The sequence below is a fragment of the Strigops habroptila genome, chromosome 10 (assembly GCF_004027225.2).
Source record: "Strigops habroptila isolate Jane chromosome 10, bStrHab1.2.pri, whole genome shotgun sequence".
Lineage (NCBI taxonomy): Eukaryota > Metazoa > Chordata > Aves > Psittaciformes > Psittacidae > Strigops > Strigops habroptila.
Window position 1 is genome coordinate 12,422,466 of NC_046359.1, and position 144,179 is coordinate 12,566,644.

The 144,179-nt window shown below is 38.9% G+C and overlaps 1 protein-coding gene across 2 annotated transcripts; it reads right to left on the reverse strand.

Moving 5' to 3' along the window:
* Positions 1 to 43,373: 43,373 nt before the first annotated feature.
* On the reverse strand, positions 43,374 to 76,803 carry THBS2 (thrombospondin 2). Of its 2 annotated transcripts, none has more exons than XM_030499909.1 (22): positions 76,783 to 76,803; positions 75,344 to 75,418; positions 73,881 to 74,437; positions 72,223 to 72,307; positions 67,391 to 67,584; positions 66,522 to 66,662; positions 66,180 to 66,276; positions 64,976 to 65,146; positions 63,777 to 63,953; positions 62,306 to 62,479; positions 61,734 to 61,861; positions 61,480 to 61,632; positions 60,243 to 60,461; positions 57,074 to 57,181; positions 55,157 to 55,316; positions 54,044 to 54,162; positions 53,189 to 53,423; positions 50,114 to 50,341; positions 49,377 to 49,648; positions 48,345 to 48,442; positions 45,925 to 46,064; positions 43,374 to 45,250 (listed from the first exon to the last, which is right to left on the reverse strand). In XM_030499909.1, exons 2-22 carry the CDS (start codon positions 75,411 to 75,413, stop codon positions 45,243 to 45,245), a joined length of 3,534 nt encoding a protein of 1,177 aa, XP_030355769.1. In that variant the 5' UTR covers positions 75,414 to 75,418; positions 76,783 to 76,803; the 3' UTR covers positions 43,374 to 45,242. The 2 variants fall into 2 exon arrangements, with proteins under 2 accessions (XP_030355769.1, XP_030355768.1); XM_030499908.1 differs by lacking the exon at positions 76,783 to 76,803 and adding an exon at positions 76,536 to 76,709.
* Positions 76,804 to 144,179: the final 67,376 nt, after the last annotated feature.

Genomic DNA, 144,179 nt, shown 5'->3' on the forward strand with positions numbered 1-144,179 from the left:
CCTGAAACAAATCTGATATTCCTCATACTGCTGGCATGGTTGCTATTTCTGTCTTCTTAATTCTCACCAGAAACAAAGCAAAACAAAACATAGGTTTGTGTACTTGTCTCTACAGGTTCCCACTTCTGTATGCTGTCATGCTTGCTAACTTCCTGTTTCCTTCACTTTTACAGCTTTCTGCCTCAGGCAGTAGCTATGTGTTACAGTTGTTTTGTTGGCAAACCCACACTAAGGTTTGCTTTTTTAAACAGGTTTTATTTTTCTAATCAAATTTGAAGTGCACAAAAAGCACAGACAAAACAGTAAATGAGCTGAAGTGATTCTCCAGGATTAGGGGACTTGGGGAAGTTATTCATCACCCAGAAAATAGCAACATTTTGCTAAAGCTTGCTTCCAGCACAAATCTGCAGAAAATTAGCTTATAGAAGAAGAAAGAACCCACCAAGCTGTTCCTTGAAGAATAGGTGTCCAAAAGACTGACCAAGGCAAGTCTGGTTTATTATGCAGGAGCATGGTTTACGTTGTTGAGGTGGGGCTGAATTGTTTTTAGAGTTTGCCCCATATGTTCACCAACTTTAGAAAATCTAACAAACATGGCACAAAAAAAGGTATCTTTTCTGGTCTTTGAGGAGATCAGTTCTTCATTACTTATATCACACTCCAGAAAGGATAGCTCATTATGGCCCAGGAAGCCTAATGACCTTAGGAGGCCCTAAACTTTATTTGCCTAAGGGTAAGATATACCTGCTCTCACATATCTCATCCATACGCCAACCAGGTGACTCCCTACCTATTTCTTTATTCACCAGAGAAGAATTTGCAGTGTCTAGCTTAGGCTTCACTGTACAATTAATTTATTTGAAAAATACGCTGCTATTATTTTTTCAGGGAATTGACAGACATGGGGAAATTTATTCATGACAATAATGACATTTCCTGGAAATGAAGGTTATAGTATCTAGTCAACATGGTGCATACATGTCATTCACTGACTTACAGCTTTTAAAGCACAGCATATGATCTTTCTACACAACACCTAAAAATTCTCAATTTCTGGAGAAATTCTTAAAATAAAACCAAAAGACATTCTTCTTTACATAATGCTTGGTTTAAGCATGTGACTTTTTGCCAGGGGACATTTAAAATGCTAAAAGCTTATGTGTTCGAAAAGTAAATTATGCAAGTATATGTGCCACGTTTATCAGAAACTTTTCTAGCTTAAGGGGTCCTTGTGCCACGAATCACCTAAACAGGACAAAAAATAGAAGCCTGAATAAGACTGCTGTGGAGAAGAAGTGGAAATGCAGAGATTTCAGAGGAATTGACCATAAAAATTGTAACTAGCAAGAAAATTAAACAGCATGCTCATAACAACACCTGAACAGACAGACAGACACACCAATGATTAGTCAGTGTTTATTTCTTCATAATAACAACAGTAATTAAATCAGTCTAGGAGAAGAACAGTCTCAGTGCAAGCCAAATGTGTTAGTGTTCATGATCTACAACACAAGGGTGGTCTTCTGCTGGGGGAAATTGTTTGAAAAAGGAGTTAGTTCTTAAAACTCAGAGAAGTTGAAAATTACTCTCTTCTCTACAAAACACAACATGAATTATGTGCAATATAAACTGTACCCTTATCTGTGTACAGTGAACATCTATGTTGCCATATAAGAAGGACCAGTTTCTTGAGTTGTTTACAATGTCTTTATCCAGAAAATTTTAGCTTGTCTATGTAAGGACTGAGCACTGAGCAAGTAAACCTCTTGGTCTGAGCTGATACTGTATGTTTTTACCAGTATAAGAATTAAATTTTAATTTGCTAACCATTTCCATGAAATTGTTCCCAAAATACTAACATTTCATCTAAGAAATGCACTGAATAAGAAGTAACAAGAAGGTTACCAGCAAGTGAATGGTTGACCATTTAGGACTTCAAGTGTGTGTTTGTTTAAATTGTGCATGTACAAGTCTAGTGTGGTTTCTAATCCACTAATGAAAATAATAGACACATCTTTTTAGAGGCTGTCTTACCAGAGTCCCCTTCTTTCATCATAGCCACAGCCCTTTCTCCAGCAGTGAGGTAGTATGGCTACACTGAGTGTGATGACACTTGCTTATCATCATCTGACAGCCTGCTGAGACAAAGTATTCCTCTCTTTGGAGAGGACACAGCTTCTGACACAGCCAGTCTTTGTAACCAAGTCAAAACTGAATTGGCGCTTAAGGAGAAGGACTTCCCACCTCCTGCAAAGGAATGGCAAGTGTGTACTGGCCATTCTGTGGGGCAGCAGAGCACATGTTGGCCCGGACACACCACACAAAATTGGAAATCTTTTACAGTGTGAAGTTAGCTAAGCTTCTGGGGATGTTCCAAACACAGCATGAGCAGTAAACAATTTCCCAGCATGTTTTGGTAAAAACTGAGTGCGCTGGCAGACTAGTTTATGGAGTTTTGTATTGCAGTTATTATGACTGTAACTTCTAGTGTTTCAAAAACACTGCTTGGGTACAGTTCTTAAACCCTACCTGCAGCTTAGCTTTCATGAAATAGTCGGTAGTTCAATAAAACTCTTCTTCAGAGTTAATGGCACTATTTAATGCAGGGACAATGATTCATTTTTATAGAGAACTTAATCCAGACTAAGAATCTGGTTCGATATAAGAGTATTTATTATACCACATGACTCCAAAAGTGCACCTCAGATTCTCCTCCTTGAGCTGCAAATTAAAAAACATTTGCTTATAATTTTATGATCAAAATGCTGTGCTATTAATATAGTCTTAGGTGCTCATTGTGGGCTGAAGGTCAAACACTGTTGTAAAGATCTTCTAATAATCACATTTCCCAGGAAGCCAAGAGACCTTCGTTTTCCCAAGGCAGATTCAAGCTGTAAAGTTCATTAAGACAGAGTTCAGTAGGGATATGTGTGAGTGTATGTGTGTGGTGGCCCTGGCAATTCTAGCTTGACCTATGTCAGACTGAAAGAAGAGTCTCAAGCTGGTACATTGTCTTCAGTGTTAATATAGAACCAAATGCACACGACTGCAAACTTTGTGGGAGAGGTCCAAGTCTAGCATTCCATCGCAGGTGTCTCTGCAATCATTCACCCTGAAACTATAAACTGCCTCAAGAAATTAAAATATAATTTTCATATCCTCAGTCACTGCAGTCTATGTATTACTAAACCACAAATGTCCAACCAGCCCTAGACCATGATAAATAAGCTTTGTAAGCACCTTATATCTGAGGAAACCAGATGGAAATCTCATGCTCGTCCTCTCCCTTCTCTCATTTTCTCAGACTTGGTGAAAGCCAACAAGCCAAAGAGTCCTGCTCTCCCACCTCATTCTGAAGTGTGGGCCTCTTGTGGGAAAACCCTATATCATAAGATGCTACAAAACAAAGAAACCTTCCGCACATCACAACCATATTTAAGGAAAAAAGAGCACACAGACTAAATTGAATGCCATATATTATTAAATGCAATATGTTAATTTCGAGCAATACTGTAACCACTTAAAGTAATTTAGAGATATTCTGGGAATGAAACAGACCTTAACAGAGATCAAACAGCCACACAGATAAACATTTTATAACTATAAAGATGCTAAGCAACAGTTTCAAGCACAGTTTCCACACAAGAATCAGAGGGTGTCATTCATTTTCCAAAATCCAAAAAGAACAGTCTCCATCTTGGAACTTAGACCAAAAAACCAGAACCCAACAAACAGTTTGAGTCCTTTCAGAGAGTGCATGATGTGCTAGATCCTGTAGAGCTAAGCCTTGAAGGCACAGCTAATTGTGCTAATTGGTTTATTATTACAAGGAAAATGCCTGCTGGGTACAACGTAAAGTGAAAACCATGGGTCAGCACTTACAGAGTGTTTCAGGAGTGGCCATGGCTGCTTGTGGTTTGAGTGTAGTTAATTTCTAAAAGCAGATTAGCTTCAAACACATTATTTAGACTACAAAGTGCTACCTCAGTGATAGTACTGAGTGGGATGCAGTGATTTAACCAAGGGTTGTGAGGTATGGGTGGAATATAGTATGTGTTGCATGAGATAGGATTGGAAATGTGGAAGGAGACAGTGTTCACACTTTAGCTTTAAGGGCCTAAATTAGGATTTAATCTCTTTAGGTTTGGTCAATAAGAAGTCACAGATGCACAGTTATGTTATGACATGACCCATCTTCCTCACATATACAATACAGGGAGCTCCTAGAGTCTAGCTTCCTATGTCTAGGATAAAGTTGAGTGAAACCATTGAGATGGCATTTTGAATAATGTTTTGTCTATGGTTCACAACAGAACAAATGTCATCTCCAAAATGGATGCAGCAGACCAGACATCCTGGGGTGCAGTCCTGAGATTCAGGGAGTATGGAATAGGCGAGGGGGAGACTCTATCATAACCTTGAACCTGAGGTGATGGCTACTGCAACACTGCATCTACTCTGAGGACCACAGTTCAAGAAGGTTGTTGATGAATAAGCAAAATTTTAGAGAAGTGCCATAAGAATAATTCAATTACTGAATAATATTACTTCCAGGGAAAGACTAAAAGACTGAATATCATGCCTTCTAGTCAAGAATTCCTAAAACTCTATTTCTTTATCTTGCCGTAAAAAAAGTAGGAATTGATTTGTTCACAGCCTGTAAATAAGCATCTCCTTGAAAGCAAAATTTCAGCAATGAGCTAGGTTTTCAGCCTAGCGAAGGCATACAACAAGACCCAATAGTTGGAAGCTTATGCATGACTAATTCAGGCAAGATATAAGGCACAAGTTTTTAACAGTGAAAGAATTTTTCACTGGAATAAATTACCTCAGCTGGCAGTGAATTATCTCTCTCTCTGTGCCACTTTCAAAATCAAGATTGAATTTTGAGTAAGTTAGGGAGAACGCAGAGTGGGAGAGTGTGAAAGACAGGTATGCTTTAATTTAAGCATAATTTAGTTTAGGGAAGCATGGTGTGTGTTATAAAGCAGATCAGACAAGATAATGTCAGATACTCCCTTGTACCTTTGGGATCTATGGTTTTATAAAGTACTTCTATTGTGAATTACTACTACTCTTATTAATATTTGTTTTTAATAATTCCAAGTCAAAAAACATGGTGCAATCTTAGTACACTTTAAGAATTCTAACATTAATGCTGTTGTAAGCATATAGCTACTTTTGCCAAAGTAGTCTTTTCTAGTCAGTCAATTTTCATAGGCTGAAACAGCTTTAGAAAGAGAAAGACACACTCATGATGAATAGCAGGTGCCTTTGGCCTGAAAATAAAACTATCTTGGATGTACCTAAAAAGTTATTAAAGTTGGAGATGGGTAGACTAAACATTTTGCTGCTACAAAATCGGCCACAACCTGATTTTTAAAAGAAAGCAAAAACTTCACAGGCTCTCCCATAGAGTGGTTCACTCATTGGCAACACCTTTTAGGCACTCTTAAGAAACCTCTTTTAAATTTGCACTCTTGCCACATTAGAGCTGTCAGAGATTTCTATTTCATGTACATCTTTCAAATCTCACAAAGTTACTGGTTATTAATGACACAGAAAATTGTCAGAAGATACACATAGAAAGCAATGGCCCTTACACTGAAATGGAATATAGTAGATACCTGTATGTGTGTATGTGTGCAATCTCAGTTACTGAAATGTGGCCCAGTGCAGCACTGCACACAGGTAACTGCACTTGCCCTGTCACTGCTTGCTGTATTGGCGCAGCTAACTGCTGTAGGTGCATGCTCCTTCATGATGCTGTCATTCTGCACTGGTGAAAACATGTTAAGTTTAGCTCCCACAACGTCTTTGTGCCTTGCTTATTGCAGTTGAATTTGTCTGCTCCTGGCTGAAATTCAGCAGTCCCCTCTCTGGTGTCAGTTCCTTGCCACTGAGCTCGGAGCCACTTGACAGCGATTCCCCAGATCCTGCTCAGTGACAGGGACAGCAACCTCCTTCCCATTTGCCCCAGCCTGGGGTGCAGGCGCAATTGACATCCAGATCACTCTCGCAACCAGTCTTCACTGTCTTTGCAGTTTTACTTTGTCCGAATTGTCTTGCAAAATAGTTGTACTGCAAGCACATTCTTTCCCCAAATGTTTCACAGCTTCTGTCTACTTACTGCTATCCCTGCAGCTCTGACAATCAAGTGTGAGGAGCAATCATCACGGTTTCTCAGTACCTTTTCTTTTCTTGCCTAATTTTATTGTGTCCCTTTCAAACCACAACCTCATATTCCACCGAATGAGAGTCTCACATACAGAATCCATGGCGTGCATCCACTATAGCTCTACTAAGAACATTTTGGTCAGACACAAAACATGTTTTTTGAAGCAAGGAGCATTGTTTGGTTAAAGTGTGCATGGTTGTACTATGAGAAAAGGTTAACTGCTTTGAAAAAAAGGAAAGATAACAGAGAAAAGCTCTGGCACATTTATTTCCTCTTTTTTCCGTATTAAAACGGGAAAATTATACTGTTTGGTTTTTTTTTTTTTGTTTTTTTTTTTTTGGTGGTTTTTTTTTTTTTTTTTTTTTTTTTTGTTTGTTTGTTTGTTTCCAAATCAACTACAAGAATTTTTCTATTCTGGAACATAAGATACATAAGGCCCCAGTGGATATCTATACTCACGCTTTTCAGCAAGACATACCAATATATATCCCAGGCAAATTGCAATGTACTGGTGGGTTGCATCATAAAAGTAAACCTTGAATGTGCTAAAAAAGATAAAAAAGAGAGAGAGAGTAAAGGCAGCCAGAATTTAGAGGGAGAAAGATATTGGAAAATAAAACCAACACAAATTTTAAACCCCAGTGTATTCTGAAATATCTCTAAAACAGAGCTTAATGTAAATACATGATAGGCCATGCTGTAAAAAGGTTTTATTGTATTCATAATAAGGTGCTGCCGAGCACATTCTTGGCACTATATAAATAACAAATAGTGATAACAAAACACACTCATGACTTCACCACATGTGAGCAATACAGCCAGTACAACCTAATGCCAATAAAATCTTTATATCTCCACGTGCCATCATGTAGTCTCTCTACATATTATGTCAACATTTTTAAACAACTACTAAAACATTGATTAGATCACTATACACTGGATGTTTTAAAATCTCTGACATCTGGAAAATTTAAGTTCCTAAGAAAATAAATTTTTAAAAGTCTCCAGAAAGTCAGAGGGATCTTGCTTACTGAAAAGTCAGGCTGGAAAAGGATAAGCAGAAAGCACAGAGCGTCAGTGGAAAGTAAAATGATTTCTCTTGGTTTAATGTGAAAACCATAGAGAAAGCACTTAGGTTTCTTAAAAAATGGGAACTCTGTGATCACATGAAAAAGAATTTGCAAACAGTATGGAGAGGACAAAACCCACATGATTTTGATTTTGTAAATTATACGACTCAGTCAAATAATGTTCATTAGACTTGTAACAGCTTCTGTTCTTCTCGCTTTCCCTCATCTTTTCTATGTTCTTGCATTCCAGGAAAAAGCTTAGATATTTTAGTCCATCCAAACCCATGAGCTCTTTACAAAATGAAAGCTGTTGGCTTTTGGTATCCTCTTTTTCTGAGCACTTATATTTTTTTTTCAGGTTTTAGATTTCAGGCTTTTCTGTCTGAAGCAGATACTTCTCATGGTCTGGGTTAGATTGATGAAATTATTTCTTTTCTTCAGGGTTTGCCAGATGAAAGCATTACTACATATGATAGTACCCTCTCTGCTCTCTAGATATATCTTTAAAAATGGTAGCATGCTGGAGTTATTGCTAACAAAGCTACAGCACTAGATGCCTTGATTTAAATTCTAGGTAACCTCATTAACAGGAAAATGCACAGCCCCACTCTACATCAAATATGTTTCTGTGAAAATAGATCAGCTGCTTGATCTACCTACTTCTGAACAAAGGAAAAAAAAGAGAAATTAAATGTGACACAGAGGTTGAAGTGGAACAATAAAACAGTTCAGATAAAATCCTCAAAAACTTTGCTTAAGGGTATAAAATTTATTAAACTAGATGAGATTATGCTTCCATTATGTGTGGAACCTGGTCTTTGATGTTAGCTAATTTTGCTGCTTAAGAGGAAGTGAAAAATTCTCATGAAGCACCTCTTTCCTTCAGGCTTACATGGTGTATTCCTCTGGTTTTACACATGCTACAGATTTGCCACCCAAGTGATGAACTTTAAATAATTGTGCAAAATAATTTCATATTCTTTTGCAGCAAAGAATTAAAGGTTCTTCCTTATACATGGGCACTGTTCTAACCTCACAGCTCCCCAAATACACAGCCCTGTCAGAAATTCCTAGCCCACTGCCAGCTATTCATCTGATAAGCAAAAAAAACCCTAGCACCTCTTCATCTGGCAGCTGGCATCTAAGGATGAACAGCCTGATTTTGCTCAGAGAGTAACTTTCTCCCTTTGGGTACCCAATGCTGAATTTTATGAGTAGTCTTATAGAAAATTTAGGTCATGAGGGCTGTGTCTATATTAATAAATCAAACAGAGCTAGGGAATATTTCTGGAAGTGAAACACAATCTTCTGACCCATTAACGGCAGAACAGACTCTGGCATGGTTTTAAACTGGATTTCTCCCAGATCCATAGGCATGGTGTAGGGATTAGCATTGGCAGTGACCAATTACCCAGTTTGGATACAGCTAGCCAGTTTCGGATTTGGAGAGTTTAGCTGTAAGGATGTGGCCAGACTGTGCCACATCCTTACGAGAGACAATTTTTGTGGCCAGGTTAATGAAAAAGTGATAGCTTTTTCAATCCACAAGGTGAAACTTCACATGTTTACTTGAAAATTTCAGTGTTTTCATTTAAGGTTAAATTTCAGAAGCTGGCATGTCTCATGGTTAGAAAACTGGCTTCATATTAAGAAAATTACCTACATATCTGAAAAAAATCCCATCAAGACACTGAAGAAGTTCCCATGTAAATTAGGAGAAGCCACATATCAGAATCTCATATGGCTGAAAGCCATTAACCGCAGCCCCTCAGACAGCAAAGCAGAAAGAGGGGGAAGATGCTGGGAGTAGTACAGGGGCAGAAGACAAGTAAATATTAAAAATTTTATGAACCAAATGTCTGAATTAATTAAGTCAGAGTTTTTTAATATTTTTTACACATTTCTATTTGTTTCACCTTTTCTAAATGCTTTCCATGTACATTTTTTTACTAAAATTTTGATCCTGAAAATTGAAACATTTTGCTTATGAAAGGTTAAAATATTCTGGCAACTGAGAATATATACTAAGTGTCAAAATTAACTTTTCTGTCTGTTTCCATTTAGATTAATTGGTATTTTCTCAGGTCAAAAAATCATCAGAATATGTACAGCACATCTAGGGACTCCAACCACGATTTTTTTTCCCAGCTAATGATGTGCCTGTAATGAATAACAGAGAAAAACTACATCTAAATCTGATACAGCCAAATGACTTCACCATGTAGAAAAAGCATCTTTATGTGTGGTACAGGCCACCAGCCCTGCAATCATTCTCTCAGAGGGCACAATCTGGGGAAGGTGGCAGGGGCTCCCCAGGTATCCCATGGTTCTATTGCAGGATGGTACCCTGCTGCCCACAGAGCTGACTCTCTTTTTCCCCCACTGGGGCTTGCATTGCCTTCATCCCAGTGTGATGAAGTTGTATGGTGCCAGGTAAGCCTGGGAAAGGCACATGTTTCAAGGGCCTGAGGCTGCCAGGCCTGACCCCAGGGACAGCAGGGTGCAGCCCCCAGTAGGAGCATATCTCTCCCTGGGTGGGGGTTAACCAGCCCCCCAACACCCTACACCTCTGTGGGCTTGGTTGACTTGCCAGCCCACTGCTGGGCTGCTGTACCTTCTTCTCATCAAGTGGGCATATTTCACAGTCTTTTGTTGATGTATGTTATCTGTCTTATCCTCTTAAAAATTCCTAGTAAAAGAATGCCATAGAATATTAGCAAAAATATCACAGCATTATTATTTTTTTCTGGTATAATTCTTGCTTGCACGTTTTTTTCCAAACCTTTGCTCTCTTTTTTGAAGGCTGCAATTTACAGCCAAACTTTTTCAATCCACCTTTCTTTATTGAAACAGCTTTTTTTTTATGTTGGAAAAGCTCTTACTTGGCTTTTACTATTGTTAGGGAGTTGTTTAGGAGCAAGTACTACTGCTAGAGAAGGTTGATTGGGATTCTGAAGAAAAGGCAAGTTAAACTTTGTCTGTTTTCCATTCCCTTCTCCTTCAGCCTATAATTGCCTCCTCCTCAGATATGTTTCCATTCACTCCACCTCCAAATAATGCTCTTGTTTGACAGTATTTTTCTCTGTAGTCCCTGTATTATTGAATAGAATATGTATGTGGCCCTTTCTTGTAGATCTTTCTTTACAAACTGTTAGAAGCTAGAGCTCTCAGTGACCATCCTTAGGATCTGACACATCATCTAGATGAAACGCCCTTTGCTGTTGGAGTGGCACCGGGTGTAACAAGTAATCCTGAGCAGCCTGTCTACAGTCATTGTTAGAGTATAAAATTGGCTTTCCCCAGGATGCCTTTCAAAAGAGCCAGACCTACAGATCCAGACATAGATTAGGTGCATGTTTTGAGTCCACTGCAGAAAAAGTTTGACTCTTCACTCTCTCTATACATGTATATGTGTATATAATGTTCATTTCATTATTCATGTATTTATATGTGCAGCATATACAAAAATATGTAAGCTTGAAAGGTGAAACCTGACAAAACCACTAGGGGTCCTTCTTAGCAGAGAAGCATACAACGGTGTTGAAAAGAACAGAGCCAATTTCTGAGACAAATTTAGCTTTTACTGGAAATGCCTTCCCTTGAGAAGGAGGAAAGAATGGAGAAAAGGGGAAAAAAAGATAATTTATAGCTTGCTGTTTAAAATCTTCCTGGATCAAATTCACTTTTGCACTCTTTGTCACCTTTCAAGCTCTGAAATGGAGACTAGCCTAAGCAGTGTTAGGGTTCATCTATCCTCTCTTGAACTTCCTTGCTGAATTTTCAGGCATCAGCAGAAAAGAACCCAAATACAGCTTGAACCTGGACCTCGGATGGGGGTGGGGACCTGCCAAGACTGAACTCAGTTCTCAAGCTTCAGTAGCCCTGTAAGAATGCGGTTGAGAAAGGGAAAGGAGACTCATTCCCAATGAATGCAGTTTGAAATATATACTTCAAGACTTAAATGAATAGGTTTTTAGTTACAGTGTGGTGCAGAGAAGAGTAGACGTGGAACAACCGCTTACACAGACATAAAACAGCCTCTCATTCTCTCACACTCCCTGGGTCCCTTAGGATGTGGTTGGGCAGATGGATACACACATGTGCAGAAGAATCCTCAACAAAAAAGCCTAGGAAGACAGACAGAGAAAAGATATTATGTAACAGAAACATAATTAAATCCTCTAGTAATGAGGCCAAGAACTTCTAATTGTATATTTGCTGGGCATGTTATTTACACCAATTAGATTTGCTGCTTTAAAAATAATTTTTCAGGGACATCTTTCTATCTGTATTCTTATAGGGATTAGTAGTCCCATCATTTTCATAAAAACTAGCTGGGAGAAGATTTTTAAAGGTTTTTAAATAATTTTTCATGCACTAAATCTTATTAAGTAAGTTTGCAGCAGATTGCTTTCAATAAAGCGTTTGGCAGTAGATATTGTTGTGACAATTTTTTCCAGTACCCTTACCATTACGCTATGTCTGTTGTATCTTGTTTTTCCCATAAATGTTTGTGACAAAGGGAACAAACAGCTCAGAAATACAATAGTGGATAAAGCTTTTTTGGTCTCTACAACATACTTGTACCTATGAAGTTAAATAATACAGTGTTTGCAAGTATGAAACATACGAAAGGCTATAAAAATTTACAAAGACAGGAGACATTTGTCGTTTTTGCACTGGTTCCTTTCAGTATTTTAGGAAATCTCATTTGAGAGTCAAGTTATGAGTTCCACTGCAGTTACACTGTACCTAATTAGGTCTGTGCAGTACCATATATTTTGCTTAATCTCAGTAAATCCCAACTAAAAGACTTGGACTGTCAATTACCAGGATTGTCTCAAGTCTCTTGACATACACAGTTTGTTTAATTTCTGTGACTCTAACATAGTCATAGATTAAGAGCAAGGCAAAGACACCTGAACCTGACTCACCATGTGGTGGTATCAAAAACTTGCATTTATCCTGTCTCTCTTTCTACCTAGAAAAGTTATTCATGGGGAAAAAGAAAACTGAAATTGATAAATTTGGCCTTTTGCCTGGGAATGGCAGACACCTAGCTATCTAGGATATAGCCCACATGCAGAGAATCTGTTTATAGGACATCTCAGACCAGCCATATATGTGCTATGTGTGGATACATCTTTTTACACATACGAAGCTTGTGTTACAAATCTTCACACTATGCACGCAGGATGGATGCACGCAGGCCCCCATACGTCCTTGGTACATCAACTGCATAATCAGTAAGCACGCAGACCAATTGCACATATCTAAGCTGGATGAGAATGAGTGAGCATATGCAAATCAGTCTGCAGCTATAGCAGATGTGATTCATATCTGCTTCACTGGACACTGAGGCTACATCTATGTTAATAAATTAAATATGCTATTCTTTGGCACTGAGACAACTGATACAGAGTGGCCCACATCCATATCACTAAACTGTCTTATCCTCCCAAATAGATCAGTGTCATCCAAACTAATCAGTAGGAATAGCTCATGGCGAATTCATAGCCACGTCCTGAACTGTGCTTGAGAATTGTTGTGAGAGCATTAATTCCACTGAGTCAAACCCATAACAAGGATCATTCTAATAATTTACCAGTATAGATGAACAACTTGCCATGTCCATGTCCGTTTCCTGGCCCTTTTAAATTTATGGTGCAGCCTAAATGTACTAGATGGTGCATATGCACACATTTCTGCCCTGTAAATCTCTAGAAATAATGACAGTTAATAAAGATGAATAGTAGTAGCAATCCCAAACAATCTCTAAAATCACAAGGTAGGGCAGTAGCTAAGAATTACAAGCTGCAGTCTGCTTTTTAAACAAGTACACCACACAACCCTTCACCTCTTCCTGTCTCTTTAGGTGAAAGTGAAAATCAGCAAGATTAATTTCCATCTCGTTATTCAGGGGTACGGTAATTAAGAAGGAAGCCTGTAAACCCTGTTTAATACTGTGCCTGAACGTAAAACTAGTTTCTTAAATGCCTTTCACATAAAAAAGTGTACAGAAAACCAACAGCTAATCAGAAAAATATACCTTGGTGTCCTTCTATTCAGCCTTAAAAAAGTTGCAATGGGCCACAACAAAAGGAACAACACATAGTTAAACACCTTATTTCATTAAGGATTAAGCCACTAAATTAACCCTTCAAAAAGCAGAGCTTGGAACCAGAACTGCAAGAAGATGAATGTTTAGAACTGAATTGTGGATACATTTCAGCTTCAAGTGAAAAAGACTGAAAATGTCCTACAAGCAGATTTTGCCAAGTCAGATGTATGCAATATAAACTGCTACCAAGAAACATTGTGAAGTACAGATGTGTTTATAAAACTAGGGTTCTTTGTGGTCCTTCATAACTGTTTATAAAAAGATTTAAAATCAGTAACATCCATGCTGAAAATCTACTTGTTAATTAATATTTATTTATTTAACCTACTTGATTATTCATTTGTTTGCCTGTTCACCTACTTGTTAAATTTTTTAGTGGGTTATCACTGAACACACTTGAATACAGCAACCTGCCTCACTCAAGCAAGAAGTGGCACTGAGGCATGACTGCTCTGACATCAGAGGTTGTACGCTGGCCTTTACCTGGAGAACACTGCCAGGACCTGGCAGGGGGCACAATTGTCCTAGTACTTGTACCAGGAGACCCAGTCTTGAACAACACGCTATACTGGAGCCCACCCTTTGACTTGCCTGTTTGTTTTTCTTCTTCTGTGAAGCATAGAGCAGGACTTAGCAGGATGGGACATAAATTTATCTGCGAGTTTTTGGGGCTGCAGTCATCATCATGAGATACCATTTATCAAATGAGTCAACATCCGGAGTTATCGCTTAGGCCCTGAGGAAACTTCAGCATTAAAAAGTTTTATGTCAGAGAACGTATGATTTGGTTTACAATACAGTGTTTTATCTGATAAAAATAAGTGAAGAGCAGTTGCCAAATAAAGAGCAACAAGGAGCAAAAACAATGCATAAACACTGTTTTCATTTAGCTCACCTTTAAGAAGTTTGCTAAAACAATGCATAAACACTGTTTTCATTTAGCGCACCTTTAAGAGTTTGCTAAATATATGGAAAGAATTCCCACCTACGTTTATCCCAAGCATGCAAAATCCTCCTTTGTCATCACTACAGAGCTGTCACAGGATTTACCCAGAGTTTCTTAGAATGCTTTTTCCCTCCATGAAATGTCAAGGTTTCAAATACTTCTACACAGATTCAAATTCGAAATGATAAACTGAATAACGAAGCAGTCTCTAATCTCATTTGTGCATATTCTAACTCAGCCAAAAATAGTAAAATATAGTGATATTTCTAAGCCAAGTGCTTTGTGGGATATCGCAGAGCAAAAATATCAGGAGATTTAGGATCAAAAAGGCTAAAACCCCTTTTAGATTTAGCACAAGAGGACTTTCTAGACAGATACAACTTACGAAACAGAGAGTAGGTTGCAACTCTAACTAATGAAAGAGTATACCTGTTCCACACACATTTTGGACAAACACAACTGAAAGGAGTAGCAATTCTCCCTTAAAAGAGAAAAGACACCCTGGTTTCAGTAGAGGATTTCCCAGCCAAGAACAGCTGAACTGGGTCTGCCTGTGTGAGCCATGACTGAATCGGTTAATGACTAATATAGATCATGTCAACAGCTGGCAGAGATAATGCTATTCAAAGGTTTTATTTATAATCCATGCATCTGATATAGTCCAGTGTTCTCTCAAGAAGAAGAGGATTTTCTGTAAACAGCCACATTGAAAAGTAAAGTTCTGCTAGAATGGATTATTTTCTTTGCTTTTTGTTTCTGGTCTATTATTTACTACAGTTCAATTTCACTTACAAAATATGTCCATCTAAAAGAAAAGCCTACAGAATGAAGGAAAATTCACTTTCTTGCTGTCAGTGACTTGCCTACAGCTTACAATGACATATGAAAATTTGACTCTTGAATGTGTCCTGCCAACAAAAATTTAAGCCATTGGCATAGATGTAATCTGTCCATCATTCCTAAAATATTCTCTTTAATGTGAAATGGTTTTCCATATTTGCACATCACACAGTCTATGAGACTAAAATTTATGGTGTTGCTGTCCTAGGAAAGCATTATTTTACAGGGTTAGAACTGAGTAAAATGTGAATCATATCCACTAATTGATGTTGGTTTTAAGTTAATTTAATAGAATTACTGATTATCAAAACCTTATGTTAGAATTAGAGATGACGCCAAGCTCTTGTATCATACAACAGAAAAATAAAATGGTCCAGTCCTGGTTTATCTCTTATTGCGAATAGCCAGGGAAGTGCAGATTTACTCTGGGTCTGAATTGCCATAATTACTAGGTTTCCAAATCTGGTTATTCATTTGAACTTCTCCCTTTGGAATTCTATCATTTATGATCAGGAATCAGAATTTCAGTCATCTTTTCAAAGGGATCACAATCCATAACCTCTCATTAGCCTGGATTAGTGTGATGAGGTGAAAATGCATTTCATTAAATAACCAAATCACCTGTTTTAAAATGCAGGTAATAGTAATATCGGAGAGTATTGGAAAATTGTCAAAGAAACTACTGATATATGAGTGTAAGCAGAGATATGGGATACATTAATGTAACTGCCTAAAAACTGAACAGCAAAGAGACAAAGGAATAGGCTCAGGCTAAAATATTTCAGGATGCCACAGATGACAAACTTTATGGTGAATATTACTTTTTTTTAACCATTTCAATAGAAAAATTTATTTGGGCCAGAACAGAACACAGACAACTATGAATTTTGGAGAATAGAACAGATGATGAAATCATGCATAACTGACACCAGTGCAGAAAACTAACATTTATCTAAACAATGTACCAAACTAACAAGAGAACATATTTGCTTTGTTTATTTACTTTTGCTTTGGTTTTCACATCATGTACTATTTAAATGGTAACAGTATCCTACCTACATTATAATCAAAATGGAATAATTAAAACATATACTCGATTCCATAGGATTATATTTGCTTCTAAATAATATTAATAAAACCCTCCTCCCATTTTTTTCCTTCCTCCTCCCAGTTACTATTGAACTTTTTCTCTGGAAGTTAGCTGATGAATTCATACATCCAATAGATTGTAAATGAGCACAACATAGCCTAGAGCGCATTCTCCCTGGCAGTTCTGGGGACCATGACAACATGTACAGCCTTTTTGAAAAAGACATTCCCTTAAATCGCATCATCCACACTCCTACTGTCACCCTGGCCATTCCTCGACTTCCTAAATTATGTTATTCCTAAAGAGTATATCAAGAAAAGGGGCCTAGCTCAGCATCTGTACAAAGATATAAGTGTACAAACATGCCCACCCTTCTGTCCTTCATTCCCTTTAGCATAAGCCCTGTAAATTCCTAGTGTAGTAGGACTACAGGAACGTTCTCACATCTATTTGTCAGTTGGAACTGCTTTGACCCTAGCAGCATGGGCAAGGTGTAGAGTATTCACTTCACCACTTGGGCAGGTTTTGGATCCCTAGGTTTGCTTGCAAAGACAGAAATATGCATGCCATAATGCACACATACCGATACAACTGTACTATGTTTCTCAGACAAGAATCCAAGGCCAGAACTCCAGAGAGAACTGGGCCACCTTTCCTATAAGGTTTGTGTACCAAAGCTACCAAAGGGGCTTTCTGTCTCTAGAAGGAAAGAGGAAATCTTCTAAAAAAGAAAGCATTTAAGTCTGCTGAGTGAAACAGATTAAAATCAAATGTTTGAAAACAAAGCCTTCTTCTAACCCAGCATATTTTCGCAGCAGGAGTCCTTCTCTCCAGCTTTTCTCTTCAGTCCAGCCACTTTCTGTAGTTTCTTCTATTGCCACAACTTTTGCAGAAGCTCCCTTGGGACTTTGGGTGGGCTTTGGATACAAGCTGGCACGCAGCTGCCCTGAGAACCCTGCGGGCTTTGGTGGTGCTGCAGGCTTACTGCCTGCTGCGGCAGGCTCTGGCAGCTTGGACTCCAGACACCCTGTCTCTGCTCTGTTTGCTGTCAGAAAAGAGGCAATTGCTCCATTTGCCCAGTGAATCATGCCTCAACCTCTGTCATAAGCATATAGTCTTCTATATTAGTCCAAGGCCCTGTAATTTCAGCAAAATATAGTATCCTGTACACAACAAAATGTGAGCAGACAGATGAAACAGCCCATCCATGAGAATCAGACCTGCTATGCATTTTTTCTGAGCAAGAGTAGCAAATCCATTGTGCACAGGAGGCATTTAACTTCGTTACATGTGGAGACCACATGAGGAAAGGATGTTTGAGGGGTTTAGTGAACACTTCCTGGAACCTGTGCAGTTGCACACTGCTGGGCTGGCTGCATATGGTAATCCACCACAACATGCAGGAACAGCACTCCCAGTCAAGGCATGCAGCAAACTGAAATCTTGGACATATGACTGGAAGTATTCTTAGTGTCTCCACATGAACAACAGTCTGATAAAACCATCTGCCCTACAAAAGTTACCAGTCAGCCTAGGCATGTATTACATTTCCAAGTTTAAGAAGTTTCAAAGTGAAAAACAAATATGCCTAAGAAAACTTGGATACTTGGTAGGCATGACCTAGTTGGGTTCTGTGGTACCACAGCTATCTTGCGAACAATAGCCACATTAGCTCTTTGAAATCTTAGGTTTGTCTACATGAGGTTCAAATACAGGAGTGACTGCAGTGTAGACAGTAATTTGATTAATGTTATGAAAGGAACAATAGAAAGAGATATGTTGCCAAGCACAGTTCTGAGTTGCAAAGGGAAGTAATGGAAACATGAGGTAAAATATTATTTTTGGATATTGGAGAGTGCATAGTATGGAATATTTTGGAGTTCATTTATATTTGTTTGGTGGCTTTTTTTATTCAGACAGATAGCATTACCACATTTTTTGGCTTTTGGACATGAAACATCATGAAAGTCGAATTAGGAGGAAAAAATTATTTCCATATTCTAAGAACTGTTTTTTGCCTCTTACATCCCTTTCTTTCCTCTGAAGATTTTTCAACACACCTGTGTTAAAAACTCAGCACTGATCATGGAAGATAAAACATTCTCCTCTGACTTCGCAAGAATATCTCTTGGATATCACTCCTGGCTTTCTGGATTGAAAGTGCATACATAGGAAGAAAATGGGGAACACACTGAACTTCAAAAGAAAAAATTGGATAAAAATGACTCTATGAGTAGAAGATTAAAAACTTATTTGCCCTGGGGCTTGCTGCTATGCCTCTGGTGCTCATCAATAAACTTCCAGAGTGATAATCTTAAAAAGACCCCTATGAGGGGCCCAAAGAGGGCAGTAAATTGAGTACTATGGATTAGTAGTGATAGTGCATATTAGTTGCCAAACTTTCAACTCAGGTTCTAAAATGGATCATCATGGTGCATATGCAAAAGGATTGCTTTAACTGCAAAATAAAAATCAGGTTATGTGTAGCTAGTATTCTCTGGAAATGTCACGCTTTTTCATCCCACTTTTCTGACTCAAATCCCCAAGAAACTGATGACATGAGCAGCTATCTGCTTTGTTTTTATATATGCCAGTGTTGAGCCTTTCAGATATTTTTCTTACCAGGTATAATGCTGGTAAAATATGTGAATTCAGGGTAAAATTTCTGTCCTCAGAATTACTATATCTGGTACTGTAGAAGCATGTAATTTGTCTTGTCTGTTGGAACATAGATTGTGACCATAAAAGAGCAGTGCAGCTCTTTTAATTGTTCCTGTTTTGATATCTGTCCTTTAGACAGTTGTCATACTGGAGAGCTCCTGGAAATAATTTTTGGAGTCAGAAATTCTTTCTGTGTAAAAAAATTTGAGACTTCCTGCAGTTGTGGGATATGAGCCAGTGGACAGGAGATTGGGACTTTCTTGCCAACTCCTGCACAGTGCATGGCAGCTGAAAGGCCCATATCATCAAAGTTTCATGTGGAAGTTTTCCACTTAAGAAACAAGGCAGCAATGAGTGTTAAACACTAGAACAGAAAGAGAAATAAAAACATCATCTGGTTATTCAGGACAGCTATGTACATAGATTTTTCACACAATTTCCATGAAGAAGAAACAGTATCAGATGTGGCACCTTGCCCACTTACTCTGCCTGGCATGTCTCTTCTCCTGATCCACTCTGTAGCCTGGACCTGGACCACACATAAGGGCTTCATCAAACGGATGGTACCATGTGGGAATCCTGAACCATCATTCCAGACAGAAGGGAGAGCTGCTCCCAGAAAGGCTCCTCCCTGAACAACCTCAAGGGAACACACTCTGCTCTAGAGATGGGAAAGTATGCCAGTAGGGTCATAATGAGTTATCACTTATGTTAGCAAGACAGGAAAAAAGCATACTCATGAATGAAATTCAAGTTCTAGGGAAAGTCAAGAAGAAGTTGATGTTAGCTTCAGTGATGACAAGATTTAACTCTGTCTTATTATCAAATTAAAAGTTTTCCAGATAAATACACTAAAAGCATTGGAAGAGAATATGAACCACTTGGATCTGAATAACTCCTCATGGAGGTTTCAGACAATTTACTAGCTAGTTTCTGAAATATTATTTTAATGGTTGGGAAACCTGGATTTCTCTAGTAAAACTTCCATTAGCAGCCAAACATGAACTGGTAAATCGACACCATGCTATTCTACTTCATCTGGAAATCTTAGCTGAGGTTGCTATTAGTTCATGAGTCTCTTCACTACCTGTTCCTTTACACATTCTTGGTTTCCCTAAGACATTTATTTTAAGTACCATTTAAAACGCAAATTCAAAGCCAAGGCCAAGGGTAGTGGTATCCAAGCTGGGCATACATGGCAAGCAAGTGTATAAGGAGAAGAATATTCATGATTAAGAGGAGCAAAAATATACATGTAAAAGGAAAACATCTCATTAGTTATTGGGTTGGAGTAGTCATCTAACCTTCAGCAGGTACTGCAGTTACATCATGGACTTTTGACTATGGACCTCTAATGCAGGGGTATGGGAAAGTAAGCGAGGAACAAACTTCAGTGGTTGGCTGGATAGGACAGGCAGCTGGACCTTTTCTTTCCTTTAACAGGACTTGCTTCAGCCCATTAAAGCATTACAGCTCTTTCCTGCTGCTGCTGTGCCATGTCCCATGCTGTCTACCAAATGCTGAGAGAACAACAAGCAGAAGCAAACATAAATATTAGTTCCTTGCCTCCTAACAAATTTACAGTGTTTAGATAAGGTTAAAATGCTTAGCCATATGTTTGACATATGTTTGTTGCTGTGGCTGTGCTTTGTGCTAAATAATGGGTTTATCCATCTTTAAGTTCAGAAGTTGATTTAAGGGAGGGGAGGAGACAGTGATCTAAGGTGCCTTATAAGGGACAAATTTCTGATTTCCTCAAGGAAAGAGAAAATGCAGGGGCACTTAAAAAAAAAAAAAAAAAGCATTATAGTACAGAAGCTAAACTACTCACAGGATGGGTCTCCTGGGCCTCAGGAGCACCAGTCAATCTTGACATGTAACATTTAGCCCTTACCTAAGCACTTTCCTAATACATGATATTCAGTGCAACACTTTCTGAAGTAAGGGAGAAGCTAACCAAACCATTCAGCATCCAAAGACACAGTACCAGAATGCTTTGGTCAATAGATGTCTCATGTCTGCTATATCTACATGTACGTGTACATCTACATGACAGATGCATCTGTCTGCATCTACTGCTCCTTGCTGGTGATGAGGTATTATAGTCAACAGTGGTCTAGTCTATTCAATCAGCATGGTTTTATTCTGCAGCCCACATACAGTCTTCTTCATTAGAGATGTGCTGGGGTGTCCAAGGGTCTGGCAAATACATTACAGGACCTGCAGGAGGTCAGTGCCCTGCTGGGGGGCAGACAGGATGCTCTGGGGCATTAAATGCCCATGCACAAGCAGCCGTATGGATGTTGAAGAAGCCTGAAAATTATTCACCTGACTATTGTCAAGTATCTTCTACAGGGTCAGGTTAATTGCTCCATAAGGGTTCCATTAATTTTAATGATTGGAGTGCCAGTGAATGTTCAGACAGAAACTTGAGTAAAGCTGAAGCTGAACTCCACCCTCACTGACCATAGTCCAGGGTGATTTACTTACTTAGATCTTTCTTGATCTTAGTCCTGCTGTATTGCCATGGAGACGTGGATCCTCTGTTCTGCTTAGAAACCAGAGGCAAGATTTCAGTTTTGTAGTCCTGTACTTTTAGTCTCTTAGATATTGAGTATCTGAGTATTTGTTTGCACCTTAGAATGACTAAAAGCAGAGCCAGCCTTAATTCCAAACACCATATTCAGCTTCTCTCATTTGGGAAAAACCTGATCTCTAAATAGGCACATCTGCTTTGAGCACATGTCCAAGGATGGGTTTCAGCCTCTATGCTCACATGCCACAGGCTGGATTCTTCTGGCCAGGACGTGTGCCCAGGCTGTGCGTGCAAGCTCAGCACTTCCCTGCCGAGGGAACACTGACTGCCATGACCAAACCTCTGCTTCATTGCCTCTTGCTGTCTGAGCTATATCCTGACATCTCCTTATGTATAATTAACTTTCTCAGCTACAGTGTTAGCCAGCTGCAGGATTTTTACCCAATGACACATTTACCCCCCTGCCAAAAAGGCTTTATTTTTCCTTCTTTGTTTTGTTTTGCTTTGTTTTGTTTCTGTGTAACAAAGACAGCCAAACACATTAGCCTTTCTTTAGGGACTCCCGTATTCCGGGCAACTGTACCATATGCAAATCTTTCTGGAAAAGAAATTCTCAAGACCAAGCAAACTCAATTATACATGTTTTTACTTCATAGCTGTGCAAGACCAACTTCGCTGCTTTTGGTGTTTCCGGCAATGGCCATGGTCCACATTCTTCCAAATGCCTTCCAAAGGCTTCCAAGTGCTTTCCTCAGCTATGGGTAATACAGCTAATTTAGACAGTCTCACACTCCCCTGCCACAGGCAATTTCTGCAGCATTGTTTAAAAATCTCCTTAGCATAGACATTGATAATGCAAACAGTTGGGAACCAAACGCATAGTTTTACAGAGAAGCATCAAGGCAGACCATTCTATTGTCGGAGTTGTGCAGCAGTCTTTTTTTATTTAGATTTCAGGCTTCAGTTGCTTTAGATGAACTAACTGCTTCTAAATCCCTCAGAGTGACATGTATGCATGAAAAAAACAGTCTAAGATACTTTGCTTTATTTTAGTTCTTTGAGAAGTGTTGAGAAACGCACAGGTAAGCAGGCAGACAGGCAGTTACCTGAAGCCTCTGGTGAAACCAGCTTTGAATGACAAGTGATTCATGCCCAACGTCCCCACCATGGCATTTTCCACACTGTACAGAACCCACAGATACAATTTGCCTAAATGCTCTGACTTCAAACTTGCGAAATGCGGTTACCTGATGTGGAATATACTGAGGGGAAATATATGGGTAGATGTTGCATTTACTCTACAAATACTTGGTATAAAGACCATTTTCAAAGAACATTTCTTAAGCCTTCCGAGTATTTCATTAGACAACATATATATTTACCCTTGTGTTCTTTGCCAGCTATTTGCAAGATAAACCTACACAATATGAGTAGCATTTAAAATTACCGATTGTGCTTTAGCCATTGCCAGTGGCTTGTATATGTATTGCAATCCAAGACAAATAGAGAGCTCAGAGAAAAAGTTACAGTGCACATGACAGAATTTTTGCAGTGCTGAGAGGACAGAACTTCTATCACAAATAGCATCTTTTTTAACCTGTAGCAACAAGCATTTTAAAAAACACATGATATGACCTTGAATGCTTCTTGCATAGGAAACAGAAGCAGCACAAGGAACTACACAGCAACATGTGGTGCAGCTTTGAATGTGGAAAATCCTGTTGTGAATCAGAAGGGGGTTATGTTCAGACACAGACTTCCTTTCATATGGATGAAAATCATGATTTTCATGACCAATCATGAAATCTTTCTCTGTGGCTGAAATAATGAAATGTTTTTAGCTCTGAGCATTCCACACTCATCAGGACAGAACATTTTTTACAAAGCTAGGGTTGGGTTTTTTTTCATCGGTTTGGAGGACTGATGCAATGATTTTGAAACACCAGATACGTTTGTACTTTACAAGATTAAGCCTGATTTATTCCTTAGAGTTCGGAATTTTTTCCCCTGCAAAAGAGAAGCTGACATCACAGACCAGGGAACACATAGGAGCAATATACTGTGATGATTGTACCCTGGGTAATTTAACACAGAGCATAATTGTGTGTGTTGCTGGGCCCTACAACATGATTTCTGTTTATGCAGACTTGGCATAATAATTGGGAAAATATTTTAAATTTGTCTGTCAATTCATTTTTTACTCTGAACTTCAGCTATGTAAAAATGACGTGTTCTACTCAAGATAGCTTCCCCTCCCCTCTAATTGGCATCTGATCTAACTTCAGTGCTTAAAAAATACATTTTCTCTTCTCTGTGGCAGGCCACACTGTACAATCATTTTGGTATGATTCTACATAAATTGTGATTCTGGAATCTTTATTGCTAACCCTGGAGACAGAAAGAGCTCAGACAGCCTTTTAGATTTTGTGATGACTTTTGCAAGGTTCTTAGCTAGTTAAAAGAGACAACATTTTAGTTGTGATCTGAGCAGACTTCATATGGAACTCATGAAAGACCATAAACCATTCACAATTTAAAGACACCTTCAGACAGAATATTCAAACCATTCTAAAGTCCTGCTGCCACAAAATTCTGAAGCTTTCTGAAAGAACACTTGTGGTCTTTTATTTTTAATGTCCATGCAGAACCTTTGTCAGGACTTAAATAACAGTATTTTTTGCCAAATGAATATAAAAGAGGCTGAAACCTGCAATGCACTTATTATCCTTCTCTTACTTGAAATGACACCTGTTGTGTTAGAAGGCTACAGAATGCTCATAGTATTCATGTGAATATTTCTGTGATGGTGGTAGCAGCAGTTCAGAGAAAAAGACTAAAGATGGCAAATTGCTCCTCTTTGAAATATTGGTAGCGTGTGTACAAATCTGGTCATCCAGATTATAGTCTAGCAAAGTTAATGCACTTTACCCAAATATGTCCAAAATCACTAGTAAGTCTCTATTAAAACCTCCCCAGGCTTGTCTCTCTTCCAGCCTTCCACCCAGTTCGAACTTTTCAAGCCCAAGCTATTTTTAGAAGACTCTAAGTGGAATGTGGTTTTCTTTTCATTACTTAGAAGGCCTCATTTACACAGCTTCCCTGCTACAGAATTGATAATTCTCTATCTTAATGAAGTGCAGAAGTTCTTCTTACTGAGGAGATAATATTCTGTTGACAGATTTACAGTAAATCCAGAAAAACCTGCACTGTCCACTGCAAAGCCACCCACACAACTCCAGACACTTAATCCTTAAAGAAAGGAAAGCCAGGCAACTTGGTGGTTTTCTTGAGCAGTTCATGTACTTCTTAACCTTGTTCAGGTGAAATACACCCTGGTGGAGTGGGATGTACATCAGGCCTATAAGATACTTAGTTCTGCTGAAGTTCCTGTTGTGTTTGGGAACATAAGTGACTCTTAGTTGTTGCACCGGCTTTGTGAGGCTCTTCAGAAGTAAGCAGTGATTGGGGATTATAGATTATGACCTCTGTCCTAATTCAGGCAAAAATTACCAGAGTAGATACTGAGGGTATTTATCTTTCTTGAAATTCATGCCTTCTCCTTGTACCCTACCCAAGTACACGACATTATTTCAGGCTTCAGCCAAGTTATTTCTTCTCCTTCCTCACTTCCACCTGGCTTACAAATTGGCCTCACTTCCTATAAATGCAGTAGGGCAGTGACAGCTATTAAATTCATTTGGCTAATTTCAACCTTCAAAGCCTACTTTGAAATCAAGAAAACTGAAATTTTCTCATAGCTGATGTGATTTGTCCACATACCTTAGCAGCACAGACTGCTAATAATATATATAACCAAAATACAACGTATCACTGGTTAATTTCCACATTGGTTTACCCACTTCACAGATTAAGTTTTGTGTGTGCCAGTAAATATATAAATTAGCTTATATATTAGCTTTCAATATCTATAAATTAGCTTATTTTGATCAGATCTTACAAAGTGAAAATGACATAGATGATTTTCTAGGCTTGACCTAAGCATAAACAAAAATCTTTCTGACAAATAAAAGTAATTTTAAGGAATGCACCAAAAATATATTACAGGAATAAGGTTCAATGGAAAATCAGAGCACAAACAAACACTAGAGAAATAAAAGACTCCAGAAAAAAAATGCATTTCTTGAATATTTAGCAGTTGAGCCCTGTTCCAGGAGTCAGGGGCAGCTGCTTTTGGCACAATGGGCTAAAGGTAAAATCCATGTTGCGGTTACTACTGTCTTGTTTGTTGTTGTTTGCTTGTTTTTTACCAAATCTTCCTATGCACATCAAAGAAATCATGTGACTCCTTTAACAAGTTGCATATTTATATTGAAATAGATTGAAGTATAGACTTGTAGAGAAGCAGAGATGATGACTGGCACAATTTTTGTATGTTTGTTTTTCACATGTCTTTGAAAATTTGCCTGGATTGTTCTGATGCTGCCTTTGTACAACAAAGTGAGCTGAAGTATTTCCATGTCATTCATAAGTTTTAGTATTAAAGAGAAAGACAATGCCATTGTAGCAAACAAGACAGGAGAGAAAAAAAATCTTGTCTCTGTACAGCTTAAGCTCTATACAGGAACTTTTCAGGGGAGAATTACTGTTTTTTCTTCTTAGTAAATTTCCTGTCAGCTAGAATTTTAAGCTTTATTCCAGTGATGACTAGTTCACTTTTTAAAGTTGAAGCTTGTTTGTTTGTTTGTTTTGAAGGACAGTCTTGGAAACCAGCATGACACTTTAAGCTTCATGTAACAGCTAAACCAGAAGGATGATGAGAGCACTATGCAGTAGGCATTATCTTACTCTTTCCTTTGTCAGAGTTCTACAGTAGAGAGAAAAATCTATGTTATAACTGGAGTGAGGATTGATTCCAGCAGTAAACAGTTTCTCAAGGGATCTTCAGGAATTGGTACAGTTATAAAACTACTCTCTCTACCTACTTAACTTGTTGCTTCTGTTCCTTTGCAAATTTGCCAATCTGACCAGAGAGACAGTTTCTTCAGTTCACCTTCACCACCCTCCTACTTTCACCTGTCTCTCCCTTCGCTTTGTCTTTTTTTCCTTTCTTACCCACTAGTACTCTAGCTCACATTTACATTTACATGACTTTATTACTCTGACATATAATGTCAAAGATATGGTAAATAAACTCTAGCCAATACAAAGTCACCTGTGGAATAATAATAAAAAATAGTAATTTTGAAACAACAGATTTGTAAATCATTGTGTATCTTATGCATTTCTCCCCTTTCCTGAACCTGCTGGTTTCCATTGCAGTACCTTTCAACAGAAGGCTCTCTCTTGCCCTCTAGTTACAGAATGGGCTCTATGACCACTGAAACTTCCAAGGAATACTGCATTGCTATTAACAAGCAAAACGATAATGCACAAAAAGAGAAGAATGTGTCTATCAGACAAAGGACCTAGTTCTTCTATCACTATTGCATAAATGTAATTAGATTTGAACAAAATTTTTCATTTGCATTTTCTTTGCCAAGAAAGCTTTGGTAGATCATTTTGACTCAGACACAACAATTCCAGAATTGTCTGAACTATAAATATTCATGTTTCTTTCTTCAACCTTGGCTTGCATTTATTTTTCCTCTACTCAAGCAATACTATCTCATTCCGAAAGGTTCAAGGGGAGTGAATAAAAAAATTGGTAAATAAAACTAGTATAAGATAGCTATATAACAGAACACCACTATGGTTTATCTAACCCTCGCTAGTCATGAGAAAAGAGTTCTGGGGTCTTACAAGGGTTATACCACCCCTTGTGTAGATTTCCAAACATTATGAAGATTGAGACTATAGCCTCATGAGTTAATGGATAGTGTTGTGCAATTCTCTCACAGTATGATGTGTTTGCATGCTTATGAAGCAACTTGGGAGGTTAATGAGTACAAGTGCATACTACAGATTCTTCACATGATTTTAGTCCCCTAGAGACAAGAATATGATGCAAAAAAAAGCTCTTGGAAAATCCTGATAAATAGTAGCAGAGAATTTTAAAGGAGGAGAGCATACTGCTCCAGGGCCCCCCAACAACTCAGGCATGCCAGTCTTCTGTACCCGATGCTCAAAACTGGTTAGGTTACAAGACACATCTGTAGAGGGTAGCCATTCTTCCTCTTTCCAAAAAGTTTATTGAAGTGCTTATGTAGTGCTTGTTCCAGCTGTCAGGTCCTCAGGACATCTTGTTGCAAAAATACTCAATCTAGATAGCTATCACATCTCATTGTTCTTGGAAGCAAGTCTGATTTGGAAGCAAGTCTGATTTCATGATCAAGCTTGCCAAGACCTGACCTCTGTTCCAGCAGATGAAAATACCTCAGGTTGGACACTGTGGAATCAGCAAATGAATACTTTTATAAGCAAATGAGACCTAGGCTAAAGAGTGTGGTAAATCATACCACGGAGCTCTGGAAAACAGAAACGTTTTCCTGTCTACATAGTAGAGAGTGTAGCTGAAAGCGTGTTTGTGACACCAAAAGTCACAAAAAACTCTTTTTCGTACTGCATCTGTTGCTGGTGTGTTTTCACAAGCCTTTTCAGAAACCCAGTTAACCCACAGAGAATGCTGAGTAAATTACACTTTTAATACTTGGATATCTTAGATATAGCCTAGTCTGAAAGAAAGCTGGATGAAATTCATCAGAACAAATGATAGATAATCTCTGAAAGCAATAATCACGCTGACAAAGACAAGATGGAGAGCAACAACTAAAGGAGGTGATGTGGGACTAACAGATGGCAACCACCTGAATCTGTCAGCACTGTTATATAGCTGCAAAAAAAAACCCCAACAAACAAAGCATGGCTGCATATTCAAATAAGAGCCCAGACTGCAAAATAAACCAAGTTGTTCTCCTTTCTGCTGCACTGGTTAGACATCGCTTAACAGAGTGCTATGTAATGGGCAGGGCTCTGTAATTCAAGAAAGATGTAAACTAACTAGAGACAGTTAAAAACTGATCAACTGCCTGTAAAATTGGAATTAAAAGGAAAGATTAAACAAACTGAGATTGGCAGTAAACAGGGGAAGACATAATGGTTCTAAATGGCTTGTACAAAGAGTTTATTAAAAGAAAGTCTTTCCCCAAGGTTCACAGTGGTAAATGTCTACCAGAACAGATACAAACACAGTTCACTGGCAGTACTTCCTTGGAAGTGACAACACTTTTTTTTCTACCCAAACATGGACTAGAAAAGACCATTGAATCCTTTTCCATTCACTTGATTATTATTAATGTGCCTATACAATCATGAGCAAATCAATACAATGTTTCATTGTAATTGTAAATTCTTCTGTCCTTTTGTTTGTTTTATACTGTCTTAACTTCAATCCATAGTCTTCATTTAAATAATATAAAATTACACTAATTGTTTATGAAATTTTATATAATAATATGGGCACATCTGTGTGTACATGTCATGTAAATTTCATGAATGTGTGAACCTGTAAATTTATCTATTGACTTGAAAAAGTGCTGCATCTGTGACTTTTGCAAGAATGTGTACTTGATTCCACTTTCCATTTAAACTAGTTCTATTTGAAGAAATAAAAATTACTGTCCTTTGTCTGCATCTTTGGCTTTGGGCATCTAGTAAAATGTTTAAAAAATTTTCTAACAGGTTTCTCTGTTGCCTAATTCTTCAGTCCCTACAACACCAAGCCCACCCCTACCCGCAGGGCTCTTTAGTTATAGGTTTATAATCTAAGGCCATACTATTTATCTTCAAATGCTTATATTAAGCACTTTTCTGGCCATATCAAAAGGAAACTATAAACAATGCTGAAACACCTTGTTAAATTGTAAGTATCATTCATAGGTAAAGACTATCACATAGAAATTAGGCACGGCAAAAGTGTCCTAGGCCACATGTTATGTGATCACTTATTTAATATGTTTTAATTTAACAATGTAGGTATATATGTCTTCAAAATTAACCAAATTTTGCACTGGAAGAGGCTATTACAGAGATTTTTTCACTCTTGAGAACACAGTGAAAGCAGTGGCTTGCAATTGCAGGCTGTTGCTGTGGAGTCCTTGTTTCATGAACAATCCTTTCAAAAGGTGTGCAGGGGTGCAGAGCAGTCCATCCATCCATCCAAACAAAGCTGCAGGGATGAGGTTTTATTTCTGACTGTGCACCAGGAAGAGCAGAGATGAGTGACATGAAAATTGGGTAACATTTTTTATGGCATTTAAATAAAACACCAGTGTTTCTCTATGACAGAACTTCTTGAAAGAAAAGGATGAAGCCTCCGTCAAAGTGCCCTGCATCATGAAAATAACTCATCTAAAAAAGCCAAAGATAATTTCTAGTTGGATGCCAGCAAAACTAAAGCTTCATTTCAACTCAGCCTGTCCCAGCTAATTCCCTAGAGAAGAAGCAGCAGAAATTCATACAGTGGGAAGACAGCTGTCCTGCTGGAAGGCCATGCTTGGTATTGAAACAGGAAAGGGAAAAGTGGCTTTGGAGAACAGGTACAACTTCTGGCTCTAATTGCTGTGTGAGATTATACCTGTGATTTTCTGGTTTCTGATATTGTGAGCATGAATGCATTTTCTGTGCATGATTTCTATGCACGATTTCTATGGCTTGCAGAAACCTTTCACACGATCTTTGCAGCTCTGAACCACCTGGTTTGGCAGGCAGGACTGCTTTTGTGTTTCACTAAAAGATTACTGAACTTCATAACCTGGCATGACCACAAAATATCTAAGCTTTTATGAAAGAGTTAGCCCTGCCAAGACTTGCAGATCAGAGAAGTCCTGGCCTTAGTAAAGATTTGTTGTGCATTAAAAGACAAAATATCATCCAGAAAGAACAATCACCTTAAAACACTCTCAAAAATAAATTTCCTCATTATTTATTTTACAAGCTTTGGGGCCAGAATTTCTGAATCTCTTTTTTAGTCTGCTTTTAAAGTGAGAATATGGACCATCCTTCCTGAAGGGCTCCCCTGCTTTTCAAGACCTCATCACCTTATGCTTGCACATAATGGAGCTGTTTAGCTCTGGCAGTAGGTGGTCTAATGAAATATTACCACACTATTTCTTCAAGGACTCCTTTGGCCTCTTGTATCATTTATCCTTCTCAAAATCATAGTGTTTATTTTGGACTGTTTTGCTGGAATTACTCCTTGGTCCCTGATTGATTTGATGAAAGGAAGGACAAGCGCCAGTGCCCCTTGGCCCCATTCAATAACAGAAATGTTTCTCTCAGGTTGGCAGCCTGTGCTCTCTCTAGGCACTGCTCCAGGTTTCCTCTGAAGAGCAGCTCTTTGGTGACACGTAGGCTGCTTGAAGGAGTCCTGTTGACATCACCGGTATTGGCTTCCCTTCTAGGAGATGCAATTCAAGGAGACATGAAAGGCATGGGAGGACAGGGGAAGGAATGGTCTTATGCAAGTTGCAGATCAAATGCCTTGTGTCTCCTCCAGAGTCAGCAACTAATTTCTTCGAAGCCGAGCTAAGGAATTGAGGCTGTCGACATAAGCACAGCTGGGACTCCAGCTGAGATGGTTTGTTTAGCAACAACAGTTGTTCTCAGCTAGGACCTTCAGAAAATAGTATGTGTCTGGAGAGGCAGGATGGTGCTGCTGCTGCTGTGAAGTACCAAGAATCTTCATCTCCCCACTCTGACTGCAGTGGGAACTGAGAGCTCTCAGCACTTTGCTGGCAGTGATCATCCCCTCATGATTAGATGTATGGACAATTAAGGCTTTCAGATATTCCCACACAGAAGTGATGAAGAGTTGCAAACATGAGGTTCTGATTCTCACTACTGTTATGAAGTGTGACTGCTGAAACATTTATTTCCACTTCAACTATTAGTCCGTATGTGTTCTTCGCTATTGGTATGAGTACACAGTATGGAGTTGAAATTTGAAAGCTTTGGCCACCAGTATCTGCTGGGGACATTCCTTCTTGCATGTTCACCTGCTGTGATGCCAAAAGTGTAAAGGGCAGTTTAGGCATAATAGCACAATTTTGTCTTAGCATTCATGTTCTCCCAAGATAATAATTTGTACTGGTCAACTTATGCAATAGTGTTAGCTTAACAGTGCTAATTAGGTAGCTGTTCCCTGAAAGTTCTTTAATCAGATTTAGTTTGCAGTCAGAAAGCAAAGGAGTGTCCTTCTTTGTGATAAGCTGTTCCACACTGGAATTGCTAGATTGAAACACTCTCCATCTTTTAAGACAGAACTACTTCTTACTGCAAGAAGTATCTAAATGTGCTGGTTTTTTTAATTTTACTACATCCTTTTTTACTTGCAGTAAGAGTATTTTGGACCCCAGAAGATGTTACAAGGTGGAATTCTGAAAGTTCTGGAAAAAAAAAAAACCAACAGATTATGAAATTCTTACGAAATTCTGTAAATTTTTTTTGGTTGATTGGTTGGTGGGATGGGGGCATGTTTTCTTCAGGATGTCAGGAAGGGAGATAAAATACCATGATTGTCTAAGAGGCTAAAAAGCAAAAATTGGATTAAAGACCTTATAAAGTCTATCAGGGAACTACCAGACTGTTTGACTATTACAAACTAGTTTCGATTGAAATATAAAGAACAGCAGATCCTTCAATGGCATGATTTTTTTTTCCCCTAATATTTTTTTCTACATTTTTCCCTGGATGCATACATGTTACTTTGATCCATTTTACCATAGGCAGCAATGTTTTTGTCCAACGACATGGAGGAGGGCAGTCTAAAAGATCTTACATGCTAGTGAACAAACTAAACTCTGTCCTTTTGCCTTTTCAAATCCTGCCTAAAACTTCACATTAGATGCTAATGAGAAAGAACAAAAAGTGACATTTGGGAAAATTGAGTTTTGTTCTCAGTTCCACACTGACCTTTTGGGGAGATGATTACCTGTCTATTAACATCATTCTTCATCTGCCTTTCCCTCCACTCATGACTTCCCCACATGCTTGCAGATGTGTATCTTTCTTTAGTCTATCTTGACCATTTAAAGATTTTCCAGGACAACAAACTGCATCTTAAACTGTGCTTGTGTAGTGCCAACAATGACTTGGTTTTGTTTGCTTGTTTTAAATTCCTGTGAATAGGTCACTTATATGAGGGCTCTTCCAGTATTGCTAGTGACACAAGTAACTCCACCAGCACTAGAACTAGTGATTGGCTTCCAATGTACTTCTGTCTTTTAGCCAATTTTTCACTGAATGTTTCCTCATGAGCTTTACTTTTATTAGACATCAAAGAGAAAGAGATTAGAGATCCTTTAATTGTGAGAAAATATTTCAGTCTTTTTGTGACTGACTGGTGAAAAGAGAAATCTTAATCAATCCTATCTGTGCAAAATTCCTATGTACTTAATAATTTGGAAAAGTCTGTCAAATTCAGCTCTGTCACATTAATTAAAAATGGCCAATGAGCTTAAAAGTTCTGTAGTGATTTACTAGGATATGAGAAACAGATGGACAGCATGATCATGCCAGCTTCATTTCTTTGAAGAACCAGGATTAGTAAAAAGCCCTCTTCAGTTCCTAATAATTTTTTCACTGTAAAATTGTACTTTGTATACTTAAGGGTTTACATCTTTAGACTTTTTTTTTCTACTATATATTTCTTATTTAGACTCCATTCAAGGCAAATGTTTTTCAGCCAGGGGAACAGAGAGGTGGAAGTCCTTGAGAAGCATCATCATGATTGGTGATCATCACAGCCTGATTTTCTGATGGAGAGCAAGTATCTTAGGACCAATCAGGCAGGTCTGGTAATGGTTAAACCCAGCGCCAGCTCTACATATCTGCTGGTCTAAATGGAATTACACTGACTGCTGCATCTATTAGATGTGATACTGAATATGGGTTAAATATAACCGTGCAGCCTCGCATGTATCATCATTCCTTTTTTTTTTAAAGAAAAATTTAAGTTAAGTTCAGCACTGAAATCCCAGCCTACTTAGAGATTTTCTTGGTCAGTCTGATTTGCTCTTGAAGCTCTGCCATTAATGATGAAGCACCTGAATCCAGAGCTTCTAGCAGGCTATGTAAGAGCTGCTTTCATTTTCCATCATCTTTTATAGAGTCACAGAGTGCTTAAGGTGGGAAGGGACCTCTGGAAATTGTCTAGCCCAACCTCCCTGCTCCAACCAGAGCCAGCTGGACCAGTTGCTCAGAACTGGTTTTTGGTTTAGTGATGAGGTTTCTTATATTCCATCAGTCGCCTGTATATCATAGCAGTGTTCCTAAATTTTTAAGAGATTATTTATATCTATTCCAATATTGTTAATATCTTTAGAATTAGAAAAGTCAAGTGAATGCTGCTGCTAGGATCCAGAATCACAGCCATTTGGGTCCTTCTGTCTGGTCAGAGTCTTTTTGCTTAAGCTCAGAAATAAGTCATTAATGAGTCATTCTATTCAAATGCCTCAATGCAGGGGTGTAAGTAAAGCACAGATCAACTTGGATGAAGTCGGTCCAGTGAACACATGTAATGAATCCTTCTGAATCAGCATAGACAGGAAAAAAAAAAAAAAAAAAAAGCACCTTTGTCTATTTGCCCGAATAAAATTAAGTGCACCTTGAAAAACCCTTATGGAACGATTTTTTTTATATCCTACTCAGAGAGCATAAGAGAAATGTTCTCCTTACAAGACCACACCAGAAAAACAGAAAATCTATAGTGTTATATTAATTTATGAGCAGAGCACAACAGGAGAGATGCTTTCCTTCTGCATCCTAAAGAATAGTTTTATTTGTCCTATTTTATATACCTACATTTAACCAAAAACTTTGTTCTAGAAAAGTCTGTTTTTCTTCACTAACTGTAAAGGGAGTATAAAGAGTTAGGTCAGGTATAAATATCTACTTCTCAGATGTTAAATCCCATTTCTGGTGTTTTGTCTTTTTTTTTTTTTTTTTCATTTATTTACCAGAATATCATCTGTCTCACACATCTGGAAACAGAGCATTTCTTACAGTTATGGCTGCAAATGGGGCATTGTGATACACAGACCAAATGGCCAATCCTTTATAACCGAGTATTCCTTTGGGAAATATGATTTAACAGCTGCCCTCAGGTCACTATTAACAATCTCATATAATTTCTGTTTCCATCTTTAAGAAGCCTTGGTATTTCTTAGCTATGAACATGGATCAGTGGCCTTCATCTTGTTCTTAAAGGATTAAGAAAACATAAAAAAAGAAAAATCTCCCAAATAAAATGTAAGTGAAAAATACCACCTCTGTAAGCTCACTCACAAGAACATAACTTCTGTATATTATGCACATGTCTAATTCTTCAGCTTGCCTTTGCACAAGTGAAGCAAGAATTTGGCTCTCTGGTTTTATAGTCTATATAATAAAAAATACACAGCAATGAAGAAAGGCTAGCAGCTGCCTTCTGATGCACAGAGCACAGCAGTCCCCCAGGGTATCCTGCCAGGCATCTTAGGTGGGTTCAGATCTTGGCTGATGATCTCTGCAGACGAGATCCTACATTTCTGCAAGTACTGAATATGACTTTGAATGGAGTAGTATTTTCCCCCTGCCTACCTCTTATGTGCAGTTTGTCAGTCCCTATAAAATTTTGTGCAATTTTACTGCTGCTGCTTTCCCCACGCTCATTCCTCTAAGCCACATCTGGTATGTTACATGTCTCCATCTGAGATGTTTCTGCTGGCTTTCCAATAGCTTCGGTAAAGTGATATTGGCATAGGTACTTTAAAAAAGTGGAGGCTCCTTTGCAGCACAGATCATTGCAGTATGTCTCCATCTGTGACTGAGCCAATAAGTTTAGTACTTATACTTTTGCCTATGACTATTTTGAATCTGCAGCTATGCTTTTGTTAACAGGAATTGTTCAAGAGGTTCATTTATCATTGTGATTTGCATGCAACCCCCTGTACATATAAGCACTTACTTTGTATATGCCTATATACAGGTTTGTCTATATGCAAGTGTACTTAAGAATGGATATAAGCACAAATGCTTTGTGACTGGCCCAGGATGAGCAAAATTAATGTCCTTGACCCAGTAGTCAATGGAAAGCCTACATTTATAGACTTTATAACAGACTTTCCCAATGTTTTGTGCCTCACATAATTTGTGTGCTGAGCCACACAAATTCAGACGCCCTCTCCCATCCTCACCCCACAATATATCCGTCTCATCACAAGGGGCAAATTCTTCCTTTCCTCTCCTGGCAGCGTCTCTGGAACTCACATGGCTCCCTTTCTGTCACTTTCTGAAAAAGTAAAAATTCTCTCTTTGACAATTAAACAATGCTCTTTGTAGTATACAAAGTGTATTTCATTCAGTATAAAAATAAGTAGGATTTTTTTTGCTATGTACTCCCTGCAAGTTTTACCAATATTGAAGCATCATCGATGGAAGAGAAAGAAAACGAAGAAAAATTAGAAATCCCGGATGGCAAATACATTTGGTATTCACAGTTTCTTATTTAAAAAAAAAATCTCTTTGGTTTAATATACTTCAGGAAATTAATATTTAACCTGAAGAAATTTAGAAATCCCTAAAAGCCCCCATCATGAGCTGCTATTTGGTATTGTGAGACTTGGCAATACCTGTACAGATTCCTCTTCTCAGCTTTTTTGTCTTAATCCTTCTCTAGTTTCCTTCTCAGCACTTGTGGGTCTGTGATACTGGGAGACTCTGTCTCCCGCTGTGCCATTGATGTGCACTTCCTAAAGCTATGGCATGGAAAAAAGAGAGGATTTTCTACCTTTCCTACAGGTTACCCCTGGGAGAAATGGAACACCTCATGTGATGGGGACATTATAGTGCAGAGCATAAACACGTGCCAAAACCCAGATGGTGAGATACAAAAATACGGATATAGCAGGAAATTAAAATGCTCTGAGATTGTTTCCTTTTGAATTAATAACTCTTTCCATGCCTTCAGTTTTATTTGGCATTTCTAATGCAAAACACTTGCAACATAAGAAGCATCAGGCTTTTTTTACTAAAAGATGATGTATGTCCCTCAAAATTATGAATGTGTATGAAAACCTGGTAGTCTTAATAAGGCAAATTGACAGCATTGGCTTATCCCACATGGACACGTCTATGCAGAGTAATGACCGAGCAACAGAAAAAGTAAAGATGTCTCAGGTGCTTGCCATTTCTTACTTTACTCATTAAACACTTCACAGTGAAATGTTTACAGATTCTTGTAAAAATTAATCTTCTTGAGAAATACCAATTTCTCAAGAGGAAATTCTTCATCTTGAATTATTTGGACATCACAGCCCAAAGGTTTTCCCAGCCACTTTTCAGTGTTAGAACTTTTCTAGAATATTTCAGGAAAGGGCACCAAAATGTACATTGATAAAATCTTTTCCATATCCACCTGAAAATGACAACATTTAAAAATTCATATTGATAATCAAAACTAGACAGAAAAGTAAACTTCCTGTTTATAAGAAGGCCATATATGCAAGCACAGCATTCATTTCTTTTGAAGCTATAGAAATTAATGCAGTTGTTTTCCAAGTAATCTTTTATTTCTGAAAGTACTGCAAAAAATACAGAGGCTCCACTCTGGTTTGGGAATTAGGCATTACCTAAATAGATGATATAAAATAATAGCTGATATGGAATAGGTTGCAATTTACCGACTGCATTATTAAATCAATACATTTCATGCTCTGTTGGGATAAGTAATACAGGAAAGAAAGTATGTACATAATTACGGAGTGAAACAATGCTCATTTTTTGAGAAACAGCAGCCACAACACTATGAACTCATCTTGGACAGGAATGAAGAGGCACAAGCAAAGATCCCTTGCAGTGTTACAATACCACAATGCTTTGCACTGGAGTTTTTAGAAGAACTCTTCCAAAACATTATTTCGTCCTCTGGGATATACGGGACTATTATGAAACTCCAGTTCACAGAAGAAAAAGACAACATTGGCAGGAATATTCCAGAAATAAGCAAGTAAAACTGTTTAGTTTCAGTATATATGCATCATTAAGAAAAAAAAAATCTTGAGCACAGCATGCAGGTGTTAAATCTGGAACTAGACTGTAGACAGATTCATTGGCAAGAAGATAGGGGAAAGTATTTTAAGTACAGGCAACACAGCAGCCACGGAACTGATCTGCAGAGCTCAGCGTTTGAAGTAACTCTCTGTGGACTTAGCACATTTTTCCCCCTCTCCTCTGTAAGGGACTGAGCAAGGGATAGCTGCACGCAGGAGTTCTTACCTGGGCTATTTCTTTGACTGTCACAGTGGGTCAAGTGGAACCATGCCACAGGTGCCAGCTCCTGCTTTCTCTAACTCAGTTGTACTATTTGTCTCATTAGAAGGCAGTCAATGCCCACTGAAGGAGAACAGATCTTCCTCTCTGCAAAAAAGAAAAATGGTTCTGGCTAGAACTTTCCTTTCCAAGACACACGGTTTCAGTAAAAACTTAATCAAGCATCAGGTCTTGCATTCAGTTAAGAATTCTTGCTATTAACAAAAATCAGCTTCTCGCTTTTATTCACAAAAAGTTACCATAGATAGAAACAGAAAAAAAAAAAACCAAAACCCCTAAGGGCTGAAAGGATTTTACACAGAAGACCTTTCAATCACTGCAGAAAAGTAGATATTATCCACTCATTTCCAAATGTAACAGTGCAAATTTAGATATTATTCCAGAAATATTATTTGTCTTACTAATAAACTCAGATAATATATTAAATACCTGGGTCATTTGTTACAGTAGCCATGAGTTCTGAAACATTTTTCTATAGCCAAAACTGGAGATATGTTTGAAAGTCAGGTCCTTCTAGTGTATAGGTCTCAATCTGCCAAATCTAACAAGCTAGCAGAAGAATGTTCTTTTCATTTACCTCTCCAGTGTAGTGCCCATGGTTGGATGAATAATCAGAATGTTCACATGTAAATAAGGGAATATGGAAGCATTCAAATAAGATTGTTGGTCTTCATTTCATGTAAAGGAAGGCTAATTCATTGTTAGAGGAAAGTCTGAACAGGAAATAACAGGAGCTGATGTTTTCATATTGTTGTCATAATGACTTGTGCCTGTTTGTTATTAAGTGCACAGTCTTGTGATAAAGATGACCTAGTACTCAGAAGCTCTCTGCTTCATTTCTATTCAGCCACAACTTCCCTCTTCCTCATGTTTAAGACAGGGAGGATATTATCTTCTTACACCACAAGGAAGGCTGATGCTAGGCATGAAGAACAATAGGTTTCGTGATTGTCCAGTGATGGAAGATACAGTTCCTACTCAGGGTTGGGCAGTCTTCCTATCTATAACCACGAACGGCTTAATTTCTATTTAATGAATAATACTAATTTAAGGTCTATTTCAAGCTCTGGACACCAGTCTTCAATGGAGATATCATGTAAGGTGATCTGAGAGCATAATTAATTATGTTTGACCATTTTAATATTATTGAATAAACCAAGAAAAATATAAATGGAAGGATTCGGTGCTATATACATAATAGTCCTCTCTGTATACTATAGAGGGTGTTTCTTTCTCAAACAACTGGAAGCTTTTTATTGATATATTAATGAAAGAACTGAAGGCAGAGTGACTTTACTTCTGTCTTTTTTCCACCCTTAATGAAAAAGAAGATTTTCCAGGAAGAAAAAAATGAGAACTTGGTCTCTTGCCATTTTATTGCCCATGGATTCTTCATTTCTCTGGAAATTGTTCAAAGCTTAACCTGAGCATTTAACAATATTCTGGGTTTCTCCCTGCTCCTGATCACCCTTACAAACGTTGGAACTTCTCTCTTTAAATAGAAAAGCACTGTCCTCTAGAGCAGTGACTGCCAATATCTTTGTAACTGAATCTCACTTGAGAAAGCTAATGATCTTCCACGTCACCGGTTTCAGCTATAGATATTGTCCCCACTTCTTTAGCATCAAGGCCGAGCTACTGCGTATAGTTAAACTGAGTGGATTACATCCACAACCATGTGGGTGGTCCTTTACTTCTGACTGCAAAATCGTGGAGCAGAGACACTACAGCTGAATCTTCAGAAAACAGGACAGATTAATTTGCTTGGGCTCTACACTCCACTCTAAAGCACTCAGGTTTCACCAGAAAGGAATGTCTTCACAATTGGTAGCCACTGTTCCTGGATATCTTTTAAAGCAAGCTGAGGTATTGTTTTTGCCATATCTTGAATCATTGTCTCTTTATGATAGGCAGATCCATCCCTAAAATTTCTATTGGATGCTGTTGCTACTGTCAAGAAGGCAGCAGCAGCAACTCCAAGAAGAAAAAAAGATTGAATGATCAGTCAGAAGTCTGAGAGAAACCTGCCTAGCATGGAACAAAAAAATCTGGGTTTCATTTTCTTTACATATATAAAGAGGTGTTTGTCAAAAATTATCCATTGCAGCAGCTGACAGTACCTGCAGCTTTTCACACTCTCCCTTGTTTTCTATCAATCAGCATGATTTAAAGAAAGGAAATCAGCTCACAGAGGAAATGTCAAGACTATGTGTCCTAAAAGTTGCTGAATGACCATGTAATCTCAATGACTAAAACCAATTTCTAAGGTGCAAGTTACCATATTACAGCTGTTGCTAAGATTTGAAGTATGATTTGCAATGCATGCCTCCAGCATCCAGAGATTGGTGCATTCAGCAGTGCTGGAAAGAGTCCAGAAATGTCAGCAGGTGCCTGAAAAGAAACTCACTTGCTTCTAAAGGAACACCACCAAACACATTCACATCTAGCTCTACAAATATCAAGATGAATGTGTAATGATTGATGACTGCTGGCAGGATAAAAGATTGTAAAAGATCTGTCCAACTCATTTGCCCAATTTCAACTGTGGCCTGCAGCAGATGGCTAGTGAAAGCATTAAGAACAAGACAAGCACAGAATAACATTTATCTGGAAGAGCTAGCCAGAGAGACTTGGGGAAGACCATCACCATGAGTAGCATCCTATACCTGAACAGAATTGCAACAGGACAGCTGAGCTTTTCAGAAAAAGCAGAAGAAATTATTCTACCTTTGATGTACTGCATGAACACATTACAGTCACATGCACACATGCAGTAAAAGCAGAGCCGGGTATTTTTTTTCTAAAATGCAGTTTTATGATGAAATATATACTATTCACCCCTTCCCTAAGTCTGTGAGAAATAAAGCCTGTCAATGAATTAAACAGTAACAGACCTGAAATTGGTAAAAGGAAATTTATACTGTATATCATGTATAATCAACCATGAGAACTCTCAATAGGTCAAGAAGAGGGATTAAAAACCTGAGATATTTATATGTATGATAATATTTGCAGTTATATTAGCGCAAAATAAGCCGTGCAGTCACAAAGGCAGAAATCACCCATTAACTGCCTGAGGCAAAGAATGGTGTTTCCCTTCTAGACATGCTAATCTATGATTTTTAATGATAAAGATTTTACACCTTCCTCAGTGCATTTGGTACTGGAAGCTTTCAAGAAGCAGGGTAATGGATTAGAAGGACCTTTGGTTTAAACAGTCCCAGGTTTCTTTTCCTTCAAAGTCCCCCTTCCTGATCTACAAGGGTGGTCTTCTCCACACTGGGAACAACACTGCGCCAAGTTATTACATAGTTATCTTCCAAATGGCTTTACAGAGCAGATGTTCCCATGTGAACATTAGAACTCTTCCTCTATGGACTTTTGCTGCACAAGCTGAACCCTGACTCTCATCCAGATATCACTCAAGTAAGTAGAAAAGCTCCCACTGAGCTGACCAAGATGTGGATTTGGCCCACTGACTGTGATAGTCTCTTTAGTTTCTGCTCCTATTGCGTAGTTAGCAAGGAGTAGGCACCGATGTTAGCATTCATTATGCTAACATTTGAGCTGCCTTGTGTGCAAAATCATAGGTATAATGCTTTGGTGGATTTTTTTCTTTCCTTTCTGGAAAAGAACCATGATAAATGTGTTACTAAAATCCTTAAATGCTGTGAGTTCAGCTTAACTTTCCAGAATTCAGAGGCTTATCCACAGTTTGTCTGAAAAACCCATGTTTTAAAAGTGGTCAAGAAGTCTCATCGGGGGGTTTCAGGATTTCATTATTTCATTTTTCTTTTTTTTTTTTTTTATTAGACCAGAAACACTAAGACACATAAAACTTCTCAAAAGGATTTTAAAAGGGAGGAAACTTATGATTAACTTTTAGTAGATGGGAGTGTGATGATATGGGAATTAAAAAAAAAAATCTTCCTATTATCACACAGTAGTCAGTAGCAGAATCAGTACCTGCTCTACTTTGCTTTTCCTTCCTTGCTTGCTTTCCGCAGAGATTTCAGGCCTTCTTCTTCCAGATCCATACCTCTTTGAGAATCAGAAGTGCAGAGTCTGCAAAACTTTTAAATATGAATTTTCCCCGAATTACCCAAATATTCCTGAATATCTTCAAAAACCTATAGTTAGAACAACAGACGGGGGATGTCACTGCTTTGTGTGAACCTGCTCGTTTGCAGCACAGAATTTGTATTTTTGGTCCTTTGCTGTCCTGTAGACACCCTGTACTAGTAGTGAAGTGCTGCTGTTATGTTTTCACGTTTCCACTCATTTTTATTTTCCTGGATCTGTAGTGCAGGGCTCTGATTGGTTGCCATGAGAGGATTTCCCCTTTCTGCTTCAAATCATCACCAAGTGCTCACGCTCAAAAGTCTCTTGCAGGTCCGTACTAGAGATTTGAATGGGACTCTTGAGAACATTGGGTAACAAGATCTTGATCTATTACTTGAACAATGACAATCATTGATGTCCTCACACCACAAATAAAAGAAAGCCACCTCTCTACATGACTGAGCATTTGCATTGGTTTAAAGGGCTCATCAAAAGCTTGTGCTGAAGACTTCGCTTTCTTTTGCAATAGTATGAGTACTTGCACTGGAACCAAAATCCAAGTAAACCAAAATCCAAGTAGCTGAGAGATTTGTAAGGCCAAGAAAAGCTAATAGTTGGGCTATTATATATTACAGTTATATATATATCATATGATAATTACATATATAGTATAGTTATAAGAGAATATGACTTGAGTTCACACCTCAAAATTGGCATCTTGGCATGCTGGGCATTCTTACTTTTCTTAATTCAATTCAAATTCCCCTTCCTAGGAGCAGTTCCTACTTACAGCAGAGATCTCTTATGCTAAGAATTTTCGATTTTATTTGGTTAGTGACGATTCACTGGTTCCTGAAATTCTCAAGCAGGAAGGCAATCCTCACTCACAGCAATGAATCAGACTCAGATGAAACTCGCAGCAGAAGCAGTTACAGAAAAAGATTATGTATTTGTTCAAACACATCAGCCAAGAGACAATTTAGAGAAGCAGGACCAAAATTTCTCAGTTGCAATGTTATAAATAAAACCTGGGATAGTCTGCCAGATAAAGACTTTATGGGGAATGATGTCTTGTCAGAGTGAGCAGGAAATCTGCTGTTTACAACCTTAGAAGATAGTGATTTGTAACTAAGCAACAGATTTGGTGGTTTGCTTGAAACAAACTGGTTTATGGCAAGGCAGGAGGATTATTTAACTGAGAGCTTTGGAGAATGGAATATTTTCTTTAAAGAAACATTTTAACTATAAAAAAGGTAAAGAGAGTTTTTTATATAAAACCTTTTTACAGTTTATTTCCTATCATTAATTTCTTAATATATATATAAATGAGGATCTGACTAAATGAATCAGGACGTTAAATGATAAAGTTCCGTCCATGTGAACAAATAAATAATTATTTACAATCTTTGGCAAAACAAATGAAATTTCATTGATCTCACTCTCTCACACACACTTGCAAGGAAAAAAAAAGAAAAAGAAATTTAAAAAAACATCATAAATAATTTACATAGAATAGGAAAACTATGATACAGTCCAAATATTAACATCTTCCTCCCCACATTGATGTCTGTCTCTGACAAAAAAAAAAAAACCTACATAGCCATTACAATCACTACATTTAATGAAGTTACCCTTCCCTTCTGCTTGGGACATGGGGACACAATTTGAAGCACCAAAAGAAACTGAAACATTTAAAAAACCTTAAAAAGGGGGCAAAAAAAGCCAAACAAACAAATAAAAAAACACCAAAAAAACAAAAAGCAACAAAACAGCAAAAAAAAAAAAAGTCTGAAACAAAACAAAACAAAAAAAAAAAGATTTGATAATATGAACACTATAAAATAAAGCCAGTAACTGTGGATTCCTTTCTAATGAATATAGCAACAAGATCTGTTTCAAGGGTTTAGCTCACTGTGCCCTATAGGCGGCAGAGGTACTGTATTATTCCATTAGTTCACCCATCTATGAATAAAATTACACCAGTATGTGTTCTTTCTGTGAACAAAGCTCATACAACTTAAACAAAGCAAAACAAACAAAGTTAAGCATGTTTATACTATTGTATATCTGAGTAACTGTTGTATCTGTTTAGAATAAACACTGGTATCCCTTCAGCATTATTTAAGAAGTTCTATATACAGTAGACATAGGTATCAATACAAAATATTAAAATTAGGGTAACTGGATATATATTAAGGTTCCATTTATAAATTCCTTATTATTATTCATTTAACTTTAAAGTATACATGAATATAACCCATGAAACTATACTTAAGTGTATACCATGCTTTGACAAAATCTACATATTGTGATATGCTTTTACAAACAGCTTTAAAATATTATTTGTGAATGTGTTACTAATACATTATATAACATGCTTTAAAATAAATTATCAGAGAAGGTAGCTCCGTGTGATAATCTTAATAAATACTAACAAAATATTTATAAGTGGAACCTTAGATTCATATGTTACCAAATTAAGCAATAGTGGCCTTGCCACCTTTTCAGAAACCCACATCAGGATTCAGGATCTCAAAGTGCTTTTTGCAGCAGAGGTGGGGAAAGTGGTTCAGGTTCATTTTGCTCCACATGGTCATTGTATATTCTTTATTACAAGCGAATGCAAAATATGATGGAAACAGAACAACTGGAAATAACTTTGTGAAAGTCAGACGATAGTGATTGCTTTGTTTGTTTACATGACTCATTCTTCCCTTTCACGTGGTAAGTTTCTAGACCAATTCTGTTTGGCCTGAATTAAGCTTCAACTAGGCTATGCTCCAAGTTGCAAATCAGACATTTCTACCAACTGTGATTTTAATAGGTGTATTAAAAGCATCCTCATCAGCTAAAGAACATCTTTTTGGATCAAGAAGTCTTCATAACTGATCTTTATTATCCAAAGGCATTTTCATCGTTATTGTAGAAACTGTTGGTGCAGCCCTCCATTACTTTGCTAAAGTTAGACCCAGAAGCTTTGTGTTACTGAAGTCCAGTCCTGATCAGAGCACAGAAGTATCAACCATACACCTAAAAAGTTATTCAAACACATTTTTCCTCACTTAAAGACAATGACTCATAATCATCACCCCCCTCTTTTTCTCCATATATATATATAAATACATTAAGTAATTACATTTTTATATGTAAACGTCATTCTTTAAAAAAAAAAAAAGACAAATAAAACCCCATGTTTTCACTCTACAAAAGTGTTCTAACGTATCAATCTGCTACTGCTTCAGTGGTGGGTCAGACGCTCACGTTTAGGTTTCATTAATCCTGGCTGTGAGAAGGCACTTGGGTGAAGGGATGGCTGAGGCACTCCTGGCAGCAGGGAGGCACCTGGTGAGTGGAGCACGAGGACAGAGGACAGGAGGTATACAATAATAGAAACTGGGAGTACCAGAATGTACTGAGGTGTCTAGGTTGCATAGCATTTACAGTACTTTGCTGGTAATGCAGCAACCATTGCTCAAGCATCTGAAAGAAATTGGAAAAAAGATATTAATTGTGGTTGTTTTATTTGGTTAGGAAGTCAAACATAAGAACAGAGCTCTATCGTGATACAGTAAAGATGCACACTATGTTTCCTGTTCTGCATTTCCTACAAATGTGAGGACATTTATATAAAAATAGGTGTTTGCCTATGTGAGACACACACGTGTGTGTGCACCTACATATCTAATTGTATATAAAAATTATATAGAAGAAACCCTGGGAAAGCATTTCCCTTATTTCAAAACATTTCAGACAAAGCACTACAGACAGACATGCTCATTAAAAAAATATCTGCTTTCCCCTTCATGCCTCTTGAATGAGGGATGATCCAGAAGTAGCTCTGCCTGCAGGACATGCTAAAATAGCCTATAAAGGAAAGTGAATATACACAGAGAATTCTAAGAACATATCTTGCTCAGAGATTTCAATCTCATTTTTTCCAGGTGGATAGTATTAAAACATCTGGTTTTTGTTATTCAAATTGAGATTACTATAGGGACAAAGGGCATTCATGGTATTTCAATAAATCAAGGTTTACTCCATCTTATGATATTAGATTGCTTTCAGAAACTAGAGGATACTTTTAGTTTCCATATTTCATGCTTGTTCCACAGGTAACAATCTTTAGCATTTTCCAGACATTTTCTGCAACTAACCTCTGCATTCATATTTGAGGTCAGAGAAATAGACCATCTCTTGAGAGAAGACAAAAAGACCTAATCGTCCACCAGCAAAGGTTGTATCATAGATTGGTCCAGAATCCACCATGACTTGTTTCCCTTCATACACTAAAACTCTGTAAAGAACAACATAATTTAAATTAGACAAGGAGGATAACACAGTGTCCAGCGCTGCTGACAGTTCCCAAGAACTAAAACAGAATTAATTTTAACAAGGCACCAGAAAACCCAACTGCATTGTAAGGATCACTTCTCATCTTTGTCTCACGCCCACCTGGCTGGCAGCCACAACACACTAATCAGAAGCAGTGGAGCTGTTCCATAAGCAATTTTATGCACACCATCTGCAAAAGATTTCCCAATTCTTTATTTAGAACAGTCATGTCTCCTGGAATGAACTATGTCATGTGCTAGCATTCATTGATAAGCCCTTGTCCCTGTGAACTCAGAGGTTAGCACAAGACCTTGCCACATCACTTAGAAAAGTCATCTTTACAGCTGTCTGAATGGCTGATTTATTTATCTTTAGGTGCAAGGGCCAACATCTGAAATTGTAAGAACCATCCCTTGAGTCAAACAAAACATTAATTGGAGACATGCTGAATCTCAATTTCAGACATTTTAAGAGCTTAATGATAGCTGGAAGGATTTGGACACAAACAACTAGACTAATAATAAATTGGAAAAGAAAGATAACTTGGGCGGGGTGGTGGTGGTGTCTGTGGAGGTTTTGGTGGGATGGTTTGGGTTTTTTGTAGTTTTTGGGGGAAGAGTTGTCTGTTTCTTGTAGTGTTTTAGGCATCCACCCTGAAGCCAAAAGACCAAGACATTTCTTCATTTTCTTTCTCTATCAGATAGACTGCAGTTCCTTGAACTTGGATTCTCCACTTCTCATGGGAGATCTTGAGACAGTCAAGGTTCCTAGGCTCTCAGTCTCTTAAAATAGTTTTAGGGCCAATTAAGAAATGACTCTATAGTCAGTTAGAGCAGTCTCTGGAGGAAGGGATCATGGTCCTGCTTCAATACATTAGTTATGCAAAGCAGAAATACATGGCTTCATATGCAGACTAAAACACTTGAGCAACTTCCTATAAATCAAGGGTTAGGGACAGATTTCTGCATAAGGTAGAATTCATGTACAGCACTTGCTCTATCTTAAAGTGTCTTATTTTCTGAAAAGTGCCCAAAGACAAGTATGAAACTGTACTCTGAAATCCATATTTAATGGATTGTAAAATGAACAGCAAAAAGAACGACAGGTTTTCATGTTCAAGTAACCCTATTTAATGTAATTCTCAAAATTTCAAAACCCCCAAAACATATGGAAAGAGTTTAATAAATCTTTCATCCCACCAAAAAAAAAAAAAAGTAATGTAGCTCTAAACATGTTAATAAGAAATTGCTATTTCTGTAGAAATAAAATGGTTTTGTGACTATATTAGTGAAATAATTGATTTTATTATCTATAAAAACAGCCTAAAGAATTAAGGAATTTAATGCCCTGGACCATAGAATTTGTCATGCTAAAATAGTCTAATGGGCTATCCGTTGAAACATGCTTTGTCTGACACTAAACAGATTCTGCAAAGGAAGATACAGATAACAGCAACATGAATGAAAAATTCAAGTTTCCTTTTGACGTATATCAGTTAATGCTTTGCACTGCAATACTTTCATGCATAAAGAAACTCTCTTCTTTCCAAGAAACAGGTAACTTAGTGTATCCAAATTTGTCTACCCTTAAGAGGTAAGGTCATACTCTGCCCCATGGAAAATGTCCTTTACAGGTGCAGTAGTTAGTAGAAGATAAAATTGACAGGGACAGTTAATGCTCATTCTTTGGAATATCAGATAAACAGCTGCGCTCTAAGGAAAGTCATATGCCACAGCACCTTGTTGTGTGCATTACAGATGTGTGCATGGCTACTTCTGCATTATTTCATATAAGCCACTGTGGGAGACAGAATGCTGAAGTAGACAGGCCGTTGGCCTACTTCCCTGCGGCAATTCTGATGGTTCTGATTAATTTCATTAATTCAAATTTCAGAGGTTGGGGAGGAATCTTGTGTTCTAATCTTGCTTTGAGTTTTGCTCTGGAATTTTTGGTTCCTTTACAGAAAAGCTTCCCCCTCCCCCCCCCCCGAAATTTCTTTTTTTCTTTAATTCAATAATATCTAGCTGATGTAAATATTGAACCATCCAGACGAAATTGAAAACATCTGAAAAGAAAAATAACTTATTCTAAGTATAACAGAATGTCCCCAAAATATTGGAACAAACTGTCACACAAGTATCATCATTATCAGAACTGACAAAGAAACTGATAACATAGCTCATATCAAGAGAGACAAAAGTTTTGCTACTAGAAAATAGAGAGGTGCAGAAACATTTCTTACTTTATTAATCCTGTTTTAGGTCTATGAATCAAATGCCACCTGTAAGCAGTATAATCTTTCCAGCCAATGTTCTTGGGATCGTGCCACAAAGTACGCACCTATAGTAGGAATACAAATGGCTTATTAGAAACAAGACTGTACTCCAGTAATTGTATGTCCACTATAGAAACTGTACTTGCAGCCAAAGCTTATTTGCTGCAGAGCATGAAATTGAAAATAGTGTTTAATATTTAATGGTATGGTCCCCAGACCTCTCTTATAGGGTGAGAGTAATGAAAATTTATGTCTTAAATTATTGATCAGTTATTCATCCATAGTTTTATGCTGAAGTCACTTCAGCATCAAACCTGACTTCCCTTGGGAAGTTCTGCCCCTGTTTGCACATACACACACGCTGCCAGAGTCAGTGTTAATTTTCCTATCTGTACAAGTGACTCCACCAAAGCAGAGGGACTGCAGCTTGCACAGATGTTACTGCCTGTGGTCTGCTCCTTGAAGTTGCTTCCACTCAGTCAGGGTCCTCTTCCTGCAAGGAGCGCTGAAGTGCTAAATTCCTATCCACACACAAAGCTCCACTAACTTAATTTCCAAAAGGCATGAGTTTCTTCCATGGCTGGGCCCTATTTGGAACAGCAGCAGTTTTTCTCACTGTTTTCATTTATTTTCTCTTTGGCTGTCACTGGTTACTGAACTCTAAACCACATATAATTCAAACAAGCTGAAATGCCAAAGAAGCAAGTGCCAATACAGAGTTCACAAAGGATTTGTGGATAACTGAGACCTCTCCTTTCTTTGGACCACATCACATCTTCCCTTTTATACATGTAATTTTTTCCATTCGTAACTTCTTATATGTGTAATGTTTTCTTTAAAACACAATGCAAATATTATTGACACTAGTAATGTGGGAATTGAAGAAAAGCTGATAAAAGTCTGCAAAAATTGAGGTGTGAAAAGAAATTTTTTGAGACACCTCCCTTCTTTTTAAAATATTAGTCATGCACTGTTGGCCTGAAGTTTTAAATCTCTCACCTGTCCAGGTGTGTTTCCTGTGTGCCAGAGGGCATTTCTCAAGTGTTCACCAGCACCAGTTGTTGAATTTACTACTTTGAGTGACACACCAGAATAGCCATAAGCCCTGGTGGGTTTGTCCTCCCAGTAGGTCTGAGTGACCTGCTTCCACATCAGAACATAAAACCGACTGCTGGACTGGTAGCCAAACACAAAGCCAGCATAATCATCATCACGATCTGTGTTAACATAGAACGTCCCACTGAAGTCAACAGAGCTGAACTCATCATAGCCTGGGAGAAGACGAAAGAGACGAACCACTGAATTACCATGCTGAGTCCAGCCACCCACATCCAAGAGTCCCAGCTCTATCCTGAGTTTTGCTAGAAATTGTAAACTATCTTTTTCAGTTTTCTTACCTGCACAAGAGGAAGTAATTACACTTTCCTACCTATTACGTGGAGGCTTCTGGAGAGAAATAAGTTGTTCACAGGGGGCACTGAAGACAGCAGGCACTATACTTATATGAAGTTCTTCAACTGGGTATTTTATTGTGTTACAGTCGGTGATTAGATGAATACTCAAAGGCAAACAGCATTGACCTGGTTTTAATTTGGGCATATACACTGTCCCCATGTATCCACTTAAAGCTTGCAGCACCAAAAAGGTGTGTTTATCTACCTTTTTCTTTTCTCCGTTCCTTATCACCAGGTCACTGGTTACTTTTCTGAAGATGATGCCTGACTTCAGATACTTACCTACAGCTATTCCAGGATCAGAGTTGGCAGTCTGTACCAGTTCCTTGCCTTGGTGGCGAATAACCCAGTTGGGATCGATCTGAGCTGTTCCCTTGGGATCCAGGGGGACCATCTGGAACTTTCTGAAATCAGTTTCACTTATGGCATTGTTTTCAGGGCAAACATCATAAATATCTGGGACATTGTCATTGTCAAAGTCATCTTTGCAAATATCACCTCTGCCATCACCTATAAGCAATGTGAATAAAAAAAATGAAATTGTTAGCAATTTATCCAGCCTTCCTAGCAGCCCTCCCACTGATGGAAGAAATTTATGATACATATAAGTATGTTATTCTTTTGTTTCTCAAAGAGCACTCCAAACAACTCCAAAGAAAACTTCATTCTCTAAAAGTCCATTTGAAGTGTTTCTGGTAATGACTGGAAGAAATCACCAGCTTAGACTAGGACCAAAACTCTTGTCAATAAACTGTCCTGTCAGTGGTTTATGACAATGACCAATCTGGCTCCAGTCTATATGCTTCTTTGGAATTAGGGTGGGAAAAGTTGGAAGTTTGCTATGTCACTGTAATTCAGTAATTCTTGTATTACATTTTCAGATGTGGATACCATGCCATATTTTAATATATGCAGTGTAAATGAATTCAAACAATAGCAGTAAAAACTTAATCTTCCTGCACATTTCTAAATCTGTATATACTATTAAAGATATTAAATATTTTCAGACTATTATCTCTGTCTCAAGATTCATTCAGTAACAATCCATCTGAGGTGCTCCAGACTGCAGAAGTGTCACAAAGATGCCAAAAGAAAGTGGAGACAGTATTGCAATAAAATATGCACACACTTTTAGTCTTTCACTTGTGGGCAGAACAATTTGTCTTAAAAAAAAAAAAAATGTAGTGCTTCAGAAAAATCTAAGAAAAAATAAAGAAACACTGTATCAAATAGGACTAGCCTTGGAGAAATGGAAATATTAAGTTTTGTTACATGAATTACATAAGTTTTTAGAGAACCTAAAAATACACCCATAGAATTCAGCTACAGTTGTGCTTCTGCCCAGTAGTTTTACTATACTCAATATTTTTTAGGAAGATAAAAAATTATTTCCTTTCTTAATTTACCCATAATATTGGAGAGATATGCTTTGCCTTGAATAGCAGGTGCTGAAAAAAGGCATCTAAAAAAAGAATAAATCTCATTGCCAATGCCACTGTTATTCAGTGGCATATAATAGTACAAACACTTGAAAATATATTAGAAAAGCTTGGCTAGACAAGTATAGAAACAAATTTGCAAATGGCTCCAACTGTTATAAAACAAACCACTGGATATTACACTGGGTACTAATGTAGAACCAGAACTGCCAGCTAATTTGTTTCTATCCTCATGTAGCTAAGCAGTTGCTTTTAAGGTATTTGTGATTGCTCTAAGAATATGGGAATTAACACAACAGGAAATAGCAATGATCCAGCTCATTCAAATATTGACCTGCTACTAGATGCTTCACAGACAAATGGAAAGCTACATTATTATGCCTAACCAGCACAGCATTATCCAAGTATAAAGCTTTCTGAGAGAAAGTTGAATGAGTTTTAGGCAACAGCCAGAAAAAAAACCAACATAGGAAAAGATAAAGCATCTAGTATCTCTAAGACATTCTGAGGTTCAGATACATGGTAAAATGGTCCTGTTTTCCGCTCTGGCAATCAGCCATGGAGAACTTAAAATCCTGACCAGCTGTGTGCTCCTGCACCTGTTTGTCTTACTACTTATTGGAGAAAAGAGAATGAATTTCCAATTTTATTCTCTTTGCCAATATGAAAGAGGTAATTCTTGAGTCACAGGAGAATCTAATTTGTCACTGAAAAGTCCTGCTGACATTCATTTGGTACTGAGCTGCTGCTGACAACATTGACTCCCCGTCAAGAAAAGTTAGAAAGTGTTTGTTTACTCAGTCATGTCCAACAGCCCTCTCCAGGGCCTCATCTTCATATGCTATAGCTCACATCTTCAGGAGCGTGGGAGCATCTTTTGGCTTTATTTATCACTTTTCCAAGACTTCTGTTGGACCTACTGCTAATGACAGTGATGAGCTGGCTAAACTGTTTATTCTTTATGCTTTTTGTGATCTTTACTCCATCCTTAAACGCAGTCTCCCTTGCAAGATCCAGATGACAGATCACTACAAAAAACTACCCAGTTTGGGGGCACTTTTATTCTGGAATATTTCTGAAATTAAGGGGTGATTCCAGAGACTGGCAAGTACAAATATATTCCAAATATATAATTGGACTGAAGAGTTAAGTAATTTAAAAACTACTACTGACTACAAACTTCCTACTGCCAGCAGGAAAAGAGTCAGTGCTCAGGATTTTATCTTTCTAAAGGTACATAAAACCAGATTGTGTAGGTACTAAATTCTTCTTTCAGTTTCATCATGGAATGACTCCAGCAAGCTGTATAACTTGGAACAGAAATTGCTCACCTGTATTTATTGCAAGGGCCATTACTTGTAGGTATATTACGGTGGTTTTCAATAGATCATAAATGTTTTCTAAATTACATTTATGATTATGAAACTATCACTGTTTCATTACTGAAATACTGCCAAGCACAGACAAGGACCGTTTGAGAGTAACCAGAAATTTAGACCTAAAAAACCTGAAGAAATAGTCTGGTTTTCAAAATAAAACAGAGCAGTAAATCATACTTTTTTCTCATTCTGATTTTCAGAAGATAACTTGTTTTGAAAGAAAAACAGCTCATTTTTCATTTTTTAAAACTTCTATTTGAAATATTTTCCCAGATTTTTAATATTCCAATTCAAAGTGAAAATCATAAGTATATCAAAACCTGTTTTTTTCTTTTTATATTTGTTAAAGATGTTCTTCTGTTCTACTGCTCTGACCCTGGGCCAAACTGGCCAGTTCAGTTCCATTGAAGTCCATGGTGCCTCAAATGTCAAAAGCAGCATGGTTTCATTTGAAGTCTCTCTCTTTATCAGATATTAATAATCTGAGATCAGAATTGGATATTAAGAACTAAATTAAATACATATGATACTGTTCTTACCATCAGAGTCCTCCTGCTCAGGATTGTATCTAAGGCGACAATTGTCCCTGTCATCTGGGACACCATCATTGTCATCATCAGGATCACAGGCATCTCCTTTACCATCTTTATCATGGTCAGCCTGGTTTGCATTGGGGATGTAAGGGCAATTATCCTGGTTGTTCTGGTGGCCATCTTCATCTATGTCCTCATTGTTATCACACTGGTCACCAACAAGGTCATTATCTGCATCAGTCTATACCAAAAAAGATTTGAAGAGTAAATTTATCATGTTTACTAAACATGAAAGTACAGATAGCTTGGTAGTTAACTTCTCACCACTTCTCTTCAAGGACGTCTCTGAGGACAAGTGATATTATGATGGCAACCATGCTTCAAGCAGAAGCAATTTCAAAACAGTATGGCACTTATTCTGCTATCAGTGCACAAGATCTGGTCTCAAAGACATTTTCAGGGCAAGTCTTTGGCCACAATCTTCATCGTTCTCATTCTAGAGATCACAGGGGAGTGTCAGTCTGCACAACACATTTTCTGATTGCTTCTGTACACTTGACATTACTTATCTGCACGTGGACCAGCAAAATCAGGCATACCAAAAGCAGCCCTGAGGCTGTAATCATTTGCCATGGGGGAATAAAGCAGTTCACCAGAGGCTTGAAGATGAATTAAAAGGCATTATCATTCTACTTCCCTTTCATCTGCTACAAAGAGATCTGACAACCTGAGATGTGAAAATTAGCAATACAGGTCCACTTCTTCAGCTCTACAGTAAACAGGGACTGATAACAATTCTTGTGTTCTTTTCTCTACCCTTGTTCTGATATTACCATTAAGGAAATGGTCTCTAACATTTACCTGGTCTGGATTATGCATTAATGGACAATTATCACACTGATCACCAACTCCATCACCATCTGTATCACTCTGGTCTGTGTTGTAGACGTAAGGACAATTATCTCGTTCATTAAAAATGTCTATGAAGGAAAAAAAAAAGGGGGAGGGGGGGGGAAGGTTGAAAAAAATCAGAATGATATAGCATCCAGCACAGTCAGCCATGCACACAACTGTAGGAGTCACTAATAAAGAAGCAAGGCTTTTAAGGGGTTCACAAGTTTTCTGACTACTGCAACATGTTGGCATATCTCTCTGGAAAGGATAAAAGAACCCTTTCCTATATTATATGGTGCCTGGATGTTTGTGTAATTTTTCAGCCAATAACATATGATTACACTTTTCTTCAAATGCAGATCTATCTTAAGTACTACTAAGAACCCGATGATAACAGGGATGAAAGGACTTCAAAATATTCAGAAGTTCAAGTCAGATAAGCATCCAGAAGTTTAAAATGTTACTGAAGAAAATCCAAAACTGGATTTCTTCAGCTTCTAGTACTTCCTTATTCTCATAAATTTTTGAAAGACATTTAAGTGCTTTTCCCCCCTCCTTAATTCTGAACAAATAGGAGTCATATAGGCATGCACTGGTAGATGAAATAAGCACCTATAATATTATTTTAAGACACACAAAAATGTGTATTTGGATTACTGTGGGCTTTGCTTTACGCTCATAGCAAAGCAGATTAATTTCCTACAGACATTGTCTTAAATGCCTGGATGTTCTGATGTTATTTTCTCTCCCTAAAAGGGCAAAAAGAAGTCAACAGAAGTGTTATATTAGACACTGATTACTTTGGAACACAGACAAATTAAATTTTTTTTTTTTAAGGTTACAGTGATAAAAGACTTGCTGTGAATTATTCTCCAATAATATCCATTGTAGTTATCTAGGGACTTTCTGGACAACTATACTACACAGAACAGATGAAATTCAGGTCTTCTCTTTCTCCTGTCTTTTTGAGCTGCTAGATCCAGTTTTATTCCATGTATAAAAGTAAGTAGCGCATCTTACTGGACATAAAGCAAAGTGTACTCATGGAACAGCACTTAATTTGGAAAACTGAAAGCATACCATCTCCGTCAATATCCACAGCACATGAGTCACCCTCTCCATTATTATCTGTGTCAATCTGAGCAGGATTGTGCACATAGGGGCAATTATCACAGCGGTCACCAACCTCATCCTTGTCATAGTCAAACTGACGAGGGTTGAACAGAAGAGGGCAATTGTCCTAAGTAAGAGGAAACAGAAGATTTCAGAATACAAATCACAAGTCACGAGAACATACTATGCAGTGGTAACCCCTCCTTTTAACCTTGGACAGAGGCCAAAAAAACCCAACTAAAATCAAACTATTAGTCTATAGTATTTTTAATGGACAAGCTGTAACTTCACTGAAAAACTGGGTGGTAATGGGGTGCCATCTGGACAGCCTGACTCACTGGCTGGTTTTGTACATGACATGTGAAATGTGTTCATATATCACTAGGATAGCAACAGACATTTTAAATTGGATCTGTATTCATAATTCAACAAAATAGTATCAGTGATACGTGCATTTTTTTAATTAAAAAAAATAAACCAGAACATGTTGCAAAACCAAGCCGATTTCAGCTGCATTTTATATTTTCTGAGAAAAAAAAAAAAATAATTATTACTCTGAGGGGTTTTTTTTTGGAACAAACTAGTAACAATATTCTCACTTTTAATTTTATTTTGATTTTTCAATTTAAACAAGGATCAGCTTTTTTGTGAGTTCTGTTATATTGCATATGATAAGATGTAAAAAGTTTCAAAAAGCATGCCTTTTAGGGGAATTTTGAAAATTTCACTTTAGTTTAGTCCCTAATTTGAAAGTCTCCCAGAACAAGAACTCTTATGTTTCACACATCCTCAAATTACACATGAGCTTTTGCACAGGCACAAGGAAGTACTTGGTGTGGAAAGCAAAGAACAACAAAACCAAACCTAATTAATGGGAGTGAGGGCTTCATCAGCATCATAGAATCTGAAGGGAGGTCATATGGAAAAAAAATTTAAACTCACTTTTTTCTGCTAAAGCAAAAACCATTTACTAGGAAATAGTTTTTCAGCACATTTTAGATTCCTCAGAAATACATTATATACTCAAGGACAAGATATAGTGGCAATTAAAAAATTTATATTGTTTATAAAACAATTGTTCTGGCTAAAATTTTTCAAATCTATGTACTAAATCATATTATTTTATCAAATACTTCTTTTGTTTTTGAAATCTTCCAAATAGAGACATTCCATGAACACAGCTCTAACTCAGCTTTAACCATCTGAAGCTCTAGGGCATCTAGGCTCCCTCTGAAGGAAACAAACAGAAGCAGTAAACTCCAAAAAACCAATTCACTCATTCTCAACATGTTCAGAAAAGGCAGAGTGAATCCCACCCTGGAGGTGCCCCTGTCCTTTTGTAAGGAGAGAACATGTTTAGACTGACTGTTTGTCTTTTAGACTCTACAGGTAAACGAATTTCAGTCTTGCTGGCAGATGTAGAGGAGAAAAGTATGAACCAGGCTAGGTACTTTCCTCCTGTCGTTTCCCATTGATGCTGGCTGTGTTTACAGTTATTAATACTCATCAACCCTTGTTTCCAGCATACCTCAGATATACTATTTACCAGCTTTTCAAATACAATGGACCTATCATTCTCCCATTGCAAGATAAAAAAAATCCAAAGCCACTTTCCATTAATCTGTTTTTATGCACACAACTAAACCCAGAACTGATACAGAGAACATAATTCACACCCAGGTTCCGCAGGCTGCTTTGCTCATCACAGTGCTACTCTCCTTTGACCAAAAACAGCTTTACTGTGTACCAGATATCATCCAGGGAAGGCACTGTAGAATAGCTCAGCTGAAGTTCTGAACAATAAAACTCTCATCTATTGCAATGGTTTTCCTTAAAACCAGATGTTTAGGTCAAGTGTACTGGAGACACAGAAACATATCTTACTTTGTCATCTTCAACACCATCATTGTCATCATCCTCATCACAGGCATCTCCTTTGCCATCTTTATCAAAATCTTCTTGGCCAGAGTTAGGCAGAAGGGGGCAGTTATCCTGGCCAAAAGAAATAACCAATGCATTATGTCTACATTATGTCAGAATGACTTGCCTGGGCAGAAGAGTAGATATGATACACCAGAGACTATAAAACAAGATCAATCACAAATACTTTTTAAAGTGCCTGTTTGTTTGCTGCCAAAGATAGTAGTTCATTTGCTGCTTTCACATTGTAAAGTACATGAAATGCATCTGCAAATCATTCTATTTCCCAGCTCTCCTTCTGTCAAAGCAATGTTTCCAGTAAATTTTAGATGAAACTATCTAGCAGAGAACAAGCACACCACATGCACACACATGCACTCTTACATCAACTTTTTATAGACAACTCACGAAGTATGTTTGAAGATCATATATAAAATGACCAGGTTTGGCTGCCAGAAAAATAAAGATACAAGCCAGGAGATGATCTTCAGAAATAGTTGCTCATATGGAAAGATACTGGAATGAAGTAGTACACAGCAATGAAGGGGTACACTGTAAGAAAGGGTTTTGGAAAAAGTGCCTTTATACCGTTCAGCAGCAAAGTGCCTTGGCAATCCCATGCTCCCATGGCTTTGAAAACAAAAGGCAGATGTACCTCTATTTTGTATCACAGTTTTGTAAAGAACAATTATTTTAAATAAGCAAGTTTTACATTACACTGAAAAAATAAGAAGTGAAATAGTTTGTCAAACTTTTAAAATGTATTCCTTTTAAAAATACTAGAATCTGCTAAAAATGGATTGCAACTCTACTACTGGATAAGAATACATCTGTTATTCTCACTTCTCACATTCTGTATCTACTGTACCAAAACTGAATCTGCCAATTGCATGCAGAAATAGCTCTTTTGTAACACATACCCTAAGAAAATGAATATTGTAGTAAGATTTTTAACCATGTGTTCAATCTCAATGCTTCTAATAGCATAGGTAATTCAAGAAAAAGAGAACTAGAAAATTTGTGATAAATATCGAAACCCCAATGCAACTCCAATTTTTTTATGGCACTTTTATACCAAATACCTGTGAACAGCCTTGACTGTCCAATTCAACACCGATTACCAGTGACACAAAAAAAGTTAGTTTTGAAATAATGAAAGAAATTAGTTGAAGCTTGCCCAATCTGTATGTTTGTATCTATGTTTTTCTTTCTGCATTCTCTGTAGATTTGAGCCCAGTTTCATATAAATGAAATAGTAAGTTGGAGACCTCATGGGTAGCAAGATCCTATAAACTTTAGAAAAAGAGGTAATAGGACAGAGGAGAGAGATCCTACCAGTGCACTCTAAAAGTTTGTCATTGGATATTAGAAAGAACTTCTTAGACATCGCACCTTCCACCTGGGAACTCAACCTTGAGGCACAAACCTACTGGAAGCTAGGCTTCTTTGGTTCACCTATTGACAAAGTTGTGTGTTGGCATTATAAATCTTAATGAAAAAATGCTACTTGCATGTGAATGAAAAAGAAATTCACACTAAAAGATATTTCTAAGGGTTTGTTTTCATTTACACCTACTTGCTTTATTTGTATAGTTTTGCTTAGACAGTAAGTTAATTTTCAACCATTATTAGCTCAAGAAAGCAGCATTGATTTAGCCTTTTTAATTGAGTTCCTCAACTTCGATATTTTATAATGAATATAAGTACCTGAAAATACCTGCCATTTTTAAGTTTTTTTGGAGGGGCTGGAAGGAGAGCCCTTAAATGAAGTGCTTGTGTCTATTAGATCAACACATATATTATAGAAACCATGAATCAACTTTTGGAAACAGTTTTTTCTAATGGGTTCAGCATGTTGATTTTTAATGAAAAGTAATCATTTGCATTACATCTTGAGTCAACATGTTGCAGATTCTGATGACAGGAACTGAAAAAGCATATATGTACTGCAATTGCTGAATTAGCTGGATCCACGATGAACAGACATTGGCTACAGTGAGGAAGATCAACATTTGAGGATCAAATTTCCATCAGAAACTCTTCTGCTGATACAGCCTAGATTAACAACTTCAAAAGGATTAGATCTGAGTGACTTGATTCTCTCAAACAGCCCGATTTCAAAACTTTCCTAATCTCTTGATTTGTATTTGTTTTTTTTTAAACCACTGTAGTGGTCTAGAACTCAGTCATTTTTGTATTTCTTTCCTCACTTTTTTAAGCATCCAAGCAGGCTCACCATTTCTGAGCAATTGCCACTGGAAGGAACCTCAGGCCAAGGAGGACTTACAGTGTGCTTCAGGTGGGCACTGAACCAGATCCCAGAGAAGATACCATGGGGCACTCACTGCTAAACCTACAGACCATTTTTAGGCTCCATGATGCTTATTTTCTCCTTGGTGTAGTAATGTTTCATTTTCACAATAGCACAGCTGCAGCAGCAAGAGTGGTGAACAGGCCCCTGCCAGGTCTAGAGCCAGTGGTGGCAGGCAGGTCATTCCCCTTGGGAGGGTGAGAGCTGGGACTTCACATCTGATGGGTTAAGAGATGCTGAATCTCCCATCCTCTTCCACTGAGCTTTTGTGATAAGGCAAACTCCTCTGCCTACTCTTTTCACAGGTTCCTATTGCCAAAAATTTTTTCAAGCTCTCAATCCAGTTTTCACAGTGTGACCTGCTTAACTCTTTAAAAGGAAGGTGTAGTTCAAGAAAAGACTTAGAACCGTAGACCTTACATGGCTGTCTGTCTTGTCACAAGCCTTGCAGGTAGGACTTCATACTCAGATTCCTGTTTAGTTCTTAATAGCTGTGTGCTCTATACCCATATTTAGGCATGGATTTAGTTCCACTCAGTGTGCTAACTCTATTCACAAGCATCCCAACCTTATGTGTATTCTGAGCAGGAAGAAATCCAAAGCGGAGGACTCCGGATTTTATTCTGAGAATCTCTTTCTGGATCTACTGTTAGGTGAATATACATTTCACAGCATCTTCTAGAAAATGAGCATACTGTAACAGTCAAAGTTTAATGAAAGCTACCACCAGCTTGATGCTGAGAAGTATTTCTCAACTATTTAGGAAAAGGAGAGAAAATTTGGTTATTATATGGCATTTTCATCAACTTTTTTTTTACTTACCTTCACACAGTGATATGTTGCATTAGCAGCACAGACCAAGTTATTATTAGGCCAGCCATCCAAATCTGAATCCTCACCACAGATGCGCCCATCACCAGCATATCCTGTCCTGCATTCACATTTGTACATAGGATCACTGAAATGGCCCAGATAGATGCACTCTGCAGACTTATGGCAGCTGTGTGTCTTGTCCTTGCATGGATTCTCAGGTTCACAGACCTGCAACAGACCATATTCACTGAAACCTGATGATATTCACAGCCAGTTGTGTGTGCCTCAACTTTGTCAAAAAACAGGCCAGTTATTTAGATGCCTAAAGACAGAACTTTGCTTTAATTGTGGTTAGTAAGTCATACTGCTCTGTCAGCTCACAACTCCAGACAATGTGTACAATGAAAATAATTAAAACAAACCACAGGAAAAATTGGACATTATTCAAAAAGCAATTAAAGTGAGTGATTAACATTTTCAGAACTCTGCTTTCCTCCAGATGTCATTAATCCCTAGAAATTAACTGCAACAGAAAGTAAAATGTGCTCACTTCTTTCTCTTTAGTATTTTGCCTGTCAGTATGCAAGGACTATCTTATTTTCTTAAATCAGAGACCTTAATGAATTCTCATGTACAATGAATGTATTTTCATTAACAGTGTCTGAGAATCTCACACAGATGTTCTACATTTAGAGTTCATACATTGAACTAAACACAGATTGATTCAACAGCAACAAAGAGAAGGCATCCCATGACATCTATTTTAACCTTTTTTGTCTTGTCTATCAAACCATAGTCTTCAATATTACTTCCACTTCTGTTTTTCACCATTAAGAGGTGTTGGTTTAGACAGTAAGAACTTCAGACATATGCCTAATGACATCCACATTCTCAGCATTATGTCTATGGAGAGAATGACACTGATTCTTCAGTTTCCAATCCCCAGAGTAGGTATATACACTTGAGAGAAAGGAGAGCAAAGCAGGCGAATGTTTGTTCCTGGCATTTAGCACTCAACTAAATGTTTGGAACAACTGTGCAGATGCCAATGAAAATAAAACCCTCAAAAAAAATCAACCCGAAATTTCAGTGTTTTGTTACTCAAACCCAAAATACTCTCATACAGCATTTATCTATTTCAGGTTATCTTTGGTACCTAAGTTTATCACATGCTTTCATTCATAGATATTTTCAGGTGGGAATTACTCAGTTTCAAAGCCCTCAAATTCTCTTCAACATCGCTTACTTGCTTCTCTGTCTTGGCAACTTCCAGTCCTACCCCATAGGGCTGACTTCCTTTATAGCGTGGAGGACATGGCAAGCAGTGGAAACCCGGATTTGTGTTTACACAGCGATGGACCTGATTCACCTTAAAGCAAATGTCTGACACAGCTACACACTGCAGGAAAAGAAAGAAGAAATCAATGGAAATGGTTATGTAATTCCCAAATAATGAAAATTTCAGTGATTTCCTGATGTTAATGGAAACAAAGCCAGTACCTCATCAAGATCCTCACAGACAGTACCATTGCCAAGGTAACCTGCTGGGCATGGCCCACATGACCAAGACCCATCTGGGTAACTGTTGCATTCTGCTCCAGGAAAGCAAGGATTTGATAAGCACCCATCTGGCAAAGACACATAAAAGTGTATATTAAGTTACGAGCATAAGAGGCATATAAATTTTCATTTAAGAAACAGGTATTCTCTGTTTATTAGCTTAACTCATGTCTGAGGCAACAGATTCTTATAAGAACCTTTAGAATTATGGTTATTAAATTCATGTAGTATAGTTTTGATTTAATACTAAAATATTAGACTGCTACATACAGTTGAATACTTCATGACATACTGAAGTCCTGTTTACGAAATGCATCCTTGTTCAGAAGTCAGTATTAAGAATATATATAAAAATCCCACTGATCTAAACAGCACCCAAAATAGTCAAATGTGCTTTCCCAAAACAAAGGTATAATTAGTAGATTTCTGTAGTTTTGATTTGTAATTATCCATCAAAGAAATGACAACAATAATAATTAGTCAGAATGCATAAAGAATGACTAAATACCAACCAATTGGGCAATCCTTCTTATTGCACATATCATTTTGGTTGGTATCTCCCACACATGGCTTTCCTCCATACTGTGGCTCTGGACTGTTACAGAGGCGAGACCTTTCACGAATTCCTCCTCCACAGGTAACACTGCAGGCAGACCATGGAGACCAAGGACCCCACCGGCCATTCACTAAGACATGCAGAAAAGAGAAAAGCATTACAGGCAATATAGTGGGGACAACATTTGGTGCCAATGACAATCCCTTCTTCAGATCCTTGACTGGAGACAGTTTCTCACTATGCACATAGGAAGAAAGATGCTGGCACAGCCTTACACTGAGATAGCAATGGTTCAGAAACAAACAAACAAAAAATACCCAACTGCTTTATAGGCATTTTTTGGCCAACAATTCAAAACAACATGCTGTGCCCAATGGCATGGTGTATTTCCATGTAACCTGATGAGAACAAATACAGTGTCTTTGAAGCTCCCTACTAAGCTTTCATTTTTGTACAGAAAGCAGAGTGTGATCACAGGATATAAAGTTCTGCTGCACCAAACCTGAGCTCTGTGGCTTTTTTTATTTTCAGTAAGGTTGCAGCTATTATTTTTGTTTTGTAATCCATTCAGTGTATCTTCAATAGTATTGCTTGACTCAGTATAAATAACTTATTTCAATGATTCTTCTGCATGTTTTATATTGGTACAACTCTACTGATCCTTCCATCATCAATCCTGAATTTTCTTGAAATACAAACATCTTTGAACCAAAGTCTGTGTGTGTTCTTGGTACTGCAAAAAAACAGAAGGGCCACAGTGTGCATCCTTAAATAACCTATTCAGTAACTTTGCATGCACAACTAGATCAAAAAAATAAACAAAGTGAGTATAACTATTTAAGTACTATTGGGTTGGAAGCTTGACATCAGTTTCAAGCTCATATCCTGTAAGTAGAATGGAAAGGCTGAACAGAGGAGAGAACAAAAATATATACAAAGGGAAAAAAGTGAGGAAAAAGCATATGAAAGGAAAGTGAAAGTGAATAGAGTGAATGGTCTCTTAAAAGATTAAAGAGTGTAGATGAAGAAAATTATAACAACAATTGAGTTGAATATGTATAAAATACGTATGCATACTTTCAAAGGAACCTGGATACTAAGGGACTGTATGTCTATTCCTAACATGTACAACATCAGCTTCCTTTTAGATAGTGTTTGTATTTTTGATATGCAGAGATAAATCACTAAGTTATAAAGTGAAAATTTCTCAAACTCTTAATGTTTAAAGCCAAATCACAACTTGGGAGGTTTACAAAACCTCTGACTCCCTTGCTGTCTTCATTTTAAGAGCACCCTTGTGTGTTATTTCACCCCAAGCTATAAATTATATTTTCCATCCTAGAAATTCACTGAAATTTAGATCTAAATAAAAAGAAAATTAGCTGGACTATTATTGCATCACCTTGGATTCAAGACCACAGACGTACCTGGACATGGAACCTTCTCACACTTCTCTGTTTCACGCCCATTTCCCACACAGTTTTTCCCACCCATCTGGGGAATAGGGGAATTGCAGAGGCGGATGCGGGTGATATTTCCTACTCCACAGGTAACTGAACAGGAAGACCAGGGAGACCAGTGACTCCAGCCACCATCTTGACGTACTGTGAGAAAAGACCCAAATTCAAGAAATAGTCCACCTGCAGCAGTGATGCAAACTCACATGTGAAATTAACCTTCTAATAAGCCTCTCGCTACATCTGATGAATGTCCCATGTCTTTCCTATCACTACCACTTACAAAGCCCAGCATATAAGCTCAGGCATTCAAGTACAGCTTTCTTAAGAATCTCAGTGACCAACATATAATTAACATGGATGTTATGTATTTCAACATTTTAGCATTTAATACTAAAAATAAACTTGTTCCAATGAAATAAAGACTTGTTTAAAATGCATGTTTGGACATCTAGCAGCTTCAGCAATAGCCTTATGTACTAAAGTAGCCAGGAAATAGCAGCTACCTGCAACAGTATTAACTACCTGGAGTATGATCCTTTAAAAGTGCCTTAAATGTAAAAGCAGTTTGATATTTTGCAAAAGACTTCTATGATTACCATGCTCCTGAACACTACTAAGCTAATGGAATGGGCCAATGATTGTGAATGAATGGCAGATTAAAACATGGCTCTATGTGTCATGATTACGAACTCAGCGTTATCTCCAAACTCACTTCAAACAAGAGACTCCTGTTCAGAGAATCACAGAATGGTTTGGGTTGGAAGGGACCTTAAAGATCATCTAGTTCCAACCCTCCTGCCAGAGGCAGGGACACCTTCCACTAGATCAGGTTGCTCAAGGCTGCTTCATAATGTTAAAGAAAATATGGCCCACAATTTTATGTTTAACAGATCTGAGCCCAGAATGCACATACATATTACACTGCCAGGGAAAGAAGAAATATTAGAGAGGGGTGAGATGACAAAGAATCTAGTATTAGCTACTTTAAATATGCATGAGTGTGCAAATACATACTGTCATGACCAGTGAACATTCACAGGAAATCCAGACTAAGCTTGTTTTTACGTAGAGATGTCCAAAGAAGCTTAAAAAAAAAAAAAAAAAAAAAAAAAAAAAAAAAAAAAAAAAAAAAAAAAAAGAGAGAAAGGAGAAATTTTATTACTTACTGCGATGGTCACATTTCTTAAAGCTGCACATCCTTGTCTGGATGTGCGGGCCTGTACAAGCACTCCTGGTCACATCACATGACCTTCCTCGCATCTGAGTCCCAGAGCCACAGGTAACTGAGCACTTCGTCCAGTCTGACCATGGTGACCAGCCTTCCTCACTGTCATCAGCTGCAGAGCAAAAGGTAACAAGAATTGCTTAACATCACTATTATCCTATTCAGAAGATCTTCACTTCTCTTTCTGTAGAATATGAACTTTGCCCTTTAGATCTCTTTTTCTAATTTTGCTTTCCCAAACTGCTGCTGAATTTAGGGAATTATAATTTAATGTAATGAGAGATTAGCCCAGATAAGAATACTGGATCTTCATGAACTTGCTTGCAGTGTTTGTATGAGGCACTGACCTTTGGTGAAAGAACATTTTATCTCTAGAATGGACTGAGCCAAAAATTTGACTTCCCAACTGCCTCTGACTTCAGAATATAGGTCAGTATAATAAAATGTGGCCCCACCTCTTAACACAACATAACAGCGTACATGATCAAGCGCATGTTGTAAGAGTATGCCCTATGCTCTGAACAGGCAAAAAAAACTCTGAGTATATTCCAAATACATTTTTATTTAGAGCATCTAAGCAACCATCATCTTCTGTAACTGCCCTGTCTAGTACACTGAAGTCACTTAACCAGTGAAACTGTTAAAACTGCTATCACTCTAAAGTCTAGTTCACAGCCTGCAATGCCATCTTAAATGTGGAACAGATTGTCAAGGTTTATAAGTAAAGCAATATGACAGAGAAGGAATAAAACTGAGTAACAGAATGACAGTAACAAAGAGGACAAATAACTTGCACTCTTAATAAAACAACAGTGCACAGTGCTACTGCAAACCAACAAAAATCAGAATGTCCAGACTTGGGAAACACAACTGGGGAGGAGCATGCATCTAACCTTTAGTTTCCAACTTAGCTAGGCAAGTTATCAGCTTACTTCTAAGCAACCAATATAATCACGGAAGAGACACCAACTCCTCCAGAAGGTAACTTCAAGCAGCCAAGTTACTTCATGTGATCTTTACATACGTATAATTTTTATATTTGATCTCACCTGCCTTTACCTCTTACTTGTTTTGACCTTTCCAACACTCTAGGAGTGATTTTAAATATTGCCAGAGAGTATCTATCTTTTGGGCTAAATACTCACAGTGAGAGCAGACTGGGCAGCATTCACCTTCAACAAAAGATGGATCAGCACAGGAGACTGCTGGGCAGGTGATTTGATGGCATACAATTTTAGAATCCTAGAGGCAAAGAAAGCAATTTACTGACATGCTCACATCCAGAGGCAAATAAAGGTAAGCATCTGGGGAAGTTTCACGCGTGGAAATTAAATTTATTCTGTCTGTCATGGACATGGGGACTACTTTTTATAAATATGAGTAAGTCTAGGTCAAGCTCTTCAGTAAATGTGACTTGACCTGGACAGTTGGGCTCAATTAAACCCACTATCCATTTCTGCAGGAGACGAATGTTTCCAAAACCTTACCTGGCAGGTGCACTTGGTGCAGCTATCTACAATCCAGCTTTCATTATCTGCAAAGACACGACCATCCTGCCAGCAAACTGACTGGTTCTTCAGTGTTTTGTTAGGCCCAATCAATTCCCACATAATTTGGTTCTCTTCAGACTAGAGGATGAAGTAAATGAAAACAAATTGTGTACTTTGTAAGCAAACTATTTCAAACAAACAAAACTGAGACACTAGTGGATTTAACACTTCCTTTTTAAAAAAAAAAAAGTGTATTTTTATATCTTTATGTACATAAAGATGACCTCAGATAGTGCAATACTGCATAGAAATTCTTCAAATAACAGTAAAAACACAGTCATACAATACTAAGAAATCTGTTCTTCACACTTTTGCTTTCCTCTAGTACAGCTCATCTTCAGATGCTAAGATTTTAGTCCTGAGACATATGGCATACTAATAAACTTCCTTTAGAAAGAATTAACCGATTCAGAATAAGAGGGGCAGACTACAGTAAAATGTCACCATCATACTTCATGTTTAGGTACCCTGGTTAGCGACTTGCTAATGTTTTCATAAATGGCATAAGCATGGTAACATCACTTTAGCAGTACACAGGCAATGTTGAGTTTGTTAGCTTTTGATTTCCAAATCTGCAGTAACCACAGATTTCTCCCATGTATGAATGCATGTGTGTGTGCTCCTTTAAACCCTGTCTGTGAAAACCAAGCCATCGTTTAAGTGTTATACTGCAGGTCATCTCTACATTATGTAGATATACCAACAGATATACATGTGTAATACAGAAATCTACTAACTGCCTCTGGTGTAAAACAAAGAGGGAAAGAGCACTGCACAGCAGACTTCTTTCAGTTCTACAAACTTACCACTTTTTGGAGGTTATCAGCTAAGTTGTTCACCACAATGCGCAGACCGGTGAGCTCTGTGAACATCGTGCCCAGCTCTTCACAGGAGCGGTCACAGAACTCCGCCTTCTCTGGTTTCTCGCCCACATACTCAGTTGTAACAGCGGGACTCAAGTGAAGGATTTCCGTGCTCTCATTGATGGTGTTCACTTCAGCTGGTAGCAAGAAAGGGAAATTGAAGAGCAGCATATACAAAGTTCTTCCACAGATTAGAGATTCCTGCTGAAATCCTAGATTGGCACCCATGGGTAGGGTTTAAACACATCTATTTTGGCACAGCTTGATGCCAGATTATACCCATGAATAAAAGAGGGGGGTTAGAAGTCAGCTGGTTCCAATTAGAGGCTTTCCCTTTTCAAAAGTAAGAGCCAAGCTGTGTCTCACATGGCCCTCACTTTAAAACATAGCTGGCACTGCAACACATTAATTTATGAAGAAGGCGTAACAAAAGGACACAGTATCAAAAAGCAAAGCCATTTTACCCACTCAGAGCCATGAAAGATTTCAGATTTTTTCATGACTTATCACATTTTTTCCCATGCAGACAAAAAGGTAGAAGAAAGTTTCCTTCAGGACAGTCATTGTCCTTGTTCTTCCCATAAATTCCATGGTTACTTGGATCAAATTTGGACCATTATGCAATTTTACTAGTCTCCAGGCTACTCTGTATTGCTCTGCCTGGTATAAAACTCAAGGGTTGCTGTTGTAAGCTGTTATAACAATAGTTTAATTCTGAAGTGAAATGAAGATCAAGCTAAGATCAGGCTGAGTATTTGATTTGTCACTCTAAACACCCCTCCATCAGGCAGATTGTAATTCAAACAGAACTTTGCATGCATTAGAGAGGGAGAACTGGACATGTAGTATCAAAGACCTCCTTGTCTAGCAAATTCTTGAAAAAGACTATAACAGAAAGTATCCACAGTAATTAATAGAAAAGGAACATAGGTAACTAAATAAAACAGTCTGTGTTCTGTTAAGCATTTGAATCTCCACTAAGTAAATATTTTATGGATTCCATGGAAGCTTTCTCTAAGGAGCCCAATGTTCACTCATTTTGTATCAGCTATACGCAAATCCATACTGCCCTGTCTCTTGATAAAGGGTTGTTTACCAAATTTAGTAATGTTGTAAATAACATTACTAAATAACAGAAAGGAGAAGCAAAGGATATAGCAGTTTTAAAAGAAGATGTCAGCACAGGAACGTGTGCAACAAGACATATCATCAAAACATCTCAGTATCCTTTAGTGTTTTCAAGTCACAGAAGGTGGCAATGCTTCAAAATTTTGAGAGCTGGATTTTATGCTTGACTATATAAAGTGTTATATTTTCAAAATAGGAGTAAAGTATTCTTCATTTATTTGGAAGGCTAAAAATAAAAAAAACCCAAAAACCAAAGAACCAACCCATAAAATGACATTAAATAATTACTTTTCAACCATATTTAAAATTATTAGCTTGACATGCTTTTAAATTAGCTATGAAGTATCTGCCACTAGCCAAGGTCTACAAAAAAATTGTTCACTGTCTTCCAGAGTTGAAGTAATTGGCCAGCTTCACTTACAGGATGCGAGAAAACTGATATACCACATAGCAGATCAGAACTCTGTGTCATAACTGTTTATTTCAGCTGCTTTTTGATTCCCTGGAAAGAATGCAATTTTCCTACCACATTGAAACACTGGGTTTCTCAGATTCCTCCGTAGCACTTCTCAGGTCATTAATTTCATATTTTTCAAGCCAACATGGAGTGTGCCTTGACCAGAACATTCTGAGGACATTAATAAAGCTGCAATCTCAGCAGGAAACATAAACCAAAACTATGTTAGAAGAACTAAATCCACACTTCCTACTGGTACTTGGCAGTGACTGAAAGAAGATGCCTGGGGATCACTGGGAAATCAGTTCTCTGCTGCTGGCTTCCTGCTAATTTCCTAAGGACCACATGATCATCTTTAAAATGAGAAACCAGAAGAGCAAATGTGTGTCTTCTCACATATGCAAATGTCATTCTGTTGATCTAGCTGAAGAAAGGATTTTATTGATGTGTCTATTTAGGCATGTTTTTGTCATCTGTCCTACCTGGCACTGTGTAGAAGTCCTGCCAAAAGTATTTAGGACTTTTTACAAGGGCCAGCAGTAATAGGACAAGGGGGAATAGCTTTAAACTGAAAGAGGGGAGATTGAGATTAGATATTAGGCAAAAATTCTTCACTGCGAGGGTGGTGAGGCACTGGCACAGGTTCCCCACAGAAGCAGTGGCCGCCCCATCCCTAGAAGAGTTCAAGGCCAGGTTGGATGGGGCTTTGAGCAACCTGGTCTATTGGAAGGTGTCTCTGCCCATGGCAGGGGGGGTTGGAACTAGGTGATCTGTAAGGTCCCTTCCAACCCAAACCATTTTATGATTCTATGATTTGCAACCACCACACTATAGAGATACTTTCCTACCCTTTACTCAACAGCAATCCCAAGATACCATTTCACCATACTTCATATTCTCACACTAGGATTAAAGATGCAATAGGAAAACACAGTTCACTCTCTGAAAAAGCAGCAAGCTTTTTGTGTTCTCAGAGCTAAGGGCACTTCTCTGGTAACATCCACCACATTCTTTTGGGACGCTTACACATATACATGGCATCTTAGTGCCTGTACTTCAGCTCAACAACTGGGACATCAAAATGGTAAAATATGTACCTTGTGGCCATGGCTTTTCAGCTGTGGTAATTAAATTGTATAGGCAACACCAGAAAATCAGCCATGCACATAACAAGCCTATCAAGCAGTTTTGATGGCCTCAAGCAACAGCATGCTATTAGCTTTTTTCTGCTGTTGCTCGAGTAATTTCCACCTTGCAGCATCCTCTTGGTGTCGCAAGGTAAAAGTAAAAATACTGTGAATTGAACTATTTGCTAAATAACTCCCAGGAAGGATAAAACAAAACCCCAAATATTTAAAATTTATCAGATCTGAAAGTCTGCTAGTTGACAGATGTGATAAGAAAATACGTTAAGAAAATATCTCTTGGTTACAACAGCTGAAGGGTATAAGAATTCCTCCTAAGGTATGTATTAGCATGCAGAACTCAATTATCCCTTTAGGCTTCCATCAGCTTTCTCTTTATAGTAGAATTATAGTAACATTCCATGTCTACTTGGGGAAATTTCAAAATATTTGGTCACACTATTTCACTTTGTGATAATCAACCAATAATATTAGAAAAGATTTATACACACTGTCTTTAGTTGGTTTTGCTGGTTCAATCCATCTACACCTAGTGATTCTACCTTCTTGACTGAGACTGTTCTGCCTCTGACAACTGAATATGCCCTCAAGGTTCTACCTCAGCTTCTGAGAGTTGTTTCTGCTGGTAAATGAAGCACAATAGCTGAACTGCATCCTTTCTGAGACCATCTTTCTCTTATTTACATTACAATAGACCCAAATTACATGTTCCCTCTTCCCACAGCACTTCTAGTCCTCAAGCATTTTCTTCTATTAACAAAGCTGAAAACTAGTAATCAGTAGTTCTGAGTAGTTTCTCAATAGCTTCCGAGTACAGAAAACAGCTTGGCTGGGGGAGATGACAACCAATAAATGAAGGCATTTCATCTTACCTGTGCCACCTAAGGCCACTTCCATTCTAGCCCACGTGACTCATTTCTAACACATTGGCACACCTCTAGAATGTATAAAATAACCAACCAATATCCTCTATCAAGATTTAAAAAAGGACTAGCAAGCTCAATTAAACTTCTTGCGCATACACAAATATGCATACCCCTAGATAGATACATACACACATTTATATCTATCTTATAGAGACTTTTCATTATAAAGTCTCAATGCTTTGGCCCCCTTTGAAGAAGTCAAGACCTGCTACTGCATAATTCATGGGTTTTGCATAAACAAGGAAAAAAGTTGAGTACAGTCTGCTTAAGTGATTTAAGTTTGAAATAAAACTTTTAAGTCCTGACTGCCTTATGCACCCACCAAATTCCATCGACGGACTCTGTTGTCTGATTCTTGACTGAGCTCTTGCTAGTTACAAACACTGGGAAGTAATATAGCCAGTACCTCCCGTGAGCTTAAGTACAAAACCTTAGTGAATACTTGACAAATTTTCATAACTCTTTTATAATGAATCAAATACACTCCCACACACAGAGGGCTCCCTTCCTGTTGAGATCGGCATGAACTGGACTAACAAGAACACATCAGGCTATCACATACTGCCTTCCATACCTCTTAGGTTTTTGTTTTGCTTTGTTTTCCCTTATTTTCCTTAGGCTGTTTTGATTGACAATGCTTTGGTTTTCAAGCCCAAAGCCTCCCTCAGTCAACAAACTTATTGCGGAGGAATTCAGCATCTTTAAGGCTTAGGAGACTTGTTCACGGGCCCATTGACAGGAGCAGAATTCAGAAGCAACATTACCAGTCTTATGCTCAAAGAATCACAGACCTCTCATGGAATAATGTAGGTATTTTCATATATATGCATTTTTCCTTTTATTTCTATTAATTCCTTGCTTGACAGCTGTTCTCCCAATTTAAAAACAGGGGCTCAGAGTTACAAACCTAAGCAATAAGAACCAAAAATAGTAGGCTAGATATAGTAGATATCTATCCCAAGATAGCTACAGAATATGCTCCTATTACCACCAGAAAGCAACTCATTCTCTTTTTAATTTCAAAGGTATATGTTGCATAGTTCTAGGATAATACATCACCACTGATATTTCTAATTTTCAGAGTTAACTGAACAGTATTAATGATGTAAAAAGCCTTACTTGACTGGCTTCTCTGGCATCCTTTTTTATGCAGAACATCCTCTATTGAAGTATCAAAGATTAACTGAATATTTTGCAAAAGACCCTGTAATAATAATAAAAAAAAAATTAAAAACAGTTAGGTCATTTTGGGAGTAAATAATAACTGATCTGTCTCAATTCCATGCCACCGAATGAATTTAGCCACAAGTAAATATGTAAAAAACAATCTACAAGGCATTAAACCTGACACAATAGAAAATATACAGTTTTGTTACATACAATTTCAATACTACAAGCAACAAAACTAGGTATGTTCTGAAATAAGTCATAATAAAAGTTATTGATCAGCTGAGAGCTCAAATGTCCATTTTCATAGTGCATTTTAGATTGCAGTTATTCCTCATGAGATAAAGCCAATTTTTGAAGTTCCTGCTCCATCGCACTTCAATCCCTAGCCACACATTCCTATGCACAATACTTTGCTACCTCCTCAACTGTGCTGACGCTATCTTGAGACAACACTGTAAAACCGGATTGGTATTTGTTTCACAAAAAAAAAAAAAAAAAAAAAAATATTCAAAGAAAAAACCCTACTTTTAAACCAGATTATTTCAATGATCCATTTAACAATACAGCTCCAGAACCAGTTCTATGAGCACAACTGATGGAGAAACCTAGTCATGGAGACAGGAATGGAGAGGCTGTGGGCAAGAACTTCTGGATTCCCTGCCAAAACTGGTCACCCATGGAACCACAGTCCAGCATGTCACGCTCTAGCTGACTACTAGGTGGCACAACAGGATGAGAAAGAAACGGCTTTCGGAAATTTCTGAAGCCATGAGCTCAAGTTTGATTTCAGCTGTGAGCGAAAAGAAGCCATCCTTGGGCCAGATCTCATCACTAGATGAGGCAGGCAGCAATTTTCATCTTATAGGAAAACCAGAAAGTTTGTAATTGCTTCAATTTAAAACAAAACAGAAAGAATAAATGTTTTCCACAAAAACAGGAAAAAAAAAAAAAAATCTCTCATTTATAGGACAGATCAAAATATTTTGTCCTATTTTTTTTCCCCTTCCCTGTTTGGTTTTTCATTGTTGTTGTTTGATTGTTTGTTTTTAATTGAAACTAAAGGTTATTTGGAATGGCAAACAAAGATATTCTGTTATGGGACGGACCAATTCCACGTGCTTCAGCTCCATTAAAAAAAAAAAAAAAAAAAAAAAAAGGGGGTTTCTTCCTTCTTTCAAATAAAATCTAAAAAATATTGACAGGCTTCTATCACTTGGACAGATTTCAATGGAAAAATAGCTCTTCAGGAAATTCCCAAAGAATTCTACAAATTACCACAAAAATGCAACATGTTTAACAGCCTTACATCTGGAAGAAAAAAAAAAGTGGATGGTTGCATAGGAAAGCCCATAACCTGGCTCTGTGCACTTTTGCTGAATCTAGACTGTGTTTTACCAGTCCTTTGTTTTCAAGAAACCCAAATTCACATAACACAGACCCAGCAACAAATAAAAACACACTCTGGAGAAATTCTGCTTGGGAACACCTGTGACCCCATCAAATCCAAGAAGCACTTGGGAACAAAACTGCACCTATTCCATCTTCTCAAACCACTTGAAGTTATTTTCTTACCTCACCAGAGACCCAAGCTTCTCCAGGTTACCTACCCTGAAATGATTCTCCCGAATAGACCCTTTTGCCACATACATTCTGCTGTTCTCTGCTTTCAACTGCTCATAGAAAGGCTCCTCCAAGATGAAGCTGTCAATAAGGTCACAGCCAACATAGAGGTTGTAGTTCTCCCCTGTTATTTGCATGGTGAGGTTCTTCCACTGTGAGTCAGCGAGGTCCACATCTTCCAAGGAAATCACGTTCTGGAAGCCATCCACCCAATAGATAAGGTCCAGGGTGTTGGCACGGCCATTGGAAATGATCTCAAACTGCCTCTCACTGATGCCAGGACCCTCTAAAGCAAGGATAGTGCCTCTAGATTGCCTGTCCTGTCTCAGGGTGGCTGAAAGGATAAAGCCCTCATTCTGCCGTATGAGTTTTACAATCTTTTTTAATTTCTCTGGTTTACATGGAGGTATATGGTCAAACCGAATGAAACGATACGCTGGGATAGAGGGGTCTGGACCCCGAAACAATTTTGCTCCAACTGTCTTTCGGTTTATGTTACTGATTTGAAGTAAGTCAAAGGTAGTCTCCTCTTCCTTGTCACCATCTGAAAGAGTTAACAGCGTGTGACGATGTGTCTACAAAAAGTCTCAAAAGAAACAACTCTGCACATTATACTTAGTGACTGCAATTACATGACAGATTTAAGGATCAGCAGAGTAAACCTAGTAGTTTCCTACTTCCACAAACAGAACTGTTCCTACTAGCACACAAATTAATTATATTTTCGACCTGTCAATTTCATTTACATTAGAACTCTCTCCTTCAATGTCCATAGGTATATGTTTGGTCATATAACTAAATATATGGCTATACATTTTATAGCACTTTAATACACACTTGCATATACACATATATGCTGTATACATATGCCTACACAGGATGCATTTTACAATGTATTCATTAAATATTTTTAATATATATGAATGGGTAAGAAAGTTGAGCCAATTTCTATATTTTGACTATCAGTTAATAAAAATCAAATTATGAGGAGCCATATGGCCACATGACAACAGGAAGCAAGAGATTTGCTTTTTAAAGATTCAGGCTAAGAAGTCAGATGTAAATGAGGGTCTGGCACTGTGCCACCTTATACTCTACTTATATTTGGCCTGTAGAGGTCTATTTCTCTACCTCTATCTTTTTTAAAATGTTCATCAGACTCAGTGATTGTGTTTATATGTTACTTTCACCACACATTTCCACTGGAAAGTATAATAGGAATTATTTCTGAGATTATTTATTTATTGGGTAGATTATTATTGGAGAAACGTTATTTAGCAGTAGTAAGATGTATCTACCAAAAACACTGCTAGTAACTACTATTCCAGACACTTCTAAAAAAATCCAATATGATTACTTTGCCAACTGTAGCTCAGATCAGCAAGTGTTTTACACCAACTTTTAGCTTTGTAAGTTACTATATATCTAGTTAAGAAGTGTTAGAACTTACCCTGAGCATTTGAGGAAACCCACAGAGTTATCAAGATAGCAAGCCACAAAAGCCCACTCCTCTGCAGCATAACTCCTATGAATAAAGCAAAAAGTGGCACGTATCAGGGAAATAATATTTATCAACAACAAATATTTTAATCTACCTCATGAAATGCCATAAACAGAACCCTCATTATAAGCAACTATACATATAAAATCTGAATTTCTATCTTGTCTGATTCTTGTAATACTTATTCTGAGGTTACTTTTTATGCCAGAAGTAAACCATGACATCAAGTGAAGGGAAGAGGAAATCTGGATGATAAAACTCCTTTTTATGTAAAGGCCCTTAATAAAAAGGGAATGGCATACAGAAAACATACAATTTTCTCCACAATATTTCAGTTGCTGGCACAGGGACCATGTGACAACATTACATGAGATGGAGCATAAGCTGCATCTTTATTTTGGAGCACAATGTTCAGCTGAAATTCCCTGTAAGAAAATGGGATCTCACTATATGCTGGCTTTGGGTACTAGCGTTACTTTTCAATACCTTTTTCAGTGCCATCATACAAACTCCTCTCTCCTTCCTATATATATATATATATAAAAAAAAATATACCATTTATCCATTCTCATGACCCTCTGCACCCAAGCATAGCTGGATAAAGTGCCTTTTAACATGATGGCATTTTTGCCCTGAAGCACTATGCAGCTATAAGCCACGTAGCTGCATCTCCAGATGTGCTTGCACACAAAATGAATGGAGCAGATGGCATTCACTGGAAGATGCAGACGTTCATGCCTCTGGACATAGCCATATCGCTTCAACACTGCTAATTCCACACATAAGGACTCAGGAATGACACCATTCACCGCCTATACTTTCTTTGTCCCGCTCTTATTACCTGCCGCCCCGAGGAAGCACCGCTGCAGCCAACTACCCGCCAACGCCACGAAGCCTCTTTCCCCTCTCAAAACCCAGGGCATCCCCCATGGGAGCACATCCCCGCGGGCACGGCGCGGCGGGCAGACGCAGCACACCGCCCCAGGAGAGCCTTCCTGTAGCAGGTCGCTTCCCTTGCTACCCGCGCCCCCGCGGGGACCGCTCCACGGAGAGCTCCGGCCGTGCAGGAGCAGCCCTCACTGCTTCTCCCGGAGGGTGTTTCACGGAGGCGGGTAAGCCGCTGTCTCGCCTTGTGCCTCACCTGGCATGGGGGAGCCAATGGCGCGCTGAGGCTCTGCCGGTGGGGTACGGAGCGCAGTACTCTACCGCCGTTGCAAGACCCTCCGCAGCCCCGCGCCCCGCGCCCCGCACCGCCGCCTTTATGGGCTGCGGGCCGGGCCCCCGCTGTCAATCAGCGGCACCGGGGCGCGCCCCCGGCTCGCCCCTGCGCGTCCGTCACATAACCCCCGCGCCGCCCCCTCCCCACCGGGCGGCCCGCGTTCGCCTACCTGCGAGGCCATCGGGCTCGGGGCCGCCCCTGCTCCGCCCCGGGACCGCCCTCCGCGGGCGGTGCGGGAGGCGGGGCGGGCGGCAGCGGCTTTACCTCGGGGCGCGGCGCGGCGGAATTGCCGGGAGCGCTGTTGAGCCCCTGGTTTCGCGGCGGGACGATAGCGGCAGCCCCGCCGCGGCGGAGCCCCCGGGAGGCGGCGCCAGGCCCCGGCAGCGGGGAGGTGAGCGCAGCCGGACCAGCCGCCGTGGTCGCCCAATCCCGATCCCCGCGGGCGTGGAACGCGTCCCTGGCCCCTCCGGACCGGCCGGGAGCTTCGCGAAGCCTCGTCGGCTGAGAGCTCGGTGCTCCTGCCGCCACTGCGGCAAAACTCGACTTTCCCGAGCACTGAATCGTATCATTCTAAACTCCTTTATTTTTAAATTACACAGCAGCCAAAAGGCGAGATGTGCCCCGGTCTCCCCCACCACTCCTCTTTGTAAAAGTTTGCTGTAGGTAAAGTTTTGTAAAGCTTACTGGAGGTCACTCAGAAGTGAGCCCAGGAGCTCGGTCTTTCTTTTCTCCATAGGAAGCACCAGCCCCTTTGACCTCAAGGAGGGCTCAGTGGGCTTGCATAGGCATCTCCTCATGGAGGGAGCCTTGGGCTAATGAAATAGGCACATAAAACTCACTCTTAAGCTGCTCCCACACTGGAGAACTGGAATGCATCTCCACAAACCAGGACTCCAGTCCCAACCGTGGGACTTGCAGGTCACTATGCTGAGGAGCTGCTAGTGCAGCTGCAGGCACAATGCTCCATGGGGAGCCGGAGAATGTATACCTGCAGTGGGTCCACAGAGCCTGCCTTGCATGTAGAAGCAATCCAGGAGTCAAAACAAGACCAGAATTCCTGCTGCTGAGACCCGAACTGGGGTTGCAGAATGTAAATGGAAGGATCCTGCAGCTGATGTGAAGAAACATGAATTTGACTGAGTTGCCTACAGAATCCAAGAAATGGAGCCCTGTCAAATGTATAGACGGATAAACACCACAAATGATAACAATAAAAAAAAAATAAGAGAATGAAAAAACAGCATAGGAAGTCATCAACTTTGCTCATCACAATTTGAAATTCCAGCAGAAAAAAGTGTTCATGTTTCAGAACTTGGAAGGCTCAAAGAGCTTCAAAGGCTCAATCTGTCACTAGAGCAGAAAACACCAGTGCAACGCCAGTGCTGCCTTTCCTGTTGCCATGAAGCTCCTTCCAACTTGGCTGGCCTTGGCCTTGCAGGGTAGCAGAAGCCAAGGAGCCTTCCTCTTTCTCACAGGGTCCAGGGAATGGAGCCAAGCTAGGAGGGAGAGGGCTTTTTTGTCCTCCTAAGACATTTGGTTTTCAGTTTTGCGAAACCTCAAGAATTTAAGAAAATAGCTAATGAAGATCACAAAACCTCAAATTCTACTGAGTTTACTCATTCCCCCCCCCCATACTATATTAAGACTTAGTCTTTATATCTATACCTGTAGCTGTATGGTGTGTTTTCCTCAAGACTGAGCAGCGCTGGCAGGACTCTCACCAGGAAGCTGCTCTGGGTTTACAGTTAGAGAAGAGAGGGCAGCAAAGTGTTTGAGAGACCTAGAAGATATCTTTGAGGTGGTGCAGTTTGCTATTTGTACATTCATGTACAAAGAGTTTTTACAGTGGAAATTTTCAAGTTAGTAGAAAAACAGTGCAAAGTAAAGAGACAAATTTCATCATGATTGCTTTGAACCAGCTACCTCATAACAAAATTCTTCTTTCCATCTCTGTGGGTGTTACAGGAATGTAGGACTGATAGCACACTGTTTCAAGCTGAGTGATTTATATATAGGATGATGACCTTTAAGTAGACATATTTGGTTCTGTTCTTTCCACGACTGTGGAAATGCTCACTGCTCATTTTTCCCTGGCCACCTTGGAAGAGGTAATCATCCTCTTATTTCCAAGATTCCTGAGAGAAAAGCTTACAGGAGTGAATGCGTACTCTGCTTTCCCTAGCTAGCCAATGTACACATGCAAACATTGGAATTACGTTGACATTTTTCAATCTATCTGCTATTTTAGTACAGAACAAAAGTGAGCAGTGGTAATTAGAGAGATAATAAAGTTAGATTTACTAACATTTAGGAATGTTGGTGAGGTAACAGTAGTTCTCATACTAATGATTTTCTGTAGTGTTTTACCTTTCGTTGTATTTGCTTCAGACTGGCACATCAGGCAGCAACATAGGTCCTTAACTTCTCATTTCTTTATGCACTTAACTTCTCATTTCTTTATGCACCCCCCTTTGCTTTTTTCACTCGACTGTTTGGATTTTGGCTGCTTTTCCCTTCTGCACCAGCCTTAGGGGACTTCCATTCTGGATCACGTGAGCGTCGTGCAAGGTTACATGCATTACTGAAAATCGTTCAGGAATGGCGAGATTTTGGTACGGCGCTATCTCAGAAAGAACTGTGATTTAATGGATCTCTACCAAATAATCCTTGTTTTTGCCTAGGAGGTTACCACTGATGCTTAGACTTAACTTAGCCTGGAACAAGACTCGAAGCCTCCTACGTTTGAAGAAATCCCACTAAAGAAGTGGAAAACACTATCCATACTAGAAATTTCTTTTGGACTGCTTTTCTGATAAAATAAAAGCTACTGTGGCATGATGCCAGAAGACAAATTCCATCAGTTTTGCTGGGCTAAATGCTGACTTCACACACACACACACACACACACGCAAAAGCGTCCCCACTAATTGCACTAATTCAAATGGATCCAGTTGCCAGAATATGATGAGTCCTTCAGGTCTTACCCTGCATTCCTGGATGTTGACCTGATGCAGGTAAACATTCTTTCTGAAATGCTGTCCCACAGACATGAAAATTTTTTCATTTTTTTCTTGCTGGGATGAGGTTTAATTTTCATAATTCACTATATTGGGGGTCCAAAACTGAAGCAAATGATTTCAGATTAGCATGTGACTCGGCCATTCAGGTTTTTGAATGAGCTTGTACTGGCAAGAAGAGAGACCTGGGTGGTTCCTCAGACAACATGTTGTAAGTACTCCAGTTAAATGCAAATTTTGAATGGGGGAATAAATTACACCAGGGCCAGTGAATTCATCTATGATGAGGGAGAAAGTTGTTTCTGACAAAGCTTTATGTATGCTTTAGTTTAAGTTCTGGTGAATAAGTAGCCGTTAAAAATAGACATCATAATCAGGTACTTAGTTTTCTATTCTTTGATTCAGGGGGAAAAGTGCTTTATTTCCAACCTTCCTTAAATAATTTCCAGGTACAAAATGTATCCAGACGCAAATAACACATTCTGTGGAAACAAATGGCTGTGGGCTGTAGAGTACCAGCTGGTATACTTTAACAATAACCTTGTCAAAGAGGGAAATCTTGCTACCACCCATTTACAAACCTCATTTTTACTCAACAACATGCTTATACACAAAAGCTTGTTCAGTGATGTCAGCAGGAAGACTTTGAGTTTAAAGCTAAGCACATGTTTAAATGTTTTGCTAAATTGGTTCCTACATGATTTAACTGGTGTCACGCAGTAACTTATGGAAAGAGTTGCAAGTGGAGCACTGGGCTTCTAACTCATGGTTGGAAACTTTAATCTGGAAACTGTTTTTACCCTGTCCCTATAGCGCATATGGCAAAACAAATACCCATCTACAAACAGTTAAATGTGTCCTTAACCATTTTACAGAATTTTTGTATTCTTTCCCCACATGTGAGCTGCTGAATATGTTAGGGCTGCCAAGTATCTTCAGCCTCCAAAAAGGAACATTCCCCTACCAAGTGCAATGCAAATGAGCACTAAAAATGCTCAGTAAATCCCACGTTGTTGCTCTGGGTTCAAAAAAAACCCTTTTACTAGATTCAGAGCAGATTTATTACCCAAAGACCTGCTTTTATTCAACTTAGTTACATAGTTTCACATTCTACCACAAAAGTATAGATATTTTCACTTATAACAGGAAGAGAATACAACACTACAGCACTGACTTTCAAACACCTAAGACTATCCTTTTTATCCAGGCTGTAGTAATATAATTTTTATTTTATTTACAGTACTGTGCTTTCTGTACGTCAAATGGAATTTGGTCTGTTGTATTTACATATGTTCAAAGACAGCCCAAATCTCAAAGCTTTTAAATTCAATTTTGGATTCAATTCCTATTTAGAAGTAAAACATACTGAAGTTGATAGTAGTTTTAGCCGAGAAGCAAGCGAATACAACTGAAACAGTAACTTCAGTGGTCCAGCTGGATTATAAAAGTTGTTCAGGGGACCAGATGCCATTCATTTCAGGAGGAGGTAGAGCCAAGCTACCTTGGAAGGCTTGGGCCTAGCTTCTTTTCACTTATTTAGATGAAATAAAATACCAAATACTTACTGAACAAGTTATTATAACAAATGTCTGAATGATCTCAGTCTGAAAAGATTTTGTTACTGCAGTGAGACCTGTGTTTGTGTTTCACCAGAATGGTGCCGGGTCCTTGCCTTACCCACACAACTACCCCATAAAATGTCCCACTGCTGCATATGTTGACTACTGGTGGGGACCATCCTGAGGAGACTTGAGGTGCAAACACAGGATGGGAGCTCCTCTCCTAGGCGGGCATGAAGACCTATGCCCAAGGGTGCTGCTTTCTCCCACCTCCTGGCAAGGGCCTGGGCATCTGCACCGTTCCCCTTTGCCCTCCATTTCTCTATAGGTGCAGCAGGGTGGCTGGCCAACAGCAAAGTATGGTAACCAGGTACAGTGTGTCCCTGAAACACGGGATTCACAGAGTCTGAAAAGATCAAGAGGCACAACTGGGAAGAAAAACCAAATGAATGAAAGCCCCAACAGGGCAAGGAAAAAAGCATACTCAAAAGAATTGAAATTGATTGCATGAAATTTGAAAGAGCCACAGGGAACAGTCTGGGGGTTTGATATCTCTCCATATGTTCAAAACTCCCACAGATGGAGTCATGGGTCCCACAGGATGAAGGGAAGAGATGAAAGAAATCAATTCATGAAGCTACCACAGCTGGCTGTGGATCTCTAACTGGGAGAAAGAGCGTCATTCAGCTGTGGCCTGATAATGATTATGATGATTAAAGCTGAACAAATAATTCCCATATTATATTATTTTTTAACTCTGTGTTTTGCCTCTTTTTCCCCTTGTAAGAACATCCACACAGACCACAGCTTCCCCTAGCACATTTATGACTTGGGTTTGTACATATAGCCGTTACTGGCATTGTTGATGAGTATTTAAAATCCAAATCATCTTGCTTAGCTGTGAATAGTCAGAAGAGTCAGATGGCCGCATTGCAGCTCCCCTGTCAGTACACAATCACTTCCCAAGCAAATATTTGAGCATAGGTATTAAAAGTGGGGCCTTTTATAGTGTTTGTGCTTATAAGCATCCATTTTGCTCTCAAATGGCTCTGAAAGCTGTCATCCACATAGAAATAAATAATTTCAAAAACCCCTCTGAAATAGTTCAAAGGTGAAGAAAATTGGGTTTGCTGTTATGTTCCTGTGTTATGTTCCGGTGGCTGTGTCTGGTACTCTTGAAAAGTGAACAGGGAGATATTTCCTCCGATGATAACCATCGACTACTCAATTTGGTATAGCCATATAACAAAATGCCGGCGAAACTAGAAAAATTGGAAAGTATTACATACATGCACCAGAAATAAAGTAATGTCTCTCCACACATATTTGTTGCGGAGTTGATGGTTCTTGCAAGCCATGAGCTCTTTATTTATTTATTTGTAATTAGTTCTATGTTTCACTCTATTCAAGAACTAATTGACTTCACAACAGTCAACACTGTAAGGAAACTGCTATTTTTTCCCCTTCCTACAAAACATGCTCTTCCTATTTCTATCCTTGTTCTCTGGCAATCAAAAATACAAGTTGATCAACAGTGATATAATTCAACCTATAAATTGTTTACTGATATTAATATTTTTCCTTGATACTTACCTTACAGCAATTAACTGCATTTCTCCCTAATGATATTATCTTCTTAACATGCTTCATTTTCCTTTCCTGCAGTTTAACTCATAATTCTCCATTTGCCACTGGGCTTAATGTTTTACTAACAACTACAGAATTAGATATTTTGCATTTTTCTTCTCTACAAGGTCTATCTTAGCTTCCTTTGGTAAATCCATCTTTCTTTTATCCAGTTTTCCTCGCTATCTTCACTCATTCTTTGTTTCAGCATTTACTTTAAATTCTTTGCACATTACTGAGATCTGAAATGCTCTCTCTTCTCCTTTATGAAGTGTATTTATATTAGTTTTTCCCATTTCCTGTGAGGCTGTGTCAGATGAGACAAATTCACTCAAATTACTTGCTACTGGATTTGGAACCTCCTGTGCCAGTTCCTTCTGAATCCCGGTGCAGAGATTATTGGGTGATATAAATTTTGAGCATGTCTAAGTCTGGGAGTCTGGGCTTTTCTTCCACTTCAGATGTTATAATTCTTTTTTCAATACACTTTATTCCTTTTTGCTTTTCCTTTTACTTTCTTTTCTTCTTTTTTCTTTCCTTCTCCTCTCTCCCCTTGTGTTCAAAACTAGTGTATAGTTTCTTTTTCAATAGGAACACCAGAAATGGTTACAGCTTTCCAGTCAAATGAGTGATAAAAATATCTTCACTTTTCTACTCAGTATTTGCCTACGTATGTGTATCCAAGGTTTATGTGCTTTTTCATAATCCTAGCATAGTACGGGATATGTTGTTCAATTAGTTATTAAGTCATGACCCTTTACAAATCTTTATTATAGTAACTACTTCCTATGTTCTTACATTTCATTTAATTAAAATATGTCTTCTTATGAGACCACCTCAAATTTTTGTGTAATCTGAAAACATCAGCAGTCTTAGAATATTGTTTCAGGTACATACAACTATTGAATTTAGGAAGAAAGTGTTTGGCAAGATCTACTCCTTTCTTCTATGTCTGTAATATTTCTTACTTCCCTCATGGAACTATGCATTTGATAGATTAGGCAAGCATGAAGATGTTTTTAGAGTTTGCTGTGTAAGATGCCCTGAAAATCTAATTCATTTTAAGTTAAGTACTGTTACACTTATCAAGATGAGGTGTCGACGGCTCTGTGTACACATAGATATTCTTATCTCACTGGAACTGGAACTTCCTGTTTAAGTAAGGCTATGGGTCTGAACAAGAAATTCTCATCTAGAAAACAAGAAGAGAATATACTTATATACTACCTTTTCTACTGAATTTCTTACTAAGCACTCTATTAGTACTGAGATAGAAAAAGTCAACCATATTTTTCTTCCAAAGTAAATAGTATAACTTTTATAAAAACTTTTGGTAGATTGTACCAATGTTCTCTTAAATTAACTTGTTCAGCTTCTTCCTTCTTTTGGCCCCCAGAATTACTGTGGCAGTTTAATGTACCTAAGGATGGCAGAGGGAGATACCCAACTACCACCTTGTGCGTCCTAGCAGAATTGAAGTCCTTTTTACATAAAGCTGTCTATATATCTTTATTTATTCTTTCAGACATCAAAATCATACTGAAATGCCATACTAGGTGCTTCCACATTCAGAAGCATCTTGTAATTGGGCCTCTGTTTTTTAATTAAGTTGTCGCACCTTCAGTGTGATTAGTCCCTAGAGAATAAGTTTATGGAGGTGTAATTCTATAATTCGTTAGAAATAGGCTTCTATGTGGGGTTATTTTTCCATTCTTTATAGAACTTGAGAGGGAAAGATATTCCTGACACTGAATTTTGGATACTAGGTGGTAAATTAGGTGGCTGCTTGGAGTAAAGGCTTTTAGACTTAAATTTAGTCTGATTTAAAATGAATACTGATTTAGTCTAAAATTTCAGTTTTCTGTATGGCTTGCATAATATTACTGTGATAAGACGATGCTAGTAGGTAGGGCATAGTCCTGTTCAGATTTGATTTTGAAAAAACATTCTTGATATGCTGTAATGCATTTCTCTTCAGACAGAAAGGGGGCAGTAAGGCATATTCCCTGTGCCAACCTCTTTGACTAAGAACTGTAGCTATAATTTTCAATAAGTTATACCCATTTGAGTCCTCTTGAGGCCACATTCATACATTTAATGAGGAGCCTTTTTCATTATAATAAACAAAGTCTGTGTTTTCAAATTCAGTGAAAGATTATTAGACATTAAAAAGTTATTTATTTTTCGCATCATCACAGTTAACTAAGTCCTGATTTGTGTCCTTTATTAATTCCTTAGTACTCTCTTGTTGTTATGATTTTCTCAGATTCATTTCCAGTATATGTAAATTAGTGGAATATTTGGAGCATGAATAGTTGCATGTACATTTTGTGTGCCAAAATTAGACTGACGTTCTTTGTTGGAAATGAAGTTTTCGGTAATTAATAAAAACCTAACTGTCTGACCTTTGTTTAGAATTACTGTTTCAGCCTTTTGATTGTAAAGTAAAGCTAGACACCACCTCTAAAGGAGTGGATTTCTTCCTGTAAATGGAAATGGTGCAATCTGTTTAGCCAACCTGGGGTTCCTTGTAGGAAAAAATGGACTATGCAGAAAGAGATGTTAGCTGAATACTGATTTCAGTCTCTTAAACCACCTTCTGAAGGGAGCTGATGATGGCATATAACCATAGGACAAGGTTATTTGTACCATGTGACTCTTAGTTGCTTTTTGCTGCTGAAGTGTATGCTTGCCATTTCACTGTTTTCTCCTCAGAGGTGCACATCAGTCCAGTGTGAACAGGATGTAAATTTGGGTTATGTGTCTCTCTGTTATTGTGTGTTGCTGAAACAACTGCAGTGAGATGATCAGCAGATTGACAGGTTTAACAAGCTACAGAGAAATGGTAACAAATAAGCTTACAGGGGTTGTAGTTCAAATGAGCTTGAAAAACATCTGGCTAATTATGTCAGTGGTGTAGCCATAGGTATACAAGTTATTCATTGACCATTGTTACTATCTCAGTTAAGAGGGTGTCTCTCATCTTTTAAACATTCAGTAGTGATTTCTGCTTCTGGTAGAACACAGTCTGGCTTTTATCATATGAATCTGCAGTGATTAGTTCTGCCAGGAAAATCAGTAGCTTCCAACTGCCTTAGTCATATGGCCTTCAAAATTCAGATCTATGGAAGAATGGCTGTTGTGCCGCAAAAGAAAATGATCTCAGATTATTATTGGAAAAAAGACAATGAAAGCTCTTTTCTGAGGCTTGGCCTGGTTAGAATGCTGATTTTCTTAGAAATTCAGTCCCAGATATAATTAAAACATCATCAGACTTCTGCATCATAGAAGTCTGTGTAAGGTTGAGCACACAGCCAAAAGGAAATGTGTTTAAGAGCTTTCATAACACAAGGACAGCCTGAGATCTTCTTTGATCTTTAGTGAATTGCTTTATGGACAATCTATTTCACAACTGCATTTAGTCATCTGCCTTCATGATAGAAAGCAGATTTGGTGTATGCCTGTGCATTGTAAAACTGGTAATCAGGTCATGGCACAGAATTATGGAACAGTGTCACCTTTGTCTAAAAATGACATTTTAGACATTCCCCTGCTTAGGTCAATTCTGCAACTTCATTACAACTTACAAATATGTGGAAGAACATTCTTTTCCAGGTAAACTAAAAAAAAAATAAATAAAATTAAAAGGTGATTTGGTTTGTTTTATTCTTATATATTTCTATGAAGAAAAGGAGAAGATTCATAAGGAGCATTTTAAAACTAATGGGATTATGCTTGTTAAGGAAGAAAAAATGTCAAGTAGGAAACTGAGATTTTGGAAAATTCCAATTGTGATGGCAACTACAAAAATATATATTTTTCTCACTTAACTCAAAAACTGGTTATACAAGTCTTAGCTAGTCTTAGACTGATTCTTTCTGTGGTCAACACAGAGACACAGGCATTTCGAGAGCATGACTCCTCCCCTCCTAAAACCAAGTCTAAAATAAACAAGATCCAGAGGAGCTGACCAAAATAAAGAAATCATGCCTTTAAAGGTTGCAGTGACAGTAAATGACTGAGATGTCAGAGTTCACACATTGTTATGATAAGCCTGAACAGATTTTTACTGAAGTGTTACCATCTATCTAACCATCTATTTTGAAGTCCCTTTGGCCTGTCCTGCTTGAAGTCTCTATGAGTGCATAGTTTGTTCTTTGACTAGATAGTTGTTACCTGGCCCCACAATTCAACATGTACCACCACCACCCCCCCAAAAAAAAAAAAAAAAAGAGAAAAGAAAAGGGTGGAAAATGCAGAGACTGAAAATTAATAGTGAAGACAAAAAAGAATGAGTACTTAAAATCCCAGAGTGAATGAATGAGAACATTGAGCCTACCACACAGAAGCAGGGTAAGGTAGAATGTGCTGTATTCAAGTGTAGATCTGGATGTTTAATTCAATGCTGGACTCATAAAATACAGATTCTGAAGGGGAGTTAATTTCTCATTGATCTTCCAAGCTCTATAACAGCAAAAGAAACCCATGAAATAGTCAGGCTGGAATGATAAAAAGAACAAATTACTCCATATTGTGCCATGCTTCATTATTTAGAGGTTCACGAAGTGATATAAGATTCATGGAAAACCCCCAGAAATTCCTTCATATCAACCCATGTTTATCCATAGGTTGTATCATCAGTATAGACTTCTGCCAGACGCTGCAGAGACAGCGGGAAAAGCAGTGGCTGAGTAATAACTCAGGCTTCGGACAAGGATGGTCCTACAGTTTCCTACAGGTTTCACACAAACCTGTTGGGAGCCATGGATTTGGACATTTAGAGGTTGAATTCTACAAGGAGGGAGCTAAAACTATCTGTAAGTATTCCTTACCCAGCTAGCTTCTCTCTTGGACACCTTTTCTTCTTCTCTTTCTACTATACTCCTCTGTCTTTCTTTTATCTAACCCATTACCCTTATCTGTCCCCTCTATGTGAAACCAATCACAAGATTCCTTCCTGCCTTCATCTCTCTCGTCTAGTTCCAATATCTGCTGTCCTTCTGCTATCTCCTGACCAACACTACTTTCCCACACTCTTGACTCCCCTGATCTTCTCTTCAAAGTAACTCCCAAACTGCATTCTTGACATTTCCAAGTAAGGCTACTTCCTCTTCTAATTTAATTTTGAATTTTTATTCAAAAAATGAGGACATGAAGCTTCCTCTAAATGACTTTTACATATGAATTGGGGATATCAGATGTAAGATGGGCTCATTCCAACCTCAGAAACAACCTTTCCATCTATTTTTCCTGAAACTTCCTAAAAATTGAGTTCTGAGACAGCCTTAAACCCAGAAAATTTTAGTTTATAGTATTAGCATGGGAAAAAATTAAAAGCAAATAAAAAGAGAATCATATACCCTTAATGTAGATGTTGTTACCTGCACCGCCTGTGACATTCTTATCATATATACAGCAGTTTTTACTGGATGCCTTGGGATAAGTATCAGATTAACTGTACTACCAAGTATTAAACAAACAGAAAAGATTTATGTCTGTAGGAAATAGAAGTTGACCCTCACCGTGTAGGAATGTTCTTAGGAAGGGAGGATCAAGGAATTTTTCCTAGTCAGGCCATGATCTGTTGAGTGATTATTGTAATAAGAAATTTCTCTCTCAATGTCTGGCTAGTCTGAAGGATTGAAGTTAGGTACGGTTGAACAAAGAAAAAATCCTTTACTTCTGTGCTGATTAAAAAATTAATTTGGACTTACTTATGGACAGATACAAACTGAAATGTCATCAGTACAGTTTTCTGAATCTTTTCTTTAAGGAAAACACCAGTAAATATGCAGTTCATGTTTCGAGCAGGCAACATGAAGATATAATGTGATGCTTGTTTTATAAACCTCTGGAAGTAGAAAGGAGTCCTTTTGGAGAACTTAGATCTTCCAGAGAATTGACATTCAATAATAATAATAATAATAACAATAATACTTCTCACAAAGTGTAGCTGTCAGTGCTATGTGTGCAAATAGGCAGCAGTGCTCAGCTAAGAGTAAAAACTATTGGGGAAATGCCTGATGCTTCTTGCACCACAAACATAAAAGATTTTTTTTGTTAGTTCTTTCACCCATGAGGCTTGAGGAATCTCAAACGACAACTGCTAAATTGTATCCTAGAGACAGGCATGAAAAGAACTCCTCAACTTAAATGATGGCCATAAGTAACTCCTCATTACAGCTGCATTTGGAAAAGAGTGTGAAGAGGTCACTGAACTATACATCAAACTGGGAAGTCTTGCCAGGAAAACATGCATTTCTGGAGTTGACAAGGCAGCATGCAATGTCTCAGCATTATAGTACATAGAACAAATTCTAATGTCCATGCTCAGTTTTTAATCATTCTTTACTCAAAAATGTCACATAATTAAATGGGAACAGTGCCAGAACAAGGACTGAGTTATAGTTGGGATTGACAGTGGTTTACTGTTTCAAAAACGACTGTTCTAAGTACTCCAAAATTCACTTATAACCCTGACTGTTTGGAAAATTGTTGGTCTCCTGAGACAGCAAGGCAGGGTTAGTGTCCCAGGTTACTTAAGCAATCGATTCCAAAGTTCCCCCCATCTTGTACCCATGGAGCAGCACACAAAGCCACATGATCTTTCGTTTTATATGTACAACTAAAGCTCAAACCTTGGCTCAGCCTTTCTCAAAATGAACCAAGACATTTTGGATATGTCTCAAGCATATAAGAACCATGGCCTTTTAGGCAAACAGGTAGTGGAAGGGGGTTCACATACAAATTTTATCAAGGTTTAAGTTAGAAGCTCAAAGCCAGCCAGGAAAATGAACTGAAAGAAACAGCATGTGAATATTGAGGCTTAGTATCTGTTGAGGGGCAAAAGAGCTCCACACATGTACTGACTCTGTTCCTCAGAGGCTCAAAGAAAGAAGCACACTGCTCCCAGTGATGGTAAGCTAAGCTTCATGGTTGGGGCCTCTGGAGAACCTATGCTATTCCCACCTCCTGCCTAATGAGTCCTTCTCTGACGTTTCCTGTGGGCATTTACAACTGCACAGAAAGTGTGTACATCAGTGACCTGAGCCATCATCTGGTCATCCAGACGGGGTAATGGCTGAAATATGTTATCCTTACTTTCTGGCCTGGAAGCTGGATTTAAATATATCAAAGGCAGGTGCCAGGAGGGTGGTGCCAGACTCTTTTCAGTGGCGCCCAGTGACAAGATGAGGAACAATGTCCGTAAACTGAAACACAAGAAGTTTCACCTCAACATGAGGAAGAACTTCTTTACATTGAGGGTGGGAGAGCACTGGAACAGGCTGTCCAGGGAGGTTGTGGAGTCTCCCTCTCTGGAGACATTCAAAACCCACCTAGACATGGGTAACCTGCTCTAGGTGGCCCTGCCTTGACAGTGGGTTTGGACTAGATGATCTCCAAAGGTCCCTTCCAACCCTAATGATTCTGTGATTCTGTGATTTGTCTTCCAAGGAAGCACGAAAAGAAGAATACAAGAGGTCATAAAGAAGAGCCTAAAATTTACATGGATCTCATCCTGGTGCTGTGTGACATGAATTATATGTGCATGCAGAGCTGCAAGTTTGGAGCACAAGAAGATCTCATAGGTGATGTATTACCCAATCCATATAACATCAATATTTTTAGATGCAAAAGATTTTTTCAAAGTTCTTGAAAATTTATATACAGATTCCAGTTTTATTTTAAGAATCCTTTCCAAGGAAATTAACACTGATGTGGTAGCTAGGGTTATACTGGCATACTTCCTGACCAACAGACCTGAGTATAAAGAAGGCGCAGCAAGTCACTAGGTTGTGTGGACAAAGGGATCCCTCATACAGATGCTGTAGAAAGAGTTCTTCAAGACACTTCCAGATGCTTCTCAAATGCTTTTTTGGGTCAAAAGGAATGTATAGGGGACATCAGCATTAGGAGACAGCAGGGAGCTCAGGAGCAGGGAGAGAGAAGGTGCTCCAGAGGCAGAAGAGAAGAGGGCAGGTCAATTAATTGCATTTCCTTGTTTTCAGGAAAAGTTTGTATTACACTGAGTAGTAGCTTTTGTGTTCTCCTAAGCTCTGCATTAACAAAGTTCAGAGAAATTTCATGAAAATGTAGTTAAGACCATGAAAATGTAAGACTGCATCTGCTCCAAGGTTTTTTAGAAGTCTCTTGGAGGAAGCTTGATACTCTAAGACATTTTAAGAAAGCATATCATTTGTTTCTGAGTTCTAACCAGTCACACAGTCACTGAAGAACTCCCATGGCACTTTCAAGTCTATCTAATTTAAAAATTGCAAACAACGGAAAGTTAAAAGTCTGCAAATATTGAGAATACAGCAGTCCTCTGGGTGCTGTAATGTGTATTTTAATTGGGAATAAAATGGTATTGGTATTTATCATAACTGTATGTTTATATATTGTGGTTAGCCAACTGTGAAAAGTATCTCCATCAGCTATTTCCTTTCTCTGTCATGGTTTGTAAAAAGACTTCTGGAATATTTTAGACAAGAAATATGAAACTACATTTTTGCATATTCCATTAGAACTATTTCCCCTGTCCAAGAAAGTGGAGAATAAATTGAATGGGGAGTAGGCTTAGCTAGTCAAATGTTGGTTGGCTTGTGTCAGATATCTTGGACAAAATCTTGACAACTTTGCAGAAAAAAATATGCATATGTCAAAAAATAGACTGGTGGAGGACTTTAAGATGTGAAGCATTCTCCATAGTACATAGGAGTTCTACTATCAGTGGTGCAGCACCTTTGGCTGATGAAGCAGAAAGTGCGTAGTGCAAGCAGATTTTCTTCGTTGACTAGCGTTTTGGATTTGGCACAGGGAACAGTCTTTACTGACATGCAGTGATTGATACTGTACACGGCAGCAATAAAACTCCCTTCACTTTCTCCTCTCCACGAGTGATGACTGTAATGACCATCTTTGTTCTTTTGTTCACTCCTTGAATTGCTCCTTGCAGTTGCCAAGTTGCTTTGCACCTGATTTGTCAAAATAAAATCTTCTCCTCTAACATTCAAACCTAGCAAAGGAAATTATCTGAGGGTGGTTCAGTGGTTTCTAGAACAGAGTCCCCAAAGGTTGTATGGTACTTCCTTGCCTTCTTCCCTGTTACATTTTTCTGATTGCGCCTGATTCATTTTCCTCTCTCAGTTCTTGACGTCATGGTGGTGGATCTAATTAAATGTTTGGAATGAGAGGGGTGTGCCTGCCATGAAATAAAATAATGCTTTTGGGCCTGCACATCTGCAACATAGCAATTATTTTACTTCTCATTAAACATGTCAGAGTCTTTAAAGTTAATTTTTTGACTTTGAGAGGACTCCCCTGCTGGGAAAATGACAATATGCAAAAACGACACTTGCAGCTTCTCAGCTTTCCCCAGATGATATCCTTCTCACAATAACATGAGAGGCAGGGTTTCCAGATGTCACTGTCTCTGAAGGAAATAAGAGCTTCCGCTTTACATGACCCACACAATGTGTTTCACTTCAGTGGACGCTACTATGCCAGGAGTGCAGTATCACGTCAGTACTGTATCCCATAGCCTTAGGGATGACAAAATATAGGACTACAAAGAAAATCTGTAGTGGGTGAAGTACAGTTCAGTGGTTCAATTCATGTTACATTGAATCTCAGCATTTTAAATCAATTAGGGAGTGACTGATTATATCTGAACCTTGGATACCCTTTCCAAGAAAAAAAAAACCACAACACTTTAGAAAAAAAAGAGTACCTGTGCTCTCTGAAGCTGGCAAATGAAGAAGTGTTCCCAGCTACAGCAAATGCAAGATACGTGACTGACATCTACTAGATGACCTGAAGAGTGTACAGAAAAAGCACCATTTGTGCTCAGGATGAGCTCATCTAAAACTGTTCACACTTACATGTCAAATGGTGCATTTTCATATTCAAGTGCTATATTTGGTTGTAAAATTACAGTAAATATATGAAGACATTTTTTGTTCAAGTCACTGAATTTGCAGACAGTTAGGAGAAGGTGGATCTTCCTGTACAACTTCAGTACAACTTCATTTGGCTTTTCTATAGTGATTGTGTCAAGGCCATGTTGGTTTACTGAAACTGAGGAATGGACATGATGTGCATTTTAGAAAAAAATTACAGATTTTTTTCTTAAAAAGTGGTGCACAGTTTCAATTAAGGCAAATTGTATCTCCATATTCCACTTAGAATAACCTAAGTAGTTGCTCAACACATCCTTCTGAGCCCATTTCAAGACTTAGCCCACAAGCATGGTTTTCAGAGGAGAGATTTTCTCCATTCCCTGCCCAGGTTCAGGGGTAGTTTGGCCACTTAACAAAAGGTTTCCTGGCTTTTGAAAAGGCTGAAGGTTTAGACGCATCCAAAACTCATTTGATCTTCTTTTGGGTGGGACAGTGAAATGGCATTGAACCCATGATGTTGACACACTGGCATAGTGAATATTGAGACCCCTGTGAGACATGAACAGGAGCCAACAGTTATTGATATATAAACCAGCATGCTGTAGGTGCAGGGCCTAGATAGAGTAACTGTAGTAGCCTTCTCTGATACTGGATACAGTTACATCTCCATTTCCAGCTGTTTACTCTGTCCAAGTTTTGTGCATAGAATAATTTTAAAGAATATACAGAGCTGTGGAAAGTACATTAAGAAAGTAGCAAGCTCCTTAAGTACCTCCCCTGCCTATGCAGTGGGGAAAAGACCACTGCAATACTTCTGTTCATTTTCCTTCCTTCATTTACTCTTAGTTCTTCTATCTGTAGTTACCACATTGCCCTGCATGTGATTTACACCCAACTCCTATCTTTTCCAAAGATAACAAAGGAAAACATTATGGGTGGGGGCTGTTGTTTCACGAGGAATTAAGGAAACATGCTGAGAATTGGAACAGTTTTCAGAAGCTTGCAAAGGGAAAGGAATATGCAGGACAGAAGGAAGGATCAAAGTAATGAGAAGGCTGTATAGGCAAGAAGGTACAGGGACGAAAGAAGAGCTGTTTTCATGAACAGGACAAAATACGTTGTTCTTCACTAGTAACAGAAATCTCCCTATTGCTTTCCTGAAAAAGCTGTTCTGGTTGCTGATGTCCTGAGATTCAGCTGATTGTGACCTAGAAGTTTCCTTCCCAGCCAGCTGGAAAGGCTGAGACTGGGATTCCTCAGTAGTGATGATTTTGTCTGAAAGTGAAAGGTGAGTTATAGAGAATTCTCTTTTTATGTAATTGTAAGATTTGCATCACAAAAACCATGGGGTTCTCTGTGCAGATTGAATTCAGCACAAAGAGCATGTGATACTCCCTGTAGGGATGATCTACACCAGAAATCCAAAGAGACAGGCAGAAAAAAGGTTGAGGAGCTGCAGAAAGTAAAATGTAGAGAGGAGAGAAAAAATAAGTGGAAAAAAACAAAAAACAACTTAATAAGTGCTATAAAGACATTTCTTTTGCTATGCATTACTTACATTACTTATTAAACGTATTTCTCTGGCCTACTGGAAAAGCAATGTCATTTTTGGATAGTGGTGCTGTTCTACCTGGGCCAATCTGTTATGTACTATAACCCTGTATTTTGAGAAATGCCATGTGTGGAAGTGAAGACTTCATTTAGGTAGAGTTGGAAAGGAAGTCAATAAAAAACATTATTTCCACTCATATTTTTGCTGAATGAAATAAGGCTCCCTGTCTCTTATTGGCTCAGTCAGATAAGCATTCAGCTGAAATCATGTTATTTCACAGACCTGACACTCAATAGAAGCTAATCTCCTCATGGGCCATTTGCCATACTGTCTGACCATGTAATCCAAATGAGCCAAAAGCACCAAACAGTGACAAAATAGAAGTCAGTGAAATAAGTAACCGTATCCTATTTGAGCAATTATAAGCAAAGAACAGTTGCTTGACACAGTGCTAGAACATTACTGTGCTACAGAAGATACATTCTACCAGGTGAAGGGACTAGCCTGGTATTTTAGTAATTACACGGTAGCAGCACTTTTTATAAATTTCAGTGGAAAGGACAGAGAAAAAACATGGATTCATTTTTCCACTTGGATGTAGAAGGGTGGACTTACAGAGATTCTCCAATTCTAGATATGACAGACAGATAGCTTTTGCTGTCATAATAGAAATGTATCTAGAACCAGGAGTCTTTCTTTTCCGACTATTTCCCTTCTTCAACAGTTTATGAAGGAACAGAATATAGCTACTTCAGTGGGAAGCAGAGGGCAGTAGCTCTTTCTGAGAACATTTCTGTGTTTTATATGAATCAATAAATGAAACAACTCAATAGAATAAATAAAAGCACTTTAAAAAGTGATGCAGGACTCTCCCCCACAGCTGCTAGATTACACCGAGCGGCAGTTATGCAGATGGTAAGTGCATGTCTTTATAAAGGGCTTAGTTTTTATAAAATATTTTTCTTTCTTAAAAATGTTAGCCCAGCCAGTAAATGAGGCAGAATGGGAGGGAGAGAGGTTTGTGTATGTGTGCATGTGTATATAATAAAAGAAAATAAATACAAAATACGAATTAATTGAGGCCTACTTCTGGAATTTGTTATTGTTAAAAAAAAAAAAAAAAGGTCCTTATGCTTGAGAGGAAAAAGTAATTAAATGCAGCTTTTCACAGCAATATCCACATAGATCAAATACATATATAGATCATGGCCACTAGACATTGCTGGAATGGTTAAGTCAGCAATATGGTGCTTGTGGCTGCCCTCGTGTCTAGCAAGAAATAGGGGGAACATGAATGGTGTCATCATCTGAGTAAAGTGAAAAAATAAGACACAAGTATTTCCAGTTTTGAGAAGTAAATTTTGGAGAGACAAAGATTTCTTGCACAACTGTAATATGTCTGGGGGAAAAAATCCTGTTGAAACCACAGGGTTTTTTCCCCTCAAAAACCTTTTACTAAAAATAAATAATAATAAAAAAAAAGAACATTCCTAAGTCTGGAAAAAAACATTTAAACTTTCTAAACATAAATCATCATCTCCCCCACCTTGTTCCTCCTTCACAGGGCACCTGCTTTTCCTTTGTCCGGCTCTGGCTGCATATTAATGCTACCGAGTTTTCCTAGAGAAGGAATGTGTCTTCTCTGCAAACTGCCCTGCAGTCAGCACTGGGTTTGGCAGAGAAATCTAATCTCTGAGAATCTCCAGAGGGCAAACTGATTTCCTAAATCATGGAAGTCTAAGTAGTGGAATTTCTTCAAAATCCAAGTTGTTTTGTTGTGTTTGGTTGTGTTTTGGGTTTTTTTTAACTTTACTGCAGTATGTTTTGAGGAGCCTCCTCACCCCCTCACTGTGATTTTGCAGAAGGGGTGCACAACTGGAAGTGAAGCAGCAGTGGTGAGGCCAGTGGGATGAGCAGTGCTATGACAAAATTTCACACTGCCACGTAGCTGCATCTCTTCCCATCTGAGCCAAGCACAGTGACAGGCAAGAAAGGCAAAGGTATAAAACAGAGAAGCAGTGACTGAAAACTGCCCATTTTTCTCTCAAAGCATTGAAACTTCTCATGCAGCCTGCATCCACAGCAGTCCTCTCCTAGCCCTACTTTTAAATAGACTGCAAAGTGGGAGCATGCTGTCATCACCAATAGCGCATTTCTGCTGCCCATAAGACCAGAGTTTGATGAATTTTGTTATTCTTATATCTCTATGCTGTCTATAAACTCTGGTTATAAAGCACCCTGGTTAAAGGTGCTTTTTTGGTGTAACTAGTCCAGAATAGCGATGGTGCTTGAACATCACAGGTTTTCTCACTTCCCATACCTTACAGACAAGCCTAAGACTCTATACATTTCCGGTCCATCTGTCTTCCAGAGAGAAAGATATGGCAACAAACACAGAGCCTGGGAATTAGAGTTTGCTCTTTTATTTCTTGCTGTTTAGGAAGATCTGCTCATAAATTTCTCCAGTACTTTTTATTTTGTGGTATTTAATTACAGAAAGAAGGAACACCAGCTGTTCTTCGCTCTTCTGTGCTGTGTGCACTTGTGTATGCACAATTTCATTACTCAAAGCAAGAGCAGAGCTCTGGAGCATGACTCTCTCCATTCCCCTTCAACTTTGTAATGGATCTTTTTTTGTCTTCCTAAGCCACTCTAATACAACTGTCATGCTCCACCCCAGAATTGCATCCTAGCAATACATGGAGTGCAGATGCCCTGATATGAACAATATTTCATGCTGTTGGTTATAAGTTCATATTTAAGTGGCATGATAGACTACAGTAACTTTGAGTGATTAATTTCTGTTAGTTTAATTACACCAGCTCTCTAGCTCTTGTTTTTTTTCCTTTTAATTTTTTCTACCACCTTGGGTTCCACTTCAGAAAAGTGTATAAGCCAATAAATAACAACCTGACTAGATTTATTGTTTTCAACAGAGCTACACATGTGCATGAAATTTAACATAAGCCCAAGCACTTAGCTAAAGCAGCTTTAACGGCAAAATCGTAATTACTGCCAAAACCCTGTGTTTCACTTAGGTGTGTATTTATTTTGACTGTGATTCTTTCACTTGGAAGTTAGCATTTTTTTAGGGGAAAGAACAAATATGTGTGTTAATTTCTAAATGCATTTCAGGTCTGTCCACCAATAAATACAGAGTTTGATTGGAGAAAACTCATTGAAGTGGGTATTTTCTATGTAATGTCCCATCAGATGTGCACCTGCTGAGTCAGATACAGCATCCCAATGCCAAAGATACCTTTGAGCAGGTTCAGAAGCACACACTCCCGTAGGTTACTACTGTTTACTTAAAAGAAAAGTTAAAGTTCTAAGAAAATCCCTTGGTTTACATGTCTTTTTCTTTGTGACACTATTCAGTGTGTTGGTGCTGAAGTTTCCTTATATGCATAAAATAAATACAATAAGGTGAGAAACAGATCCAGCTAAAGTTAATAGAGAACTGCCAAACTTACATGCATTTTAGTACAGCTAGGAATGCAAGCAATGTTTGTAATATGAATGAAAAGTAATTTCCAAAGTTGATAGGGCTATTCTACTATTACAAGTTAAAAGGCATAAGCTACATCATGGGTTCTTCACTGCTTTTTAGCAGTAGTGTTAAAAAAAGAGAATTGCTAAAACCAAAAAGAAGAATAAAGATATCTGACTGAACTTTTTAGTCATTTGCTTTCATTAATGCATGTGCTTTATCAAGTCTCAAGGTCAAGTGTATTCATTTATGCTCTAGTGTGTATTACATTTATCCTACCTGAACTTTAGTTCTCATATTCTGCAAACTAATACCAATGATGTCATGACACATTTCCCTTGGGCTTTTTAGGTACAGATCGCAAAAAAGGTTCTGCTATATTTTCCCATTTCAGTCAGTGACATAATTTATCTCATCCCATAGTCTGTTTATATACTCAGTAATTGAAATAGCAGATTAAGATTTCTCATACTGTAAGGTCTTCTAAGTCTTATTTACCATGAGCATTTTCAAGAAAAGAAGGAAAGAGAAAACAAACTCTCGTTTGATCTTTTCACCAGATGTATTTTTTCCAAGCAGACTTCAAATGGTTTATGGCTATTGTGTCAGCCCATCACTTTGCTTTGTGGGTAATTAAGTCATTACAATAACACATTATGTTACCGTACACCAAGGCAAAAATGCCTGCCTCCTATCAGGAAACTGTAAAAGGCCAGATGTTTCTAAAGAGTTCAGGCAGAATCACAGAACTATTACTAATCACTGGGTTGGTTTGTGTAGGAGAAAGTGAACCCATGAAGTCAATGTGAAACTTCCTATATAATTAATCCAACTCCATAAATTAAACTACAGCTTATCTTTCTAACCTAACATGACAGTTTTCGGGGGGGGGGGGGGGGGGGGGGTGGAAAGCTAGGCAGAGATCAGAAGTATTTGTGGCTTTCAAGTCACTCACACCAGATCTGTGTGCTTCCAGATCACTGAGACACATATATTCAAAGAAAAGCCAATCCTGGGTACACAATTTCAGCCCAAGTACTCAGGACACAGGATATAGATAGCCAGCTTTATGCTTTTAAGCCAACAGTGTGCCAGCTGTGGGAAACAGATGATATTTGTTTTGGCATAAAAATTGAATGATTTAGACAGGCAACGGTTGATTCAATGTTAAACTTGGAAGGACAGTTTTTTAATTCATTTGAATCAGAAAAATGAACCCATACTAGGTTATTACTTTGTATCCTGTGGTCTCAACATTTATTAATTAGAAACCCTAGAGGCAGCTTATCACTGTCCAGAAAGCTCATGAATTCTAAAAGGAACAAGGAGTGAAATAGCTGAGCTTTGGCACACTAGTTGCTTACTACCTAGGAGACAGAATTCAGCAAGGCTTTTTGGAAACTCACAAGAAATGAACTCTCACTCATTTCCACTGCAGTTTAGGATAAATGTTACAACACAGACTCCAACATTGAACTAGCATTTGTGTTCCTATTTAATTAATTTATCTTTTAAATGGTACATTATGATGTTGGGCAGAGAACATCAAGGATGTAATAGCATGAGCTCTAAGTATCATAGTGAAATATTATTAAAAGAATTGATTTCTACATTTTTGATAACAGATACATGTGTTTACACTAGGGAAATAATTTAATCTAGATCTCCAAGTACTTCGGAACAAGTTCTGCAGAACTTATAAAACAAACTAACAAGCTACACAATGATATGTAAATACCTAAATATACACATTTATCAAGAGGAATTAAGAAGGGGGAAGGAATGCTCTGAGAGCAGCTGCTTCTTAAACAGGTGAAAGGTAGTTCCCAAGCCAGAGCGTTGAAATAGTTGCTCAGAAAATATTTCTCTTCATACACGTATATCTGGTTACTAATGAACAGTATTTTTCTATGACTATAAAATATTTGTTACTTTCTTTTATGTAGTAAATAATGCAATGTGGACCAAAATATTAAATTTCCAAACATAAAGTTGAGACAATATACTGTAATTAATTCAAGAATGCAGGATGTTGTTATGAACATTCTCAAATTTCCCAAATGTGTTTTCTGTTGATTAGTTGAAGGAAGAGATGTTTTGCTTTCACTCAAATAATGTGACAATGCCAGTAACATATGGACTCATAGAATCATAGAATGATTTGGGTTAGAAGGGACCTCAAAGATCATCTAGTTGCATTCCCCATGCCATGGGCAGGAACACCTTCCACTAGACCAGGTTGCTCAAAGCCCTGTTCAATCTGGCCTTGAACGCTGCCAGGAATGGGGCAGCCACAGCTTCTCTGGGCAACCTGTTCCAATGTCTCACCACCCTCACAGTAAAGAATTTCTTTCAAGTATCTAATCTAAATCTACCCTCTTCCAGATTAAAGCAGTTTAAAGCAATTCCACGTTGCCATATCACTAAACGCCTTTGTAAAGGGGTCCAGATTTCTTGTAGGACCCCTTTAGAGTAGGGGGTGGGGCCTGTTCTAAGGTCTCCCTGGAGCCTTCTTTGCTGGAGGCTGAACAACCCAAGCTCTCTCAGCCTGTCTTCATAGGAGAGGTGCTCCAGCCCTCTGATCATTTGCAGTAGCTTCTCTGATTTCAGGTAGAAGAGTGTTTTTCTGTCTATCAATTGTTGCTCTTCCCAGATGCAAAGTGTTTTGATGATAGGCAAGAACTCTTGAATGACAGCTGTCTTTGGGTATGAATGTAACATTAACTGATAGTCATTGCTATCCATGGGGATAATGCCTTTTCCCTAGCAGTTGGGTTGCTGTTTCGGTCTCTGACTGAATCAAAGACTCCCGCAATCAAGTAGTAGGTACCTTTAGGGAGCTCGGATTTTGTCTGCTTGTGTGGAACAATGTCCCAGTTTCACATACACATCAGACTGGAACAGGAGCTTGAATTCTGAGCCCAGTTCCTGGTAAGCTGAGAAGTACACCTTCACTTTATTCTTTTCTCATGTTATACAGTGGACACAACAATACCATTAGTGGAACCATAATGCTCAAGCAAGGCAGTGAGTGTTGCTTTATATGCAGATGATTTCATTGGTGAGGTATCTGTCTTTTTCCTATTTCATCTGTGTTGTCATGCTTAATACCTGAAACCTTATCCAAAGGCTGCAAGGCAGTTAGAAATGGCTGCAGTGGGAAGCTGAAGATCAAGCAGTAATGAGGTCCTGTAGTGTACAGGGGCCAGAAGCCTTGGGCAGCACTTAGGGACAAAACTGAAATGCTCATGGGGTATGTTACCTTCAGCCTCCTCTGTCCATCAGCATGAGATGTTCCCAGGTTGCCTGGCATGCCCGCATATCCTGAGTCTCCAACTATCATCTTAAAAGTAAGAAGACAGAGTAACTCAGCAAATCAGTATCAGATTCAGATGATCCAATAGCACAGGAACTTCCTGAGTGTTGACCTTAAGTAGCCAGTGGCCTTTTTCTTCCCGTGCTCATCTGGTGGCTACTGTGGCACAGTGCTACTTGACTGTGCTCTGCAGATAGAGCTTGGCCACAGACCATTGCTTGAGGAGCCCTGCGCATTGCACTCCGCTATGAGAAACCGCCTGCTTTGTACATCATACCTAAATATATCTCACACTTTGCCAATAAAATGCCTCACATACCTAAGGCGTTGTAGAAGCAGTAATACTATATATGTTCCTGTTGATAGAAACATTGCTATTAGCTGTTCAAGGAGTCCTTGTTGGGACTTGTCCTGAGCACACCCCTATCAGGGGTTCAGCCGGTAGCGGATGGGGCTGGCTTGACCATGTCAGGAGCTGTTTCCTTTGAGGGCTGCCTCAGCTGAGGCTCCCACCCTCAGCCTTACTGCCTCTTCCTGCAGCCATGCCTGACCTTGATTTCCTTTTACCTGGCCCAAATCCCAACACACCCCACAACGGGCCCACATCCTGGACCATCCTCAGCCCAACCCTGTCCCCAGAAAGGTGCCCAATACCTGAGGTTGAGGCTGCCCCAGTGCTTCAGCTGCTCTGCAGCTGTCTGTGGGTGGAATGGGCCCTGGCTGCCAGGGTCTGCCCTGACAGACCCCATGGGCAACCCCTTCTGCCCCTGGGGAGCCCAGCAGGGCCATGACTGTGCTCTCTCACTCTTCTTTGCTTCTGCTTCATCTCTGGCTGATGCCTAGTCCCTTACTGGCAAATTCAGACCCTTTTTCACTGGCATCTATTATAATTCTTCCAGGCAGCATTAAATAGCACGTACTTGCCCCATTCTCCCAGTGAAACAATAGCATTCATCTTTATATAGAGATATCTTTTAGGAAAGAAACACAAAAACAAAAATTATCACAAGTGAAATACTTGGCAGTGACAGAGGCACTGTACTTATCAGAGAGTACTCACTCTCAAGATGTGATTTACAAAGCAGAGACAGCCAGCAGAAATCAGGAAGGTGAATGCTGTGTTTCTCAGCAGGTAAATGATAAGTGTCCTGGACCAGGCTCAGGCAACGCGAAGTGTTGACTGCTTACAAAGCACAGTTCGTTCACTGTGACTGATTGCACAGTGTCATCATTTGGATTAGGTGAACAGGAATGCAAGACTGGCCTAAAAGCTTTTTAGTCATGATGGAAAAAATGCACATAACGATGAATATTAACCACACATCTCTGGAAACTTTTTCAGCATCCTCATATTACTTGAAATGCAGGCTTTTGAGCAACTTGTGGTACTCCCATGATTCTCCTAAAACATTCCAGGCAATGCTAGTGTTCATAATTTATTGTTAGATAAAAAGGCAGCTACAGATTCAGATCAACTGTCTTGAAATCCTGTAACAGTAAGGAAGAAGGACTTAAGATGGCAGAATTGGTGTCACAGGTCTCATTAAACACCAGTAGTATTCAGACTTACTCTGATTTTCAGTGTTGTTCAGGAACTTCGTGGGCCTAAAATGGGACATAAACTGATCCCAAAAAACTTTGCTCCAGCTGCTGCCCAACCTTGTAGGCAGGCAAACTACAGAAGCTGAGTCTAAACCTCCCTGGATATCTCAGACATCCCTGAGGAAATGTGGGTATCTCAGTGTCTGGCTCACTGTGATCAGAATAGAAATAATAGGTGCTTCTTTGTTTAAAAAGCTTAAGAACCTTAAGGGCTCCACTCTGTTAGTTAGCTGAAGCACACATCATGCATACCTAAAGGCTCTCAAAATACACAACAGTGGCTGACACTTTCTTTTAAAACCAATATCTTTTATGTAATGCCCAAAAAACCAACAACAACAACAAAATCCTACAAAAAAAAAAAAAAAAAAAAAAAAAAAAAAAAAAAAAAAACCAACCCCCCAAACCAACAAAAAAACCAGAAAAAACACAGTATGTGGAAGATCTGGTTTTAGTCTCCTCTACTACGTATAAAGATTAAAATCCACAGTGAGGATTCTAACGACTGACCTAGGACAATAAGAGGTGGAGTGCAGTGGCTATGGAAGGGAGAGGAATCCTCCACTACCCACCACTGTTCTCAGCCTTTCCTTCAGAACCTGTTCTCCAAGCAATCTGAATCTTCATGCCAAAAATAAAGCATACAAAAGGAACATAGTTCTGCACTCCTGTGAATTGGGAACTTCATAAACAATGTTGTGATACTGTTCTCTTCTGGTGGGAAAAATTAATAATAATAATAAAAACCATTAAAAAATAAAATGGAATAGTAGAAAGCAGAGAAAAGCAAGCAAGTGAACTTTATGTGCTTTCTCACAGACCATGCCAACATGATGGGTGTAATGTGTCATGCAGCACCTAAGAGAGAGTTGTACTTTAGAGTTCAAGAAAAAAGGGGCAATGGTTTCCTTAGAACAAAATTCTTGCAGAGGATGTATATGAATAGGAAAATTATAAATCTAAATTCTTAGCCTACTTGTTCAACTTGTCTGAAGTTATTGTGCAAATTCTTTCTAATGACGTTTGTGGCTTGCTGAGTAATTTCCCAACATTGCTTTTTATTGCTGTTACTGAACTATTCACAAAAGTTAAAACCATTGTATTTTCTTTGTGATTGTAACAAATCTTTAACAGATACTGGCAACCACACAAATCTGTCACTTAAGGGAGGATGAGCGTTATAAGGTCTGTTAATGTAGGCTGGGAGGGTGGACGTTATCTCCTGACTTAACTGTCTAAAAATTAATTCTTAGACTTCTGCCTATATGCAGGAGATAAACAGTGACACCTCCAAATTATAACTGATTTCACTTACTTTAGACATCAAACTCAAGACAGGTTGAATCAACCTCTGGAGATATTTGTCTGTTGCACTAACAGTATGGGAGCCTATATAAGTAGTTTAGGCCAGATGTTTAATTTTTAAACAGCTAAAGTTTTATTCAACTAATCCCTTCCAGAATGTTGATCAGTTGTATTTGACATCAGATTAGGGTCATGCTAGTGTATCTGTAAAACTAGTATCCGTATAATGTTCCAATATATTCACCAAACAAAAATCTTTTCTTTATGAACACTGAAGTGAAAACTGAAGTGAAATACTTCTCAAAGTAATTTAGGCACTTCGAATTACACCTCTTTTTTTGCTCTCTCTACCATGACTTCCACTATGAACTAAACTCAAAAAACACTATTCAGGAGAGGTCTTTGTTAGTTTCAAAACAATTTCAGCCAAAGGTCACCTCAAGTTTTCTATTCTGATTTTTTTCCCCTTGAAGCTTTTTTTCTGTTAACTTCCTCTGCCCTACCTGAGTACCTTCATTTCATATGCTCCATACTCTGTGCTGTCTGTCCTCTCTTGTTGAATCATAGTTGAATAGCAGCTGAATATTCTACCCCATCTTCTGCTTTTCCTTTCTTCAAGGATCTTAAATCATAAAGTCAGTGCAGCAGCTTTTTACTCAACAGCTCTGATCCCTGTGTGTGTCCCAAATTATATTTGCTTAGTTTACTGAAAAATACATGGTTTACCACTCTGGGAAAGATTACTTAAAGATTTTATAGGTCTATAAGTGTAGTGAACCAATTTTCCAGTAGTAATCCATGAAGTTGTTATAAAACATAGTATGAAAGGAGTTCTTTTAAGTTGGTTGATTTTTTTTTTTTCCTCAGAAACTATAAAACAGAAATAAAAAGAAGCCAAAGAGGAATAAAGAGCTCTAAAGTAGCAATTTGAAATGCAATTTTTCTCACAGGAACAGCAGAAGAAAAGGAGCAAACAAAGGTTCTTCAACATTGTTCATACAATTTGTCTTATTTGCACCTCAGTGCAAGTTTGCATGTCTTTAAGAACCTACATAGCCTCTTTGAGGTCAATAAAAGTACTCATGTTCCTGAATTTAAATGTATACTGTGGAGTGGATGGTTTTGTTCTGCATTTCAGTAATACCCAGCACAAGTTGCTTTGGTCTCTTCAAGAATTGCCATGTGATGAGATAATAAATGCATCATTCGCAAATATTTTTTGGTTAGAAGGGAAAGAAATTTTGCTCCAGAATAAGTGGTTCATAGATTTGATTTACATATTTGTCTGGTGGTGGTTATCATTTGGAAAACATCAGACATATGAAGGCTTTGGTAGTAGCTACATACTTGGAAAGCTAGAGGTACAAGCCATCTATTGTCACAAAAAAGTGAAAAGACATTTCAAACGGTACCAGTCACAGATAACCAAATTTGTTTCTTGTAACTTTTCAATCCACTAATGTGTGACAGATTTCAGCAACACTGCTTAATTTCACTGTCAGCCAAGATAAATATTTTTGGGATGACCTTCGCAGAACAGAGGAACAGAAAATTGTTTGGAAATATTATGAAACTAGAAAATAAAAGATGATTAAACAAATCTCAAGCCTTTGTAATTTGTTCAAGGATAAGATCCAAAAAAAATCACACAGATTATCATTGATGTTCTTAACTCCAAGACAGAGAAACAAACCCTCTCTGGCTTCCTGAGGTGCCTAAAGGACACAGATGCTTGCATTATTTTGTTTGTTTGTTTGTTTAGGGTGGGGTTGGGGTTTGGTTTTTTTTTTTGTTGGTTTGTTGGGGTTTTTTTCCACAAAACTTCCTTAAGTAGTTAAAGTCATGCTTCTTTCCCTGTGAAGAAGAGCTGCCCTGTTTGCCTGGCTAGAGCACGGTGGCACCTTTCCCGCTATAGGGACTACAGTCCTATGCTGTAGGACTACCACCTACCTCCCCAGAGCTACCTCATCCAATACACAATGACAGAACCAAATGCAGAGAAACACATGGGAGATGGGGGTGGAGGAAAGGATGAATATTCTTATGGTCAGGATAGTTCTCAAGGTATGGGGAGGCCCAGCCTACATTTCCAACCCAGAGATTCAGATTAACAGCTGCTGCCTCTAAGGGGAGTGCTCTAACTAGCTGGGCACACAGTCCTTCAGAGTGTTTGAGAGAACACTCCCCAGAGCTGCTCTCAAAACCTGTGGGCATGAAAGTTATGGGATACGAAGGAGAGCAACGAGAAGGGAACCCTACCACAAAGCCTAGCATGGTCATAGGATCCAGCTAGGACGGGGACACAGGGGTGGGAATATGCATTTGTGAATTTCGAAAGAGGGAGCAGGGAAAACAAACAAAATTTCACCTTTAGCTTGATTGTTGTAAAGACAAATTGTTACTGGCATGTCTAAGATTATTTTTTTTTTCTTCACTGCACTTAGTCTAGATGATCATTTTCAAAGAGGAAGAACACATACAGGTAAAATTAACCTAATCATACAGTAACATCACATGATTGCCAGTGAAAAATGCAAGGAAGCTGATAGTGTGCGGATCTACATTTAACGTGCAGTGACACAGAACAAATACTTAGTTGACATGTTACAAATAATGAATGCATTTTACTTCCTGGTTTGTCTTCGAACAATTTTTCCTGAATATATTTTGGCCTAAGAGTATCAGCTGATATATTATCTATTTACTTTGGCTCTCTAATGATGCTGCTGATTACATCAGGGTGGAACTTGGACTATATTATGCTTATGAAGTTGAATGTTACGGCACTCAGGAGCATTGGCTTAGTATTTGATCTGCCTACACATACAACTGCTCTTTGGCGGAATGATTAGGAGGCATGACTGAAGTACCAACAGTAAAAAAAAAAGTAATGGTGAATTATCTTGCTCCTCTACTGATAAGGAACATGGGAAAATAAAACCATATGGTTAAAATGAGGGCTTATTCCTACCTGCATTCATACCAATTATTCTGTTTTGATCATTAGTTCTTTGTATTTATCCTGCTTCCATCCTGTAAGATCTGACACAAGTGTGCACTTGCAAATGCAAATAATTTAAATCATTGCGTCAAAACCCTTCCGTTTAAAGTCTGCAAAGCTGATGTTTCTGGGTACCTTCTCAGCATTGAAGTTTCTTGGGCCCTATTCAAAACCAAACAGCTAAGACTTAGAGAAATGCTGATAAATTCCTATGTGGAAAAGAGAATGTGTGTGTTTCAGTATTTCGTTCATTTTGTTTTAGAATTCCTTTGATTATTTCTGCCCATTTTTTAAATGATAAAGAGTCTTGATCACAGCCAGTTAACCAGAAACAGAACAAGACAAATCCTAGGCCAAAGAAATATATGTAATATTTAATATCGCAATGAAAGTTAAGGTAGATGTAGGAGAGCTTAAGAGAACAGGATGATATTAATCACTCTCTTGGCTGAGGAGGTGTCAAGTTTTCTGCAGGTATTATCACAAAGGAGAATCCCAAGGGGACACTTAAACAAAAGCAATGACTTGATTTTTAGGGAGGCCCTCCCAAGGAAAAGCACTAGCATGAATAAAAAGAATTAATATCCTGTTTGAAATAAACCTAACAGGTGATGAGACCAGAGCTCATTAGCATGAATAGGACTTTCCAGAAATGAAGAAAAAATGGCAATGGGAATGAAGAATGGACATGAAGAGTCCGAAAATGGAAGATATGTAGGATGCGTTTGATAAAATATGGAAACAGATGCAAAGAGAGAGATAACTTACAATGGTCTAAGAAAATGGGTATTTGCAATAGTTTTCCTGGAACAGTATTAATAAGGAAAAATTCCAATTTTCTAGGTTGGAAAAAAATAATATTCTATTAATTTAGGAAATTGAGTTTTAATTTGAGAGGAGAGCCATATCTTAGAAAAGTTAAGCAGAAAGAAACTGCAATCTGGCTACATTGAACAAATAAGTGGTCTGAATAGCAGTAATGTGCTGGCTGCATACCCTAGTAACCAGCAGTGTCATGGTGCTGTCCGCAGGCTACGGAAGAGGCAGAGGGAGAGGTTAGAGTACACAACTGACTCCGTGGTCTTGTAACAGTTTTAATTTGTCATTCCTTCCATTCTTCTATAAGAATAGATAGAGTTTAGTTGATTAAAATCTGATGTTTGGGAGACAGCAAGAAAGATATAGCTTTCATATGAAACATTCCAGTTAAATGGTTGTATTCTTGTTTTCTGAAAACTCAGAGGTATGTGTTTAATGGAAGTTAGAAAATATATTGTCCTGGAAATACTTGTCTACTAAAACAATAAATGGCAAGAGGATGTTGTATGACAATATTAATAAAAATAAAATATTATATAATTTTGTTTTATACTGTGATCATTCCAAACCCATTAATCTCCTTTTCTGTTGTTAAATATGATTACTATGTGAAGAGAAGTAATTTGAACAAAATGTTCTGATAGAGGTCTACTAATCATGTCCAGAAATCCCACAGTGTTCCAAAAAGTTGTTTTCCGTAATGCTGGTGAAAATGTCATCTGTTCTCCAATGTTCTTATCATTTTGTGTCATGGAGTTACCATCCCTAGATGCAGCCTGAAGGGTAATTCTTTCTTGCCTGATCTCACCTCCATTTCTGTACAGGTGTTTTTGAACCTAGTAAGCACATTACCAATGTTTGGATCATGAACATAAAATGGTATACTTAAATTTTGTCTTGTGCTACAGGACAATTCAGAACATATGTTAAGCCTAATTATAAATCCAAATCTCCAACATCCTCCAAAGTCTTTTGAGGAGCATACTCACATAATTTCTTGAAAGAAAGTATCACATGAAAAAAATCCCAACAAAAATCCTCAACTGGGAACACCTACTTATTTGGGGATAAATCAAAAGCAGTGTACAAGCTCTGAAAAATCCACAGCAATCTCTTCAGAAATTTTTTTGCACCATGTTCAGTGTGAGCCCGCTGCCAAAGGTGTGCATGCACTTTGAAAGGATGCTGTGAAAATAAAAACTGTGTAATGATGTGATATGTCTAGCATAAGGCAGGGAAAAATATGGCATAGGAAAATTATAGAAGCCAGGGTCTTCAAGCATCTGGCCAGTTTGCTATTCTGCATTCTCTGAGAATGAGCTGAGTATTTTCCATCTTTAAAATGTTAAGTCTACAAGTTAATTGAGTAAGTCATTTTCAAGTACTATAAAATAAAATTAATAATTCCACCTTCATGTTCCAAGTGCCAGTAGAGATCAGGTTGTAAAGTATCCATGTAAGCTGGAAGTGTCATTCAGCTACTAAAAGTTTCAACTAATTTGCTTCCACTTACAAAATTTTACAGTTAATAATAACAACATGTTATTTAGATTTAGGATGTGATAATCAGTCCGCTACATTTATCTACATCTCAGCTCCTAAATAATTAGCATCTATTGTAAACTGTGCACACAGGAATATTCCCCATTCAAATATTTTTAGCGTAATTCTACAGACTGAATCATCTATTTTACAACCACAGATCTCCATAGCTGCAAAATCTATCCTGCAATCATATTTTCTTCATTATTAGGTTGCTTGAAACGCTGAATCTTATATCATTGGGTGTTCACCCAGTTAAATGTGTATGCCTAGTGGGAAAATAATGAGTAGTTCTGAATTTGATCTTAGTCTTACCTCATTAAGTATATCCTGTTCTAGCTGTGAACAATCATTTTGCTCACATTGCATACAAAAGCTAAATTTGTCAGACCAAGTCTTTGGGCAACAGTATTTTTATCTGGAATGCTTTTAGAAGCTTCACCAACCAATCAAACCATCTCTTGCAACTCCCACTCTTGGCATTTATTAAAAGATCCACTTAATTCACTATTATTTTTCAGCTATGAAACCACTTGGTGTTTGCTGTAATGATTGCTTCAACAAACTTCTGTTTTAACAGAGCAATGGCAGAATTCAAAGGTCTGAGCTTCTGTGTTAGCAGTAAGAAAAAAGAGGAATGGACAAATTTTACTAAAAACACTAAGCTGAAGGCTCTGGGAAGGAATCCTGGAAGTGTTTTTACTTTGCTGCATTAATTATTGGCAATTCTTTGTCTAGAATTGCTAGTCTTGCTTAGAAATTTGGTGTTTCTCATTTGCAAAGCCCTTAGGATGCCAGTTTTCAGATGGTGCCTTTATTAAATGGAGTCTTTATTAAATGGCTATAGACACCATGGTCTTTTTTCTGGGTTTTGTTATGTTTCGGAGATTTTTTGTGAATAGTTATGTAACTTTCTCTGGTACAGCTGATAAACATTGGTGAGTTGGAGTAGTGCCACCTATAGAAAATCAGGAAAATGTCAGAAGAAAGCTACAGTGATTAATTTGAGGTATATCCATTCCAGGCAATGGAAATGGTACTCTAGTCAGTTGCCTAGGAGGCAGTATTTAGATTTGTGCAAGGAAAAAGAAAATAAAGACTAGCTTTCTAATAATGCTTATAAGCAGCTGAGATGTGAAAAAAAACAAAACCCAAAATAAAACCAGAAAAAAACAAACCACCCAGTCTGTATCATGTACAGCTGTGCTTTTGGGAATGGTACCCGGATCCTCTCTCTGAGCCTCAGTGACTAGATTGGCTGGATCTGTGCATAAGTCAACTAGAGAACTGTGAATTCTGTGGAAGTTTACTACATCACTCCAAAGAAAAACAACTTCCTATAGAATTATTTTTATTTTGACCTGGATTTCAGTTAATTACCAAAGATTATGAAAACATTCTGTTAGCAAGCTAGCAGAACGAAGAGTATACATGTGTTGCAAATCAGTGGCATCAGGTTATATGCACATGAGGCCTAGAAGTCAAACACACAGAAATGAGCATGAGCTCTCATAATATTAAGATTTGGCATGCCTAGTCTGCTTTTGTTTCTAAAAACAGAGCTCAACTAACAAATGCCATGGGAAGTTGTTTACTTTACAGCCAGTAACTACATATTGGGGACTGAGCTTCATCTTGCAGAGAAGACAGCATTGCTTTGAAAAAATAAGGAACACCTAATCCTTAGTGGTCTAGACAACAGTGTCTTTATACATATGCTGTGCTTTATTTGCAGCGTTCCCTGGTATTCTTCCAAGAAATGTAATTTCATGAAGATTCATCTCAGAAGACTGGCTATTCCCTCCTCCCCATGAATTCCATATGGTGTTTTCTGGGCTGCCCAGGATATGTTAGTGTTTAAATACCAAAACAAAACATAAATATAAACTTCTGTGTGGCCTCCAGTAGCACTTTTTTGATTGTTGGTTGAATACTGATATGTACAGCTAGTTGACCTAATTGTCTCACAAGGTGTAATTTTACTCTGGTGCAATTACATGAAATTGGTGCCTAAGTTTATTAATTTAGCTTGCAATTTAGAAGCTTTTAAAAAGAAAGTGTGCAGATTCAAATATAGTCATAAAAAGAAGGTTGGAAGGGACCTCTGCAAGTCATTTTATCCAATCCTTCCTGCTCAAGTAGGGGATCCTAGACCCAGTTGCCCAGGACCATGCCCGGATGACTTTTAATATCTCCAAGGATGAAGACTCCACAACCTTTCTGGGCAACCTCTGCCAGTGCCGTCACCCTGCCAATGAAGAAGTTGTTCCTAATGTTCTCCTCTTTCTTATTCTCCTTTTTCTTCTTCATTTTTTAAAAAGAGGCATTTAATGACACTTAGCCTAATTGCGTGGGCAAAAAAACCTAGAGAATCAAAGTTTTTCAAATAGGATGAATTTAAAAGTGCTCACTAATTTCTAACAGAGATGTGATCAATAAATATCGCAAGTTAAATATATCCTCTGGGTCTTGGACATACAGTACGTCTGACAGGGCAATTAATCATTTTTTGTTTACAGTATTACCACACTTTGTAGAAGTAGACTCTGTTGCTTCATAGAATCATAGAATCATAAAATAGTTATGGTTGGAAAGGACCTTAAGATCATCTAGTTCCAACCCCACTGCCATGGGCAGGGACACTACACACTAAACCATGTCACCCAAGACTCCGTCCAATCTGGCCTTGAACACTGCCAGGGACAGAGAATTCACAACTTCCTTGGGCAACCCATTCCAGTGCCTCACCACCCTGGCAGTAAAGAACTTCTTCCTTATATCTAACCTAAACTTCGCCTGTTCAAGTTTGAACCCGCTACCCCTTGTCCTATCACTACAGTCCCCAGTGAAGAGTCCCTCTTCAACATCCTTGTAGGCCCCCTTCAGATACTGGAAGGCTGCTATGAGGTCTCCAGGCAGCCTTTTCTTTTCCAGGCTGAACAGTCCCAACTTTTTCAGCCTGTCTTCATATGGGAGGTGCTCCAGCTCCCTTATCATTTGCATAAATGGTGGAGAAAACCAACAAAGTGAGTGAAACCAGTAACAGAGGAGCCCTTCCTGGATCCTCCGATGAAGTTAAGAAACAGTCTTCATATTGCATTTTTGTGCAGTTGAATTTATGTGAAATAAGTATTTTCCTAACCTTAAAAAATTTATCTCCAAATAGAATGTGACTTTTGTGGTACTAATATGTGAGCTACAGATACAGAGACCTAGAAACACATGGAAGTCAAGGCAGAAGAAAAAGCCATACAATGTACTGTACTCCTTCAAGAAAGTTTTTACTTCTTCATTAATAAAATGTGTTTGATGTGTGGCCCTTGAACAGATGTACACTTTTCAAAATGTAATAAATCATATAGATTGTGGTTTTCCAAAAATGCTGTTCCACCCACTCTCCTGTTCAGAGAAGACTGCAACAAATGGCAGAACTTTCCTTTAAGGTTCTGTGATTCATACTCTGTCAAAACAACAGCTAAAAATAATTCCACAGCTGAGGATCTTTGAGACTGCTCAGGTACCTTTGATTTTCCTTGAGAAGACTCAGATGTAGAAATGCAGAAAGAAAGAGGTACACATTCAGCAAGGAATAGCTTTTATAGGCCAACATCAGCTACTTGAATTGGGCACAGAAATGAATGAAAGATCATACAGCTAGAAAGGCAATTGACTAAAAGTTAACTGAAAGTTTGTTGGAAGCTTTTCCCTTTATAGGAGCTGAAACTGTTGAACTTTTTCCTCATCAAATGAAAAGATGATATCTTTTCTTTATTGAATGCGCTATTTTTAGACATGACATTATGAGTGTGTATAGAAACTATGGCAGAAGCATGTGGTATAAAAGATCTTCTAGGACTATTCATACACATATCCAGGACCATGCACAATTAGTGTAATTAATTTTAACACAATATTAATAAAACGGTAATGAACATATGACTGTAATTCAGTTCACTATATAAGAAACAAATATTTCATCACAGCTTTGAGCATCTTAGTCTGAAAAATACTGAATTACTAGGGAAGAGTTTACCTGAGGGCCAAAGAGGGCTATGCTGAAATCCTTCAAAGCCAATGGGTTTAGTTTATAGTGCATGTGTCTGTATCACTTGGTAGGAAAATACTGCTGCTGCCTGTCCTGAGCAGTACTCCAACTGCATCCTGCCCTGGTTCATTTTTGGGTCTTTGTTCCAGCCTTTCTAGATGTATTAGCAGAATATAGTGGTGGTCTTGGCAGTCCTGGGGTAATGATTAGACTTGATGATCTTAAAGGTCTTTTCCAACCTAGTTGATTCTATGATTCTATGATTCTGTGATTCTATGAATATAGTATTGCTGCTGGGGATAAACCCTGAATTCTGCAGGACCTCTGCTTCACAGTCATTCATCAATGCTAACTGGCAAGCAAGGAAAAAAACACTGGTAAAGGTAAAAAAAGACATTTGGGAAAGTATGGTATTATGTGGCATTCTAAAATTATTATCAGTAGCTTTCTTATTTTTTGCCATGAAGTGTTTCTACTAATACTGCTGCTAACAGCAGCAACAAAACCTTAGTCTTTTAAATCCACTCTTCCCCCATAGTGTTTTTCACTTTGTGGAACATAATCTCCTGCAGCTTTAGTGAACCACCCTGATATGCAGAACAATTATGTAATTTTGGATTAATATCAATGTAACTCACACCAGAATGGGGCATGTAACATAAATACTTAACCCATCCCAAACCAAGACACATCTAAACAGTCCTGCTGGCCTTGCATATAAATACTAAAAAAAAAAACGCAAAACAAAAAAAACCCAACAAAACAGTAAGTGTTTGGAGAGTAAGGCCAGAAGATCTGTGCACAAAACATGGTCCTAAGCTGTCCTGTTAGAGGCACAGAGAGCACGCTGGGTGATATGCTCTGCAGTAATCCCAAAAGCAAGTGTCCTTTGAACAGTAGTCCCCCGGCTTTATTTTGTAGGATTAATGTTCCCATGTTTTGCTGCCTAAACTTGTTTATAAAACAGAAGAGCCTAGTGAAGCAGCTAATGAATGAGATACTAGTGCAGGAGCAGGTAAAAGCTGTTCTCACAAGGAATTAAAGACTCCACTGGAAGTCATGGGCCACCAACAAGAATTCTGCTTGAATCCAAAGTTCAAGAGAGGACCTGGTTCAAGTACCAAAAGTTCTCAGTATGCAGGACTTGCTGTTACTAGGATCAGGGTCTCTGTACTGTTCCAATTTGGCTGCCTCAACACTGTCTTTAGTTTCTTCTCAGAAAGGCAGTTTCACTCCAAATATTTTTCTCTCCAGCTGTAAGCTAAGTCTGCTGATTTAATTTTTCCAGAGGTGGCATATCTTCTTAGTCACTCATATGAACTGCTACTTCAACAGACATTTTTGGGGACAAAATGCACTCTGTACTGCCTTTCTGTAGGAAAATATCAGAAAGCATGGAAAAATTAAAATAAAATCCTAGAGCTTATGAAAACACAGTCCAAAGAGTCACACTGATGGGGGGGATGGGTAGTGAATCCACAGATTTTTGGGGTCTGCTCAGCTACAAAAGCAGAAAACAAGAAAAGGAGCTTTATAATGCTGCACAAAATGGGTACTTCTTGAAGTAATATAAGATGGGGACAAAGGTAGTAGCAGCCTCATGGCCCAACACTTCAGGGAGAAGTGCAGGGAAGTTTGGCAGGAAACTGAGGCACTTTCCACTTAATGCCTAACAGAAGTGATCTCTGGCTACTTGCAGAAAGCCTTCAGCTTCTGAGGGACTCTCAGTGGCTTCATGAAATGCATCAACAGCTTTCAGTGTTGGACTGCATTGACAGTCCAATTTATTTTTAGCTAGCACTTACTTTCTTTGCCTTACATTCCTTTTATAAAGTTATATGAAGGTACAGTCATTGGCGTCCTTTAGAGTGTTAAAGTTACGAAGAAAAATGAGCTATATATTTCTAATCATACAACTGCTTTACATCAAAAGGATGTGTATCAGGGACTACTTGGCATTCTTAAACATCAGACTCCAATAACATCTAAAGTAATTTCATTTTATGGTGACTAAAAACCTTCCTTGATTTAATGTGTTCTTCTTATTCTTATTATAGGAGTGAGACTTGAAAAAAACTAAATTGCATCACATGCAAAAATAATTGTGTGCAAACTTGATCTAGATGTATTAATACACAGGCAGGTATAGACAGAACTGTGCACTTTTGTGTCTATAAACATCTGCTTTGCAAACGTGCAATTGCTAATGTACATGTAAGGAAGTGACTGCATATTTCTTCATCTGTGCCCCAGCAAAATCAGTTTCTGCTAATTGTACATGCTGTGCTAGCTTCACAACTTCTATACAGCTTTAGTTTCCCTCGCTTACAAACAGTACACATAATTACATATTGTGTCAACACATGCAGATTTGACAAGTATATATTATGCATCCACTTGCAATTTCTCGGAAGGCAAATTTTCATAAAAATTAGTCTTGAGTCTAAAAGCAGAAGAAAAAACAGAAGAAAAACTGGATAAAAAAAAAAAAAGAATTGTTGCTGTTAAATCAGCAAATTTGAGCCAGTAATCTTTTAAAAATAAGAACAATCCTGTGATACCAAAATGGCATATGTCTGTTTTGTTAGGCACTGATTGATAGAGACTGCTTGCATAATACTTAAAGTATGGTGACGAACATTTTCTTTCCTGTAGACTACACCATTATGGAGATATTACATTTCAAAAATATTTGCTGTCATGAGAATGTCTCTCTCCCACTGTTCTTTTGGCAAACCAGAAGTGGCAGAAAGAAAATAGCTCACTGGCAGTATAAGTGCAGTCTTAATTTACAGAAGAATAATTTGGAACATTTGTCACATGTAAAAATCTGTAAGAGACTATACTTAAAGGCAAATTGATGATGACCTGAACTGTGTTCTCAATTGCACTGACGTAAGTCGGGAGAATTTCTGTTTCCTGTAATGAAGTTAGGCCCTCTTTACACCGGTGTAGTCAATTGCTGAAGTGGATATTTAGATTGCAAAGTGTAGGTAAAGTGGTAGCCACCAGTCTCTGCATCAGCTTGTCATTTCTGTTTGAGCTATGGCACATACAAAGCTGGCCATGTCATTTCTGTTTGGGCTATGGCACATACCAAGCTGGCCAGTTTTGATTATGAGTCTTCAACTACATAAGTCATGACAAAGTATTAGAACATGGCTGTTTTGCCTGGCACTAGCAAAAAAAAAAAAAAAAAAAAAAAAAAGAGGGAAAAAGAAAAAATTGAAGGTAAGAAAAATAAAATTTCGTAATAAAGATATAAAAAGTAGTTCGTCCCAGTTTTTAGTTTTTAATGCAAGGCTCTTAGCCTCTGCAATTATCTCATAAACAGCCCTCTATATTGACAGCAAATCTGAGTAAGTAACTGAGAACAGCAGATTTTATCAGTTTCTACCATTTTAATAAAGATATGTTAAAAAAAATCTAATTATAATGCTTTTGGAAGATATATTGATGCAAATGTTAAGTTTAACTGGTTATAGTCAGGAAGCTGCTGTAAAACACATAAATAATGAAAGGACAGATAATTCCACTGCAGTAATTGTGCTGATTCAGGAGGAATTTTGCTTGTATTGTATTTAGTCAGAAAAGTCTTCATTGAAAAAGTATATCCCTCCTTCTCCTTTCCTTTCACTCCAGTCACTGCATGTGGCCAATCCCGTATGCCTCAGAAAATCCAGCAGACTGCAAGAGTGCTAACACTGTACCAGTGTTTGCAGAGGGGCAAGAAAAATGGTCAGCTAGCGTGACAGCAATCTCAGACACAAAAAAAGGAAGAAGCTTATAAAACACATCTGAAAAGACCTCACATGGTCTATTCCCCTGCCTTGAGGAAAGATGATCAATGCCATTTTGGCAGTTAGCTCCAACTTTTGTACATAAGGCTGAACACATCAAATGTGTGTGCAAACCTCTGGGTTCCTGCAGGCATTTTTCTCAATTCTAGGGCTAGGAACCCAGTGAGAAGTTTTGAAAAAGGTGTTTTCTTCCTAATACAATCACTTTTAAAACATAGTTCTTGGGCGCAGAAAGGTGGTACCCTGAGTTACCAGAAAACTTGGTGGCAGTACAATGCAAAGAGAGTTAAAGGATGGGAATTGAATCAATACTGTGGTCACTACCAAGAAGAGGCAGTTCAGATAAAAGTTGCAAAAGATGGTTGAAGGATAAAAAGAAGTGATTTATTATGAGAGATGAGAAATGTTTAATAAATTTGTCTTGCAAAAAGAAACTTGACAGGTGCTTTGTTTGTAGTAGGTATAAAGTCTGTATAAGGAGTAAATATGAAATGCAAGAATATGAAACGCAAGAATAAAAGATAGGAGAGAAAGCAATGACAGGAAAACAATGTTTGATGACTGAGGTCAGCCAAGTGCAATTGAGAAAGAATAGCTGCTCTAGTTTAGCAACTGGAATAAAGCACCAAGGAATTCTCAACCCTTCATGCTTCCAGTTTCAAACTTTCCATTCTTCTAAAAGCTGCTTTCACTAAACATTAGACTCAGTTCAAGGCCAGCAAAAAGTGATACAATGAAATTTGATATACTATGATCTTATGCTTAAGACCTAATTGCGCAGTTTCCATTAAATTCTGTGGCTCTCAAACATAACATAAGGAATGGATAGCGTTTAGATTGAATGCTTCAAAAGGAAACCAGATGCCATAGACAATATTGCTGGTAATCCTTTCTGGTGCTAAAATAACGCCTACTGCATACCCTGCTCTCCTGGGATGTGCTATCCTTAAGACTGAAATTTTATAAAATAGAACTTTGAATTATGTTGTATCTGACATTATTCCAATTATCTTGCCAAATTCCAAGTGTGAGTAAACACAGTCTTCACCTTTACCCTCACAGCTTCTGCTGGAAAAGATTTCCTCACTTCTTTTCCTATGCAGCATTCTATGAGGAAATGCATATATAAAACAGTACAAAATACAGTCAAAATGGTAATGTTTATATATAGCATAGATCTATTCTGAGCAGGAGAGATATCATTCTGACCTTGAGCTATTTTTTAAACACAAATATGCCCTCTAAATAGATAGTCAAATGTTGAATCAAAAACAGTGGAAAGATTAAATTTCCTGAGCACAGGATCAAACTTAAATACAGGCTAGGTAGCCAGTGAAGTGCTGTACATGCTGTGTACGCACACGCAAATATTTAGATTTTATCTTTCTTTTCAACTATTAACATTATCTGGAGATTTCCTTCCCAAGTGACTCCTGCTGATAAAAGCTCTCTACTGGATTTAAGGGCAGTCATCCATTACTGTTTATGCACACTGATTTAACCCTAAGTGGACTTTGGATTAAGGAAACACAAATAACACCTGATTAAACAAATTCAAAGAATATGAAGTGTCAATTCAAAGGATAAAGACAAAGTTGCAATCATGTGACCTCAGCTGAGAAGGGGTATGACAGCAAGGATCAGAAATCAGTGACTGCAGCATGTGTAGGGTGAGGATCAACTTTGAGACCATTTGGAAATTGACTTCTTTTCCACATCACATGAGTGAAATATTCCTCAAGGGAATGAAAGGGTGGAGGAGGGAAGGTAAAAGCTAATATGTCAGCATTTTTGTTCATTCAGTTTCAAATGCCACCACCCCCATGCTACAGTCCAAAATGAGAGTGACTGTTGCTACTCAGTGCTAGTAAACTGGTGAGAGAAATGGGAGGCCAGAAGGTGAAATTTATTGCATCTCCTAGGTCTCACATAATAGTCTCTTAATAGTGTTGTTGATTGTTAGTAACCCCCTTTACCAACCTTCAACTCCATTGTCCTACCCTACCTCCATCATGGTCATTATGAACACATTATGGCAGCTGTGTGGAAATAGGAAAGTTTAAAGGTGGAGCTGCAGGCAGGTGAGAGTAGCCAGGGACATGTGTCTTTAGGGAAAGCAGTGGAATTGTTGCAACTTGTGGTTGCTTAAAGGTTTCAAACACTGTAATGCTAATTGCATAACAAGATGTGCTAACTCTCTACTCACCTGCCACTATAATTCAGTGGTGACATTTTTGTCCATGCTGAACATACCAAGAGCTATGCTGGCCACGAGGCTCCAGGGCCAGGAACAATGCTCATCACTGACGTAGTTACAGCCAGGTGCCACGGACCTGTCCCCAGCAAGATGCTGACTAGGTTTGAATTTTTGGGATTCTTTTTTGCTAGTACACATACAGTCTTCTACCTTGAGCCTCATCCTGGAGAGGAAATAATTGACATGCTCTTGCGAATGGTAGATGACTTTCAAAAACACGAGTGAGGGAGGGAAAGTGTTCTGAAGCTGTCTTCAATCATGATACTTGATTCAATTGCTGCTGTTCAAAGAACTGTAAAAAGCATAATATACGATGCTCCAGAATTTTCCTGGGCTAGACATTGCAATAAAAGGCACTAGAAATCTCAACAATGGACTTTCAGAGCTGTAGTTCTCAGATTCCCTTCCTTTTTTGTTTAGTTGCATAAACTTTTTTTCTCTTGAAACTCAGGGATGAAATATGAAAATGTTCATGACCACTGGTAATACTGGTTTACAGAACCACTTATATTTTTTTTAAAAGAAGGAGAAAGTGATTTAGCAAATCCTTTGAGATAGCCTTGAATATTATCTTCTGCAGATCTCAGGGCTGGTTGAACTTAAGTGCTGTTCTTTTCTGTCTTCAAATACTGCTAGTGAAACTCTTTGCCTGGGACGGGGTGGGGGGGAAGGTTTTGCTGATTTTTACAGTAGGGATTTAGAGGTGTTCCTGATGTAATGAAACTGCCAATTTTAGACAGAAATACCCTAAATCTGCCAGGAGTCATGCAAAATTTCTCTGCATTCAGCAGAGCCCTAACACCTCTCTCTTGACCTCTACAATACCCATCTGAACCTGTTCCCAAGGTGTTCCTGAGTAGACAGCCAATCATGATGTGTTACGTGAGTTTGCAAAGGACCAGATTGATGTGACCACCAAAGAAGTGTTTCCTTTGCTGGAAGAACTGTCTTTCACAAGAGATTTTCTGTGTCTTTTGAAGTTGTTTTTCAAGCATTACTATTATCATCAGCATTTAATGAATGTTCTACATGTTCAAATGTGCACCATGTTTATTAGTTTCTGGATGAGTTATCTTGAATTCTTTGAATTTCCTGTTACATTTCATCTATTCATTATAAAAAGGCAGATGCAGGTTTCTTACGTCTAGTATGCACAGGAAAATCCTGAAGTTATTTCCCCAGAGCAAAGGATTCTTCATTCAACAGATAAAACACAGGCAGAAAAGTGTAACTTTTTGTTCAGTCTGTCTCAAAAAATTGTAAAATTAGGTCACTAGAAACTATATTATTCTTATATTAAGATAAAAGCCATTGCCATTACTCTGGAGAAACCGATTTATGAGACCTATGCTGTTCCATTTTTTCACATAAACATCCAAATAAGGGGGCATAATAGTTAAAAATATTTCAAATCAATATTTTTAAATAAGATTCCAAGGTTTCTTCACAGAAAACAAAGTGCCAAAAAAGAACAAAACCTCAAATTTTAACTGTGTGTTCATTAAAGATTAGCACTTGGTATACTCCACCCGCATCTGGCTCACACACTAGTCCCATGATTAGTCAATCCCTTGATTCTCAGTTTACATTAGATGTAGCTAAAACCCAAGGCGGGGCTGTAAATCTTGCCCCAGCCACATAAATTCTTCTTATTGTTCTGCTTTTCCTACTTTGAAAATTAAGCAACTGTATATATTTTTCCTTTAATTTTAAATGTATTTAATTTTGTGCTTAAATGAACAAAGAGAGTTTGTGCAACTAAGGTGTGTTTGAGGGGAACTTTATATGTTGTCAGTACCAACGATCGGGCTTATAAATATCACGGCAAAGATGGTATCCTCCAGTCAATTAATGCCATTCATTGCAGCTGGTTTGATTTAGTCACCCAGAGGAAGAGATCCTGGCTCCTTGTAAAAGGGGATGTGAACAAAGTGAAGGAACTGGAATCCACTGACCTCCACAAATACCATTTCTATGCAACAACAACAAAAAAAAATGAGAGTCATTCTCTGAAGCTACCAACTGAGGATTAAAGATAATTAATTCCTGACTTTATTTTTCCACAAAGAAGCTGCAAATATCAAAAAGAAAGGGAGAGGCACCAGTATGAAAATGAGGTGTCAGCAGAGCAACCTTTCCAAAATTGCCCGCCACTGGAGAAAAAGAGTTGCAAACTTGAAAGTTGATCTAGAAAGAAAAAGAACAGAAGAAAATCTGAAGTGAATACTAGGAGCTTGGATTTTCATCCATTTAAAATTACTCATAACATTTTTATCAATTCTCTTTGCCTACAGTGTAACCTGTCAGGTTGACCATATGCCTGTTAGCGTTAGGCTTTCATGCGCTCCCTAAGATTTCTCAGTGCCAGTGCCATATAGACAAATAACAGGCACATATCCTTTCACTTTCCTCTGTTGCAGCTTTTTCCTCTACCCTACTAGAGAAGTGACTAGCATCAAGTCATAAATAGAAAGTGATGGAGCATGAACATTTTGCGGAAAGCTGATTGGAAAAGGACGTTTTCCTTCTAACAATATTCATACTTCTGGGTAATTTGGAGCAACACTTTTTTTTTTTGGCATACCACATTAGACGTTTTGGTTTTTATTATATTTTTCACTGAAACCAGAAACAGCTGCTGTCTGATGTTGGCTGGTATATGTGGTAGTAGTGTAGGTGGAGGAAGAGATTTCTTTTCCTTCACAAGAAAGACACAACTATGGAAAGTATGAGGTTATGGAAAAACGTTAGCAGGTGATAAAAACCATTTCTGTGGTTTACACAGGTTAGAGAACATAGACCTAAATTGCCTCTGGATGATTGCAGTTGTCACATATTTAAAGTGCGTTGGCTTGATAACCACAACAGCAATTAGCAGAGCAAAAGAATCTATTTTCTTTAAAATTATAATCCCCAGGGGAGGATGCCTGGCAAACATTTTTTGGGGCTACAACAACCAACGCTTGCCTCTATGACACATTCCAAATCCACCGTGTGGAATAGGAGAATAAAAGGTGCAAAGGCCCAGCTGTCCATCACTGCCTTGTAATTATACCTCTGGCTTTTTCATTCCTCTTTTTAAAGCAGGAATATTTTTGGAAGTGACAGTTATTTTGAAGTATTTTGGAGCACTGTACCACAACACAAGCTTTCCCTGAGTTAGTTAATCCTATATAATGTTCCTTCAGATGCTCCCTGAAATAAACGGAAGGAAGTTTACCAATCTAAGCAGAAACAGTCGATATGCCTTCCAACATACTTGTCAGTTCCTATGTGCACATACTCAAGTACGCAGCCCCAGTGATTCAGGATGAGACTTTACAGTACCTGCGCAGTCGCTGAGGTACTCCCCAGCCAGCTGTAGGGACATGTGCCACAGCGGTCGGTAAAGCCATGGCACAGAGTGGTGAGAAGGGAGAAACTGCTCACTCTTTCTCCCACTACAAGAAACTCTAAGTGACAAATCAAGTAAAACCAAAGAAAGGGGTTCTTTTTCACACAATATGTAATTATACTGTGGAATTGATGGTTATTGCAAAGCTTAAATGAGTTTAAAGTTGACCAAATTAATAAAAGAAAAAGCTACCAAGGGTCATCAAATACAAAGACTCCATCTACAACTGAGGAATTCTGGAAGCCAAAAACTACTGGGGGTTAGAATATTTAGGGGAAGTACGGATATTTTTTTTTTTTTAATATATATATTCTTCACTGTAAATTTGCTTTCCGCTACTGTCAGGGGCAGGATACAGGATACTGATGAGCCTTTTCTTGGATGCAGTACATACATCCTTATGTTTTTATGTCATTTAACATAGACAGGGGACCTGGAAAGGTCTCTGTAGTCCAATGTAGGAATGGGCCACTGGAACAGCTGTCCTAAGTCTAAGACCTTGAGTTTTGAAACATCTCTTAAAAAGAGAGGATGCCTGGGATGAGAGAGCTGGTGGATACTCTCTCTCTTTCTTTACCTTTGGAGGGATAGGCTGCCTGTGTTATTCTCTCTTTGCCACTTCTCTATGTGCCTTGGCAGGCAGACCTCAGACTTCTTTTGCCAGGCAGCCTTGCAGGACAGACTAGACTGGAGTCTTTTCATGCTAATTAGAGCCAAATGTTACAAGCATGGAGGCAGAGGAAACTTAGAGAGCTTCTGCGGAACTGTCAGCATGGGTTTTCTTAATGTTTCTTGTCTTTGCTCAAGTGTGCAGGCAGCCTAGGTGTAACTCCCAGCCTCAGAGCACCTGGTTTCAGAGAATTGCAAGTGAATCAAAACAAGTTCCCTTCAGTATGACTCCTTACTGTTTTGCAAGGCATTGCAGTCACAAGAGTGCTGCTGTCTGCGTTGAATACGAGGAGCTGTTCTTTTTATGTGTAGATAAAGAAAGCAAATTACTATTTCCCTGTCCTGAACAACAGACAAGACTCTGGCTGAGACTGGAGCCATTCACTGCAGGCTGTTATACGTCCTATGTGATCTGATTAATTCCCCTGAGGGACCTAGCCCTTAGGGACTTGTGTCATGGTCCCTTTCCACAGACATACACAAAAGCCTTGAAATGGGCTGGCATTATGACCCCTGGATGCAGTTGAGTTCAACTGGGATCACCCCAGGCTTGTGTCCTCTCTGAAAGAGGGGCCCCTGCTTCAGTGCCAGGAGATAAGGTAAGTAGACCAGGGGCATGCTGCTCTGTGTAAGCCCCCAGGTGGGCATGCACCACCAGGTGGGCTGTGAAATACAGGTTGTAGCCCAGATTGGCCTTGAGAAAACAGCATGGAGGGCTGCAGAAACTCAGCTCCTGGCCAGTCTTCCCTCCTGTATTTTGCCAAGAGTTGTGGAAAGCACAGAGCAGGCCATTAGCTTTGTGTTGAATTCAGCCACAAAGTGAATGTGGCTGTGAGGTCTGTGGGAAGCAAGCAAATGGCATCTCTGTGAGCCCTTTAGAAAACTTGGGTGATTGTACAACCTCAGTTCACCAGATGTATATCTCACAAATATTTGTATATTTATTCTAGTTAGTTTTCCCTTCAGGAAAAGCAATCTTCCTTTAATCTTTATGCTATAATTTCTTATGTCAAGCTCTCCTGAAGTGAACATACAACTGTATGCCAGTGACTAAAGACTAAGTAGAAACTAATTTCAGGGTTTGGCCCATGGTGATTTTAAGAAGTCACACCTGGGCTGAGACTTTGGGTGCCAAGATTTTATCCTGGAGCAAATTTTTACAGCCAAGTTTGAAACCCCTGAAAATGAGAAGAGAGGGGAATGTTATAATGGAAAGGCTGGCATAACTTCAACTACTGTAGAGCAGCCCAAGAAGCTGATGAGGCCGAGAGTTAGAAGCAAATCTGCCAACTTTCACTCTGTTCAAATAAGGTAAGTCATGCTAAAACATTTGACTGCTTTAAAAAAATAAAATAAAGTTGCCTTCACCTCTTTAGAAATCTACCAGTTATAAGAAAACAGTCAAAAATAATGCAAATGCACTTTCAATCAAACTCTGCTTTGTTTTCTTTCTGCCACGTGATTTTTCTGCTCAGTAAAATGGGATGTGGGAAACAACCTTTAAAATGAATTTGACTATTCCTGGCTTTAAAATCAAGCTTTACCTACCCAGAAAAAGGCAGTATAGTCTGGGCTATCCCCCAACAATAGAGTGTCGGCAGGCTAAATATAACCACACTTACAGTCCCAGAACTGGCATCTAATGCCAGGGGCTTACAATAACACTAAAGCTGCAGCTGCTCCAGCAACAGTGGAGGCAAAGGGAGGGAAAGCTCTGTTTGTTTTTCAGCCGGGACCTCATTCTTCACTCAGCTGTTTGCTATTAGAGCTGGAGCAGTAGCAGTGAGAAATTCATTGCTGCTTGCTCTCTGAATCCTGACACAGGAACAGCACAGATTCAACTAGCCAAATCCACAAAGGATCAAGGGAAGGGGAAAAAGAGAGCAACAAACTTTGAGTGCCTGCCGTCTTGCGTTTATAACACCTTTCATCCCCAAGGAACCTATTTACCCAGGGTCAGACTCTGCCCCATTCCTGCAGAGGTGCGTATTAGTAAGTGCTGGAAGCAGTACAAGGAATTTCCTCTCGCCCTGCTCCTCCACCCTTCTGGTGCAACCTGTGTGATTGGCAGGTATTCCCACCAGAACGAGGGCTGCAGTGTCCCTCTAGCTGCCACCTGCACTGTGCCTCCTGCCAGATCCCCTCCCCTGCCTCACTGAGAGGACAGATGAGGGACAAAGCGGAGCGAAACATTGCGGAAACAGGAGTGCTCCTGGTGTGGAGTTGCAGCTCTCTGCTCCTTAGACAGGCACAAAAATCAAGCACTATCTTGGTTAAACTCATCCTGATCCTCTGACAGTTATTGGACTCAATTCTGCTCACACTGACACAGGTGTAAATTGAGGTGAAGTACACTGTAAATATTTTTTGATATCTTGCTTTGGAGTTAAACAAAAAAAAAAAAAAAAGGAGAATTGGATTCATCTTACCAGCACATCTCTATTTAGTTCAGTGGAGTCACTAACGTGCCCCCATGCTGGGGATTAGGACTCAGCCCCACTGGTGCTTAGTGGAGAATACAGACTCCACAAAGGTGACACAGGCTGGATGAAAAGCAGAGACTCCTTTCCAAGACAACTGCTCCAGAGCACTTGCTACTTGGGAAAACTAAAATTGCTTACCTGGGACTCTGCTTTTGTGCGGTAGGTAAGTGCTACCAAAGTGAATAGCTGCATTTCAGAGCAAGCTTCCCTGCAGCTGCAGTGAGCAGAGCTTTCAGCTCCTCACAGAGGAGAGCTGTGGAGGAGGAGCCTTGGCTTGGGGTCCCTGGGTACAAAGGGTGATTTCTGCTAGTCCTGCTCTAAAGCGCTACAGCTGAATGATGGCTGCTGGATGCAGACAGCATGGGTGAGAGTTCGTGCATAGAAGCTGCTCACAGCAGTGGAGCTGACTTGCTTTCATTCTTCTGCAGCCTATTTATGTTTGAAAATAAAAACGGTATGTAAGAACACAGGCGCTTTTCTGTCAGTATAGCTGCTTCCCCTTCTGGGGACTCCGTGCTGTCTGGCGTGTGAGCTAAGCGATAAGATTCCCAGGACTGGGAATTTTGTTTTGCATTTCATTGCCTCCTAGTCCTGTTGACATAATGATCTCATATGTAAAAACAAATCACCTCCTGACCTCAGCATAACAAATTGAATGTGATACTTGTCACATGGTCTCCGAGACTGCCTGCCTGCTTTCTGCTGCTGCCTTCGAGTAAAAGGGTCTATTTCCCACTATCTGCAGCCTGCAAACTCCAGTACAGTTTGGGCTATTGCCAGCTGTCACCTGTGATCCTATCCCTCCCAGCTATGCTTTCTGATTACAGTGAGTGAGTCAAGTATGCCTCCATAGGCTGACGAGCTAGACACAAAGGAATTATTGAGTACATTAAAAAAAAAAAAAAAAAAAAAAGAAAGAAAAATGACTGCCTTTATACCGAGAAAATCTGTATTACTTACTAAGAAGCAAATCCATCATTAGATCTGTGTCAGTATACATAACCAAGGCTGACTGTAAAGGGCACACGTGCAGTGTAAGCAGTATGAACAGAAGCATCTTGATAGCCAACACACCTGGGAGAGAACCCCGTGTGTTCTGCCCCACCATCAGGTCTTGTGCTTACACCAAAACCTGAACTTCCTACTAAGTCAAACTGCATGCTGTGTGTTGGCTTGTATCTTAGCCAAGATCTGGATGGATCTAGCTGTCTTAGCTGGTGAGGAAAATCAGGAGGTATTTCAATTTGAGCTTTTCCCTCACAGACAGGAGAGCTGGTTCCTCTTACAGTGATTCGAAAGTCACCCCACAGGAACTGCTTCTCTTTGTTTCTAACCCATAGCACACCATGTTTACTTCTTCTTCTTTGTAAGTATCTGCTAAACATGTAGCTGTTCAGGGCTGGCAGTTCTCAGAAGCATACCCAGTATAGACAGCATAACTAGTACATCCCACTGCACCAGCTGAAACCATGAGGTTTTGATCTGATTTTTGATGATGTCTGCAAACCATTTGCAATGGGTACCTGGAAAGTAATTAAGAAAATGCATGGCTGTTCACAGGTTTACACTACATTGCATTGGCAGGCAGAGACTCTAATCGTATGAGCAGATGTGGTACTGAAGAACTGGGACCCACTGTGTAGAGAGCTGCACTCCCAACCTGTAGACGTGCAAGTCTTGAGCTGCGTCTGATCCATGTAGCTACTTAATTGAACAAACTAGTGTCAGCCTGGATTGTAGCACCCTTATTCACTTTAAAGAAAGAAGCAGTTTGACCAGTGAAAAAGGGGAACAGAAGAGAGCGCACACCCTGAGTCAATGTAGCATTACTACATTATAATGAATAAGTGCCTTAGCTAATCAGTTATTCCATCATTAGCAGAAGCAGCTACATTTGAATCTCTGTAAACAAGCCCAGTGTGGATTGACCATTTGTATGGAGTTGAGGTCATCTGACATTCTTCCAATGCTAACACCTGTCCCAAGTCCTGTGTGACTTTTTGGCATGAAAACTCCCAACAGTGGATGATGGTCAGCTGGCCCAGTGCTTTCTTCTTGCAGTTACTCACCTTTATTTTGCCTTGGACACCTGAAATGCTTAGTACCGAATTAGCCTTTCAATAGATTTTTATTCCAATAGTTAAATTACCCATTTCACCCCTGAGAAATAACTGGAACTTACTGTGCTAAGGCACATCTGGCATGAACCTCATTAATCTTGAAGCAGTATGGTATATGCCCAGCACAATTTTGGCACTGTGAAAGAGGAAAACAAGAACATTCCTTCATAAGCTGTGAACACCTGGAATTCCACATAGGTTGCTATAGAAAGCATAGACCACCTTAGCAGTACACTTTCAGATAGAGCATCGTACCAGCCATCTAGACATATTTTGCAGGGAAAAAAAAGAGAAAAGATTTCTCCATCTGCTGGCTGATGTGTCTTTACTGGTCTTCAGTTGGTTCTGCATAATATCTGTTACCACGTTATTAGAATGTGAAAACCAGAGAAAGGAAATGCCTTTGTAAACATTTGAAACTATCACTGTCTTCAGTAGAGAGAGAGCAAAATCTGTGCTTTTAAAAATACCACTCAAATCTTTTAATTTCTTCAAAAGCATTAACTGATTAATTCCTCTGCAGGCCTTTATGCTGGTAGTCATCACCTCTAGCTTATACCTGAGCAAATGAAGCTAGAGAGATTTGCCCAGTTACATCTGAGCTGGTAACCTCAGCTTTGTCCTCAGCCTTTTTCCTCCTTTCATTACCTATATGACTATGCATGAGTTGAATACAACCCTAAATCATGGTGACAGTGACTTTCTTCAGTGTTCTGGAGGCAGGCAATCATCAAGTTGTGCTTTGTTCAGTCATGCCATCTAATTGTATCTTACAACTTGAGTGCCATTTAAACTTATAGTACTATGTATGAGTAACGATAACAGCATGATTTAAAGTTTAAGTGAGGGAACATGCTAAATTCTTGACTTCCAAGCATGTGTTTGTATGAAATAATAGTCTCTTTCCCTTTGATCTCAATAGGATGTGTCAAATATAAAGGTACTATGAGTAAAGCTGTCAGATAAAAATCCAGTCACGTGTAACAAAATTTTAAATAAAAGATTACTTACTATACTTGATTTCCTTGATGACATTATCTATGGTGTTGTTGCACATGCTTATACATTCTCAGTACTCAGATGTAGTTCTTTGTTCATCAAATACTGCATTGTTAGTTTTGCAGTGCAATGTATCCCTTCAGTTATCATATGCATATATGTGAAGTAGCAATATTTTCAACAAGACAGAGCTATGCTTTGGCAATCAGGCAGTAGTGTTCTAGTTTAGGTGCCTGAGCTGGGGAAGTTTATCTATTTGCTGTTTGATTACCTCTCTTTAAGAATACAAGAGGCACACAGTACAAGTAATATCAGTTAAAATTAAAGTGCTGCTAAACTGGTTTAGCCCTCAAGGGGAAATCAAGCTGCGATCCCTCCCAGATGTGCTATTGTTTTGTAGGGACAACATTATATCAAATAATGTTAGAAAATGTATGACCCATGGGGAAAAAAATACTAAAGCTGATCAATTTAACTATATTTTGAATTATGTTAATCAGTTTCAACAACAACAGAAAGAAATGGCTCCAGAGCAGCCCTTTCTGCATCACTCTGAGACTCTTGAATGGTTCCTTGCCTCAGGCACCTACTCTCTGGCCACAGTAGACTGGATTAGCGATGTTTTGGCTGCCACAACAAACCAGCTGATGTAGCCATAACATATAGCCATGTCTTAGCATCAGACACTATACAGAGCTATCGATATGGACCTGCTTACTCTGAGCTTGGTGGGCACCAAAAAGCAGAAGGCAACTTCATTGCTCTTGAGGGAAAGCAGCCACATGCTTGGTTTGCACTGACAAGCAGGCAACTTTACCGTTAGCCTTTTATTCTGAGTCAAGAAACTTTTCTTGTATTTCACAAATGCTAGTGTTTTCCAGACCTTACAGACAAGTATGGTATGAACTTATTTTTTCCCACAAAGCTTCTCACCCTTATAGCTGCTGAAAAAAGCTGAAGAATTTGACGTAGTTAAAACTTAAATTCCAAAAGATGAAAGGGCAATGAAGCAAACACAAATGGGCTTATTTGAAGCCCAAGGTTTCTTGGACAGTCACATAATTTTTGGGAAGCTCAATTTAACCCAGGGAAAGAGAGGACATTTGCGTGTTTGGGACTGGAGGTCATAAAGCAAGTCTACAGCAGAGCAGCACACACAAGGTACTGCTCCTTTCTGCCCCAGGGCCTCCACAGCAGCACACCGACCACACACAGCCCAGACAGTGCTTGTCAGGGGCCAACAAACAACAGCCCAACAGCAGGACTTCCCACTGCCTTCAGCTACTAGACCAGAGACAGAGGAGCAAGAAGGAGCTGCTTCCTACTGTCACCTTCCCTTGCAATGCCCATAGAGATGTGAACAAGGCTTGGGGAACCAGCATGCACTCCCTAAAGCAGGTAAATTACATGGCACATGTATGTGGGGAAAGTCTTGACTAGAGCAGTGTGTTCACAGCATTATTTAAGCCTAAAGACCATATGAAGTCTCTTGTTCCTGGTGCTTTAGTGAAACTAGAATTGAAGGGAAACAATCAAATTTACCACATGGTAAATCAGCTGTCCTTTCCTTTCTGAAAAAAAGCTGCCTTTAGCTTTACTGTAGCAATAGACAAAGTTAATTTACTGTCTTCCTTCCTTCAGGGCACTGTCTCCTAGAGAGCACGTCTGAGAGGGTCCCTAAGCAGAGATGCTATGTGAGGACTCTTGATGAGCATTAAAAAACAGGATGAAGAAAGTGCTTTATTAGAGGGAAACACTCACCTAGTTCCTATTCCTGCTGAAACCACCTCCTCTGCCTGAAATGAGCCAGGCTCACAGGTGATGTTGATGCAGGTTACTCCATGTGTTGTTAGGTTGTTGATATCAACTTCCCCACGTCACCATTAAATACAGGTTGCTTTATGCAGGTCTGTGTGTGCTTGTGACTGAGAAAGCAGTGGATTCACAGCAAAGGAGGCAAAATATGACGAGGCCCATGGGAGCAGGAGGTATTACTGAAATGCAGTTTGGTGTAGCAGCTTTGCAATGTGCTGACAGATGTACAAGGTGATCAGGCCACCAAAGAGCTGATGCTCATTCCTTTGTCTGCAGCAAGGATCAATGAGGAAAAAAAAGATAAGTGAGCTCTCTTCACTGTCTCTCCTTGTTCGCCCACTGGATCCTGTGGAGCCTCATGGGTTTTCTCACCTGTTCAGGACCCAAAGAGATGCTGCAAACCCCACCTCCTCAGTTGTGTGTTTTGAGGGGTAAGTACCTTGTGCTTCCTTTTAGTCCCAGGGAACAGTTCTTTTCTATTTGATGGCTCCATTTCAGTCTGCACATATATAATCTCTCTCTAGCTCTCACACTTCCAAGAATTCATCCTCAGCTCCACAGTGAAATTCTGTGAGAAGTCCTTGGCACCCTGGCCACTCATCAGAATAAGAAAATTGGGGATTGCAAGGCACCTATTAAGGGCTTGTAAGAGCCCATACTACTGGAAATACATAGTATTTATTCCTACACATACATAGGAAATACATAGTATTTCCAGTAGCCAAAATGCAGATTATTATCAGGATTCCCAGCACCTTTCTTTCTTGGCCCCACACACTCTCTCATGCTTCCTCTTGTCCTCTTTCAGGCTCTCATCTTGTCCTCTTTCAGGATTGTCAGATCCCAAAGTTGGAAAACCTTTAGGAAATTACTCTCAAATTTCAGTTAGGGATGATAGAAACCCACTCCCTGTCCCCAGACACATTTCCATCTCTACAGAGAAAATGTTTAAATTGCTCACACTTCACCCAGACCCTTTTGTGGATTAAACAGGATGCTGCCCCGTCACACACAAAGCCTCCCGTGATCTTTCTCATTGTCAAAACACCCGCAAACCGCTGGCAAACTGTTCTGCAGTGCCATCTAGTGAGACAGACACATTTTCACAGAGCTTCTGCCAGACTGGGCACATCCATCATTCCCACATTGCTGCTTACTTTTTCGCTAAGGCTTGTCTTCCTTTCTCATACAGACCCCCTCCTGCGTCTTTTGGTGTTCAGAGTTCATCCAGACCAGCTCTTTCCTCCTACTATGAGGCCAAAGTCTTAACTCGAGAGTGGTTTACCGGCCTACCAAGGCTATGGCAGCTTCACAGTCTGTAACAGGCTAGATGGGTGTAGATGGTGTCTCCTGCCCTTCAAGAAAACCTGCAAATGTGGAGTTAGGATATGTGTGAATACAGTCTTCCATGCTGCGGGGAGGAGTCAGACATCGGGTAGATGAGGAGAATGACTAGCTAGGTAAGGGGTAAAGTAATAATCTGGGCAGGGAGGTGGTAGAAGGGCAAGGGATCAGTTGAGGAAAAGAAACCTGAGGTTGCAAAGAGGAGGGAGCTGAGGAGCAAGAGGCATGGAAGTGTGGCAGAAGATGACATGGAGACACAGCAAAGCAAGGTGTGAGAACTCTGTGAGGGGTACCTGCTCAGGGAGGCAGGATGAAGAAGGAATGAAATTAGCAGAAGAGCCAAATGAAGAAGAGTAAGACTGGAAACAGTAGGGATAGGTAATACAGTGAGCCAATGGGAGACAAAAGTAGTGGAGGAACATAAATTTACTATGTCAGAAAATGGAAATGGCTCGTCCTGAGTAGCAGCACTGTGAAACTGAGAGTAAGCTAGGATCAGGCTGGGGTGGGTGTTCATGGGGATTTGCTGAGGATGGGGCTTGTGGCAAGTGTCAAAGGTAAGTAAGTGTTGAGTAATGACTATGCACATGTGTCAATATTCTGGTTTTCAGTCTGATTATTTAAAGATTTGTGCATGCGTGTGAAGTGTGTGCATGCACAAACCTTAAATTACAGTATTGATATATAGTATGAATTAATATCTAATATAAATCCTATCTTATACTGCAGGATTGAAGCTCCAGCTCTGAGCTCTCCAAAATTAGTCACTGTTGGGTAGGGTTGCCTATGCTTCCTAATGCCACCACATGCCTTTAAATGAATAGATGTTCTACCTAGAGAGAAGTCAAGAGGGTGCGATAAGAGACTTGTCTGTAGGGAACTGTGCAAGACTGCTGCAGATGATGAGCTCATGGCTAAGGCAGCTGAACAATGCCACAGAGCCGAACTCTATCTCTTCCCTTTCCCCAGAATGCCCAGGGGACTAGCCTAGTCTTTTAAGCCAGACTTTTCTCAAGTGGTGCTCAGTATGCGCTCTTTGCTTTGGCGGTACCAGACTGGAGATCTATGAATGTGGTTTGCAGAAAGGCAGAGACATAAAGCTATAAATAACGTCATGAAGAATTCCCACACTGAATCACTGCTAAAGACTATACCATAAAACCAGCCTGGCTGGAGGGCATGTATATGCCAAGAAAACCATCAGCTTGCACAATGGCAGTTTCTGGCTTTCTCATGTGTTGCCAACCAGTTTCCACATGCCCAAGCACAACTCTGCTTTTTCAGAAGGTAGATGTCCCTGTGGTCTGATCTGCCATGGTGTTTCATGCAGTTTTATGGGGCTAGGAGTCAAAGTACTAATAAATGTAACAGCATGTAAACTGATCTTTTAATAAAGTTGCAGTTATTGGGGGGGTGAAATCTTTTTCAGATTTCAGAATAGTCTATGTTGCATTTTCCATTTTGCTTGGATAGAAATGTGAAGTGGTGGCTGCACTAAGGGAGAAGAAAGCAGACTCTTACAGCCCTGAACTGTATCTCCAAGCACCTGAAAGCACACTGCGATCACTCCCTGTTTTCAGTTCAGTAAGGATAGGAACTTAGTGTACTTCTAAATACCAAAAGGGAAAAAAATATGAAAGGGAGAAAAGCCACAGTAAACTTATGGGGTATTTTCCATCCTGCAGGGCTGGCTTTTTGGTATTTACATTACATAATACGCAGCTACTAGAATTACTGTGTCCTATTCCAGAGAAGCTTCCGGAAACCAAATTATTTAGTGGTCAGGCATGAATGCTAACCCCATCTTGAAACACAAGCTAATAATATAGAAGTTTACTTTACCCAAGGGTATGTGTATCCATCATATTGAGATGCATTCTTCTGTATGATAGGTTCAGCTTGACAGGCATGTTTACAAAGGCTTTCTTCCTAGGATAATTCGACAATTTTGGTTTGGGTGAATAGAGACATTTGAAAAGTATTCTAGCATAGCGTAAAATACTCCAGAGATCTGGCTATAAAGAGTTGAAGACTGAGGAAACGACTAAAACTCAGAAAGGAGAAATGAAATCACCAGTCTCAAATGGCCAAGAGGCCTGCTTGGGTAGTCTGTGATTGTCACTAAAAGAGACATGGTTGATATTGCTGTCCCTTCCTGCCTACACCATGTAAGTCTCAAGACCACTGGTCATTTGGAATGCATGAGCTTGCCAGGCTTTCCTCTGATTTTCCCAAGAAACCATTCCTGTGGAGCAATAAAGACCTGTCAGTGACATCCCTTAGGCATTCAAAGTCTTTACAGTTGAAGTGGCATCCAGCGGCCTGAAGTGCAGTGTGAAACACATGGACAGTAGACTTTCTTATTGCAATATAACATTTAAATCCTCAGCTCCAAAACATAATTCACCACCAACATATGAGGTCAAGCATGACAGCTAGGTTTACGCAATGCTTCCTACATATTCTCTCTCCCTACTGCCCACAATGACAGTTCAAATTGGTCTCTTTAGCAATTCCCAAATACCCCACTGATTTGTCCTGTAAAAAGTTTCTTCCCACAATTTAAAACTATGAAAATATGCATTCATTTACCATATTTGCCCATGCAATATCTGCATTTTTTCTCAGAAATATGTTGAGGGCTTCTGTTCACAATCTACCAGTAATCTGTTACAACTAGCCAAAAGCAGAGACATTACATGTGCTAGTTTTACCAGAAGGTCAGGAGTCAGGTTGGACTGGTCATAAAGCTGCCATTTCTTTGCAGCTGCTAGATTGAGCCCTTTTACAAATAAAAATATTATAATAATTCTTTAAAAAACAACGGTCTAATATCTATTTTCGGAAGTTGAGTGGAGTCCCAGCTTGCAAGAGCTTCCTCTTATGCTATATTTGGTTCAGAATGACACTTCATGACAGCATAGAGAGTAATGGAGTGCTGTAGCTACATCTCCTGTGTAAGGAGCTCAGCCTTTCTACAAGGGGTCTTGCCCCCAAACTAGCCTCAGCACATCTAAGAAATCTAGGTCAACATGTTTTATATCCAAACTTCTTATAAGTCCCTTTTTTATGTGATCATAAACCTGACAGAAAGGGAAACAGTGTTCACAGCAAGTCACAAGAAACAAAAGCATCATTACAATGGGAGAAGACAAGAAGGAAGCAGGGGAAGGCAATGGCAGCACAGGGGGACTATAAGGAGTGGCTAGAAGAAAAATGCCAGAAGAAAGCTGGTGCGGGTATCTTAGATCTCTTTCTTTCTTTGATGAAGTGGCAGGTCTCCTTTCCCTGTGAGGCTCTGGAATAACGATGCTTCTCAGACACTAACATGTTATGGTTTTGGGGCTCTGAAACCAAAAAGCATTTTTCCCTCGGTATCAAAAACATCAGTGTCTCTCTGTTTTTTCCTGGGAAGTTCAGAGTATAATTCATGTTTGCAAGATTTAAAATAGACAGTCTTTACCCACACATCTGTTTCTACTTAAAAGAAAATGACAGCAGGGAAAAAGATTCTTTCCTTGCATTTTCTTTAAATCTTACCCCCATTCCTCCTACTCCAGAGCCCACTTTTGCTGGTTTCATCCTTGCAAAGAGATTTCCTGTATCCCTGACTGTCACAGGAGCAGACAGCTACTACAGAGCTACTGGCAAAGTGTGTAACCAGTGTACGAGTGTTTACCCTGGTCAGGAGCAAGTTTGAGTGTTTCATGTTCATGGTGCCAGCACTCCAAAATATCTCTGTGGCAAGATCACCCAGTAATATGCCCAGGTAATGTCTTTCTTGAGGGCTTTGCTCATTTACCAGGAAGAAATGTGAGCTGTTCACTTTAGCTTCCAAGAGCATCAGAGGTATGTTCAGACACCAGCAGGATTGCAAGAGGGCGGCAGTCCAAACCTTTATCCACCACAAACTGCCCACAAACAAAATTAGAAACCATCAAGTGTCAAAACCTACAGCTGAAGAGTAACTTAATTATCTACTACCAGGAACAGGCTGTGGTCCTCAGGGCTGACTAACCACAAACAGAAACAATTGTTTGAGGATTTACAAAAGCGTGAAGATGTTAAAAAGAGGGGGAGCCATAATCAGCCACACAGCTTAAACTGCACAGTATGGGTCTATACATGCCAAGTAATCCTTAATAGGTGCTGTATTTTCATTTGGAGCACCCCAAAATCAGTCATTTAACACCAGGGAGATTTTTAAAGAGTTTTTTCCAAGTGGACAATGGTGCAAGACTAACAGTTCCTAACTCTAGCAGGAACACAGGTTTAGTTCTCAAGGGCCAAGCGTATCCCCCAACTTCACAAGCATGTAGATGCAACCATCCACTCTGAAACAAGCTGTGAGTAAAATTGTTAAAAAGCAAACTGGACCTGACATGCCACCAGTAAAAACACCATTGGAACACTTCAGAGACCTGTTCCTGATGAGGCTTCAGTACTACTTTGAGGGCAAGAATTCCCATGGATTCAAAGATTCCTGAAAACATTGTCTGGCACTAAGAAGAAAAGTAGCATTTTTGCAAAGGCAGAACACCTAGAAGGGCTTGTTTTGTGATGTGAAGTGTGCTGTACCAGCAGAAAGGGAAAGAGGGGAGACAAGTTTGCTGCAAAACCTCATCATGCATCTCATTGTATTTTGAAATGTAGATTTTTGAATAAAACAAAGAAGCTGATCACAAAGTGTGAGTTTAGAAAGTGATTCCCATATCAGTAAAAAGATTTTGGTAAGATATCTGTCACACAAGGACTCCAATGCCTCCAAGTCTGAGAAGAAGGTCAGCAGACAAAAACACTATCAGTGCTAGAACTGAAAAAAAAACCAATTCCAGAAAGACAGTAGTTTTATTGAGTTATGAGTTGTCTCGTAGCATCACGTTACTATCTCTGGATGATTTATGTTGTCCTAGGAAAGCTCTGGTGAGCAAACTGTTCAATCAAAAGACACTAGTTCAGTAATTCGTCTGAGCCTGGCATAAACAAAGGTGTTTTATGCCAAGTGGACATAACCAGGCAAGATCTTTGACATTCCTACGGCAACAAGTAATTGTTATTATTCCAGCTTTAGATATGACAATAGCTTTCTTGTCTCCTTACATAAGAAAGACCCATCATTTGCTTTATTAGGCCTGGTAATCTTCCCAGTAACACAGCACACAGAATGTGGAGAAAGTCATGACTAGTGCAATGTGTTCTTGTTCACAGCATTATTTGCCTAAAGGCCATATGAAGTCTCTAGTTCCTGGTGCTTTAATGAGACTAGAATTGAAGGGAAACAATCTTATTTACCACACGGTATATCATCTGTCCTTTCTTTTCTGAAAAAAAGCTGGTGTTAGCTTTGTAGCAATAGGTTTTACTGTAGCAATGGGCTATTACTGTAGCAATAGGCAAAGTTAACCTACTTCTTTTGTACCTCAGAGAATAATAACTTAATAGAATTGTTTTTGCTGCACATGCTTCAAAGTTTGCTCAGCACAACAGTATGTTCAATTTATGATGTGAATGAATCCTTAATGCAATAACCTTGTTTTAAAGCAAATTTTCAAGCTGTTGAAGCCTCACATGGTTGGGTTTTTTTTCAGTTATTTATAGCTGTTTTGCTAGGGCAAAAGCCCAATGTTACAACTGACCCCAAGCCATGTTAGATATCCAAATAAACAAAGCAATTGATAAAAGTGACACAGAAGACATTCAGCCTTATAAGAAGAGAGCAACAGCAGCCTGGAACAATAGTGTCCAAAATCATTTGACAGGTTTCATGCATGCTGTTGTATCACCACAGCAGAGCCTACTAAAGGCCCATTTCAGTGCGTGGGGAATGCATCCTTGGCTGAACAGCCTCCATTACACAGATCCTCGTAACCTTTCTTCAGAGGTGCACCAGCAATTGCATTGCCTAGAGCAGCTCTCTGGAGTGCAGCAGGTTTGACTTTAACTTAATTTTGCCTTTGACATAATTTGTTGAGGACTTTCCACATCCACAAGAATGAAAGAAATATTAAGAGAGAAGGGATTTTTTTTACTCTTTAAACATATTGGTTGTCTCAAGCTGGACTGCTAGAACAAGGCTGCAGAAGAAGGATTAACAGTTTTGGTGTTGCGGAAGTAATCACAGATCTGCAGTGTATCACACAGCCAGACTTGCTTTTGTATAATTTTTTAGAACATGCCTTCTTGGGGAAGCAACATTTACACGTTTCTTCCATGTGAATTTACATTTTCAGGACTGCTCTAGCTGTGAGCATCCAGAACATCACAAGACAGCGTCCTGTGCAAGTCTGTCCAAGGGCTTCTCTGAGTTCCCCCAGTAAGGACCAAGTTTGATCTCACTTGTGCAGAGGTGTGGCACATAAAGGACCTACTTCAGGTTGCCTGGTATTAGTTTTTCATGAGATCAAAATCTGACCAGATATAGCCTCTGTGTTAGTGTGTGTTTATTTCTGTTTGAACCCTTTCAAGAGGCGTTTCTAGCTACACCCGCAAGGGATGACTGCAAACATTCTTCTCACGACTGGTGTGTTGTAAATCCTGCAGCTCTTTGGTGCAGATTTTCTGTTTTTTTTAAGGATTGTAGCCCTTCCCCATCATTTTACATCCCATGACAAAGAAGAGTGAAGGTTCACTGACTCTTCCAAAAGGGCGGACAAATTTATTACCACTAATAATATTTTCAGCTACGAAATTAAATCATCTGAGCAGCCAAAGCTTCTGACTGAGGTAGGAGGATCCCACATTTGGGACTATTCTCTTGCTCTGTGTAACACATCAGCAGTCCCCAGTCAGAGCTCAGTGTCCTCTGGCCATTAACTTGAGAGGGAGAGATTGCTGATGGCTCAGCAGTCTGGCTCCTTGCAGGCATTTAGGGCTCCCCTGCTACCTGACAGCCTAGAAGGATGTGAGGACAAGGAGGGCAACGCAAGGGGGAGAGAATAGTATGGGAGAAACAAATGTCAATTCCCTGGACACTATGAGCAATTGCTCAGGGAGAATGTGGGGGGAGCTTGGACCATCTGAAAGGACAACCAGCTGTGTTGGCTCAGGGTGCAAACTGGCTGATACTTGGGGCAGAAATATTTTCCAGGGTGACATATGGTTGTGGTGTCACAGCACGCCATTGTCCCAGTTCATTTGGCATGTCTTTGCTTCCTCTGCAACATCGAGTGCTGGCCACTGCTGACAGATGAGGAAGGTTTCCTGCAATGGCAAACATGGCTTAGTTCTCATTCCTCACCCCCTTATCCATCACTCACACCTGCCCCCAGGCTGCAGCTCACCAACCTTCAAGCCTTCTCTCTCCCCATCTCCTCACAAAACAGTTTATTTTTGGTTAGGGGCAAGTCAGTGCTCACAGACAGAAGGACATCCAACATATACTCAAGCAGCACACCTGAAGGCCTGGCAAGCTGTGGCACAAGAGCAAGAATGAACCTCCTGTGATGGGGTGGAGCCAAGGGATCACCTTATGTTGTCTTCATACCAGAGGAAAATTTAACATGTAACACCTGAGATGGGAAACTCTGGTCTTCTCTACCATACTATGAGCACAGGATTCATCCACTGGTTTCAGAAATGTTCTCTTTGTGTGCATCTTCCACTAAAAGTCATTTCTGGCAAAGCTTGCCTTGCCACACCACTGGCTCTGGCAGGATTTTAACCTTACAGAAAATGCTTTCGTAAATGTCATTCATTGGCCCTTCTCTGCCCTCTCAGTTTCATTACATTTTATATTACACTTAAATATTTTTTAAAATGTGCTTACTGTCTGAATACATAAGAGTTTTGTACAAAACTTTTGTAATGCTATGCAGCATCTGACTGGATCATTAGAGTACATGGGGCATTATTAATATCTGCTAATTAAATGTACACAGTGATGATTCAGCACTTAAGTAAAACATAAGCTTTAACCCAAAGAAATTTCACTGTGGGATTCAGAGTTGTTTTCCTTTCCTTCTTCCCAAAGTGCAAAGATATTTAAAACTAGTTATGAATCAAGTTTATAACAGGATCATTATAGTTTTATTGTGCTCCTGGAAGGAGATAGGAGTCAGGCTAAATCCAGAGTATCAGTAGCAATTTTGAATTCCTACTTGTGCACATCTTGAGAGTCTATCTGTTAGAGATGGGTAGTGTTCATAGCTTAATCTTAGACATTTGCTATTAATATTAATCTGTTTCTGCTTATGACTCAGAGTGCCTTGTTGCCAGAACACACTGAAAACCCTAAAATTCAGTGACAATGAGTGCATTCATTATGTTAGCAGAGAAGGCGAGGAAGGCGGGGAATGGTAAAGTCATTTTACAAATTAAAGTTATGGCTATTTATCATGACTCATTTTACTGTTTGTCTCACTACATTACCTCACTGGAATATCTGCTGAGCTTCCTGCTGAGAGATAGCCCGTGCCCTCAGGAGTCTTCCTACCCCAACCAGGCACAGAGCGCCTAAGGAGGAGATACACAAACCCTGAGAGGTATGGCTCCTATGGGGCTCAGACAGGGCAGTGGGGTCTAAGCAAGAGTCCAAGCTCCCACAGGCTGCTTCAAAAGTGTAGACTGCTCCAGGAGAGGAGCAGGAGCTTCTTCCACTCAGGCTGGTGCCTCTTCGAACCAGAAGGGAAAAAGGATGGATCCTCTTGCTTGACCTATAAGCTTCATCATCCTCCCTTGAGGACCTTTCCTTGATTTACTTGTTAGACACGATTCCAGATCTGTCTCTGCAGTGAGCATAAAGGAAAAATGAAAATAAAACTGTTGGACATCAGCAAGTAATGTCTCCTTCATTTCTGGCCACACCTCATTTGAAGAAGTGGGATCTCTCAAGCAAGCTGCAAAGCATTACAGACATCAGGAGAACCAAAGAAAACTCATTTCTACCTTTTAGCAGCAGAAAGGATTGACTGAGACTCTGTTTCCCATTCTTCTGAGGCAGGATTTGTTTCATTAACCCCAAGATCCAGGTGGCCACATGCAGGAAGAGAGCTATCGGATGTCAAGCTCTAACAGCATGCCTATGGTGGGTCTGTTTTCCCCATCTCAAACATCCATTTCTTCCTGCATGTCCTGAAATAAAAAATCTGCCCCCAAGCCTATACAACAAAAGATGTCCTCAGTGCCTTCTTTCTCATTTACTTTCCACATTGTTCTTTATAGACTTGACATCTTGATCCCTCCTTCAAGCCTTCTGCAATGCCAGGTAGCGCTTCATGGGGATTTTTTCAGCTTAACCAATTTTCAGAACTTCTAAGAATAAACATAGATGTATGTAAGAAAGAAAAACAAAAAATACAAAACAAATGCCAAAATACAGCACAGAATCATTCAGATATTAACTGAAATATAAGCAAATAAACATGTCCAATTGACCAGAGCGGTGCGCTGGTTACACAACCTTCAAAACAAGGTCAGGGCTGAGGATTTCAGTGTGTTTGTTTCTCTGAGTCATAAGTGTATCAGGCTCCCTCGGAAAGGCCAGCCAAAGGAGATCACTCTCTGTCTTCCCTTTTGCTTCATTCCACTGACCATAAACAATTCCTGTACATGATCTTGAGTGGTACAAAATAATTGGAATTGGGTCTGGTTCACAGGGAGCACACCAGTGTCCCATAATCCTCATTTCTGCCTCCCTCCTGTCAAGTTCATTATCTCAGCATGGCTACACTGTTCTGTTTTGTTTCTGTTTATATTAATTCTTTTCCCCCTAACTCACTTATTGCATTGATACAGGTATTTGGTAAATTGAAACGAAAGGCCTCAGTCACAGAAATAAACACAAAATAAATTAGGTATATTTTACTGTTTCTGCAGATTATTAAAAAAAATAATAATAAATCAATGTTCTCTTCAAAATAGCATGAAATTTGCAAATGCCTCCTCTCCTTATCTTTTAACAGACTGATTAGGGTCCCAAGAGGGTACCAGGCAAGGGTGGGTACTGGAAATCTGCCATCCTTGGGCTTCGACTTTGCAGTCATTGCATGGCTGAGGTCTCTGTGACTCTTGATTCAGTGGAATAATTCCTTAAACCTGTGTTAAGAGTGGAGGTTGTTCACTGTTTTTCTGTACAGCAAGTAATGCAGCCTGTCAACAGGTAACAGCACTGTTCAGTGTCCAAGATTTCTTTACTTAGTTTGTATCAACTCTCCTTGAGCTGCAGTAGCAGCATCTGCTGCACTTACAACACATTATCTTACCTCTTACTGTGAATCTTAAAACATCGGCAAGGGCAGAAGTCACACCACAAGGACACACACAGCCATCTGCCACATATAATCCCTATGATTCCCTGACTGCAGGGATTATTTTTTTCCCTGAGTTCAGTTCTATTTCCACTTCCACAGAGCATTTCCTGGTGGAAGAAAGTTATTACCCCAAACCCATTGGATTTGTTTTTATTACAGCTTTATGCAGAGCCACTGATCTGTTAGGTACCCCTCTTCTGAGGAGAGAATAGGGATAGCACATAGCCATAGTTCTTACAGCAACAGACCCTAAACAGCAAAATCTGGACTAGAAATAACTCTTGCTTTCTAACAAGGGTCTCAGGGAAAGACACGTGAGCTGATTGATTGGTTTCCATTTTTCTTGCTGTCTCCACAGCAAAAAGAAAACTAGAAAACTTCATCACACACATCTGCAATGAGAGCAAAGGTCAGCACTGGCACTTGATGTGGTTTCAAAACTGCAGAAGCAGTTCCCCAGGGTCTATTCTACTTGGCAAGCAATATTTTTTTCCTGCATGAAATAAAACCAGATACAAACCTGGGAATTCTAGTTATCATAGAGGAGAAACAGTGTACCACATGGTTCATTATTTGGAGTTGATCAAGATCTATCTGCTGGAGTTTCAACTAACCTTAGGGTGGGTTTTCCCCCCATACTGCCTGGAAGAATAAACATTATACATCTCTCCTGCAGTGGTCTTCTCGCAAGATTTCTGACCATTTTGTGCAAACTGTAGTAGTTTAATCAAATAAATGTCAGCTGAGCATTCAACTTTGTACCTTCCTAATCATGGAGAGTTCCCCCACTAAACTATCATCTAGCATTGACCATTCTACGATCACATCAAATTACATACACTGCAATGGAGGTATTTGCAGGTATTGCAAGTATTTGCAGTTATTGCAAGTATTGCAAGAGCTGTAAAAATCAGATTTCAATGGGAAACAATAGGAAATTTTCATTCCAAGCAATATGCAAACAAAAATCGACCATTTTGCACAATTTTTCTCAAATGATTTACAACTGGTTTAAATTATTTTGAACTTTTTATTTCAGAAAACATCCTATTTCTAAAGAAGAAAATATTTTCAATTCATTCGCAATTAAACTTTAGTTTCAAGTATGCTATTAGGATGGAATCAGGCAGTAGAAAAGAAATCTGTACTATGCCTACTTTGGAAATACAAAATTATAAATTTATAAACGCAATGTTTTTTAATATGGAGCATTTGAATGTTTAGCAAAAAGGGACCACTATGTCACTACAGTTGACAAAAGTCAAACTGTCATGCCACCACAGTTGACAGAAGACAGTAAACTGTCATGCAGATTTTAGGTCTTCAAATAGTTTCTTTAGTTGCAGTCTCAGAATATAGATTAAGTCTCAGAATATGGATTAAAAATATTAATCTCAAATTCACTAAAAGGGCAAATACGAGCAACACAGTCCTCTTCAGACTGCCCCAAGCCGTTCAACAATATGCAGCACAGAAAGAACTTCATACAGATCTCAGTCTTTGGCACATTTGCTAGTATCTGTCTACACCAGGTACTCTCTCATCACCCAAGGTAGGAGAGTTTCAAGAGCCAGAAACTTCCAGTTTTGCTATTTTCTTGGAAAACACAAACTTTTATTTACACTTTTACCAAAGATGAACAAGCAAAAGGAATTGCATCCCGCA

Bases quoted from the DNA above. Each gene is read 5' to 3' on its own strand.
- THBS2 (XM_030499908.1), bottom strand. The intron at 53,424-54,043 runs GTAAATGTTAGA...TTTTTGGTATAG, and splicing joins TAATGCATAATCCAGACCAG to ACTGATGCAGATAATGACCT. The intron at 48,443-49,376 runs GTGAGAGATTTA...TTCCTACTATAG, and splicing joins CAGGAAACACACCTGGACAG to GTGCGTACTTTGTGGCACGA.